The sequence below is a fragment of the Hippoglossus hippoglossus genome, chromosome 17 (genome assembly GCF_009819705.1).
Source record: "Hippoglossus hippoglossus isolate fHipHip1 chromosome 17, fHipHip1.pri, whole genome shotgun sequence".
In the NCBI taxonomy this organism is placed as follows: Eukaryota; Metazoa; Chordata; class Actinopteri; order Pleuronectiformes; family Pleuronectidae; genus Hippoglossus; species Hippoglossus hippoglossus.
In genome coordinates, this window is record NC_047167.1 from 832503 (window position 1) to 951320 (window position 118818).

The following is a 118818-nucleotide window of genomic DNA, read 5'->3' on the forward strand; positions in this document are numbered from 1 at the left end:
GCATTCAGATAAGATAGCGACCCGATCACGCCCGGAGGTGGTCTGGGCCACGTGTCCGCATTCTTTTAACAGTGTGAAAGCAAATCCATCCTTGGCCACATAAGAAGGACCTTCTACACGGCTGCTGTCCTCTGAGCCGCTGCACCTTGAATCGATCATGTTTTTTCTCTTCTCGTTGGTTTGTTTGTGCCACTGCCACAATATCAACACTAATCACCACATAATCGTAAGTGTTCTGTATGTATATAACGCTGTCCTAGTCTTGATGACCACTCAAAGCACTTTACAGTACAGGTTATTGCCATTCACCCATTCACACATACATTCATAGAGTGCATCTATGGGCAACTATGGATTTGGGGTTTAGTATCTTGCCCAGAACACGTCGGCATGAGGATGAGGAAGACTGGGATCAAACCACCAACCTTCTGTTTAGAGGACCACCACTCTACCCCCTTATTCACAGCCACCCACATAATGATTTCTTTTAATCTTCATTAAATTGGTAAAATCTTTCTTCACAGCTGCACAAGATTCATTCAGACTCTCCTGACTACCTCTCTTTCTTTCTTGCTCTTGCTGACACACACACACACACACACACACACACACACACACACACACACACACACACACACACACACACATCTGTAGTCTCAGACTGGCTCAAAACAACATTTTGGTCTTAACTAACACAAATGACTTGGGGAAGTGAGCCATTTGTTATCGAATCTCTCAGGACAGATGTTAATACCAGGCCCTGTATTAAAGTTTTACAGTCGTTTATAGATAGGATTTTGTCTTGCATAGCATTAGATCCTGTGCTTGTGATAATATGCAGCAGTATGACACTTGATGAATGTGAACTCATGTTTAACAGGTTTGTAACTTGTTGATGTGTATTCCTTTGAATATGCTGTTATAACTGTGTTCTGTACTATGTCAAAATAAATGTCAATGGTTTACTTCTTTCAGTGCCATGTGTTTGACTTGTCTGTTTCATTGTATTGCATTGCAATGTGTTTGTTCGCTGCAGCTTGATGTCTAAAAGATTATCTCCTGTGTTAAAGGAATTTACTGGTAACAAACACAGTTGCATTTGCAGTCAGAATTTCTCACTTTAGCGGATTGAGGATGCACATTATCAATCAATCAGTCAAATATTATATAGCCCATATTCATGAATAATTTTTTTCTAGTTAGAGTTAGATTCTCTGTTGAGCAGGTTTTTATTAAATGTGTTGTGCTTTGAACAGTGGTGCCTTGTAACTGTAACTAGTAGCTCTATATTCTCCATGTTAAAATGCAGCTATTCTTGTTAATTTGCATGGGGTGAGTCTGCTTTGGGGTGAAAAGGGATGTTCAAATCGAGACTGCATCATGAAGAAAAATGTTGGACCAGGTGGCAATGCTACCTGGATCTGGCTTTCTGTGCTGAAGTGAGTAAGCATTAGCAGCCCTGGCCACTCCCCAGTATAGTCTGCCTCTCCACCTGTGATGTAAGCTCAGGTTACTCAGTTTTGTTTAATTTATGTTGCACCCTTTGAGAAGTTTTAGGTTTCACTCAGTTTAAAACTTTCTTTATAGCAACCTGTCTTCCCCCCAGCCTCAACTAAGCCAAACAAAGTTTTGCATATTACTCTAAAGCATTTGAGTTATTCTGAAAACACTTCTGTGTCTTGTCAGGAGTCTGTGTACTTTATTAGATCTCAAAACAGTATTCAAGGTTTTTGAGCAAGTATTTCTTGAGGTCCTGGATAGTTACTAAGATGTTCAACCCAACATGTTTACCTTGACAGGCCAGGCCATATGTTGATTTTACATATGTATTACATGTTTAGCCGCATGTTGTCTTTTAAGCACTGGCTGTCGAGGTGGTGTCCTGTAAATGATGTGGGCTTTGTAGACAATTGGCAAACTCTTTGGAGGAAACCTGATCTTATTAGGAGAGACGGCGCTCATCCCACTTGGGATGGAGCAGCTCTTTTATCGAGAAATATTACTCAATAAAATGACAACCCAGAGTTGGGACCAGGACGTAGAGCTGCAGTGCTACACACTTCTCTGCACTCCCTCTGGATCAGTCACACAACCACAACCCCATAGAGACTGTGTCTGTCCACTGTCCCATTAAATTATTAAATCAAACATTAACAGAGGGAGAATTCTACACAAAAAACTAATCAAAATGAACACAACCTCTGCAACAACACAACAAGCAAAGACTTTTAAATGTGGACTTTTAAACATAAGATCACTATCATCAAAGGCTATTTTAGTAAATGAACTAGTCTCAGATCACAAAATAGATTTATTGTCCCTCACTGAGACCTGGCTGCATCCTGATGAATATGTCAGTCTAAATGAATCTACTCCCCCCAGACATATAAATACACACGTTCCCCGAGACTTTGGCCGAGGAGGTGGAGTTGCTGCTATTTTTAACTCCAGTCTATTAATTCATCCTAAACCTAAACTAAGCTACAACTCATTTGAAAGTCTTGTTCTTAGTCTTCCACACCAATCCAAGAAATACAAACAGCCAATCATATTTGCGCTTATTCTGAATTTTTATCAAACCTAGTCCTAAAAACATATTCATGTTGACAATAATAATGATAGCCTTAGTGTTGCATTAATTTCAGTACTAGACTCAATTGGTTTCAGTCAGTGTGTACACCAACCTACTCATTGTTGTAACCACTCACTTGACTTTGTACTATCATACGGTGTAAAAATTTAACAGCTACTAGTACGTCCACATTATCCGATTCTATCAGACCATTATTTAATAACCTTCGATTTCCCATTATCAGAATACATGCCACTTGTAAAAAAAAACTCATTTTCTAGATGTCTACCTGCTGTAGCTACATTTAATGAAATAATTCCAATTACATTTAAACCCGTACTATCCGTCGATATAACCAACGAATTCTTTAAAAACCCGAGCTCCACTGAGATTGACCATCTTGTCGATAGCTCTGTAAAGTCATTACGATTAACATTAGACTCAATAGCGCCTCTAAAAAAGAAACATGTAAAACATAGTAAATTAGCTCCGTGGTATAATTCCAAGACACACGAATTAAAACAAGCGTCAAGAAACTAGAAAGGAAGTGGCGCTCCAACAATCGTGTTGAAAATCACCTAGCCTGGAAAAATAGTGTTAAAGCATATAAGAAGGCCCTCCACAAAGCAAGAGCTGCCTACTACTCCACACTAATAGAAGGAAATAAAAACAACCCCAGGTTTCTCTTCAGCACTGTAGCCAGGCTGACAGAGAGTCACACCTCCACCGAACTCAGTATTCCTCAATCCCTGAATAGCAATATCTTTATGACCTTCTTTCATGATAAAATTCTAACAATTAGAAATAAAATCAACCATCTCCTGCCCTCAGTTGGCACTAATACCTTATCAAGAACAGAAATCTCAGAAACAGCTGAGAATCCTACCAATTATTTAGACAGCTTCTCTCTGATCACCCTTGATCAGCTGACCAAAATAATATCATAATCTAAACCAACAACTTGTATCTTAGATCCCATTCCTACAAAATTACTTAAGGAAATTCTGCCCCTAATGGATAGTATGTTACTTAACACAATAAATCTCTCATTATCATCAGGATATGTACCACAGTCCTTTAAACTAGCTGTAATCAAACCCCTTCTCAAAAAATCCACCCTAGACCCGGAGGTTTTAACCAACTACAGACCGATATCCAACCTCCCCTTCCTGTCTAAAATCCTTAAAAAGGTTGCAGCCAATCAGCTGTGCGAGTTTCTCCAGGAAAGTAATATATATGAAGACTTTCAGTCGGGGTTTAGAGCCAATCACAGCACAGAGACAGCCTTGGCAAAAGTCACTAATGACCTTCTAATAGCTTCAGATCAGGGATTTGTGTCTGTCCTCGTCCTGTTAGATCTTAGTGCAGCATTCAACACTATTGACCATCACATTTTATTACAGAGACTAGAACAGTTAATTAGCATTAAAGGAACCGCCCTAAACTGGTTAAAATAATATTTTTCACTTAAAACTAATTTCTAGGACCGCCTTCTTTCACTTACGTAACATCTCAAAAATCTGACATGTCCTTTCTCAAAAGGATGCAGAATAACTAGTCCCTCCTTTGTTACATCCAGACTGGATTATTGTAATTCCTTATTATCAGGCTCCAGCAGTAAGTCGTTAAAGACTCTGCAGCTTGTCCAAAATGCTGCAGCATGTGTCCTGACAAGAACCAGGAAAAGAGAGCACATTTCTCCAGTATTAGCTTCACTACACTGGCTTCCGGTTAAATCTAGAATAGAATTTAAAATTCTCCTCCTCACCTTCAAGGCCCTTAATAATATGGCACCATTATACCTTAAAGAGCTGATAGTACCATATCAACCCACTAGAGCACTGTGCTCCCAGAATTCAGGCTTACTTGTCGTCCCTAAAGTCTCTAAAAGTAGAGTAGGAGCCAGAGCTTTCAGCTATAAAGCTCCTCTCCTGTGGAATCATCTCCCACTTTCAGTTCGGGAGGCAGACACCATCTGTACGTTTAAGAGTAGGCTTAAAACCTTCCTTTACGATAAAGCTTATAGTTAGAGCCGGTACAGGTTTGTCTTAGACCTGCTCTTAGTTAGGCTGCTATAGGTCTAGAATGTCGGGGGACACATGACACACGGAGCTTCTCTTTCCAGCTCCTCCTTCCTCTTCTCAATCGTTATCACATCAAAGAAATGAATATCTCATCAATACATGTTACTGACTTGACTTCTTCCCCGGAGTCCCTTTGCCTTATCGTCCACAGATCCAGGTCATCGTGGATTATGATGGTGGATCACGTATCAGAGATCATGATCCTAATGGCGGATCCTGTATCGTTCTGGCTGATCATGATAATCATGGCAGATCCTGCTTGATATACAATATGTCTACTCACATACTGACAGTAATCCATCAATTCATTTACCTTCCATTATGCTACAACCTGTTTATTGTAATCAATGCTGCAAATACCCTTATCTTTCTGATGTTCTCCTTTACACTTGACATCTACTGCACTTCTGTCCGTGCTGGGAGAGGGATCCCTCACATGTGGCTGTCTCTGAGGTTTCTAAGTTATTTTTACCCTGTTAAAAGGTTGTTGTTTTTTTTGTAGTTTTTCCTTACTCTGACTGTGATTTGTGAATATGTAAACAAACAGTTCTTTGTGAAACCTTAAATTATTGTTCTTTAAAGAACCTAATTAGGTTGAAATATGGTTCTTTGAAGAACCAATAAGTAAAAGGTTCTTTGCAGAACCTAAAGAGGTTCCCCTATGGCAGTGGTGTCAAACTCAATCACAGAGAGAGCCAAGATTAAAAACTGGACTATGTCAACATTTATTGAACAGGATAGACCGGAAATTGGATAAAGTGAAAAAAGAAAACATGAGGTAGGCTACATTCTTCTTTTATGTACAGTACATGTGCCAGAGCCAAATGTTTGGCATCTTCTCTTGGCTGCCAGTTCATTAATGTTTAGGGTTAGGCTCTGTGCTGTGGAAACCCTACAGATGGAGTGAAGGTGTGCATCAGTGAGATAACTCCTGTGTGGGTTTTTGTTTATCTTCATCACAGAGAAAAGCTGCTCACACAGGTATGCAGTGTTGTGCCAGTTCACACTTAAAATGAACTAGTTCACGTTTATAGTTCATTTATTAGAATTTTGAACTAAGTTTACAGTTAAAAAATGAATGAATGATGACAAACTTACGATCATGTGTTTGGTTCTGAATCGATGGTGTCGGATCATGTCTGCGTGTCGCTCCGCTCACTTTAACACTGAGTCCTGACTGTGAGCGTCACGCCTCGTGTTGTACTGAGCACAAAATGATGACGAGTCATTTTTCATGATGTTTAAATGCAGCCTCATAAACTCTGGAGCGAATCAAACAAACACTAAGTTACTTCATGTGCTGATCAGGTCCTATTAGTTACTGAAGGTTGAGAGAGAGCAGGTCAGAGTGGAGGAGGACACAGAAACTCCAGCTCGGTACAAACCAACTGCAGCTTCTGCTCTGATCACTGAGCAGCTGTGACCAGAGAAACTTTCTAAACTTTCTAACTTAACAGCTGTGGACTTCAAATAAGAGTTAGGATTTAAAGTGACACAGATTCTAATGTCACCTTTTTTTATTTACAGTTGCTCCTGTTGCTTCAAAATCATGACCTAATGTAAGATATTAAAAATGAATATCAATCAATCAATCAAGTTTTATGTGTAATCCAAAATCTGCCCTTAACCCTCAACAAGAGTAAGAAAAAACTACAGAAACAAACCCTTTTAACAGGATAAAAAGAAGGTAGAAACCTCAGAGAGAGCCACATGTGAGGATCCCTCTCCCAGGACGGACAGAAGTGCAATAGATGCCACGTGTAACTGAACACATCAACAAAATTACAATATTCACAACACTGGTTCGAATAAACAGTTTTTAGCATATTGGAAAGGTGTGTCAATGTTTAAATTATTTATACGTAAGAAAATATCTGATGAAGGGAGTAGCAATGACAATTCAAATGGAGGAGTTATTGTTAGTAATGGTAGAATATGTGAGTAGGCATATTGTATATCAAGCAGTCTTGTTGTAATCATTGTCCATCACAATCTCTAAAAAGGGATGTTGATGTCCATGATTTTGGGTCTGAGATCAAAATCCACCATCCACAATGTGGCCACAGCTGCAGTCCTGGATCTGCAAACGATTAAGCACAAGGACTCCAGGGAAGAAGTCAAGTCATTGATATGTATTGATGAGACAATAATGTGATAAAGAGGGAGAAGAGGAAAGAGAAGCTGGATGTGTCATGTGTCCGACAATCTAGGCCTATAGCAGCATAACTAACTATAAGCCTAATCATAAAGGAAGGTTTTAAGCCTCCTCTTAAACGTACAGAGGGTGTCTGCCTCCCGTATGACATGGTTGATTTATTTAAATTGTTACGTACTGTGTGGACTACATTAACTTGCTCATATATAAATTGTTGGAAGACACAAATTTGACCTGTGCTGCAGTCTCTGTCACGCCGCAGTAAGAACAATACACCAGGCAGAAATTTGTAATTGTGTCATTTTTATAGCCATCATTGCAAACACATTTGTTTTGTCGTTTGTGAATACATGAGGTCATTCATGTGCACTCAGCCAATCCCGGTGAGTCAGGGACTGAGAGAACAGCTTTCTGCCCATTGAACACACAGAGATCAGACTGAAACAGACCCTCCATCATACTACTGATAAGACTTCAAAAAAGCTGACCCCCAAGTGGCAAAGTAACTGTGGCTGGGACTAGTAAGTAATGTGATTACTGAATTTCAAAATCGAATCCCTGTTTTACTGTTAAATGTACAATACCATTTTGTAAGATCTTTATACAGCATTTCACTGAATATGTCAAAGAATTATGGGAAAATATATGGTCTATATTATAATCCTCCTCTACTGTAAATCCATATACAATGGTAAATATTCCCAGACAGAGAGCACTGCTTTTTGCCCTACAGTGATAAATGATGCAAAATAAAATGAAGATCTGTGTACTTTCAGGTGGAGGAAGATCTAGCTACTTACTCACCTACGTGAGCTTCATGATAATCAACTCAAATTTGGTAACAGCACTAAGGAAATATGATTCCTGTATTTTTTATGGGAGCGCAATTGACTAATAAATGCCAAGTTGAAATTGAAGACATTTATTCACTTTTTGTCTTCACTCTTTTAAATGGTAAACTGGTAAATGGTCTGTATTTATATAGAGCTTTTTTCTTGATTACCACTCTTTACAGTACAGTTTTGCCATTCACATTGTGGAGGAATTTTTGACCATCCTCACACATTACATCTGTACACCAATAGGAAAATAGTGCCTGTCTAATTCCACACATACTCCCTTCTCTCCCAGCAATACCTAGGTCAGGTTATAGATAAAGGGCCAAACCAACAGTACATTGTGGGCGGCTGTGGCTGAGGGGTAGAGAGGTCGTCCTCCAACCTGAAGGTCGGCAGTTCTTCAGTTCGATCCCCAGTCTCCCCCATCTGCATGCCGAAGTGTCCTTGGGCAAGATGCTGAACCCTGAATTGCCCCTCATAGAACAAGAAAGTGCTGCTAATAGATGCACTGTATGAATGTGTGTGTGAATGGGTGAATGTAAAACTGTACTGTAAAGAGCTTTGAGTGGTCATCAAGACTAGAAAAGCGTTATATAAATACAAAAACAAAACCATTACATTGTAGTGTCTATGTTGAAGGAGACATATTCACACACACATTCATACAGTGCATCTATGGCCAACACATCACTTGCGTCAGGGGAAATTCGGGGTTCAGTATCTTGCTCAAGGACACTTCAGCATGGGGAATTGGTATTGGTACCTCCAAGATGATATATCAGTGGTTTAAAGTCAAAGAAACTGCTACAATGTGTGTTTCCATGTCCTCTCTTCTGCCTCTCTCTGGAGCTGCAGACAGAACAGGATGCGTTCGCCTGCTTCTTGAGCCCGTCCTCTGATTGGCTGACTGCACTTTGACTGTGTTTAATGATCCAAGCGGCAACGTCCCGGGCTGAGCGATGAGGCCAATACGGAAGTGCAAAAAGCTGCAGTTCACTGGGTGGCCACTTGAAGCTGGCTGGCAGTCAATTCCCATTGACTCCCATGTTAAAAAGCCCGACTTTAGAGCAGAATTAAACCTGTTTACAGCCTGGTTCAAAAAACGGTTTTAGTCTCAATCACTAAGTTCTTCCTTCATGACAACTCATCACACTTCATGACATCACAAACTCAGTTTTTCTTACATGCTTTTATTTTTAAAGTGAAGTTCCTGTATAGACGCGGACTTGCTGTTATGAATCTGTAACTTCACAAAGGACAAGTTGTATGTTTTAGCGACCCTCCGAAGAGGCACAAGCTCTTACGGTGCTGTTTAGGGAAGTTTCAAATAAACCTGAAAACATCAGTTGAAAGTCTCGACCATCTTTCGGGGGATATGCTACAGATAGATAAATGATAGTTTTCATTTTGGTCCATAATTCAAATATTTCGTTTGTTAGTCTTTTGTGATTCACTGTTATTTATACAGAAGGAGAGTCTGACAGTTTTAAGTGACGCTATACGTCATGGCGCTAATACAAGAAACGTTGCCAAACAAAAGACTGTCTAAGAGTGCAACAGTTACATGTAGCCCGCTGAACAAGGGCTCTGTGCGAAACGTCCATGCAAAATGTAACTTCATCAAAATACTAGATTACAATTATCTCAGGAAAACAGAGGCTTTTTTTTATTTTATTTTTTTAATGAAAATTTATCTCGGAATTTCCGAGATAATTATCTCAGAAAAACAGAGTTTTTTTTGTTTTTCAAGTGAATGCAATACGCTTCCGTAGGTCACAGCCTCTCCCTCATCTTTCCACTTTCTCCTGACTCCGCTCCTGCTCTCTACACTTTCTCTCCGCTGCTCGCTCTCTCTCTCTCTCTCGCTCACTTCACCACTCACTCCCTCACCGTCCCATCCCCCACCCTGAGGGTGCCAATTTCAACACGTTCAACACAATTTAATTAGATAATAGTTTAGTCTGCCAGGGACCATTAGAAAAGGCACAAGGACAAGGTGTAAACAAGTTGAAAGTGTTCACAATGGGGGGTCAAATAAGTCGTCTTCTGAGTAGTGATTTGGTTTTTCGACCAGCACCTGAAGGCAGCACCAAAACCCAAACTGTGAGATCCCTCCGCCTCGCTGCAGAGCTAAAACACTCAGACCTGTGTCCGAGCACTAATTCAGACATCAGGACATTCTGACGGGGCAAAGGAAATCAACCTGATTGGCAGATTCAAATGGCTCCGAATAAAGTTGACCCACTTCTGGTCCTGCACGTTGAAGCACCTCATGACCGTGTGTGTGAATGATGTATGATTCAATACGCTTTAAATGTGTTGCCTTGTATTAATATTACAATTATAATGTCTGTTATCAATATTATGATGTCATCATGTTTGTAATTGTGATAATAATAACTTTGCGACTGGTGTTTGATTGAGTGTCTTTACTCAGCTTCATGATTTATTACAAACTTGTGTGCAGGTGTCTGGTTTTCCCCCCAACGTTTGATTGGCCGGTCCCATTTGGGAAATGGTCGGTGCCCAAGCGTCGTCATCGCTCTCTGATTGGCTGCTGTGCTCGTGTGTCTGGAGCTTAGACTGTATATAAAAATATCTGGAGCAAGCAAGTGCCACTATCTCCCTCCTTCAGGAGAAGTAGTGAACTACAAGAGAAAGAGAGATATGAGTAACTCAGGTGTAATGTGCATGTGGTTTACTCCGGATAGTTGCGTCTCTGAAATAATGTGTGTACAGTACGGTTGGAAAATGTACAGTGTGCTGCTCAAAAAAACAGCTTTATGTAAAATCCCTGTGATTTGTGATGACTGCAGTGAGTGAGTGGTGTATTTGTTTTAATGTCACATTCTATCTGATGGTTATGGTTATGCTGGAGTATGTTGGAGAACCATGGAGGAGACACGAGTCCAAGGTCAGAGGTCAAAGCAGAGCGATTTTATTTTCTTTCATTTCTTGGCAATTTTCTTTGCTCTTCTCTGTGCGCGTGTGGTTCGAGCTCTGCATAGAGAGAACAGAGAATTAATATAACATCCGAAAATCTCAACAGAGATAGTGTGCATGAGTAGGTACAGGACGCACACTGCATGGCTGAGGTGAAAAAGACAGAACAAAGGGAGGGAGGCAGTATAGAATGCCTCTGATTAGACTGAAGTGATTCCACCTGAGGGGGGGGGGGGGGGGGATGTCCTTCCCAGGCAGGAGCTCCTCATCTGTTTCACCCCTTCTCAGGTGAAGTCTTGTGATCCCTGGATGTTTTAAATCAACAAATAGGCATCACATGCTGCATGGGGTGTTTGGATGGGGCTTTATTTTATGTTAATTAATCTTTTAAAGATCACTTAAGTTACATTGTTTACATTTTCAGCTTCTTAACTTTTTTCTCCGAGCTGTTGTGCCAATGACTTAAAAAAAAAAGGTAAAAAACTCAGACAATAAATCTTCTTGAATCTTGTGCAATAAACCCACAGCAAAGATTACAACATACACACACGCTCAATCTGTATAATATTTATCTCCCATTCCAAATAAATATTTAATTTCCGAGGATAAACTCACTTACAGGGGAGAACAAAAGTATAAATCTATGTTTGATTATCCCGCCGCACACACCCACTAGTACATCTAAATCGTACCATGTTTCCAGGTGCGCCAAGTGCATCCTGTCCTCCGTGCGCACTGGACATTAAACTGCGCTTTGTACGGTGCACTGTGGCGCGCGAGGATATAGGGCCCTAGGTTCTAAACTATAAACTAGGGCCCCTCCCCCACCCTGAGGGGGGGAGTTGAAGTCGTTAAACGTTTGTCAACCACGGGACCTGAGGCTGCTCTTTCATTGGCTGTGGCAGAGTTTCCAAGGGACACGGACACGCCTTCTCAGGTACATGCGCCTCCACCGTGTCACTTCCACTGTGAGCTGACCGGCAGACACTTGATGACTTCAAGTGGAACTGCGGCACATCAGGGGGAGGGGGGGGGAGACCCTCAAACTTCTTTCTGCAAACGGCATGAAAGTTGCCACAGTCACTTAGACACAATGAGGCTTCATTTTTGCAGCAGCTTTAATTTATCTGAAGCTCGATGCAGACAACAAAACAAATGTCTCCATTCAACCAAGCTGTGGTATAATAATAATAATAATAATAATAATAATAATAATAATAATAATAATAATAATAATAATAATCAACATCATCATCATCATCATCAGCATCATATTATGATGATTATTATTATATTAATTATTATTATAATAATAATTATTGTTGTTATTGATATTATTATTATTATTATTATTGTTATTATTTGTATATGCATTATTATAATAATCATTATTTGTATTATTATTATTACTATTAGTATTATTATTTTAATTAGAGAGGTGACTATGACTATAGGAACAGAGCCTAATGCAGAGTTTACAAATAGTTCAAACATGAAATATGAAAATGTGTGAAATTGTTCATTGTAAGAATTGTGAGTAGTGTAGTTCTAGTGCTGCTCACACCTCTGATAGACTTACTTCTCTAGTTAAATCTCAACATATTTATCACGTGCAAATTATTGTGAATAATATCGTGTGCACTTGTATGTGTTGTGTTAATGTTTAAGAATTTACATTTAACGTCGATGAACTGCGTATGACATCTTTAAGTGTAGCACTATCTAAGCAGGTACGTTAACTTTGTACTGAGTGAGCGTTGGCAAACTGTCAAATGCTAAATAATGTAGCTAGCTTTAATAAGAAGAATAATACTAATAAAAATACTAATAGGCTTCCACTGTCACATATGATTAGTGTACAAATGCTTAATGAACACGGGGAACAGTGTCTTTTCTACTTATAATGTCCACTGATTTCCCAAATTGAATGGACTCCGATTAACAAGGTTTCGATTCGATATCGAATTTGATTTGATTCAATATGGATTCAGTTGGTGATATGTCAGTCTACATTACGAATTGAGCTTGGATATGAAAGAAACGCTCAGAGAACTGAAGCTGTAAACTGTGCAAGGAAACCTCGCACTTGGTGCTTTATTAATAATATTAAGTTCGTCACAATGTGTTGTCCCAGAAATGATTGTGATAAATGATTTTATTGTCATTCTGAAACCATTCATACCACTGATATAATGATAATATCACAGCATGATAATAATAACGCTTACAAAGAGCAATGAGCTTTTAATTCTTAAGAATATAAAGTCTGATAGTTGAATTAGAATTTTAAAAGATTAGGGTCAAATAGACTCGTCGTCCTTTGAGTAGTGTTTGGGGTTTTTTCGACAGCACCTGAAGGCAGCACCAAAAACTAACTTAATGTGTGAGATCACAGAGATAAAATAAAAATTAAGAAGAAATCAACTTGATTCAAATGGCTCAGAATGAAGTTGACCCACTTCTAGATCCGGGCCCGTTCAGAAGTAAACATTCACTCAGCTTGTTGTTCACCGGACAGATGTGACAAAAGACAGATGTTAGGATTTACTGGACATGAGCGGTTCGCCTCCGCCTGCCGTGCTGCCAGTGTGTGACTGATGTGTGATAGAGAAAGTCCTGCACCTATACAAGCACCTCATGACTGTGTGTGTGTATATATATAATAGAATAATATAATTTCAAATGTGTTGCCTTGTATTTGTAATTAATGTTACAATTATAAATGTCTGTTATCAATATTATGATGACATCATGTTTGTAATTGTGATAATAATAACTTTACGACTGGTGTTTGATTGAGTCTCTTCAGAATCAGAATCAGAATTATTTTATTGGTCAAGTATATTTTCACATACAGGAAATTGACTTGGTGTGGTTGGTGCATAGAACATAAATCAACAATATATACAAGTAGACAAAGTCTTAACTGAAAAATTGGCAAAAGAGCAAATATTAACAAATGGCAAAAAATAAGAGACCAATGTTTTATGAAATAGAAACATTTTACTCAGCTTCATGATTTATTATAAACTTACTATTGTTTGAATCATAATTATATTCTTCACTGTTTGTAATCTCGATGAGCAGCGTGTTCCTCTTGTATTTATTTATCCTAGAAACGGAGCTTGCAGCAGCTGTGTCTCTTCTGCCACTGCCACTGCGCCACCCAGCGGCTGCTTCGGGCCAGTTCCGGTGGCTGTGATGCTGTCGGTCTCTCCTGTGTGACAAGGGCGCCACCTGCTGGCGTATTTTTTCATAAATTCAGGACAATTTGGGACAATTTGGGACAAAATTTAAGAAAATGAGGAACGCTTCACGAATTTGCGTGTCATCCTTGCGCAGGGGCCATGCTAATCTTCTCTGTATCGTTCCAATTTTAGTATATGTGAAACCGAAGTTTCACAAACACACCATGGGCACGAATGTCTTATAAAGAGGGTGTAAACGAAAGTATCACTGAGTCATGGTGCTGTTTATTCTGGGATTTCCTTGTGGAGCTCAGACAGAAGCAGACACACTTCTGGAGCCTCTCTCTCTCTCTCTCAGAGCTGCCCTAACCCTAACCCGAACCCTAACCCGAACCCTATCAACCGTTTGTATCTATGAACCTCCGCGTTATTCTCAAGCTCACGGGGCCGATGGGAGAAATATGCAAATGAGCTCATCGTCACGGCAGCTTGATTGGTTGGCTGCAGGCGAGAGACCAGAAGACCCTCCCATAAATGGCTGTCTTACTTTGCCTCTGAGCAAACATAGGATGATGTTATTTAGAACATCTTTTTTTGATCAAACTCAAAGATAACCTTTATCCCAAACAATTGGGGCATCTTAGCCTTTGCTCTTTTTTTTTTTGCAATTATAGGATGGTTGAATACAAGTTTTTTCTTTTCTTTTTTAAATCAAACAAACAACCAAACCTTTACACAATTAAATGTGAATGTGAAATCTGAATCTGAGCCCATCTGCAGAAGCAGTGTTGAGCCAGTTCACACTTCAAAAGAACGAGTTCCAAGTTCAGTTCATGCAGATGAAAATAAACTAGTTCACGTTCATAGTTCATTTTGTATTGGGATGATTTAGGTGACAAACGTACGGTCATGTGTTTGGTTCTGAATCGATGGTGTCGGATCATGTCTGCGTGTCGCTCCGCTCACTTTAACACTGAGTCCTGACTGTGAGCGTCACGTCTCCTGTTGTACTGAGCACAAAATGATGACGAGTCATTGGACGAGTCTGGAGCGAATCAAACAAACACTAAGTTACTTCATGTGCTGATCAGGTCCTGATAACTAGTGACGAGTGTTTATTAGTTCAAGTGAGAGCAGAGTGGAGGAGGACACAGAAACTCCAGCTCGGTACAAACCAACTGCAGCTTCTGATCAGTGATCAGGACGCAGCGGAGCTGATCACAGATCAGCTGAGACCAGAGAAACTCTGTGTTTCACTGTTCTTCTACAAAGTCACTGACCGGCTGCTTAACGTGAACTGCCTCTGAGCAAGTGAGCGGGGGCGGGTATGGGTACATGGAGCCGGTCATTCCGCGCATGCGTTAGTGCGTTAAAAAGATGAATGCATTAATTCCACAAATTACCTGGAGCAGTTGTGTAACCGTCATATTTAAGCTCTGTCAGACTGATTGTTATAATGTAAAAGATAAGAGTGACATTTATAAATGTAATTGTGTTACTAATGATCACAGAATTATTCAAAATTTAAAAACAATATTAATCCTAATCATAAATTCCACTATGTTGAATATACTGTATATTCAATTAAATTTCAAATCTATTTTATTTGTATAGCGCCAAATAACAATATACATTATCTCAAGGCACTTTACATAGAAGGTCAAGTATATGTTACCTTGAAATCTCTTACAACCAAAACATGAAACAGATTCCATCCTCATTCTGTGCATGGTAGCTTATGAGCGTAGGTACATGGTAATAGTTATTGATTCTCATTTTTGTTGCCCTATGCTTAATTAGATTCAGTGGGTACATTGGCCCTTTAAGAGTGATTTTTCTTTTCTCTCTTGCCCAGCTCCATATACTGTATGAGGCCACTGTATGAGGCCACTCCATGCATGCCAGTTTCCCTACACACCACAAATGACACATATAGGCCACTGCCCTACCAGTGAATCATGAGTCACTGGTGGGGCATTGGGGCAGAAAATAGTCCCCCCTAGTTCTGACTTGCAGCTGGTCAAAAAAAGATTCCAAAGCTGTGCTAGGAATTCTGAGATGGATTCCTTTCCCTTTCCTGGTTGCTCTATCTATTGATTCATCCCTTGTTGTTGGAGCATCTATGGTGAAAGAGGCACAAATGTGCTTTAATTGATGTTACCCTGGATAAGATCTATTGACTGGAAGATTTGCTTTATAGTTAAAGACCCAAAAAGGAGATTTTAACTGGTTATGAAACAGTCTGTCCGTGGTCTATGCGTCCGGAGCGACACCAAGTCGGGTGCAGGCAGAGGGAGCCATGCACAGCTCCACTAAGTCTACTTACAGTCTTTTCATACATCTATGTTTTCAAATTCTCTGTTTTCTCTGTTTTCTCTTCTTATTCTCTTCTTACGACAATGATTCATGGGCGGAAAACAGTTCAGTAAAGTTGGAAAGATATTCACAGATTCGGACTTCCCGAATCAATAAGTCATACGCGAAACGTTGTTTTGTATAGTTAGGGTGATAATGAACACTGTAAGTAGACTTAGTGGAGCTGTGCATGGCTCCCTCTGCCTGCACCCGACTTGGTGTCGCTCCGGACGCATAGACCACGGACAGCTCCACAGCCTTCTCCTGGCTGTGGAGCTGTCCGTGGTCTATGCGTCAGTAGTACGGGACTGTTTATGTTTATTTATCGCAAATCATATCGTCATCGCGATATTAAACAACGTTATAGCATATGCATGTTTTCCTAATATCGTGCAGCCCTAGTAGGCAGTTCCTGGATGATGAAGGCATTGATGCCAATGAGTGACCCTTACTTTCCCCTGACCTAAATCCAATTGAGCACCTATGGGACGTTATGTATCGGTGCATTCGACACTGCTCAGTACCGCCACAGACTGTACAGGAGCTCACTGATCCAGATCTCGTCAGGAGCATGCCCAGACGTTGTCAAGGGTGCGTACAGGCAGGTGGTGAAGTTTCCGTGAGGAAATCCACGCAAATTAGATCAGCCTGTGATTTAAATGTTTTACTTTTTTAATCTAGTCCTCAATGGGTTGATGATTCTGGTTTCCATTTACCATTGTTACGTCATTTTGTTCTCAACAAATTATACAATGTACATCAGTAAACATTTTCAACTTGAATAATTCGTTCTTCAAGATCTGATATGTGATTTAAGTGTTCCCTTAAATTTTTTGAGCAGTGGTCCATTTATACAGGTACGAGAAATCCATACTTCCCCTCTCCTATTATTGTGGGGAAAGGGACCTTCCGACCTGAGACAATATCAATATCAAACCACACACAGCTGTTTGCAGGATTTATAGCAATCAATCATTCTGATCGCATCCATCTTGTACGAGACCAGGGGTTGGCTACGAACAGACTCTGGAGCGCTGGTCTATACGCCTTAGCCTTTGGCCTAGCCTTTGGCCTAGCCTTTAGCCTGGCTCGCTTTCCCCACTTCTGCCTTCTCTTCCTTCGCCCAAACATAAGCTTTTCCAGCATGACTGCCATAAACCGTTGCTCTGACCTCGCGGGTAAGCACAGACACTGTCTTATTGGCTGTTTTAGGTTTTTAAAGAGGCAGCAATATTCAAATAAGACTGTTTCATAACCAGTTAAAATCTCCTTTTTGGGTCTTTAACTATAAAGCAAATCTTCCAGTCAATAGATCTTATCCAGGGTAACATCAATTAAAGCACATTTGTGCCTCTTTCACCATAGATGCTCCAACAACAAGGGATGAATCAATAGATAGAGCAACCAGGAAAGGGAAAGGAATCCATCTCAGAATTCCTAGCACAGCTTTGGAATCTTTTTTTGACCAGCTGCAAGTCAGAACTAGGGGGGACTATTTTCTGCCCCAATGCCCCACCAGTGACTCATGATTCACTGGTAGGGCAGTGGCCTATATGTGTCATTTGTGGTGTGTAGGGAAACTGGCATGCATGGAGTGGCCTCATACAGTGGCCTCATACAGTATATGGAGCTGGGCAAGAGAGAAAAGAAAAATCACTCTTAAAGGGCCAATGTACCCACTGAATCTAATTAAGCATAGGGCAACAAAAATGAGAATCAATAACTATTACCATGTACCTACGCTCATAAGCTACCATGCACAGAATGAGGATGGAATCTGTTTCATGTTTTGGTTGTAAGAGATTTCAAGGTAACATATACTTGACCTTCTATGTAAAGTGCCTTGAGATAATGTATATTGTTATTTGGCGCTATACAAATAAAATAGATTTGAAATTTAATTGAATATACAGTATATTCAACATAGTGGAATTTATGATTAGGATTAATATTGTTTTTAAATTTTGAATAATTCTGTGATCATTAGTAACACAATTACATTTATAAATGTCACTCTTATCTTTTACATTATAACAATCAGTCTGACAGAGCTTAAATATGACGGTTACACAACTGCTCCAGGTAATTTGTGGAATTAATGCATTCATCTTTTTAACGCACTAACGCATGCGCGGAATGACCGGCTCCATGTACCCATACCCGCCCCCGCTCACTTGCTCAGAGGCAGTTCACGTTAAGCAGCCGGTCAGTGACTTTGTAGAAGAACAGTGAAACACAGAGTTTCTCTGGTCTCAGCTGATCTGTGATCAGCTCCGCTGCGTCCTGATCACTGATCAGAAGCTGCAGTTGGTTTGTACCGAGCTGGAGTTTCTGTGTCCTCCTCCACTCTGCTCTCACTTGAACTAATAAACACTCGTCACTAGTTATCAGGACCTGATCAGCACATGAAGTAACTTAGTGTTTGTTTGATTCGCTCCAGACTCGTCCAATGACTCGTCATCATTTTGTGCTCAGTACAACAGGAGACGTGACGCTCACAGTCAGGACTCAGTGTTAAAGTGAGCGGAGCGACACGCAGACATGATCCGACACCATCGATTCAGAACCAAACACATGACCGTACGTTTGTCACCTAATCATCCCAATACAAAATGAACTATGAACGTGAACTAGTTTATTTTCATCTGCATGAACTGAACTTGGAACTCGTTCTTTTGAAGTGTGAACTGGCTCAACACTGCTTCTGCAGATGGGCTCAGATTCAGATTTCACATTCACATTTAATTGTGTAAAGGTTTGGTTGTTTGTTTGATTTAAAAAAGAAAAGAAAAAACTTGTATTCAACCATCCTATAATTGCAAAAAAAAAAAGAGCAAAGGCTAAGATGCCCCAATTGTTTGGGATAAAGGTTATCTTTGAGTTTGATCAAAAAAAGATGTTCTAAATAACATCATCCTATGTTTGCTCAGAGGCAAAGTAAGACAGCCATTTATGGGAGGGTCTTCTGGTCTCTCGCCTGCAGCCAACCAATCAAGCTGCCGTGACGATGAGCTCATTTGCATATTTCTCCCATCGGCCCCGTGAGCTTGAGAATAACGCGGAGGTTCATAGATACAAACGGTTGATAGGGTTCGGGTTAGGGTTCGGGTTAGGGTTAGGGCAGCTCTGAGAGAGAGAGAGAGAGGCTCCAGAAGTGTGTCTGCTTCTGTCTGAGCTCCACAAGGAAATCCCAGAATAAACAGCACCATGACTCAGTGATACTTTCGTTTACACCCTCTTTATAAGACATTCGTGCCCATGGTGTGTTTGTGAAACTTCGGTTTCACATATAATAAATTGGATACGATACAGAGAAGATTAGCATGGCCCCTGCGAAAGGATGACACGCAAATTCGTGAAGCGTTCCTCATTTTCTTAAATTTTGTCCCAAATTGTCCCAAATTGTCCTGAATTTATGAAAAAATACGCCAGCAGGTGGCGCCCTTGTCACACAGGAGAGACCGACAGCATCACAGCCACCGGAACTGGCCCGAAGCAGCCGCTGGGTGGCGCAGTGGCAGTGGCAGAAGAGACACAGCTGCTGCAAGCTCCGTTTCTAGGATAAATAAATACAAGAGGAACACGCTGCTCATCGAGATTACAAACAGTGAAGAATATAATTATGATTCAAACAATAGTAAGTTTATAATAAATCATGAAGCTGAGTAAAATGTTTCTATTTCATAAAACATTGGTCTCTTATTTTTTGCCATTTGTTAATATTTGCTCTTTTGCCAATTTTTCAGTTAAGACTTTGTCTACTTGTATATATTGTTGATTTATGTTCTATGCACCAACCACACCAAGTCAATTTCCTGTATGTGAAAATATACTTGACCAATAAAATAATTCTGATTCTGATTCTGAAGAGACTCAATCAAACACCAGTCGTAAAGTTATTATTATCACAATTACAAACATGATGTCATCATAATATTGATAACAGACATTTATAATTGTAACATTAATTACAAATACAAGGCAACACATTTGAAATTATATTATTCTATTATATATATACACACACACAGTCATGAGGTGCTTGTATAGGTGCAGGACTTTCTCTATCACACATCAGTCACACACTGGCAGCACGGCAGGCGGAGGCGAACCGCTCATGTCCAGTAAATCCTAACATCTGTCTTTTGTCACATCTGTCCGGTGAACAACAAGCTGAGTGAATGTTTACTTCTGAACGGGCCCGGATCTAGAAGTGGGTCAACTTCATTCTGAGCCATTTGAATCAAGTTGATTTCTTCTTAATTTTTATTTTATCTCTGTGATCTCACACATTAAGTTAGTTTTTGGTGCTGCCTTCAGGTGCTGTCGAAAAAACCCCAAACACTACTCAAAGGACGACGAGTCTATTTGACCCTAATCTTTTAAAATTCTAATTCAACTATCAGACTTTATATTCTTAAGAATTAAAAGCTCATTGCTCTTTGTAAGCGTTATTATTATCATGCTGTGATATTATCATTATATCAGTGGTATGAATGGTTTCAGAATGACAATAAAATCATTTATCACAATCATTTCTGGGACAACACATTGTGACGAACTTAATATTATTAATAAAGCACCAAGTGCGAGGTTTCCTTGCACAGTTTACAGCTTCAGTTCTCTGAGCGTTTCTTTCATATCCAAGCTCAATTCGTAATGTAGACTGACATATCACCAACTGAATCCATATTGAATCAAATCAAATTCGATATCGAATCGAAACCTTGTTAATCGGAGTCCATTCAATTTGGGAAATCAGTGGACATTATAAGTAGAAAAGACACTGTTCCCCGTGTTCATTAAGCATTTGTACACTAATCATATGTGACAGTGGAAGCCTATTAGTATTTTTATTAGTATTATTCTTCTTATTAAAGCTAGCTACATTATTTAGCATTTGACAGTTTGCCAACGCTCACTCAGTACAAAGTTAACGTACCTGCTTAGATAGTGCTACACTTAAAGATGTCATACGCAGTTCATCGACGTTAAATGTAAATTCTTAAACATTAACACAACACATACAAGTGCCCACGATATTATTCACAATAATTTGCACGTGATAAATATGTTGAGATTTAACTAGAGAAGTAAGTCTATCAGAGGTGTGAGCAGCACTAGAACTACACTACTCACAATTCTTACAATGAACAATTTCACACATTTTCATATTTCATGTTTGAACTATTTGTAAACTCTGCATTAGGCTCTGTTCCTATAGTCATAGTCACCTCTCTAATTAAAATAATAATACTAATAGTAATAATAATAATACAAATAATGATTATTATAATAATGCATATACAAATAATAACAATAATAATAATAATAATAATATCAATAACAACAATAATTATTATTATAATAATAATTAATATAATAATCATCATAATATGATGCTGATGATGATGATGATGATGTTGATTATTATTATTATTATTATTATTATTATTATTATTATTATTATTATTATTATTATACCACAGCTTGGTTGAATGGAGACATTTGTTTTGTTGTCTGCATCGAGCTTCAGATAAATTAAAGCTGCTGCAAAAATGAAGCCTCATTGTGTCTAAGTGACTGTGGCAACTTTCATGCCGTTTGCAGAAAGAAGTTTGAGGGTCTCCCCCCCCCTCCCCCTGATGTGCCGCAGTTCCACTTGAAGTCATCAAGTGTCTGCCGGTCAGCTCACAGTGGAAGTGACACGGTGGAGGCGCATGTACCTGAGAAGGCGTGTCCGTGTCCCTTGGAAACTCTGCCACAGCCAATGAAAGAGCAGCCTCAGGTCCCGTGGTTGACAAACGTTTAACGACTTCAACTCCCCCCCTCAGGGTGGGGGAGGGGCCCTAGTTTATAGTTTAGAACCTAGGGCCCTATATCCTCGCGCGCCACAGTGCACCGTACAAAGCGCAGTTTAATGTCCAGTGCGCACGGAGGACAGGATGCACTTGGCGCACCTGGAAACATGGTACGATTTAGATGTACTAGTGGGTGTGTGCGGCGGGATAATCAAACATAGATTTATACTTTTGTTCTCCCCTGTAAGTGAGTTTATCCTCGGAAATTAAATATTTATTTGGAATGGGAGATAAATATTATACAGATTGAGCGTGTGTGTATGTTGTAATCTTTGCTGTGGGTTTATTGCACAAGATTCAAGAAGATTTATTGTCTGAGTTTTTTACCTTTTTTTTTTAAGTCATTGGCACAACAGCTCGGAGAAAAAAGTTAAGAAGCTGAAAATGTAAACAATGTAACTTAAGTGATCTTTAAAAGATTAATTAACATAAAATAAAGCCCCATCCAAACACCCCATGCAGCATGTGATGCCTATTTGTTGATTTAAAACATCCAGGGATCACAAGACTTCACCTGAGAAGGGGTGAAACAGATGAGGAGCTCCTGCCTGGGAAGGACATCCCCCCCCCTCAGGTGGAATCACTTCAGTCTAATCAGAGGCATTCTATACTGCCTCCCTCCCTTTGTTCTGTCTTTGTCACCTCAGCCATGCAGTGTGCGTCCTGTACCTACTCATGCACACTATCTCTGTTGAGATTTTTGGATGTTATATTAATTCTCTGTTCTCTCTATGCAGAGCTCGAACCACACGCGCACAGAGAAGAGCAAAGAAAATTGCCAAGAAATGAAAGAAAATAAAATCGCTCTGCTTTGACCTCTGACCTTGGACTCGTGTCTCCTCCATGGTTCTCCAACATACTCCAGCATAACCATAACCATCAGATAGAATGTGACATTAAAACAAATACACCACTCACTCACTGCAGTCATCACAAATCACAGGGATTTTACATAAAGCTGTTTTTTTGAGCAGCACACTGTACATTTTCCAACCGTACTGTACACACATTATTTCAGAGACGCAACTATCCGGAGTAAACCACATGCACATTACACCTGAGTTACTCATATCTCTCTTTCTCTTGTAGTTCACTACTTCTCCTGAAGGAGGGAGATAGTGGCACTTGCTTGCTCCAGATATTTTTATATACAGTCTAAGCTCCAGACACACGAGCACAGCAGCCAATCAGAGAGCGATGACGACGCTTGGGCACCGACCATTTCCCAAATGGGACCGGCCAATCAAACGTTGGGGGGAAAACCAGACACCTGCACACAAGTTTGTAATAAATCATGAAGCTGAGTAAAGACACTCAATCAAACACCAGTCGCAAAGTTATTATTATCACAATTACAAACATGATGACATCATAATATTGATAACAGACATTTATAATTGTAATATTAATACAAGGCAACACATTTAAAGCGTATTGAATCATACATCATTCACACACACGGTCATGAGGTGCTTCAACGTGCAGGACCAGAAGTGGGTCAACTTTATTCGGAGCCATTTGAATCTGCCAATCAGGTTGATTTCCTTTGCCCCGTCAGAATGTCCTGATGTCTGAATTAGTGCTCGGACACAGGTCTGAGTGTTTTAGCTCTGCAGCGAGGCGGAGGGATCTCACAGTTTGGGTTTTGGTGCTGCCTTCAGGTGCTGGTCGAAAAACCAAATCACTACTCAGAAGACGACTTATTTGACCCCCCATTGTGAACACTTTCAACTTGTTTACACCTTGTCCTTGTGCCTTTTCTAATGGTCCCTGGCAGACTAAACTATTATCTAATTAAATTGTGTTGAACGTGTTGAAATTGGCACCCTCAGGGTGGGGGATGGGACGGTGAGGGAGTGAGTGGTGAAGTGAGCGAGAGAGAGAGAGAGAGAGCGAGCAGCGGAGAGAAAGTGTAGAGAGCAGGAGCGGAGTCAGGAGAAAGTGGAAAGATGAGGGAGAGGCTGTGACCTACGGAAGCGTATTGCATTCACTTGAAAAACAAAAAAAACTCTGTTTTTCTGAGATAATTATCTCGGAAATTCCGAGATAAATTTTCATTAAAAAATAAAATAAAAAAAAGCCTCTGTTTTCCTGAGATAATTGTAATCTAGTATTTTGATGAAGTTACATTTTGCATGGACGTTTCGCACAGAGCCCTTGTTCAGCGGGCTACATGTAACTGTTGCACTCTTAGACAGTCTTTTGTTTGGCAACGTTTCTTGTATTAGCGCCATGACGTATAGCGTCACTTAAAACTGTCAGACTCTCCTTCTGTATAAATAACAGTGAATCACAAAAGACTAACAAACGAAATATTTGAATTATGGACCAAAATGAAAACTATCCTTTATCTATCTGTAGCATATCCCCCGAAAGATGGTCGAGACTTTCAACTGATGGTTTCAGGTTTATTTGAAACTTCCCTAAACAGCACCGTAAGAGCTTGTGCCTCTTCGGAGGGTCGCTAAAACATACAACTTGTCCTTTGTGAAGTTACAGATTCATAACAGCAAGTCCGCGTCTATACAGGAACTTCACTTTAAAAATAAAAGCATGTAAGAAAAACTGAGTTTGTGATGTCATGAAGTGTGATGAGTTGTCATGAAGGAAGAACTTAGTGATTGAGACTAAAACCGTTTTTTGAACCAGGCTGTAAACAGGTTTAATTCTGCTCTAAAGTCGGGCTTTTTAACATGGGAGTCAATGGGAATTGACTGCCAGCCAGCTTCAAGTGGCCACCCAGTGAACTGCAGCTTTTTGCACTTCCGTATTGGCCTCATCGCTCAGCCCGGGACGTTGCCGCTTGGATCATTAAACACAGTCAAAGTGCAGTCAGCCAATCAGAGGACGGGCTCAAGAAGCAGGCGAACGCATCCTGTTCTGTCTCCAGCTCCAGAGAGAGGCAGAAGAGAGGACATGGAAACACACATTGTAGCAGTTTCTTTGACTTTAAACCACTGATATATCATCTTGGAGGTACCAATACCAATTCCCCATGCTGAAGTGTCCTTGAGCAAGATACTGAACCCCGAATTTCCCCTGACGCAAGTGATGTGTTGGCCATAGATGCACTGTATGAATGTGTGTGTGAATATGTCTCCTTCAACATAGACACTACAATGTAATGGTTTTGGTTTTGTATTTATATAACGCTTTTCTAGTCTTGATGACCACTCAAAGCTCTTTACAGTACAGTTTTACATTCACCCATTCACACACACATTCATACAGTGCATCTATTAGCAGCACTTTCTTGTTCTATGAGGGGCAATTCAGGGTTCAGCATCTTGCCCAAGGACACTTCGGCATGCAGATGGGGGAGACTGGGGATCGAACTGAAGAACTGCCGACCTTCAGGTTGGAGGACGACCTCTCTACCCCTCAGCCACAGCCGCCCACAATGTACTGTTGGTTTGGCCCTTTATCTATAACCTGACCTAGGTATTGCTGGGAGAGAAGGGAGTATGTGTGGAATTAGACAGGCACTATTTTCCTATTGGTGTACAGATGTAATGTGTGAGGATGGTCAAAAATTCCTCCACAATGTGAATGGCAAAACTGTACTGTAAAGAGTGGTAATCAAGAAAAAAGCTCTATATAAATACAGACCATTTACCAGTTTACCATTTAAAAGAGTGAAGACAAAAAGTGAATAAATGTCTTCAATTTCAACTTGGCATTTATTAGTCAATTGCGCTCCCATAAAAATACAGGAATCATATTTCCTTAGTGCTGTTACCAAATTTGAGTTGATTATCATGAAGCTCACGTAGGTGAGTAAGTAGCTAGATCTTCCTCCACCTGAAAGTACACAGATCTTCATTTTATTTTGCATCATTTATCACTGTAGGGCAAAAAGCAGTGCTCTCCTCTGTCTGGGAATATTTACCATTGTATATGGATTTACAGTAGAGGAGGATTATAATATAGACCATATATTTTCCCATAATTCTTTGACATATTCAGTGAAATGCTGTATAAAGATCTTACAAAATGGTATTGTACATTTAACAGTAAAACAGGGATTCGATTTTGAAATTCAGTAATCACATTACTTACTAGTCCAGCCACAGTTACTTTGCCACTTGGGGGTCAGCTTCTTTGAAGTCTTATCAGTAGTATGATGGAGGGTCTGTTTCAGTCTGATCTCTGTGTGTTCAATGGGCAGAAAGCTGTTCTCTCAGTCCCTGACTCACCGGGATTGGCTGAGTGCACATGAATGACCTCATGTATTCACAAACGACAAAACAAATGTGTTTGCAATGATGGCTATAAAAATGACACAATTACAAATTTCTGCCTGGTGTATTGTTCTTACTGCGGCGTGACAGAGACTGCAGCACAGGTCAAATTTGTGTCTTCCAACAATTTATATATGAGCAAGTTAATGTAGTCCACACAGTACGTAACAATTTAAATAAATCAACCATGTCATACAGGAGGCAGACACCCTCTGTACGTTTAAGAGGAGGCTTAAAACCTTCCTTTATGATTAGGCTTATAGTTAGTTATGCTGCTATAGGCCTAGATTGTCGGACACATGACACATCCAGCTTCTCTTTCCTCTTCTCCCTCTTTATCACATTATTGTCTCATCAATACATATCAATGACTTGACTTCTTCCCTGGAGTCCTTGTGCTTAATCGTTTGCAGATCCAGGACTGCAGCTGTGGCCACATTGTGGATGGTGGATTTTGATCTCAGACCCAAAATCATGGACATCAACATCCCTTTTTAGAGATTGTGATGGACAATGATTACAACAAGACTGCTTGATATACAATATGCCTACTCACATATTCTACCATTACTAACAATAACTCCTCCATTTGAATTGTCATTGCTACTCCCTTCATCAGATATTTTCTTACGTATAAATAATTTAAACATTGACACACCTTTCCAATATGCTAAAAACTGTTTATTCGAACCAGTGTTGTGAATATTGTAATTTTGTTGATGTGTTCAGTTACACGTGGCATCTATTGCACTTCTGTCCGTCCTGGGAGAGGGATCCTCACATGTGGCTCTCTCTGAGGTTTCTACCTTCTTTTTATCCTGTTAAAAGGGTTTGTTTCTGTAGTTTTTTCTTACTCTTGTTGAGGGTTAAGGGCAGATTTTGGATTACACATAAAACTTGATTGATTGATTGATATTCATTTTTAATATCTTACATTAGGTCATGATTTTGAAGCAACAGGAGCAACTGTAAATAAAAAAGGTGACATTAGAATCTGTGTCACTTTAAATCCTAACTCTTATTTGAAGTCCACAGCTGTTAAGTTAGAAAGTTTAGAAAGTTTCTCTGGTCACAGCTGCTCAGTGATCAGAGCAGAAGCTGCAGTTGGTTTGTACCGAGCTGGAGTTTCTGTGTCCTCCTCCACTCTGACCTGCTCTCTCTCAACCTTCAGTAACTAATAGGACCTGATCAGCACATGAAGTAACTTAGTGTTTGTTTGATTCGCTCCAGAGTTTATGAGGCTGCATTTAAACATCATGAAAAATGACTCGTCATCATTTTGTGCTCAGTACAACACGAGGCGTGACGCTCACAGTCAGGACTCAGTGTTAAAGTGAGCGGAGCGACACGCAGACATGATCCGACACCATCGATTCAGAACCAAACACATGATCGTAAGTTTGTCATCATTCATTCATTTTTTAACTGTAAACTTAGTTCAAAATTCTAATAAATGAACTATAAACGTGAACTAGTTCATTTTAAGTGTGAACTGGCACAACACTGCATACCTGTGTGAGCAGCTTTTCTCTGTGATGAAGATAAACAAAAACCCACACAGGAGTTATCTCACTGATGCACACCTTCAATCCATCTGTAGGGTTTCCACAGCACAGAGCCTAACCCTAAACATTAATGAACTGGCAGCCAAGAGAAGATGCCAAACATTTGGCTCTGGCACATGTACTGTACATAAAAGAAGAATGTAGCCTACCTCATGTTTTCTTTTTTCACTTTATCCAATTTCCGGTCTATCCTGTTCAATAAATGTTGACATAGTCCAGTTTTTAATCTTGGCTCTCTCTGTGATTGAGTTTGACACCACTGCCATAGGGGAACCTCTTTAGGTTCTGCAAAGAACCTTTTACTTATTGGTTCTTCAAAGAACCATATTTCAACCTAATTAGGTTCTTTAAAGAACAATAATTTAAGGTTTCACAAAGAACTGTTTGTTTACATATTCACAAATCACAGTCAGAGTAAGGAAAAACTACAAAAAAAACAACAACCTTTTAACAGGGTAAAAATAACTTAGAAACCTCAGAGACAGCCACATGTGAGGGATCCCTCTCCCAGCACGGACAGAAGTGCAGTAGATGTCAAGTGTAAAGGAGAACATCAGAAAGATAAGGGTATTTGCAGCATTGATTACAATAAACAGGTTGTAGCATAATGGAAGGTAAATGAATTGATGGATTACTGTCAGTATGTGAGTAGACATATTGTATATCAAGCAGGATCTGCCATGATTATCATGATCAGCCAGAACGATACAGGATCCGCCATTAGGATCATGATCTCAGATACGTGATCCACCATCATAATCCACGATGACCTGGATCTGTGGACGATAAGGCAAAGGGACTCCGGGGAAGAAGTCAAGTCAGTAACATGTATTGATGAGATATTCATTTCTTTGATGTGATAAGGATTGAGAAGAGGAAGGAGAAGCTGGAAAGAGCAGCTCCGTGTGTCATGTGTCCCCCGACATTCTAGACCTATAGCAGCATAACTAAGAGCAGGTCTAAGACAAACCTGTACCGGCTCTAACTATAAGCTTTATCAAAAAGGAAGGTTTTAAGCCTACTCTTAAACGTACAGATGGTGTCTGCCTCCCGAACTGAAAGTGGGAGATGATTCCATAGGAGAGGAGCTTGATAGCTGAAAGCTCTGGCTCCTACTCTACTTTTAGAGACTTTAGGGACGACAAGTAAGCCTGAATTCTGGGAGCACAGTGCTCTAGTGGGTTGATAAGGTACTATCAGCTCTTTGAGGTATAATGGTGCCATATTATTAAGGGCCTTGAAGGTGAGGAGGAGAATTTTAAATTCTATTCTAGATTTAACCGGAAGCCAGTGTAGTGAAGCTAATACTGGAGAAATGTGCTCTCTTTTCTTGGTTCTTGTCAGGACACGTGCTGCAGCATTTTGGACAAGCTGCAGAGTCTTTAACGACTTACTGCTGGAGCCTGATAATAAGGAATTACAATAATCAAGTCTGGATGTAACAAAGGAGGGACTAGTTATTCTGCATCTTTTTGAGAAAGGACATGTCAGATTTTTGAGATGTTACGTAAGTGAAAGAAGGCGGTCCTAGAAATTAGTTTTAAGTGAAAAATATTATTTTAACCAGTTTAGGGTGGTTCCTTTAATGCTAATTAACTGTTCTAGTCTCTGTAATAAAATGTGATGGTCAATAGTGTCGAATGCTGCACTAAGATCTAACAGGACGAGGACAGACACAAATCCCTGATCTGAAGCTATTAGAAGGTCATTAGTGACTTTTGCCAAGGCTGTCTCTGTGCTGTGATTGGCTCTAAACCCCGACTGAAAGTCTTCATATATATTACTTTCCTGGAGAAACTCGCACAGCTGATTGGCTGCAACCTTTTTAAGGATTTTAGACAGGAAGGGGAGGTTGGATATCGGTCTGTAGTTGGTTAAAACCTCCGGGTCTAGGGTGGATTTTTTGAGAAGGGGTTTGATTACAGCTAGTTTAAAGGACTGTGGTACATATCCTGATGATAATGAGAGATTTATTGTGTTAAGTAACATACTATCCATTAGGGGCAGAATTTCCTTAAGTAATTTTGTAGGAATGGGATCTAAGATACAAGTTGTTGGTTTAGATGATGATATTATTTTGGTCAGCTGATCAAGGGTGATCAGAGAGAAGCTGTCTAAATAATTGGTAGGATTCTCAGCTGTTTCTGAGATTTCTGTTCTTGATAAGGTATTAGTGCCAACTGAGGGCAGGAGATGGTTGATTTTATTTCTAATTGTTAGAATTTTATCATGAAAGAAGTTCATAAAGAAATTGCTATTCAGGGATTGAGGAATACTGAGTTCGGTGGAGGTGTGACTCTCTGTCAGCCTGGCTACAGTGCTGAAGAGAAACCTGGGGTTGTTTTTATTTCCTTCTATTAGTGTGGAGTAGTAGGCAGCTCTTGCTTTGTGGAGGGCCTTCTTATATGCTTTAACACTATTTTTCCAGGCTAGGTGATTTTCAACACGATTGTTGGAGCGCCACTTCCTTTCGAGTTTCTTGACGCTTGTTTTAATTCATGTGTCTTGGAATTATACCACGGAGCTAATTTACTATGTTTTACATGTTTCTTTTTTAGAGGCGCTATTGAGTCTAATGTTAATCGTAATGACTTTACAGAGCTATCGACAAGATGGTCAATCTCAGTGGAGCTCGGGTTTTTAAAGAATTCGTTGGTTATATCGACGGATAGTACGGGTTTAAATGTAATTGGAATTATTTCATTAAATGTAGCTACAGCAGGTAGACATCTAGAAAATGAGTTTTTTTTTACAAGTGGCATGTATTCTGATAATGGGAAATCGAAGGTTATTAAATAATGGTCTGATAGAATCGGATAATGTGGACGTACTAGTAGCTGTTAAATTTTTACACCGTATGATAGTACAAAGTCAAGTGTGCGGTTACAACAATGAGTAGGTTGGTGTACACACTGACTGAAACCAATTGAGTCTAGTACTGAAATTAATGCAACACTAAGGCTATCATTATTATTGTCAACATGAATATGTTTTTAGGACTAGGTTTGATAAAAATTCAGAATAAGCGCAAATATGATTGGCTGTTTGTATTTCTTGGATTGGTGTGGAAGACTAAGAACAAGACTTTCAAATGAGTTGTAGCTTAGTTTAGGTTTAGGATGAATTGATAGACTGGAGTTAAAAATAGCAGCAACTCCACCTCCTCAGCCAAAGTCTCGGGGAACATGTGTATTTATATGTCTGGGGGGAGTAGATTCATTTAGACTGACATATTCATCAGGATGCAGCCAGGTCTCAGTGAGGGACAATAAATCTATTTTGTGATCTGAGACTAGTTCATTTACTTAAATAGCCTTTGATGATAGTGATCTTATGTTTAAAAGTCCACATTTAAAAGTCTTTGTTTGTTGTGTTGTTGCAGAGGTTGTGTTCATTTTGATTAGTTTTTTGTGTAGAATTCTCCCTCTGTTAATGTTTGATTTAATAATTTAATGGGACAGTGGACAGACACAGTCTCTATGGGGTTGTGGTTGTGTGACTGATCCAGAGGGAGTGCAGAGAAGTGTGTAGCACTGCAGCTCTGCGTCCTGGTCCCAACTCTGGGTTGTCATTTTATTGAGTAATATTTCTCGATAAAAGAGCTGCTCCATCCCAAGTGGGATGAGCGCCGTCTCTCCTAATAAGACCAGGTTTCCTCCAAAGAGTTTGCCAATTGTCTACAAAGCCCACATCATTTACAGGACACCACCTCGACAGCCAGTGCTTAAAAGACAACATGCGGCTAAACATGTAATACATATGTAAAATCAACATATGGCCTGGCCTGTCAAGGTAAACATGTTGGGTTGAACATCTTAGTAACTATCCAGGACCTCAAGAAATAATAGCTCAAAAACCTTGAATACTGTTTTGAGATCTAATAAAGTACACAGACTCCTGACAAGACACAGAAGTGTTTTCAGAATAACTCAAATGCTTTAGAGTAATATGCAAAACTTTGTTTGGCTTAGTTGAGGCTGGGGGGAAGACAGGTTGCTATAAAGAAAGTTTTAAACTGAGTGAAACCTAAAACTTCTCAAAGGGTGCAACATAAATTAAACAAAACTGAGTAACCTGAGCTTACATCACAGGTGGAGAGGCAGACTATACTGGGGAGTGGCCAGGGCTGCTAATGCTTACTCACTTCAGCACAGAAAGCCAGATCCAGGTAGCATTGCCACCTGGTCCAACATTTTTCTTCATGATGCAGTCTCGATTTGAACATCCCTTTTCACCCCAAAGCAGACTCACCCCATGCAAATTAACAAGAATAGCTGCATTTTAACATGGAGAATATAGAGCTACTAGTTACAGTTACAAGGCACCACTGTTCAAAGCACAACACATTTAATAAAAACCTGCTCAACAGAGAATCTAACTCTAACTAGAAAAAAATGATTCATGAATATGGGCTATATAATATTTGACTGATTGATTGATAATGTGCATCCTCAATCAGCTAAAGTGAGAAATTCTGATTGCAAATGCAACTGTGTTTGTTACCAGTAAATTCCTTTAACACAGGAGATAATCTTTTAGACATCAAGCTGCAGCGAACAAACACATTGCAATGCAATACAATGAAACAGACAAGTCAAACACATGGCACTGAAAGAAGTAAACCATTGACATTTATTTTGACATAGTACAGAACACAGTTATAACAGCATATTCAAAGGAATACACATCAACAAGTTACAAACCTGTTAAACATGAGTTCACATTCATCAAGTGTCATACTGCTGCATATTACCACAAGCACAGGATCTAATGCTATGCAAGACAAAATCCTATCTATAAACGACTGTAAAACTTTAATACAGGGCCTGGTATTAACATCTGTCCTGAGAGATTCGATAACAAATGGCTCACTTCCCCAAGTCATTTGTGTTAGTTAAGACCAAAATGTTGTTTTGAGCCAGTCTGAGACTACAGATGTGTGTGTGTGTGTGTGTGTGTGTGTGTGTGGGTGTGTGTGTGTGTGTGTGTGTGTGTGTGTGTGTGTGTCAGCAAGAGCAAGAAAGAAAGAGAGGTAGTCAGGAGAGTCTGAATGAATCTTGTGCAGCTGTGAAGAAAGATTTTACCAATTTAATGAAGATTAAAAGAAATCATTATGTGGGTGGCTGTGAATAAGGGGGTAGAGTGGTGGTCCTCTAAACAGAAGGTTGGTGGTTTGATCCCAGTCTTCCTCATCCTCATGCCGACGTGTTCTGGGCAAGATACTAAACCCCAAATCCATAGTTGCCCATAGATGCACTCTATGAATGTATGTGTGAATGGGTGAATGGCAATAACCTGTACTGTAAAGTGCTTTGAGTGGTCATCAAGACTAGGACAGCGTTATATACATACAGAACACTTACGATTATGTGGTGATTAGTGTTGATATTGTGGCAGTGGCACAAACAAACCAACGAGAAGAGAAAAAACATGATCGATTCAAGGTGCAGCGGCTCAGAGGACAGCAGCCGTGTAGAAGGTCCTTCTTATGTGGCCAAGGATGGATTTGCTTTCACACTGTTAAAAGAATGCGGACACGTGGCCCAGACCACCTCCGGGCGTGATCGGGTCGCTATCTTATCTGAATGCGTTAACACCTGTACTTAGAGATGTCCACTTGAGATCGGATCATAAAAACCACATGTTAATACCAGGTGTGTACCAACTGATACAATACTCACATATCAAGTATAAATATGCACTATTATTTTATTTTATTTTACACACAATAATTAAAACATAAAATGTACAGCAAAAACACAGATTTAATGCGTGAGATCAAGCTATCTTTGGTTTTATCTCAGGTTTTCTGTATCAAGAAGCTGGCTCACTTTTAACTGGGGATAGATCACCATGGTAACCTGTGCTGCACTGCTAACATCATGTTCAGTTCCGAGGATCAGATCAACACCTGCTGACTATTGAGCCAATCACATCAGCATCCTACAAGCTCCTGACAGAAACAACAGCAGAGTTAACAATAAAGTGGCATGTAACAAAAGCATGAGACATTTGCTTTCCATAACAATGACATAACAGATCAAGGGGATGCTTTTAATGGAGCCAGCTGTGAACTCAAATAAATAAAAACAACAATAGAATGATTTTGGTCGAAAATTTAACAATTATTAAAACATACCACTGTTTTAAATGTTGGAATCTTAGTTTTAATTTCATTCAATAAATAAAAAACTAAAACACAAATTGTGGCATGTATAAAGGTTTGGGGAACCTTTCTACTTTCATTACACTCAGACGTCCTGGACTTGTTTTCCATTAAGGTATTTATGAGGAGCTGTGAGGTAAAATAATGGTCCATGAACTTTGAGTAGTACCATATAATGAGATCACAGGGTAAAGAGAGTAAAGTATTTAAGGTGGCTGGGGCATCTTAACAGGACATTAAAATATATCAAAGTGCTACACTGTGTAAGACAAGTTCTGGAAGACCAAAAATACTAGTTGCAGGTATGCTGGACAGTAAAGACTAACCCAACATGCCTGCAGAGGAGCTGCAGGGGGATCAGCTAACAGGAGTGGCACCATTCATGGTTGACACAAGAGTCGTCAGAGGGAAGTCTCACCTGTGACATCATCACTAATGTAAACCTCTGAAGTCTGCAAAGTAACAGTTATAAATAAACTTCGTGGAATAACAATATGAGTGCTATGCATTGTGCCTAGTAGTGCTCGCACCGCTAGGCACCCATAATAAATCCTATCTCAGGAAACACTGAGATGATGACTGTAGATACAAAAAAAAAAAGGTATATCCACCTCATTAAGGATTACTTTCTTTACTTTCTTCACTTGAAGTGTACTGCACTTGGTTTCAATAGCAGTTTCATAATATGCTGCAAACAAGCAAAGAAGGTTTCCAGGGGTAACATTTGATCTCATATTAAATAATCTGTACTTATGTGTTGATGTTGATGTGACTGGCTTGTGCGTCTTTAATGTGAATGCGCTCTCGGCTGGTTGAGTAAAGTGGAGCTGTCTGAGCCAGTTGCTAACCAACTTTATGAAACAATTAACATCAGTGTTGTTAAGACTCAGCGGAGGCAGGTGACTCACATAGATCAAGACTAAATTCATAGAGACCCCTGATTGTGGGAAGTTGTGTTTCGATGAATTTATCTCCTGGCTTTCACTTGAGAGGATTAAGCCTCTAAGGTACCTTAACAGTATTTAAACCATATTGTTATGTTCTGTTTTCTTTCACAAACGCTAATTAAAATGGCACAGAAAACAACACTGTCCAGAGGAAAGGACATTTGTGTGCCTAGAGATGCCCCTATCCTGTATTTACACCATTACAGGAAAAATAAAACAGTTGTCATTATGTATCTTGTAGCTGAATTTTAAGTGAAAAAGTCGACATAACCCCAGGAAATGAGAAACCATGTTGTTGCATTCATTTTTTGCGTGGCACCTTGTCGCCAAGCGGTACTTCATCCATCAATTTCTGCAAAGAGCACAAAGGAAGGTTAGTGGCACATATCAAAATTAAACATTATAAATCAAATAAAATGGAGCATATTTATTTCATACAGTGTGATACATTGAATATAAAAAGAAATCAACATCTGGTTAGACCAATTTATGTAGTAATAATAACAAACAAGCTATTTACATCAGTTCCTCATTCACTTTCAAGGGTCTCTTTTTACTCCGTAATTAATCAATTAATTTATCAAAATAGAAGTTATATGTTGGTGTTGGAAAAAACCCCTGGAAGTTACTTATTATGGTTTGACCATTGATTAGACCGCTTACCAAAAAGAAGCTTGCTCAACACACACAGACACACACAGACACACACACACACACTGACACAGACACACACCTCGAGCAGTCTGCTGTAGAAGGTGAAGCCGTCCTCCCCATCCTTGCGGGTGTCGTCTACCTTGTACCGCCTGCAGGCCAGTAGCAGCTCATTGGAGCTGTAAAGGGGGGGCGGGGTCGATAGAGTGGCTGTTGATCAGGCTGACCAGATACTCCCGGTAATGCTTCCTGGATATCAGAATAGCACCATTTTAGCATGTTTACATATTAGAACATGACAGCTTGCTGCTAGTACTGGTGGTAAAACATTCTAACAGATAACAGATGACCGAACAGATAACAGATGAATGAGATGTTTTCATTCGAAAAGAGTGGGGGACCAGGAGCTCGTTGATTTTGGAGCCTCTGTGGACAAAAGAGGTAGTGTTTCCACTGTCTTCTGTTGTACAAACCTCGGCCGAGCCAGCAAATGCATTTATTTTGGAAGGAGTGAAACAAAGTGGTTTGCAGGATCCATAGTGATGAGGTAATCTTTTTTTGTTGCTGTATAACTGTCCTCGGGTTGGGAAACTCACATTTTTATGATGTTTGGGCATGACCAGTTTGAGATGATGCATGATTGAAGTCCCCTGGTACGATGATCAAGCCATCTGGGTGAGCCATCAGCTGTTTGTTGATGATGATATGCAGCTTTCAAGGTGCTATCTGAGCCTTAGCTTGTGGGGGAATGTTAACCGCCATAATTGTTATTATTAAGAATTCCCTTGGAAGACAGAATGGACTGCACCTCACTACGAGGAGCTCTAGGTCTGGGCAGCAGTGTTTGTAAACAATGATCGTGACTGTGTACCAGCTGTTGTTCACATAAAGACAAACACCGTCCTCCTCGGTTCTTCCTGGAGGTCCCTCATTCGGTCAGCTCTGTAAACAGAGCAGCAGGCTACTTCAATTGCTGCGTACAGGATGTTGTTGTTCAGCCAGGTCTCTATGTTGATAGTCACACAATAAGGCGTAATTCTCATTCTGATCTTATCCATCTTGTTTGGTGAGAGACCTGGAGTTGGCGGTGGAACAGGCTCCGGAGCACTGGTCTGTATGGGTAAGCCTTTAGCCTAGCGCATAGCCCAACTCGCTTCACCTGCTTCTGTGGGTCAGATCGTTATTTCTTCCTTCATTACTTCATAATGTTGTTTGCACAGAACATGGCACGGCATTCATGGGTTATCAGGGTAAAAAGCAGTGGACTGCAGTAGCTGCAGCCCAGAGATATGGTGTTGGAGATGTTTCCAACAATCAGTGAGAGTCCAGTAGCCACTTACTAAGACCCAGCTGACCCAATGAGTGTTCTTCTCCTCTAGATGTGCCAGGCTCAGGTGGAGTTCAGAGAATATGGCGTCCTCAGTTTGCTCCACATATAATATTTATTATAGTTCACAAAGTAAGTCTGTGTCGTCTCACATGGTAGTGAAGCAGTCATATAGTTTGTGATGGTTTGAATTGCCTGCCACATGGACTGAAATGAGCTCGCTTTGATAACCTGATGGCTCGGTTTAGGTGGATCTTGCTGATCTCAGTGCCACCTTGTCACTGGATTTGAATGCTGCATTTCATGCTCACCGATTTGCACGTGCATCAGTGGTCATTCAGTGTTTCTGGGTGGCCTGCATTATGACTCGTACATCCTCTATTCACAATTGCTTGTATGCTTTTTACTATTTTAATATCCTTCGAGGGCCATATTAAATTATTATTTACACATATATCATATCAGGGCTCCAGACAAATGTTTTTACCATAGTTGCACCCATAATGTTTCACTGCACCTTTTAACACCGCGATAACACACCTATTAAACCTTTTCTTGACAGTTCCCATATACTTTGCTAATTTCTGAACTAAGGCTCAGATTGTGAATATGGCCTATACAAATAAAATTTGATCGATTGATCATTTTCTAACCATTGTGTATATGTATATTTATACTGATATGTATATATATGATAATGTAATAGCATAATCATGCAAGTACACCGTGTTAAAGAGCAACTAACTTAATTCTTAAGAATATCCAGTCTGACATTTGAATTACAATGAAAAGATATTAAAATCCTAAATACATAAAACATTAATAAAATGGACTATGGATCTGTTAACAAAAATTATTCTTGAATAAATATTAAACATTTGGCTCAGGATATATGTTACCAGCTCAGTAAACAGGATGGGATGGTTATGATTTGCATGAACTTTTAGGTTTGTATTGTTTCGTGTATTGTGTATTGTATGTGCGTGTGTACATGTCTCAGGAACTCTCGAGCGAATCAAACAAACAGTAAAATTCAGTACTGTTTAGGTCCTAATAAATTGTGATTAGTGTTGGTGTTCATTGTTAAAGTGTAAGGTGAGTGCAGAGTGAGTGGGGTGGGGCCAGTCCGGGGCCTATGTGAGTGAGTGTAAACTCCACCTCGCTCCATGATTCAGGGGAGGTGAAAAACAGAGCAGCTAAATGTTTGGAGCAAGTGTTTTTGTTTTTGTCAAATTCAAAAACGTTTGGTCGCATGTGTTTTTTTTTCTATTTATGAATTGCCTCGCAGGCTGGATCAAACAATCTTGATGGCTGCATAAGACCTGGAGGTCGGAGGTTCCTAAGTGTCTGCGCTGGGGGGGATATACATGGCTGCAATGGTTATAATAGTAATGCCCTGTCCCTATTCCTCTCTCTTGGCCCTACCCCTATGTATGAAGTGCCCTTCGCTGGGAGGGTCCCCCTCCAAACAGAGCCACAAAGGAGAGGGCTAGTAACGACTCTGCCTCTGTCTGGAAAGGGCTTAGGCAGATTGCAAGCCTAGAGCCCCCCACTCCACTAACAACCCACGCCTGGCCAACGACTTGAATGAGTTTTACTGTCGCTTTGAAAGACAATGGGACAGTCCTGACACCATCCCCCGTGACACCACCCTCCAGCCCATCAACTGCACTTCCCCCACCATAGCAAAGGCCTGCGCCTTTCCACAACTGCCCACCTCAGAGCCCCCTCCCTCCTCCCCTTCCACAGTGACGACTCTCTCCATCCTGGAGAGGGACGTCAACAGACTCTTCAGGAGACAGAACCCCCGCAAAGCAGCCGGGCCAGACTCTGTCTCTCCATCAATCCTGAAACACTGTGCTGATCAGCTGTCTCCGGTGTTCACAGCCATTTTTAACACCTCACTGGAGACATGCCACGTTCCAGCCTGCTTCAAGACCTCCACCATCATCCCTGTCCCCAAAAAAACAAAGATCACTGGACTCAATGATTACAGACCCGTCGCCCTGACCTCTGTGGTGATGAAGGCATTTATACTGTTGAGTTATAAAAACCATGGTCCATAAATTACCTTGTATAGGGTGAATTTGGGTAATCTGGGATGTTCAGTCCCCGTAAAAACTCAAACGATTTTTAGTCTGTCCAGTCCGGGCTACTGTAAAAAACATGGCGGCCCCCGTAGAGAGGACCCGTTCCCCATGTAAATCCAAAGTATTTAAATATAAATGGCCCAATCTAGGGTGAAGAAAACAACTATTTATGCAATTTAGATGAAGCACACTCGTCAAAACATCATTAGAATTATTTTATATTCAATTTCTGACTATAGATCCCTTCAAAGATTTCCTGAAGTAGAAAAGATGTAGCATATGGTCTGCAGTTGTCAGACAGTAATTAATGGTAAAAACAGTCTGTCCCTGTCTGTTTAAACTGACCTGGTCTGGTTAGTTAACTAGCGCATAATCAGTTTGCTCTCTAAAGAACAGAGATGATCCAAAAAGCACAGAAGAAGTCCTGTGGTCTGCAGCCACTGGAGACAACAATGGGTTGATTGATGACAATGGTCTCTCACCTGCAAGTACTGTTTGTTCCCTGAGCTGCCCCAATAGAATGGTAAATTACTGAATGAATAATTTGTTCGTGTTGTTTGCTGTTAAATTTTAATTGATTAAAAAAAGGAGTGATGCGCCTTTAATAGAATGTTTAAATGAATATTATAGTTTCTGTATTTAGGGTTCTTTATGAAAAAAAACATGACTTTTATATGTTAATATGAGTTAATGTCATTTCTATTAATAATATACATTTTCTTATTCGGCTTTATGTGCTTTTTCCTCATTCTTATAATTTGGTAATATTGAGCTTGGCATGTATAAAGCAAGGTGATTTAGTTTTTTTTTTAAGCATAAAGCAAGTGTCCCAGATATTCCAATTCAGACAGAATTTTCTTTTTTGGCACAAAGAACACTAAAAGCTGTGTCATGAGTATGATATCTCCATTCTTTCTTCTGGTGTGATTCGAAAACATCTTAAGTATTACAGAAAGGTATAATATGTTGATCTAATGTGTAAAACAGGTAAGTCGTAGGAGTCAAAATTAAAAAAATTACCCGAACTCAACCTAAATGAGCCCAGTTTATTAGCATAAATAAAATATAGGTCTGTAAACATGGTGACCTTATTTCAGCTGAAACTTAAAATATGGCCAATCAACAACAGTTTGTACGTGCTGATCTGGACTACAGTCACTTTAGGATTTGGGTGGTATCAATAAATAATTTCATTTATACTCAACCCATAGTCAGGAAGCAGCTCTGCAACTTCTAATGAATAATAACATCTGCATGATGTGTTTTCAGTTAAACTAAAGTAAAAACCAACTGTCACTTATTTTCTTTGTTATTTACCATATATTAAGGATTCTCTTGAGGGGTTCTTAAGATCACAAGTTCTTAAGATCACAAGTTTACTAGGCAAAAAAATGGTTTTGCAAGGCCTCCAGGATGTTCACCATTGACCTTAAAGGCCCCATATTTTACACCTTCCTCGGATTTAATTTGAGGTACTGGTACCCCTAAGATGACATATCAGTGGTTTAAAGTCGAAAAAACTGCTGCAGTGTGTATTTCCATGTGCTCTCTTCTGCCTCTCTCTGGAGCTGCAGACAGAACAGGCTGTTTTCGCCTGCCTCTCGAGCCCCTCCTCTGATTGGCTGACTGCACTTTGAGTGACACGCGAACAGGCCTATCACCGGTCTCATTCTGGCGCATTTACGCGTCTCTCGCTGTAAACACAGCTGAAAGTCACATTGTTATGTTTGCAGCTATAGAAGAACCAGCCACATATTTACAGTCGGTTACAACAGGATGTTTCTGAACGGTAAGTTACACCGTCCTCATGTTGGTTCAAGTTTTAGCAGGACAGTCGGCCAATGTAGGAGTAACATCCCGAGTTACAGTCCGGAGTTGAAACTCCGTTGTATGTGGAGCATGCGGTGAGCAGTGTGGAACAGCTGTATCCTGGAGGAGTTGCTGTAGGTTGAGAGTCTGTGGTCAAATGAGTCGAGCACAGCGACACGTCAGAAGAAATAAAGGGTAACCGCTGGTCTCGAACAGTAACGTTCTTAGGAGGAATGTGCGCGGACACATTCTCTTCCTTGCATCCCTCCACGCTGCAGTGTTTCTTCAGTGTTGTTTGCTGTGGTTAGCCTGTGGGAGCTAACAAGCTGCTAGCTCAGCAACATGTCGCTTCACGTTCGGTGTGGAGGGGTGGTGCCGGTGGAGGTGACGGGGAGCGGGGGTGGTGGGTTCGGAGGGCTGGACCGGTACCGGCTGGGTGGGGCTGAGAGACGAGTGCGATCCAGAATGACTCATACGGATGAGGAAGTACGAAACGAGACGTTTCGATAACATATTTCTTAGAATGGACTGAGTGGAAAAGTCCGCGGAGTGACTGTTGTTCATACTGTGAGGGTCCCTACTGACCCCTTCAAGTCGTTACGGACAGTAAAAAGCCCAGAAAATGTATTTTACACAATATGGGCCCTTTAAACCACCAAACTCTAATCAGTTCATATTTCAGTCTAAATTAACTTTTTACCATATTTAGGAAAACATCTCAAGGTGTTCTGAAGATATTATGCCCCAAGAACAAAAACAACATAGTTGTATACATATATATGTGTATGTGTGGAACTAAAAATGTGTGACGAAAGAACCAACAAAAAGGTAACATATAGGTAACACAAGGTTGAATAACAAGTGCACCTTGGATATCGTACTGACTGCTCAGGGGTTTGAAGCACATACACACTGTAGCTCATGTATGCCTTGGTTAAGGATATAAATAATTAATCTGTCATACTCGCATAGTCCAGCATGTCCTGCTGGGTCTGAGCTCCACAAGCTGAATCTGTCTGCTCCTCCCTCATCCTTCTGCTCTATCACTCCACATAGACCTGAAAACAAATAGCGAAGGTGGACAAAGACAGACAAAGAGCAGAAAGGGGGTAAAGGTATCACATCAATTTGATTTATAATTACATTTGAATGGTGAGAAGCAGGTGATCCTATCTTTTTTAGGTTTTAATGTTTAAAACAAACAAACTAGCTCCAAGCTCTCTACCTGAGGCTTAAAGCTGTGCCTCTCATCAATTTGGTTGCGAAAGAGTTGCCTCTTTGCAGTAAGCCTGCATATCCTATAGTATATTTTGTAGGGGTTGCTGTAGCATTTGTAACGTTTCTTAGCGCCGAAGTGACTACCGTTTGCCTCAAATGGACATGCTGTACAGATGCAGCAGGCTGGAGTCCTTTTAGTGAGTGTTTGCAAGGTACACTGCTCTCAAGTGCATACAATGCAAGTGTATACAGGTAGTATCACACAGATCACAGGGGAGACATGAAATCAAAGATACTCAGCCTCTAAAGACTTGCACTGTAGAGGCTGAGACCGATTATGATCATCAGAAATACAAATGAAAATGAATTTGTTTAAAGAAACAATCCCCAAATAGATATCAGCAACATCAGTAATTTCATTTCAATTCGTCTTTGTTCTGTTAAGATCATTTATGTTTGCTATGTTAATTGTCCTCTACCAGCTCCATCTTTCTGTCGATCTTTCTCTCGCTGTCTTTACTGTAACAGTGAATTGCATGTTTTTAGATTTGATCTGTTTTTTTTTAAATTTATCATTACACTAAATATTACAGTAGGTCTAGTATGATTTTATGAATCACTTCTAAATCAGGCCCTCAGTGTTATATATATTTTTTTCAGGGATTGCAATTCTAATAGAAAAAAAAACAAAAGCTTCATAAGCTTCTTGTGTACATTAAAAACTTAATAGTAAATGTACTCAGCAGCAAGTTTATTAGATCCACCTGGTGAAATCAAATTCAATTTGTCCTATAAAGAATCCTAACTTTTGTTCAAACAGTTTTGGAGACATGATGATTCAAATGATTGACAAATAATTCATGAGTAGAAATTACTGTGGTGGACGTAGTATTAGAATCACCTGTCTGTAGACAACAATATAGTTAAAAAGCAGCACAAATTGTAACATTTGAAGAATTATCATGAAGTCAAATCAACACATCAAAATTGAAAAGTACCTTCCTGAAGAAGAGTCATCACATTAGATAAACTGTTAGTGTATTTTTTTCCTAAACACAAGACCATTACACAGTCTCCAGTGTGCATGAGAAGAACATGTTTTTGGCTCATGTCACTCAAACATTTATCATACTTCTATTTAGAAGAAAGTTGAACACAAAGTTGTCACAAGTTTAGAATTGGAAATGTATGCGAGTCATTTCCCACCTGTCTGTGTTCCAGGAGGGGGTTCAGTGTTGAACACCACTTCATTCTTCTGTGTGTCACAAAGAAAAGACAACTGGTTACCCACGTTCACAAAAAGGGAAAAGGTGGGGACACCTCTTATACTTTAGGATTGGATGGAAACCAAGCAGATTTAGACTGAAATCCAGATTGCGCAGTGATACCATACAGAAGTAAACTACCACTGATCCTGAATAGGCATGGGTGTATAGTGGGATGCTACTGGTCACTATCTTTATAAGTAAGCATCCATGTGTGATCAGCTACGTATTTTGGGCCCCCTGGTTCTGGGAGAAAAAGTCATCTTCCTTTTTCTGATTGATACTTTGTGAAAGGTTTTGTTGTTGTGGCTTGGGAAATGTGTTCTGTAAAATATTGTTGTAATTTGTCCAAAGTTGGCTGCCATAGTTTTCCTAGTGAAGTCATTGACTATAATGAATCACAATGTACAATCCATTAAGTTAAATATACCTGAAGAGGTAGGTGTGTGTGTGTGTGTGTGTGTGTGTGTGTGTGTGTGTGTGTGTGTGTGTGTGTGTGTGTGTGTGTTGTGTGTGTGTGTGTGTGTGTGGTGTGTGTGTGTGTGTGTGTGTGTGTGTGTGTGTGTGTGTGTGTGTGTGTGTGTGTGTGTACCTGGAGTAACACCTGCAGTCTGGAAGGTTCCCAGTCTCTCAGGTAGAAGAGGCAGTCTCTGGGATGATGGGCATGTAGTCCTGACACACTGCATTCGTCCACTGCACAGGTCTAATGTGAAGCCAGGAGAACAGAAGACACCTGACAAAAGTTAATCAATACTACAGAAACCTTAAGGTGCATCCACCCCAGATGTGTTTGAAGCATTTTATTTCAACATTACATTTATACATATAATGATGCCTCCCACATATTTAATTTCATATCATACATAATTCCACTATATAATAACAACCATTGGTGTTATTTCTTCACTTTTATTTCTTTTTTGTCTTTTGAATATGTTTTTAAATGCAACTTTTATATATTGTCTTATGTTACTTTTGCAATTTGTCATGATGCTTTTATATTTTATGAAAGCTCTTTGAATTGCCTTAGTTGTTGAATGTGCTATATATAAAAAAAAACTACTTACCTTGTGCTTTTGAGCCATAACTATTCCATAAGCTGCTCTGTAAATAAAAAAAACAACTAAAATCTCAAATCCCATTCCACTCGATATTTCATCAGCGACTGGCAATCATGAACAATTGTGGAGCCACTGCAGCTGTTAGAGTATGAGGATGATGCCAGGATGTGGCAGGAGACATCATACGGGAACGTCTGGCAGCATGAATACACGCGGCTAAAGTATCCTCCTCAATTGTAGAAGTCAAAGGAACTCGTACACTGAACTAAACAGCACAAGTGTTCTGTTTAGTTCAGTTTACTTCAGAACCTTTGTCCAGTTGTGTAGTTTCAGGGTTTTCTTTCACTCACATTTTTTTCCAAATGATAAAAACTAATGAAAGGTGGATACTGAAGACAGGGTACATGAAGTGTGGTTCTTGATGTGGTATAAAGCTTGTTAGGGACTTATTGATTATTTTATGGATTGCATATTTCAAGAACACAAATAATTAGTGACAATGCGCTTCATGCAGTGGGTTTATTGAAAGTAAAATTGTATGGCCATCTGTTCTCATAGTTAAAGAAGAAACCTGAATTCAGAATATGTCATGCACATTGAGAACTTGTTCAGTCATGAGTGATGATGTTTTTTAATGGATTGCATTGTATTTAGTCAGTTATTTAATATGTTTGATACTACACTGTCTTTAATAAAAAGGTTTAAGGCCATTTCTTGTCTGAACCATTTTTATCCTTGCAGTTTTAAAGGTTCATTGTAAAATGTAAACCGTTTTTAGTCATTTGCTCCTTTCAATGTTATATAGGAATACAGTAGGAAAGGTAAATTTAAATACACAGTATTACGTAGTACGTACGTCTTCAGGTGGACTGTGATTTATAAAGTGAAAATTGCCTTCAGGTGTGTTTATCTAATTTAACAAAAACACAATATTGCTAAAACATTTATTCTGAGTAGTAATAAAGATTGATAAGGCGACCAGCATTTTATCTAATAAAATACAATATTGCCTGGATTACTACTATGACAACAATGATGAGAATTATAGAAAGAGTGGGACTTACAGTGTGGAAAGGGTTGTTGCAGCCACTGCAGAACTGGTAGCGACACTGAGAGCAGCAGAAATGCATACAGCCTCCTTTAGACAGTGCATACTGAAAGCGGCAGTTTGGACAGGCTGGAGCGTGGAGGGCAAAAAGGGTGTGAATGGAGAGACAGCACAGTTGTGGCATCATAAGAGACCTCACATAATATTCAGTTTAAAATGAATAAGGGATAGAGGTTAGGGGTGGGGTCTTGCACTCATCCAAAACACTTCAAGTCATAACATACTGTTATCCTAATCACTTTGCTCCCTGGAATACAGGCTCCCTTGTGGTTCCTAAAGTCTCAGCTAACAGGATCATTTTTAAAAAATTATTATTATTGTTTTTTAACTGGTGCTGCTATCATCAATAATATATTACATCTATAATATCAGTCTTATTATTTTCACTAAAACCAGTATGATAGAGCTTAAATAAGATAGTTACACAATTGTCTCTCTACAGACTTACAGACCCACACAGACACAAGTAGAGAGGCAGGCAGAGACAGACAGGAGCTTGTGAAAACAGCAGGTGTTTGTGAAGAGCAGTAGTTTTCGGTGAAGAGGGGAACTGGGATAAGGTTTGTGAGAGGGGAGGGCAGCTCAGGAGACAGTGGGTGGAAAACAAGTGAGCACAACAGATGTGGAGACAGGGAATAAGTCCTGGGGCATCTGATGGGCTTTACATCTCGCACACCATCTCCAAAACCAATTTCACCTCATTTCTTCACTGAACATAGCTTATGTTTCCCATTTTCCTTTTGTGTGCTTTTTTTTTTGTTATTTTGTAATGTTTAGTGTTCGTAAGTGGTAAATTGTTTTTATTTTGTTTGTCTGTCACTGTTACTGTATATCAGTAAAACATGTGCTAACATCTTATTCACTTAACCTGAAACATTATTAGCATAAAAATAAGATTATTACAGACTTAAGTAAAATGATCAACAAGCATTATTCCAATTGACCTCCATTATTTAGCTAACAATGACTATTCCTTTTGTTTTATTATTATTATTATTATTATTATTATTGTGTTAAAGTGTATTATTACACATTATGTGAATGATTTCATTGGACAAATCATTTCTTATGCGAAGTATGTAATAACTTCAAAGTTTTTTTTAATTTGAAAATAGCAGTTTAGTGGAGTATGGTGTGATGAAGCACAATGGTCGTGGTGGTGTGCTGTTCCAGGAGTTTACAAGCCTCTGTTTGATTAAGTTAGAGTGTAAGCTGGATAAAACCACCCAGTGGGTTATTGTTTTGTTTATGTCTCGTTTTACAATCATAAATCTAAATGAGCATATCACCTGCGCAAGTACAGGCTCACTTTCCCCTCAACTACTGCTGCAAGAAGATTGTGTGTGTGTGTGTGTGTGTGTGTGTGTGTGTGTGTGTGTGTGTGTGTGTGTGTGTGTGTGTGTGTGTGTGTGTGTGTGTGTGTGTGTGTGTGTGTGTGTGTGTGTGTGTGTGTGTGTGTGTGTGTGTGTGTGTGTGTGTGTGTGTGTGTGTGTGTGGACGTGGACGTGGACACTCACTGATGCCGTTGTCTCTGAGGTATCCGGCCAGGCCCTGCTTCTGATACTCTGGATCATTTTCTCTCTTCCAGGACTGGTACTGTTCACAGGACAGACCTGCATGCTGAGACTCCCACTGCAGAGAAGATACATTTTCTCAGCTACCAGAAAATATTGGCAACACTGGTAAACACCTGTCAGTGCTTTAAAAAGGTTAAAGGGGAGCTAAACATTGTTTTTACTAATTTAACTGGTTCATTGTGTTTAACATTATAGATACAGCAATAAACTATTTGGTACTAGTTCAGGTCAGTACATTTCATGACAGTTGTCACTCATTGAAATGCTGAAAGGTGTGTGTGTGTGTGTGTATTTATAGTGTAATATAGAGCACTGTCCATGATGACAAGGCTTTAATTTGAAATGTCCACAGGTAAATGTTAAAAAGATAAAAGGCAACTTTATACCCTGACTGTGGCCATTTGTTATTAAATAACTAGTTATGGTTGACGGACACAGGTTTGTGTCCAACGTGAGGGAAGGTTCAAAGCCCTGAAACAGATGAGTCAACACACAGACATGTGGTGTATTAAGTCTTAAGTCCATTTGAAGATTATTTGTCACTCAACACAGAATCCTGACTGTGTTTTCAAGATACAGAAACTGCTCCGCATGGGGAACAGGTGGGCCTTTTCAGCAGTGAAGTACGTGTATGATTCAGCTGGGCAAGTATTTATACAAAAACAGTTAGTCACTTCATGCTCTAAATGGAAAATGGTGAGTGGTATGTATTAATGTGTTTTTTATCTTTACAGTACAAGTTGCATTTACACATTCAAGCCACCAGTTGAATCAACACCTATTCGAAATAGATTGACTCAAAGCTGAATATCAGAACCTTCATGAGGGGTTGGGTGGGGGTTTGGGAGGGTTTATTTTAGGATTACACTTGTTCTACCTATAGGGGGACTTAATATACTGCGAGTTGACTGAAATTCTCTTCAGAAGTAACGATCTGGAAGAACACCACACTGAACACATACATTCTTTAATTTTAGCTTTACCTCTGACTGAAGCTTTTCTGGATAATTTCCACAATTTTCTAACTTTGTACACCCCACTGAGCAGTGCAGATGGTATAGTGCTGGAATCTGGATCACTGCCTGTGTCCAATGCCTTCTGTTGATCTTATGTAACACATGCCATTTCACATTGTGCCCTATCATTATTTCTGTTAATACAATGAATGCAATTACGGCTCTGTGATTCTGAGGGTATTTATGGGACACACCTGATGAACTGTGTCAGGTCTTTCAGACTCCTAATGTGCTCAATGAATCGGTGGAGAAGAGAATCTTAATGAGAGGGCAGAAACTATAGAAAGACAACACACAGTGACACTGAACACTTACAGGTTTTTTACACTGAGCACAGAAACTGTTGCGACACTGAAAACAGGTAACCTTCAGCTGGTCTCCATCATAGATAAACCCATACGAACACTGTGGGGCAGAGGAGAGGAGAGATAAGTATTATCATCTTAAAAGAATACAGTGGCTTTGACTGCCATCAAATAAATGTAGACTTATAACTTCGGACAATGTTACATTTGAACTCCTTGAAAATGGAGTTAGACATTTAGACAAACATGTGCAGTATCACTGAATCTACTTACTGTCTAGATACTAGATACTGCTTTAATTGTACTAGTGCAACAACAAGCATAAGGTGGGACTTGAGCACAGAGAATGTGTGGGTGTCTCCACCTGCTACTTTGGTTCATGTAGGTGAAGATGAATATTGAACAGAGGGTTTGGTATTTATTGCATGTGCTGTATTATAACAATGACTTGAGGAATGTCTCAGGAAATCATGTTGTTTTCTGGGTTATGCAGAGAGGCAGACACACACCTGCCTCTATACATATCAGACAGGTCAGCAGCAACTTTGTTGCAGTTTATTTATGAAATGCATAATGGTACCTACTAGTGGTGCACCGATGTATCGGCCGTATATCGGTAGCGGCCGATATTCGCCTCGTTTACTGCTATCGGCGTATCGGTAATAAACTTGACTTTCACCGATAACATTGGCCGATGTTCATTGGTATGTTTTCTGCAGCCTGCCAATCTGGCATCCAGATTATGGTACACTGACGCCGGGTTTACACCGGGCGCTGAAGCGCCGCGCCGCGCAGCGCCAAGGAAAGCCAGGCGCCTCCCATCCACCCCCCTGTTAAACCTTTGTGCGGTTCACATGGGCTGCGATGCGCCGCGCCGCGCCAGCGCCCTTCACCGATGGTTTCGGCGTGCGAGCGAGCGTATCGCGCCAGGAAACAGACTGAAAAATGATTTTAACCCAGAAATGAAGCTGCACTCAGATATTGGCAGGAACATCACCAGCGTTTTCCAGCACTGGCACAAATCGCCCGCAAATACCTGTGTGCCCCATGCACAAGCGTGGACAGTGAGCGGCTCTTCAGCACTGTGGCTCACATTTTGGATGAGAAGAGAAATAGACTGGCCCCTGACAAGGCAGAGATGCTCGTCTTTGTAAAGAAAAACATGCATCTTACTAGGAAGTAGAGGCCCACTATAAGGGAAGGCTTTTTTTTGTGTCTATTTAGTTTTGTTAAAGACTGAGGCCCATGTTCAACTCCGCCAGCCTACTGCAATGGATACACAAGAAGGTGTATTGTGTATGAAAAATACAAGAGGTGAAACTGTGAAAGATAGCCCTATTTGACTTTGTATTTATTTTATTTTTCATACTTATTAAATTTTATGTTGCTTTTCTAGTCACTTTTAAATTATTTAATTTAATTTGTTTAACAAAATATTTTTATTGGGCTGTTATTTAATTTAACAAATATAATATTTGTATTGGTCTACTCTATGTTACTGTAAGTACAGAAAGTAACATTTTTGTCATTGAGTAGGTAGTTGTATAGCAGGCAGTTTTCATCGAAAAATAGTTTTATTTTATTTGTTGTAATCAGAGCCTCCTATTGTGTTGTGTTGCACAGCAGGCTAGTAGTAGCACTGCATCTTGACTTGAATTTATATGGCATTCCCTAAGGGTTTATGCTAGTGTTTTGTAAGGCTGCATTGCAAGCATCTGTTTACAGTTGAGATGATGTCTTGAGTAGGCCTGGTGATGCTGTTAAATGTTTGGCTGAATAGGTGTCTATGTCCATCCATGGCATCTAAAGTTACACTTGTCACTTTTTCTGTTTTTCATATTATTCAAGTAATAAACAAATATCGGTATCGGCTATCGGCTAGATTGTTGTTTTAAATATCGGTATCGGTATCGGCCAAGAATTTTCATATCGGTGCATCCCTAGTACCTACAGTGCTGTATCTTATTTTACCTTATTGATTTGACAGTTAGATAGAGCAAAATTTAGACTAAATAGACATTGTGTCCGCATCGTATATATCAACTGACAACAAAGCAACATAGTTTGTGTGTGTGTGTGTGTGTGTGTACTTGTACAGATATCTTTGTGAGGACCACATGGAGCCTACAACCTGCAGAGTGAGGACATTTTGGCCTTTTCTCACTTTCTGACCCCTTTCAATGGGCTGTTTGAGGGTTTAGACTGGTTTTAGGGTTAGGATTAGGTGATGGTTAGGGTTTGGCATTTAGTTTTGATGGTTAAGGTTAGGGTAAGGGCCTAGGGAATGCATTATGTCAATGAGTGTCCTCACTAATATAGATGTACAAACATGTGTGGGGTTAGTTGTGTGTGTGTGTGTTTGAACTGAAGGAGCCCAGTGTAAAATCAGAGGCTGCAGATTCATCAGGGATTTAATGATCTAAGGGAAAATATCTTTATACAATATAAAGCTGCTGTGTACAACTGATACTGAAAGAAATATTGATATTGACATGCATTCATAGATCAACACAGACTGATTTACTGACATTACTACTTTAACCACATATTAATGTTTATCTTAATGGCATTAAAACATCTACTAGTTGGAGGGTGTTAAATTGGAATACACAAGTGTAACAGGGAGAGGAGGGATGTCTGAGTCGTTTATTCTCAGCCAAAAGTATGAGACCCAGAATAGTACTACTTGCTTGCATATTCCGCTGCCAAGAAAAAAGAACCCGTAATCTTACCGAAGTCTCCGTGCTTGATAGTGCGTGTAAAACTTGAGTAACCCATCCTTTACTTACATGACAGCACCAGAGGAACTTGGGGTCCTTGATTAGAGCCTGCTCTGTCAGCTTCTTATGGAACAGTTCATAGACTTCTGGCTCCAGGCACTCTCGTAGCTGAAACATGTAAAACAATGATACAACCTGGATGTCAGAATATCAGCATTTTAAACTTCGAGGAAACATGACAGGAAAAAAGGAAATGACTTTGGAAAGTACCCTGCATTTAAAAAACCTATGGTACCCCATTTACCTGTATCAGTGCTTTAAGAATGACAAATAATACTTGTGATGACTGGTATCAGTATGCAGTGAAAAGATTAGAGCTCAGTAAAAACAATTTCATATTTTGCAGTTTTTCCCAAGTAGTTGTGAAAGAAACACAATTTGAAATAAAGTATTCTTTAACTTAAAAAAAATTACCTTAGAAAAGTATGTGTCCTTATGCAGTACTTAAAGCTCCAATCAATCTGCAGCAATTCTGCTGTTTGTATATATTACAGGTGTTTTTATTTGTGGAAGGTGTTTTACATTTAGATATGACACTTTTACACATGGATTGGTAATTTGTTCACAAAAATAACACTTAGACAAATCTGTACCCGTATATGTATATATTGCATTATTTTGCGTACAAAGGTAACAGTAAGGCCAATCCCACGGATACCTCAAAACCCATCTATAAAAGATGTTTCAAACGTGCACAGACCAACAGAGCCTAACATGTTAAAACAGGCAAAGCATCTCACTGACAGTGAGGTTAATGAATGTGATAAACATCAAGTGATAGTTTAGATCATGGATCATGTCTTTTTTGTTGTGCACCGTGTGCAGAGAAAATAGGCGAGACCTTTAATCTCTAGAAGATTCTTTGCTAAATTGCACACGAGATTAAAATCAGTTTGGCCTGTTATCTTTTTCCTTATTATGTTTTGTTCCTTAATATGCATGGGCTAGCTGTCAATGAGTCGCACCCGGCACCCAATCACAAAAGGGCATGCAGCCAGGGCATGGCTGCATGTAGAGAGTAGAATCTTGAAATGCAAACTAAGACCATGTACCTGCTGCTGCACATACAGAAGTGTGATAGGCACCCTGCCACAATGCCCAAGAGGTGTAGCAGCACAGGTTGAGTGTGCTCAAACCCCAGATGGGGTGGAACACCTGAGAGCACAGATACTGGAGCTGAATTGTGTCCACAATCCAGTGGGGAATTCTAGGCTATGATAGAACTTATCCAGTTTACTGGAGGTTAAGCAAATAGGTGCCCCCTCATCCCTCAGGGAGAACAAGATTCAATAATGTTTTGACTCTTGAAGCAAACAAACGACTTGTGTGGAAGGAGTTTTACATTTAGATACCCACACAACCCAGAATCTACTTGACTGCCTGAGGATGGAGTCTCCACTCTCCTGTGTTTGGAACTGAAACCCCAAAGGGGAGCACAATGCTCTGGCACCAACACCAGTTCTGGGGAAGGGAAAAGAGCGAAATCAAAGGTCAAGCTACCTAAAGAAGAAAAGGGGGAAAGCTCAGATGAGTCCAGGGGCCTCATTTATAACCATTGCAACGCAGAAAAAAACAGGGCCTGAAAGATGCATATGCCACTTCGAACGAACATTGGGATCTATAAAAACAAACTTGACGGGAGAATGTGCGCACTTGTATGCTAGGGCTGAGTATTGCCTACAACCTCACGATACGATACGTATCACGATACACGTTGCTTTTGAATAATGACCATGTCCTGCACAGAATTTACTACAACAGCTGTTCTTTATTATTCCATATAACAACAAAGGCAAAGCCTTAAGGATCGCACTACTCAAAACACTTAAAATTCTGGCCAACAAAGATCTTAAAAGTAAAATAAAATAATTATCTTTCTAATCCCAGAGTTATTGATAAATGCAAATAAAATATTCCTTAACTTTTAAACTTAAAATAGCCATAATGTTCTGGTTTCACTTGACTTAAGTGCACTTCTATTTGCTGTAAGAATGTCCACAGAATATATCAGTTCTTTTATAAAGACAAAATTATAATTAAAAAAAAAAGCGATGCACAGAAAGGATCTGTCGCTCACGTATCTCTTCCCAAGATCCCCGGAGTGTTTTAATGTCCCTCGTAAGTGCCGAGTCTGTTGCTTGGACATGAGCGCCGTTGCACAGCTGGGCATGCAGCGGTGCTGTAACAGGCAGCTTAGGGGTCGTTTCTTCTGTCATTACGAGTGTTGCAACTTTTAGCGGCTTCAGAGCTTTAGCCACATCTTCAGCACAGGCCAGGTCCGCTTCAGTTAAGGTCCACAACTCCTTGGCATTCTTCCGCACCTCAGTGGAGAGTAATGCTGCTGCTCTAAGAAGCGCTCCAACATTTCACAGGCGCTGTTCCATCTCGTAGCTGCATCTGTCATGAGCTTGTGCTCGGGGAGATTAAGTAACTTCTGCTTTTCATTCAGGACATGGCTTGCAATTGTGCTTTTCCTAAAAAAAGCCACGATGCTGCGAGTTCTTCCCAGTTTACAGGAAACAGTGGGCGTCTTGAGTGCACGTTGAACGGCCAGATTCAGACTGTGCGCAAAGCATTTCACGTGCCCTAACTTCACCAGTTTTTCACTTTTCCCTTCCATGTTTGTTTTGAATTGAGACGTGTGCTGTTTTTGGCTATGCTGCCACCTATTGGCATTATTGTGCACTGCACCATAGGTTATGTTTCGTTTTCAAGACTGCCGTCACAGCATCTGATGCCGTATCGATACAGTAGCATCTGCATCGATACATGCATCAGCAAGGAGGACGTCACGATGTATTACCATATCGATTTTTTTTAGCACAGCCCTACTGTACGCTTACTTTGACACACGTACGAACATTTTAGAGATGCAGACGCGAGGTGCTGAACGGAAGCCAGATTATTGATCCACTTCATCATTAACGTTAAAGCCAACCGAGTTATTTGTGCTCGTGCGAAATTACTGTTTCATAAGAACCTTCAATTGAAAAAGATATAAAACAACTTACGTTCAGATGCCATTAAACAGCAGAGTTGCAGATCTGAGTCATTAATAGTTTTTAATATCTTAAGCTAAAGTACGTCATTAGTTTTCATTTAGTGTGTGTGTGTGTGTGTGTGTGTGTGTGTGTGTGTGTGTGTGTGTGTGTGTGTGTGTGTGTGTGTGTGTGTGTGTGTGTGTGTGTGTGTGTGTGTGTGTGTGTGTGTGAAATCGCTGCAGTGAAGGTGACTGTGCCATCAGGCGCGCATGAGCTCACTGGAGATCACTTACAAAGAACAAAGAAGTCGCTTTTATCCAAAGCGACTTACAATTAGTGCATTCAACCATGAGGGTACAAACCCAGAACAAGTCATCAGTTCGAAGCGATTTTTTTTTTCAGGCACTGTGCTTTCTATCATTCTCACTCACTGTATTAACAGCAGCAGCAGTGTACTTTCTTTATTAATGACATCACTGCTGTGGCCACCAAACAATTTGTCTTTCTTCACAAACACCTCGATGTCGGTGTCAGAAAGTTGTGCTTGTAGAGGGCGGACTGTGAGGCAGAATGTAATTCATTTTGAAAAACCTTGAATTACAAGAAACAAAGGAAAGATGAGATAATGCCCAGCAGACTTCAGATGTCTCAACTGATTATATATATATGAAGAACAGACTGGCCAGGCCAGGGTAGCTTCAGAGTGGCTCGAGTTTAAAACTTGAGACTGACTGACTTCAGGGAAGGGGAGGGACAACTGCCAAACAGCTAGACATGAAGGCCCTTACATGAATAAACAACCTGCACCTCAAAACAGTAAGAAAGTCAACACATTCATTGATACAGGATGCAACCATTTACATGCAACAAAAAAAAGAGACAGAACAGAATAATTGGTAGTGGCCCTGTTCACTTGCTGGGAAGAGATTTGAGGCGCAAGTTGTTGTTTTTTTCAACATCCTTTAGAGGGCGTTGGTGTAAAAGTTTTTCAATCTGATGTGATACATGCACTGCAGTATGATTATGAAATCCTGTTGTTATCTGATGAGTGGGAGCATGCACCTATAACTGCAAGCTCAGTGAATAGGGAACTGCTAAAAATAGCAAACTGTTGCACTCAGAGCACACACAGACAACAAAACCTGGGAATGGAAAGATCTGGGAACAAAGGTACAAAACTATAACCTTATTGATAATGGTAGACCTATCATGTGTAAAAGGTGTGTTCAAAAGAGAGTACTGCTCAATGGTTCCTGTAAAATGTGTATCAAAATGAAAATGCTTGTTTTCTGCTTATACGCCTAAATAAAATATTGAAACATAAAAGGAGGGTCAGAGGTCAACAAATACTGGTTTACAAAAGGATTCTCAGCATTTGAAATTAGTATTTTCATAAATAAAAGTTTCACAAATTTGATAGTGGTGATGCTTTACTCAACATGGATGTTACCTCCCTTAGTCCTTCCTAGCTCTATGTTTCTTCCTACCTGGATGTCAAGGGTGGAGAAATAGCTGTTCAGGTGTTCAGGATCATTGATGTTTGGCTCCCAGCACACTGGACACACCATGTCCCTGATGTGTTTGTCCCTTACAGCGATAGTGAAGTGCTGCTGGAAACAACCACAGCACACCGAACACTGGCATGATGTTAGAGACTGCATCTGAAAGGGAAGAGAGGGGGAAATTAGTGAAGATGTGCTTCTGTTTTGCAAAACTTGTAGAAACATTTACTGTATCAGTACCTTGCTGTGGGGAAAGACAGAAAGGCAGATGGGACACTCTTTAGCCAGCACTCTCCTGATAAACTCCCTGTCATGGGACTCTCGTACAGCCTGCACGACATCCTCCAGTGAGTAAGAAGCAGTATGCTCCAGAAGAAGTGACAGTGCCAGCTCACAGCGACCCCAGCTCGGAAGATCATACACAGCAAGTAGCCTACGACATATCCGCTGGAAGAGATGAAGGAATTATATAAAAGATAGACCTCACATATCCTACCAGCTATACCAGTCAAACTTTGGAGAGGAGACCTTTGACCTTAAACTAAACATGAATCATCACAATGATCAATTATAATAAAAATCATATTAATTCCACACAGAATAGAGGTTGAGGTTGGGAGGAATCTTTAACAACAAGGGCAGAAGCATGCTGACAGCAGAGAGTGAAAGGAGTGGCTACACTTCCTTCACTCCAAATGAGGGGAAGTAATTCCTTAAAGGTATTCCTTAGATATACAATCCAAGAAAGGGATGGATTTGAGGTCACAGTAAACTTGACCTTTGAATTTTGCCACCCATTTTCAGAACAGTTCACTCAAAACAATGTTTGTGTCAGATGTAATGAAACCCACTCTTGGTGTAACAATGTGAGAACCAAGAGATGCAAACACAGAGAACACCAAGGAAGCCAAGTGATGAAGTAAAACTCAAGGTCTTTAATAAAACAAGCAAAGGTCAGGCAAGCAGGCCGATAATACAAGCAGACAAACCCAAAAGGGGAGAAGGCAAACAATCCAAAAACCAGAAAAAAGGCAAAAGTCACGCAGAAGCAACACTATAAAAAAGAGAGTTTAGCACTTGGAGGAACCATGAGATGATCTGGCAGGCAAGTGGTGTGTGAGCAGGTTCATATAAACTGGGTGACTGATTGATGTTGAGGTGCAAGTGTGATGGGTGCAGTGGTGGGGAAACAATGGGAGGAAGTGAAGCTGGAGTCCATGGGCAGAATGAGTAAAAAACTAAATGAAACAGGAAGTTACAAACTAAAATCCATGATAGTTAAGGAGCAGATGTTACCCTAAGTGTTTCTGACACATTGAATTCACACTATGAACTTGGTGTCTCCTGCTAGATAGTAGGAAGGTGGTGAGGCTGAGGGTGGGGTCCTTCACCATGCCGTCTAAATGAATATGGCTGAAGACTGGACTCTCACCTGTTTGTCAGGATGATGGATGTCTACTGGAGGTTCGGCTTTCTCACTCCAGATACGGTTGTGGAAGGGCTCCAGCAGGGGTCTCTGCAGCAGGGCCAGAGCTCCTCGTACCTCACCACCACTCTGTTTCAAAACCTCATGGCAGCGAGCCTCTTCTCTGAAGCCCAGTGCACACAGCTCCTTTATCTGAGGGAGTAGGGTAAAGAAAAGTGACGATACCATGTCTCGACAGAAAGAAGACTGACAGAATAGTCAATTGTTACCTTGGCAAGTCTGTCTCTCAGAGCTTGTCTGGCTGCTCTCTCGGAGTCTCCGCCTGCTGTCAGCCAGGCTTGCTTAGCCTCTGCTCTGGACAGCTGGATCCCACTTTCTGTCTCTGCAGGGTTCTCCTCTCTCCCAGCATCCGCAACAGGAGCTTCACTTGACCTGCTCTGTGTTAGAGGACAGTTAATCGTTATCAGAAATCCCAGCTGACAGTCACAGTCTGAGGAGCATAAAGGTGTGAGAGAAACATCCTTCTGCAGAGCCGGACAGCCCCCACCGTTTCAGATGTACACATGCACGAGTCATGGAACCACCTTTTAGATCTACGCCTGCGCCACCAGTTTGACATACGCATACGTGGAAAACAAGGAGAACCGAACTCTATTAAGGCTAACAACATTATTAAATTACATATATATAAATACTGTAAATTTTCCTTGTCTTCTATAAAAAAACGTTTGTGGATATTGACTTTTTAAATCTATTTAAACATTTATGAAGTTAAACCAGCCGTAGCCCCCACCCAGACTGCTAGGAACCTGGGTGTGACACTCGACAGCCAACTCTCCCTTACTGCCAACATTACTGCAACAACCTGTTCCTGTAGATTCATGCTGCACAACATCAGGAGAATACGTCCCCTTCTCACTCAGAAGGCGGTGCAGGTTCTGGTCCAGGCTCTGGTCATCTCACACCTAGACTACTGCAACTCCCTCCTGGCTGGTCTACCTGCTAGTGCCATCCAACCTCTGCAGCTCATCCAGAATGCAGCAGCTCGACTGGTCTTCAACCTACCTAAGTTCACTCACACTACTCTGCTCCTCCGCTCTCCTTCACTGGTTACCAGTGGCTGCCCGCATCCACTTCAAGACACTATTTGAGTACTGTGCTGGGAATGGATCGGGCCCAGTCTACATCCAGGACATGGTTAAATCTTACACCCCAGCCCATCCACTCCAGTCTGCATCTGCCAATCGGCTTGTTGCTCCCTCACTGCGAGCTAACCACTCACCAAAATCACGACTGTTTGCTGTCCTGGCTCCTAAATCGTGGAACGAGCTCCCCATTGACATCAGGACATCAGAAAGTCCACACATCTTCCGCCGCAAACTAAAAACACACCTCTTCCGAATACACCTTGGATAAGAAGATGATGTCTAATAACCAATAAAAAAAAAAAAAATATATATATATATATATATATATATATATTAAGCACTTGTAGCACTTGTAGTTTGGCTTTTTGAAGCAAATTGTACTTACTTGATATCTTGCTGTTCTGGGTTTGAATGCACTTATTGTAAGTCGCTTTGGATAAAAGCATCAGCGAAATGAAATGTAATGTAATGTAATGTAATTAATCTGAAACAGCTGTATACCTATACACATACACACATATATATATATATATATATATATATATATATTTTTTTTTTTTAAATTTATACTGATTTTGCGTGCTTTTTAAAGGAAACATAAACTTAAAGAGCTTTTCATTGACTTTGATTTGGGCACAAAGATGGATTAAACAAAGATGGAAATCTGAGTGGAGATACAGAGTGCTGCTTAAAGATGTTCACTATTATGCCACCAGTGTATTTTTTGGTCTATCATAGATGCTGAAATTAAGTTTCAGGATAGATGATCTTAATATGAATACTAGATGTTCAGTTTCCTTCTATTAGTTGGTCTGGAACTCCTTCATGTGAAGGTCTAAAACAGGGACTCTGACTTGCGCATGCATATGTCTAACACGGTGGCTTGTGCATGTGTAGGTCTAAAATGGTGGGGGGCATTGGCTCTCCTGCTCTGCAGATCGATATTGCTGAGAGAAGCATACTGACTGTGTGCTGTGTTGCAGTCTTGTCAGACTTAGGGGATGCCGCTACCAACATCCTGATCTGGTCCAACAGCGGAGGAAGCTCTGACTTTAACCACTTGTAGGGCAAGATGCTGCTGTCTCCTGCCACCCTCATGCTTGTGTATACCTCTTCTGGACTCATTCCTTTCTTCTCCCCATCCTGATGCACACAAAAGGGACAGATACAAATAAAACACCAACTGAAGTTTATATCACAGGAAAGTAAAGAGGTGATGGAGGTGACTTGCTCTTATCAGTTGAATCAGCTTAAGCCCCTCCTCTTTCATCAGCCTCTGTCTCCAGCAGTCCAGGTCTTCAGGGGCAGGCTCTTTGGGTTTGATTGGCAGGGCAGGGACCCGTCTGACAGGAGAGGGAGGGCGGAGCTTCACAGGCAGGGGTGCAGGCTCTGGACGAGCCAGGTCACACATGTCACACACTGTAGCAGGAGTATAGTTCAGATATGTACAGAACTGACACACCCACTGGAGAGAGGGAGAGAGGGAGAGAGAGAGGGAGAGAGAGAGGGAGAGAGGGGGAGAGAGGGAGTTAGAAAGAAAGTGTCATCTCTTCTGTGGGGATTATGTCAGGCTGTGGAAGTTGTACAGCAGTACAGATATCTTGGGACTGTAATTGATGGCAAGCTGACCTTTGAGCATCACGTGGACGCTGTGTGTAGGAAAGGTCATCAGCGCATATTTTTTTTACAAAATCACTTTTATGAAAATGTTTTTTTGTTTTATTGAATCTGTTCTTTCCTTTTCTTTTATTAGTTGGTACTGGTTACTGAAATTGAAAAATAAGAACCAACTACAAGGCATTGTCAGAGTGTGCAGCAAAACAGCAGGCACCAACTTTAACGACCTCCCGAACAATCCCAATGTCAGGGGCCTCATTTATAACCGTTGCGTCGGCACAAAACTTGGTCTGAAAGATGCGTACGCCACTTCTCATGCAAACGTTGGGATCTATAAAAACAAACTTGACAGGAGAATGTGCGCAATTGTACGCTAACTCTGACCCCATGTGTACAAACATCTTGGAGATGGAGAGGTGGTGAACTGAAGCCAGATTATTCATCCACTTCATCATTAACATTAAAACCAACAGCGTTATTTGTGCTCGTGCGACATAACTGTTCCATACGAACCTTCGCTGCAGTGAACGTGACTGTGCGATCAGGCGCAGATTGAAGATTGAAAAAAAATATTCAATCTTCCATTTCCAAATAATATCCCAGAGTGGAGGTTAGGATCCACTGATGTGTGAAGTAATCGGTCCGATCGCACAAATATATAAATACTGTGATGACACTCGTGCTTAATGTTGTGTGATGGATACACTGGCACAGGAGTACACAAATTGAAAGGATTAGGAGGAAACGAGTGTCCAGTGATCACAAAGATTTTTTGTCTTATGATGATAACTGACGAATCAGGGCATAGTGCTATCTTAAAAAAGCCCACGATTAAAGACCCACCAGCTCACGTTTCAAACAGATTCTCTCAACGACACACCCGTTGAGAAGCAAACTCTGGTCATGGGCGACTCGGTCCTGAGAAACGTGAGGTTAGCGACACCAGCGACCATAGTCAATTGCATGCCAGGGTCCAGAGCAGGCGACATCGAATCCAAACTAAAGCTGCTGGCTAAAACTAAACATAAATACAGTAAGATCGTAATTCACGTCAGCAGCAACGACTCCCGGCTTCGTATGTCGGAGGTCACTAAAGTTAATGTTGAGTCGGTGTGTGTTTTTGCAAAAACGATGTCGGACACTGTAGTTTTCTCTGGACCTCTTCCTAACATGACAGGTGATGACCTGTTTAGCCGCATGTTGTCTTTTAACCGCTGGCTGTCGAGCTGGTGTCCTGTAAACGGTGTGGGCTTTGTAGATAATTGGCAAACTTTTTGGAGGAAACCTGGTCTTGTTAGGAGAGACGGCGTTCATCCCACTTGGGATGGAGCAGCTCTCTTATCTAGGAATATTACCCAGTCTATTAAATGACAACCCAGAGTTGGGACCAGGACGCAGAGCTGCAGTGCTAAACACTTCTTTGCACTCCCTCTGGTTTCTCCAGGAAAGTAATGTATATGAAGACTTTCAGTCGGGGTTTAGAGCCAATCACAGCACGGAGACAGCCTTGGCAAAAGTCACTAATGACCTTCTAATAGCTTCAGATCAGGGATTTGTGTCTGTCCTTGTTCTGTTAGATCTTAGTGCAGCATTCGACACTATTGATCATCACGTTTTATTACAGAGACTAGTTAATTAGCATTAAAGGAACTGCCCTAAACTGGTTTAAATCATATTTTTCACATTGATTCCAATTTGTGCAAATTAATGATGAGTCATCTGAGTGCACCAAAGTTAACCACGGTGTTCCACAGGGCTCTGTGCTTGGCCCAATTTTATTCTCATTATATATACTTCCACTAGGAAACATTATCAGGACACACTCGGTAAATTTCCACAGCTATGCAGATGACACCCAGTTATACTAACTTGAACAGTGTAATCAATTAACTAAACTCCAAGCATGTCTCAAGGACATAAAAACCTGGATGACCTGCAATTTTCTCTTGTTACATTCAGATAAAACAGAGATTCTAATACTTGGCCCTAAACACCTTAGAGATACATAATCTAATGATATAGCTGCGCTAGACGACATTGCCCTTGCTTCCAATGAAACAGTCAGGAACTTGGGAGTCCATTGGTAAGCAGGAGAATTTAATATGCATGTGGTGCTTTGCATTGACCATTTGTGGTTGAATGCGGACATGTAGAGGGCGGAATATGAGGCAGATCCGTGACGCACATTTCCAGGTGGACTGTGATTTATAAAATCAACACTGCCTTCAGGTATGAGGGCGCACAGTTTTATAAATCTGAATCTTTTTGGCGTACGTCATTTTTGGCTTTTGTGCGCACGTACACTTTTAGTATGAATCCTACGCACTTCCTACGTTTTATAAATGAAGCCCCTGGTCCTTGAAGAAGGCCAAGTCGATTCTGGCTGATCCCAGATATATTTTACCGAGCTGCAGGACAAGGAACTAATTTGTCCCTGCTATCACTAGCCTTTTAAATACCCTCACATAAGTGTATTAAGTATATTTTGTGTTTCTGTTAAAACAAATACAAATACACCTTAAAACTAGGGGATTGAAATGTTAAAGAAAGTGAAAAAAAAATCCTGGATTCGGAGTTGATTAAGGGGGCGGTCCTTAATTGAATCTGAAAGTTAATGGATTGTTCCTTAGCCCATACCCCAACCTTCCATCAAGTTTTTGTTTGTGTAATCCTGACAAACAAATAGCAATCAAAGACAAATAGCAATGAAAACATGACCTCCTTAGAAACAATGATATATATATAAATATATATATACAGAATATATTAAATGAACTTTGAATGTATCAAATGGATGTGCCCAATTATTCTGATCTGCCCCAAAATTTCAAGATTCTTTCTTGGGCCATGCCCCTCCAAAAATGTTATGGAAATCGGATCAGTAGTTTATGCATAATCCTGCTAACTAACAAACTGATGAAAACATAACCTCCTTGGTGGAAGTAAATAGGTACACACTACAGCTGCTTTCAGACATGCACTGGACTCCGCAGAGTCTTCTCCAGAGGAGGTGCATGTGTGAACGAAAATGTCCGATTGAGATGCTCAACAGTTCCTAGGGACTTTGTCCGCCTGAACTTCTATAGTATACAACCGTAGAAATCTAGGAGAATTAGATGTGTGAATACAGCGGGGGGGGGGGGGGGGGGGGGGGTTGATGACGCTTCTAACGCGCGGCAGATGCAAAAATGAAAAAAACTAGAAGTCAACAAATATAAAAGCTATATAAGAGCTGGCGACGGTGTCGAAAGTGCTGTAAATATAATCACTTATATACTTCACTTCTTGTCTCTGTCTGCTGCACCCCCCCCCCCCCCCGCTCCACCTCTCGCCTGAATAATGCAGAGGATTCTCCCAATTTTGCCCCGAGATCATGTCTGAAAACGCCTTAAGTGATACCAACCGCACCCTCAATGTTTACATAATTCTCTATAAAATCTACAAAAATGTTGAAAAATGCCCTATCCCACAGTATTAAAGAAAGATTATTATTATTATTAAACAAATAATTATTGGATCCACGTTAAACAGATCTCCACCATTTAATTTACACTTAAAGTACATAAAATAAAAGAAAACATGTTTAAGAGGGTGAAATACACTGCTGGAGAGGGACTTTAGGTTGGAAATAAGAGTGATTTAGGAGAATTGCTGCATTCACCAATTTTCTTGTTTAGTTTTCCTACAAGTATTTTTTTCGTCCACTTAAAGTGCTTTACATTACAAGTTTCATTCTTTCATTTATCTATCTATCACATAGGGGGGAAAAGCTTTGTTTTCTTAAAACAATCACAATTGTCTTGATGGCTCTAAGACCAGGATGCAGCAATGGAGAACCTCATTACACAATAGTGTCAAGGGGGACTTGTTTAGGTGGAACATTAGACAAGGAGAGATTACCACTGTCATAGAAATGTGCAATTCTCAGCAAAGCAAACACCACAAACTCAATAAAATATATATGCTGGCTGTTAGAGTGCAAAACCTTGATATTTTCAGTGTGTAGATTTTCACCTTGGAGATCATTAAAAGTTATAACAGACTGTAAGAGGGGGGGAGGAGAATCTGTGAAGGTCAAGTGAGTCAGACCAGGAGCAGAAGAAAAAGTTTATAAGCTATTATAAATCCTCTTGAAGTGGACATGAATGTGTGAATAGTTGTTGAGACATTTCAGCATTATCTGGTCTGATCAAACAGGTGTAGACAGTGGGCATAACGCCGGGTTCACACAGGACGCGGAAGCGCAGCGCCGTTCTCCAGCGCGCAGCCGCCTGGCTGTTCACACGGGACGTGCATTTCTCCGCTGGTCAGCCCCATAGACTGTATATATAAGGTCAGCCCGCGATTCTGCTTTCTCCGCTTGTTGTTGTACCCGTTGAATGTCGGGGTTCGGGGGTAAATGATGGTCTTCATAGCCCCCCCCACCCCTCTCTTTCTCTCTCTGTCTGTCTGCTTGTGTGCTTGTAGTGGATGGGCAGAGGGGGACATTTAATTATGTGATTGTGAAAATTGAGAAAATTAAAACTCCAGGACAACAGAAGGGGAATACAAAGTATGGGAATGCATATTTGATAATTTATGTCGTATAAAATATGTCATTTATATCGTTTAAAATCATTTTTCAGTGTGTTTCCTGGCGCTATACGCTCGCGGCAAGCGGAAAAAATAGACTCGACGCCGAAACCATCGGTGCAGGGCGCGAGGCGCCCTTGGCGCTGCGCGGCGCGGCGCATCGCAGCCTATGTGAACGGCACAATTGAGTAACAGGGGGGCGGAAAGGAGGCGCCTGGCTTTCCTTGGCGCGGCGAGCCGTGGCGCTGCGCTTCCGCGTCCTGTGTGAACCCGGCGTAACATTCCTGGAACCGAGGCTATGAACAAGCTTGATAAGCATCACACACACACACACACACACACACACACACACACACACACACACACACACACACACACACACACACACACACACACACACACACACACACACACACACACACACACACACACACACACACACCTAACTGACCTGGCTGTCGGGGTCACCAGGCATGCCCAGCACTGGTGCTGGCGGTCTTGGAGGGTTGATAGGTGGGTGTGATGGGGTCATTGGAGGTCGTGTGGCCAAACGAGGTCTTTCACACACCTCACACAGAATACTGCTGGCAGAATTCACCATTGTACAGCTCTTACACTGCCAGTCTGAGAAGGATACATTGCATAGAAAACAAACACACACACACACACACACATTGTTAATGGAACTCAACAAAGATGGACTGAGAGTTGGGCCTGAGCCAAAATGGGTACAAATGCCTAATTTCACATACATCCTACTGGTTGGGCCTAAAAAAAAAATATATATATATATATATAATCACGCAATGCATAATTAAATATTATACCTTCCTCCAGTGTCACAGCTGAATTAGAGAGTGAAGGGTAGATGCCACAGATTAATATGTTCATTATTTTACTTAATTTAGTATGTCAGGGATTAGAAAACTCGAACAAAGTAGAATGAAAGGGGTGGGATTACTGCAGCAGCACACAACACTGACCGGTGATTGTGGTAGACTGAGATTCCTCCGCTTTAGAGCTGATGGATTCCAAACGAGGGCGCTCACAGTCCAAACACAGCACATCCTGGATGGAGTTGACTTTAGTGCAGTTAAGGCAACACCATGTGGAAGAACTGACACAGGGGAACAGAGAGTGACTATTAGGATTTGTTTACCAGCCATGTAAAAACAGTACTGGTGTTTCACTAGCATGCCAGGACAACTGATACGGACCTGTGATTGCTTCTGTTTTTGAATGATGATGATGATGATGACGATGATGTGACAGCTGTTCGACGGTGGTGGGCTCTCTCAGTGTAGGAGTGGTATAGTCTGTCACATTCTGAGCAGAGACCCTGGAGGCAGGTGAGGCAGTGGGCAGAGATTCTGAATATTCCACAGATAGTGCAGTTCTCTGAAACAGAGTTAACAATACACTCTACCAAATTGCCACATCATTACTTATCATCATTTACGAGAAGTCCCAGCATGATAAAAGTTTCTCTCCTTACCTGGGTGTTTGTTTGAGGAGGTGGAAAAGACTTGAATGGACCTGAGACTTTGGTGGTTGGAAGACAGGGAGAGGCCACGGCTGCTCTCCTTGAGGGAGTGGTGGTGGACGGGGAAAGCTAGAGACTTGGTCTGACTATCAGTGTGGCATGATGTGGCAGAGGAGTGGTAGACTACAGCATCAGTATTAAGGCCCACATCCTAAGAGAAGATAGGAGAGGTCATCATAAATTTCAAAATAAAAGAAAGTTCATTCAGTGCTATGTTATACTACCGCAAAACATTTGGTGGCGGATAGGTGGTAGAACATGTTGGCCACTAACCAGCAGTTTGGTGGTTTCAAACCTGGCTCCTCTTGTATGCATGCCAGTGTCTTTGGGTAAGATGCTGAACCTTTAATTGACTGCCAGTGTGTGAATGATGTGTGGTAGAAAAGTGCTGCATATAACAGCACTGTATGAAAGATTGTGTGAATAGGTGAATATGACTTGTACTGAAAAGCACTTTGAGTGGTCATTAAGACTAGAATAATGCAACATAAATCCTGAATAGCAGGATAATAAGGGGAATATAATTATTCCGGACTGATCCCGGATTTAATAAACATTTAAAAAACAAAGGTTTATTGATAGCAGTTAATTGAGGTTAGATTTTTTATAGCTAACAAAAAGGGCCATTGAGTGGTAAGTCATTTTCCTCATAGAGGACTTTATTTTTATTAAACTAGGTCATCACAGTCATGACATAGTCAGAATTGCTGATTATTTTCTATACACATTCATTAAAAACCATAATGAAAGAAATGCCCACTAAAACAATGGTATTTAAAAAAAAATCTATTTTGCTTTCTCCAATAAGAAACAAAAAGTCAAAGAGTATACGTCAAACATTGTCCTGGTTCATATGTCCACTGTGACAGCAGGAAGTCAGCCAGTTCAGAACCCAGGAAATCTGAAAACCTTTGGTATAAATGGTATGTTATAAATGGAACGAGATGACGGTATGGTGGTGGCATGATGGACTCTACCTTGTGTCTCAGTGTAGGAATGATTCTCTCGTAGAACTCAGGGTGGGGGTGAGCCTCCTGGGATGAAACCAAATCAGGTTATCATCTGTGCTTTTATTCATACTGTAAATGCATACACATGAACCAGACCAGAACCACAGAAGAAAACACACCATACTGACGACAAACACTATTAAAATGTTATCCTGCAGTGATTACAACAATGTTCACTGTTTCACAATCACACGAACTTCACTATTACTGACTGAGGGATTGGGTTGGCACCTGTCTGATAATGTCAAGGCTTCAAACAACCTTATGCCTCAGACAAACACACACACACACACACACACACACAAACAAACCTTGATAAGCATTTCTAGTTCTGTCCTCAGACTCATCACTTCAAGTGTTACTGCAGCAACTCGGCCCACATCAGGATCAGTGACATCATCAGGGAAGCTGAGTCCATCTGCCTGCTGATTGGAGTAACCATAGAGACAGAGCACTGCTCGTCCTCCCTGGGAGTCGAAAGAACAAATGTATAATGTCAACAAAAGCTGTTTTTATTAACTTTTCCAAATAGTTGAGTATGAAATGAGACTCTTGTTAGTATCTGGAAACTAATAATATGATGTTACTAAAATGTGGGAGCCACGGAGGCCTTAAAACTTGGAGGAAGACTCAGAGCAGTCTCCTTGTTTCACAGAAGAGTGCCCATTGCACAAAACTGGTCCATGTGTAATAAAAAAATATGTACAAAGCAAAAGAAACAAAACAGTAATCAACTCAATTTAACTTAACACAACTCAACTCAGAATTAAGCTATTTAAATGAACATTACATGCACATAGCACAAATGTTCTTTCCACTTGAAAGCAACTGTTAAAACCTCTTTTATTTCAATGTGACCTTCTCAGGCTCTTAACAGGCTCCGTGTGAGCACAGGAAAGCATTCCTTAGGATCAAGAAGAGTAAGAGGGACAAGCCTGAGAAACCATTGTGGGACATTATCGCTCAGTCCACCCATTCCGGGAACCCTTCATCCCCACACCCGTCAGGTATTCAGGAGTGTTAGGGTAATGCAGACAGTTCCTTCATCAATGTTCACTTGTGTTTGACCAGCAGCATTTAAACTTACTCCACTGATAGATCTAAGATTGCTTTTATTATGAGTCCCTTGTCTGAGAAAGCTTGGCTTGGGCTGTGGTCATGACTAGCAGTAATTTACCCATTTGCCATTCTTTTCAGTCATTTACAGCCGAGATGCTCAAAGTTTTTGACCACCCACTACAAGGTAAGGAAGCCAGTAACCGGCTACTTTCCTTACGTCAAGGCTGATTCCGTGTCAACATATTCAATTGATTTTCGCATTCTCACAGCTGAGAGCAGGTGGGACGAGAGAGAGTTACAAGGGTTTTTTCTTCGGGGCTTAAGTAAAGATTTAAAGGATGAGCTAGCTGCTAGAGATGAAACCTCCTCCTTGGATGAGTTAATTTCCTTGGCCATTCGTTTAGATAACAGCCTCCGTAAGAGGCGCAGGGAAAGAGCAAGCGGGCAGAGTCTCCCTCCTCCCTTCTCTCAGCCCCAAGTACCCTTGCCACCCTGGAGCATCGGCTCCTCCTCTTCCACCTCCAGGGCCATCCTCCTCCAGGGTCTCTCAGCACAGAGAAACCCATGCAGCTGGGGAGGATTAGGCTCACCCCTGCAGAACGTCAACGCTGTTTCCTCCAGAGGCTCTGCATCTACTGTTCTAGCCCACTGTCCTGTTCTGCCAAAAGAGCAGGCTCATCAGCCACAGGTGGGGCGCTGGTAAGCCATTCTTCTGTCATTTCATCCCCTCAAAATCATAATCAACTTAAAGGTACTGTGTCCTGGTCGTAACTTTCCTTTCCTCTTCAAGTTTAGTAGACTGCGGTGCAGATGACAATTTGATTGACTCTGACTTTATTTTGCTCTTTATTCTGAGCCCCTTCCTGAACCCAAGGACGTGTTTGCCCTTGGCGGGAGGCTTCTTGCCTGTGTCACTCAACGTCCTGTCCCAGTGTCACTACTACTTTCTGGTAACCATCACGAGACTATTTCACTTTTCATTATCCCATCACCTACTTCACTGCTAGTGCTAGGTCTCTCTTGGCTTAAGCTCCACAACCCACACATAGACTGATCTACCTCTTCCATTACCAATTGGAGCCTGTTCTGTCATTCTGTAAGTCTGCTACACAACAATGAGTTCGGCCATGGTCCAGTTTTTAATGATTTTATCAGTTGGTGTGATGATTCCTTTTTAGAGCTAAACATTTCCAAAACAAAGGACATGATTATTGATTTTAGAAAGCATGCCCCCACCCATGATTCAACAATAATCAAAGGCCAGCCTGTGCAGTGTGTTGACTACAGGGGCTTGAATGACATCACTGTTAAGAATAAATATCCCTTTCCACTCATTGACTCTGCCTTTGGCCCCCTCCACCAAGCCACCATATTTTCTAAGTTGGACCATCGCAACGCCTACCACCTGGTGAGAATAAAGAATACTGCATTTAACAATCCCTGGGGGCATTTTGACTACCTGGTCATGCCTTTTGGTTTAACCAATGCACCAGCTGTTTTTCAGGCACTCATTAATGATGTCCTGTGTGACATGCTTAACAGATTTGTATTTGTTTACCTGGATGACATTTTAATATTTTCCCGCACACTCCAAGAATGTCCAGCATGTAAAATTGGTATTACAGCGACTGTTAACAGAACAGAATCTATGTTAAAGCTGAGAAGTGTGAATTTCATGTTTCCTCTGTCAGTTTTCTGGGTCTTGTAGTGGCTAAAGGGCAAAACCGACCTTGCCAAGGTTCAGGCAGTGGCTGAATGGCCCACTCCTACAACAAGAAAGCAACTTCAAAGGTTTCTGGGGTTGGCCAATTTTTACCGTAGGTTTATGTGTGACTATAGTCGAGTTGCTACACTGCTAACCAATATGAAATCTGTTAAAGTTAATTTTGTGTGGTCACCTGCAGCCGAGGCTGCTTTTATGAAGTTGAAAAGCTTGTTTTCTTCTGCCCCTGTGTTGACTCACCCTGATCCTACAGCTCAGTTTGTAGTGGAGGTTGATGCTTCGGACTCTAGTGTTGGGGTGGCCCTCTTCCAACAATCCACCTCCGACCAGAAGAAGCATCCCTGCGCATTATTTTCTTGCCGGCTCACCCCAGTGGAGAGCAATTATGATGTGGGGAACCGAGAGCTGCTGGCAGTGGTATTAGCCCTCCAAGAATAGAGGCACTGGCTGAAGGGCTCCACTCACCCATTTGTGGTAAGGACTGACCACAAAAACCTGTCTTACCTCCGTTCCACTCGCAGGCTCAACTCACGCCAGGCTCGGTGGGCTCTGTTCCTGGGTCGGTTCAACTTCACACTCACCTACCGGCCAGGCTTCAGGAACATCAAGCCTGATGCCCTTTCACGTCAGTTTGCCCCTCCGGTTGAGGATTCGTCAGAGGAAACTATCCTGCCATCTTCCTATGTGATTGGAGCAGCCAGGTGGGAGATTGAAAGAGTGGTCCAGGAGGCCCAAAATGATCATCCAGCCTCTCAAGGTTGTCCACCGGACCGGCTGTTGGCGCCTCTGTCTGCCAGATCCCCAGTTCTCCAGTGGGGACACGCTTCCTAGGTTGCATGCGATCCAAGTTTCAATCGAACTCTGGCTCTTCTACAGCAACGCTTCTGGTGGCACTCTATGTCTGCTGACAATAAGCAGTACATTTCTGCCCGTTCTGTCTTCACCCACAGAAAGGCGTCTCACCGTGCACCTGCTGGCCTTCTTCGTCCCCTTCCCATTCCTCACCTGCCTTGGTCTCACATCACGGTGGATTTTTTCACTGGCCTGCCTCCTTCAGAAGGTGTTGACAATAGTTAACCATTTTTCTAAGGCTGTACACTGCATTCCCCTGCCTAAACTACCTTCCGCCCTCGAGACTGCTACTCTGCTCATCCAGCATGTTTTCAGACTTCATTGCATCCCTCATATTGGATATTGTTTCAGACAGGGGTCCGCAGTTCTCCTCCCAGGTATGGAAAGCCTTTTGCAAAGCTTTGGGGGCCTGGGCCAGCCTGTCATCAGGTTACCAACCCCAAGCCAACAGCCAGACAGAAGAGGCTAATCCAGACCTGGGAGCAGCCCTTCGTTGTGTTACCTCTCGTCACCCGGCTTCCTGGTCCACCCATCTCCCCTGGGTGGAATATGCCCACAACTCCTTGGTTTGCTCCGCCACAGGTATTTCCCCGTTCATGTCCTCTAATGGTTTTCAACCCCCACTCTTCCCAGCCCAGGAAGCAGACATGGCAGTCCCCTCTGTACAGGGACATCTCAGGCATGCCCGCCGAGTCTGGCATGAAGCCCGGTCAGGTCTCACCCGCACCGCTGCTCGGAACCAGAGATTGGCAGACCGCCACCGCACACCAGCCCCAGATTACCAGCCCGACCAAAGGGTCTGGCTATCCTCCCGTGACCTCCCACAAACTGAATACTGGAAACTGACACCCAGGTACATTGGCCCATATGAGATTGAACGCATTATTAATCCCTGTGTGGTTAAACTGAAGCTGCCCTCCTCTTTGAATGTCCACCCTGCTTTTCATGTTTCACTCCTCAAGCCAGTCTCCACCAGCCCTTTAAGCCCTCCGGCCGAATCCCCTCCATCCCCCCGCTCATTGACAATGACCCTGCATTCACAGTCAGGCGGTTGTCGAATGTACGGAGGCAATGCCGGGGCTTCCAGTACTTGCTGGATTGGGAGGGGTATGATCTGGAGGAGCGTTCATGGTTTTCTTGGTCCCTCATCTTGGACCCTGATCTCCTCATAGACTTCTACGCTGATTACCCAGACAAGCCTGTAGTCCGCCAGGAGGCGTCCTTTGAGGGGAGGTACTGTGATGATTCTGTGTTTGTTTTGGGTTTTGTTGTATGTATTCTGTGTTGTCTCTCCCCCTCCCCTTTCTGTTCTTCTCCTGCAGGTCATGTGTGTGGTAGGGGGTGTGGCTGGCTTCTTTCTCTGCAGCAGACAAGGCACACCTCCTCTCACTCAACACATCAACCTCCCTATAAAAGCCTGGTCTTGACTCCACTGCTCTGCCAGATAATTCCATCTAGTTCGGTAGTTGCTCTGCATGTTTGTTACTTGTGAATTCTTCGGGGTTGATTTCCTTTTTTTTTGTGGAACCTCACTAGTGTTTATTCTCCCTTTATTCAGGTTATCCTGTGCCTTGCTCTTTCCTTCACTGTGTCCGCAGTGTTTGGTTTTTACTTCCATGTGCTCTGCACGCGTGCTGTCCTTGGGATCCAGAATCCAAATGCAAATCAGTCAGGACTCTGCTACCTGACTACTCTCATTTGCTGCACACACTGAAAAATATACAGAATCACATTTGTGATAATAATCAGTTAAATATGGTGCAAGACTTCACAGTCTCACTGGGATGATCATCAATCAATCAATCAAATTTGATTTGTATAGCCCATATTCACAAATCACAATTTGTCTCAAAGTGCTTAACAAGGTGCAACATTCCCTGTCCTTAACTCTCAACAAGAGTAAGGGAAAACTACAAAAAATAATAAAAATACATAGAAACTTCAGAGAGAGCCACATGTTTAATGTATTTATACATATGAAAATGTGATAGAGATGAAGGGAGCAGCAGTGACAATTGAAATGGAGGAGTTATTGTCAGTAATGGTAGAATGTGAGTAGGCATATATATCAATCAGTCTTGTTGTTATCATAGTCCATGATCAGCCGCCACCACGATTGGCATGATGATGAATTGAAAATATTTACTCAGGAGTTGCATTTATTATTATCATCATTACTATACTGTAATATATTTTTGTTACCTGAATAGCATCAACTGTGGCTCTGAACACTGGATTGTTGTGTTTCACAGTCCTCCAGTATTTGGGCCTGTTGGGATTTGTCAAGTTGCAGCCATACTTTTCCAGGATGTTCAGTGCTGTAGACAAGCGCTGGAGAGATGCAAGGGTCTGAAAAAGCACAGAGAACACTACATGTAGCCATAGGTTTAATCGTTTTAAATTTCAAGTTACATCTGAAAAACACAACATGAGCAAATTCCTCCAGGGGACATGGGATTTTGCACCAGTCTGAATTATTTATCCCAACACAGTTCAAATTCAAATCTAAAACACTATTCCATCTATTCTTCTATATTTTAAATTCTCAGAAAATAAGCACTTCCCCAGAATATGAAATAATTCCTTTAAATGTAACACAATATTAAAAATTCTGAGTGTTAAATGTGGTATGGCAGTAACCAGACACATCTTCTTCAGGAGGTCAGACAAAATTTGATTTCAATTGTGTCTGGTCAGGAACACGTTTTAGTTTTAAAGGAGCAGCATGTAGCATCAAATGGTTGAAGTTTATATTACAACCATTTGAATACCCCTAACATCTCCCCCTCCCTTTCCAAGGACGTAGGAGCACTACGGTGACCTTCCTTTTAAAAATATCGCATTAAATGCATCCAGCAGTCTTCTTAAATGAGGTGTCTTTCGATTCATATATTTAGAAGTGTTATTTGATTTAGTATGTTAACTGTGTAAACTCTACTTTTCTGTCATTTAACAAAGTTGTTGCCACAATAGTGCTTTCGTACTTATGTTAGGTGGCTGTTTGAATGCTAATGCTACCAAAACAGTTATTTCATTGCACTTATTTAGTCAAAGGACCTCACCAAACCATCCAATGGGTAGTAGCGACGATCGGTGTGTACAAAGGGCAGGGGCTTAATCAATGCCAGCACATTCCCCATCCATTTATTCCCTGGAATTTTTTTCATTTCGCTGTGTTATGATACACGCTATGATACATGATGCATCAAAAGAAGCATCATGTATCATTTTCATTTTTACTTTTGTACTTAAGCACATTTCAGAGCCTGTACTTTCTTACTTTTACTTAAGTAAAGGAGTTAAATCAGTACTTCTACTTTTACCAGAGTCCTTTTTTACACAAGTATCTGTATTCCTACTTAAGTAAAGAATGTGAGTACTTTTGCCACCTCTGAGTAATCGCCTGTTCTCCCCGGAAGAGAGGAGGATGATTGGCTGTAGCAACCACAGTTTCTACGTTGTACATGTTGTGGAAACGCCAAGTGAAGCCAGCAGAAGCGAGGAGAGAAGAACTGACTGAAGTAACTACAACCACTGTGGTGTACGTGTTGTGGAAACGACGGAGAAGCCAGCGCCTTTGGGTGAGGGCCCACCCAGAAGAGCATACAGCTCGTGGACTTTCACTGGCTCCTCTAGGAGCTGTGTCTGGATGACTGACCAGTGACCAGTTTGATCACCCTCAACTGAGTCTGGAGAGTTTGATTCTCAGCACTGAATGGCTGACGCAACATTGAGTCACGCAAATTTGATGTTTAAATATTTCAACAAGTCAGGTGCGATTTACACCTGGGGCGAGCAACACAAATTTCACGTCAAACACGTCTTTGCATTGACTTTGTATGTAATCTCGACAAGCAAAAACTTTGTGTCACGTTCGGTGTAAACGCACCATAAGACATCAGTGACGCACCTGAATATCTATATGAATACTATATAGGGATAGTATGCAACAGCTGCAAGGACCCTATTGTTTTGCTCTGAATATTTATTATTATTATTAGTAGTAGTAGGGTTAGGATTAGTTTTTTGTTAATTTCTTTTAATGTTATTGTATTTCTATTACTATTTTTACACATTAGATTTGCAATTGTTTTTTGTAATTTTATATTCATGTTGTATATTATTTATATTTGTTCAGTTGTGTTTAAACTGGAATGAAAAGTGCAATAATAAACAATTAATTCAACAGATTTGCTGTATTTATTTTGTATGCACATTATATACATTACATATACATATATACAGATTTTTTTCACACAGGCGTCTGTGCCTGAGAGGCCCCATGACTCAGCTGTGCTTTCCAAGGATGCATTGTAACCTTCCATCTGGAGCATTCCACAACACCAGCTGCATGGAATAGTGGCCCTGTTGAAAACAGTTGTATTACTCATTGACATTATATTTTACAGTTTTGCCGAACCAATGCTAGTATAAGTATGACTTGCACTTGTTTATATGCAACAATAAACAAAAAACTAATTTACTAGACCTCTCCTTGTGTCTATGCCAATTCTGATGTGGATGGTGCAGGTATAGGTGGTACCAAACAAAATCTGGACAACTTGTGATTTTGCGTTTCAGAAGTCTTGCTTGCAGCCCTTAGATGTATGCATGGGTTGTTGTTTTTTTCACTTTTCAGAGCATGCACCCTGTATAATCCGGCATTCTTTTAGTATAATCTCCTGAAGCTGAAATCACAGTTTTCAACCATTCAATATCTGATATACATTTTAACTACTTTAAACGGTGAATGTGCATGCAATAATCACTTTTAGATGTAAGGCAGATGCTTTAATATACAACAACAACAGCAACTACTGGGATGTGCAGCAGACACTTAAGTTGTCTTGGGCCATAAAAAAGGATAAGCCACAATCCAGAAAACCTTTAGTGGCTCTCTCTCTCCCGTTGCAACACTTTACTTGAATTGGCTTGTCATGCAGTCTTCTCGATTCCAATAATGAAGTTGATCAACAGATGGCGTTTTCATTAATGCTATTGAGGCTGAACAAAAAGATATTAGGGGGGAATATAAATAATAAATAAAGTAAGTAAACAACACTCTACATAACAGTAGCAGCAGAAAAACTCACCAATAGCCCAGCTTAGAACTGTCATCCCTCTCTTTGGCATCTTTTGATGAGAGCCAGTCAATTCTGTAATGAAAGACATATTCAGAAAACAATGCCTTTATAGAATAAAGAGAAAGCTAAATAGTAAAAAATGTCATTAAGAAATACTAGGCTGTTCAAGAGGTCATTGAAATCATTCTCCTCCATGTCGTCTTTATGCTTATGTCATGTGAGCTGTGGAAACAAACATAACATTAGAACACTGTGGCTTTTCGATTTTTGCACAGATATGGCAATATAATGGCCAACTTAATGAGAAACTGCATAGTTTTTTTATTTAAGAGAATAATATATTCTTTGGGGAGAACTCTCCACATAATAAAAATGCACCTCAGCCCTCCTCAAATCTAGGGAAACCAGTAACATGTATGTTAAACACAACACATGTAATGCTAAGAAGTCATTACAGTCTCAAGATGGCACCTTTTGAGTTTTTTTCTTTTCTCCACAGTGACAGCAGTAATAGCTACTTTCAGTTTCAGCACTTTCTTTTCATTTTGACAGCTACTTTCATTACTTTGGAATGGAAAATCATGCACGGGGCAATGGGAGTATAATTTATACACAGGAACCGCTGATTGCGCTGTGTGAACACATGCTGCTGCCAGGCCTGATATCCCAAAGGAGCTGAGGAGGAGACACAGGGGTTGCAGAGATTGAGCTTAATTGAAGGCGAAGAAGAGGAGACATTAACCCGCTGTACCAGCGATTATCATGGGGAACATACGGTCTATGGGAAATAAGATGGACGAGCCTGCCACACTGATCAAGACCCAGAGGGAATACGGCGAGTGCAGCATCTTGTGTTTTACCGAGACATGACTACACTTGCATATCTCGGACCACAGCGTGTCTGCACCCGATGTCAGGACTGTTCGGGTGGACAGACACATTATGCAGTGAGAAAAAGGGGGGGGGGGGATGCACTTTATGTGAGTGAGAAATGGTGTACTCCCGGACATGATACTTGATGTGATATGTCTCTATAGCATAGACATTGAACCTCCATAAGGTGATGCAGGGGTAGCTTCTGACATCATTCACACCAACAGACGAAACAGCCTCATGCAGTCATAGCTGTCACTGGGGATTTTAACCATGTTACACTGATGACATCATTACGTAACTTTTATCAGCATCTTGATTCTCCAACTAGAAAAAATTAGACATTGGACCCACTGTATGCAAATGCCAAGGAAGCATTCAGTGTCACTGCCTTCCCCTCACTCAGCAAATTTAATCGCAACCTTGTCCTGCTTGAGTCAGCCTGTGCACACAAGAACTGTGAGAAGGTGGACTCAGGAGGCTAATAAGGCTTTGAGTCTACAGAACGGGATTTGCTCTGTGAGCCACACGGAGAGGACATCAACATTATGACAGACTGCATAACAGAGTACATCAAATTCTGTGAAAACAACATTTCAACCCGGACTGTACGCTGCTTCCCCAATAACCTGAAATCAATTCTGAATAAGGACCGAAGGCCTTCAAGTTGTAGGACATACAAGATAAGTAGGGTGGATCACGAACGCAAGGATAAACTGAGGGAGTGTAAAGACCTCTACAGAAGGAAACTGGAGGCCAAACTACAGCAGAACAATGTGAGGGATGTGTGGACAGAAGTGAAGGAGATAACCAGGGATGAGGTGAGACATTAGGCAGACATCAGGCAGCCTGGAGAGAGCTAAAAGATGACTTTCTTCAACAGGTTCAGTGCACAGCCTTCTCCTGTGTCTTCTTCGACACACCTAGCCCCCAACACAGTTCTGTCTGACATGGTGGTAAGTAGAAGGGGACCTCTAAAAGGGATTGTACTGCCTCCTTTCTTGTTCACCTTATACACCACAGACTTTCACTACAACTTTGGCTTGTGCCTTCTGCAGAAGTTTTCTTATGACTCAGCAGTGGTCGGGTGTATAGACATACAGAACGCTGGTGGAAAATTTTGTGGAGTGGGCCAAAGGAAATCACCTGCTGGTCAAGACCAGAGAGATGGTGATCAACTTTTTTATTCATTGCTTATTTTCTCATCTCTGTAAATAACCAGGGACTGTTTAATAATTCACATCACTTATATGGAGAAATGACAAGATACAAAAAGATAAAGAATGAAACTGTTGATATAAAAAATTTTAAAACCAACAATACTTTTTTTATGCAATGACTTGCCTGTCCGTTTCACTGGAAACTCCACTGTTAGACAAAGCTGGACCTTAAAAAGGCCTTCATTGGAGTTGATGTATCAAGGTCTTTCTCATAGCTGTAAAAACCTGGAAAAGAACAGTAAGAAAGTAAGTTCTACATGACAGCTGTCTCTACTATGTTCTTTTATATCCTAAGGTGGTGGGGAGTTGGCTTGCATTGACAGATTCAGAATCAGAAAACGTTATTAATCCCAAAAGGGCCATTCATTTTAAAGTCTGTCCCATTCATGTGTGCCCTATGATCTTGGTCATGAATAGAGAACAATATGGATAACACTTGTCAGGTATCTGTAACAATAAAAAATGTTTCTATCCTTGTAGAGTGGTAGGTATTTGTTTAACGTTAAACCTTTCGGTAATAATGATCAGCAGCTGCTGGAGTTGTCTTGGGTGCATTACCTTGGCTAAACTTAGAAAGATTATACTTCTGGTGTTGTAAAACTGATCTACCAATCAACAAATTGAATTCATGATATGGTAAATTACCTGTCCAGCAGAAAACTGGTGTCTTCAACGTTGGTCTGAATCTCTTTGTCTCTCAGCAGATTTCCAAATTGGAGGCAATGCTAGTGATTATCCTCATTTCTATCCTCCCCTGTCCCAATTTTGTTTCGCCTCATTGCGTTTATGCTTCTTTGATGATGTTGGTATACGCTCCCTTGTTTTTTCTTTTGCTAATGTATAAGTATGATCCTCCATTTAGCACAATTTCTATTACCAAACTTCTAACAAAGTTTTAATGACAACTTATTCTTCTATGATTTTTTAGGGGTGCGGTTCTTTTGTCTGTTTAATTCATATACAAACATGAAATGACATCTCTTGGCGAATTGTCTGTTCAACTGTAGAAACATTGGAACATGGCGATGACCGTGGAGCGAGGCCCGCTCCCTATGTTACTCTATAAGGCACATTCTAACATAACAAAAACACTACAGTTTTTACACTATTACATAGTTATAAGAATTTCGTCAATTCAGTAAATCAATTTAGTCTTAATCAAACTAATACCTATACTGTGTTACATTATACAAACAAATCACTGAGTTATTCTTTATTACATGGAAATATTATTGTCACTATTATGTGAGAGCTTGACCAAAGCGGCCTTTAAAACTCAGAAACAGTGTGTTTATTACACAATGTTGGTCCATTGCTACATGTGTAACAACACATATGAAAACATGTGTGATTAGCTCAGTAATTTCACAACAAAAATTAAATTTCATGTAACTCTCCTTGTTGACTCTTTTAAAAGCCACCTAATAATGCACCCCACTTTTTGGACCGTTTCATGGTCAAATCTTTGATGGAATTGGTCCATCAAAGATTCGAAACAAAAACATCAAGCCAGAAAACCTTTATTGGCCTCTGGCTTGTTTAACCGTCTAACCCAGCTCACCTAGACTTTTAGAAGTGTTTGCATTGTCCTTTGCGAGGTAGCCATGCATCAGATATATGAGAAAAAAGTTAAATGTGGTGAAATTCAGATAATCTGGTAAGGTGGTGGGGGTGTTTGAGCTGGCACTTTGACCTAAAACAAAAGGATAATAAGTTAGCAAACAGTTAAATGCTTCCCTTGCATCCCATAATTATGTCCAGTTTACCTCCACAACATCCATAACTTTACTTAACATTGGAAAACCAATATGAAAGCGGTCTTAGATATTAGGGATTGAAATAAGTAATATTACCTTTCAGTTGTATTGAGGGGCTGAAAATAAAGGGAAATTGTATATTATCAGAATACCTTTAATTTGCTGTTGAAATATATACATATAACTAAAACTTTAAACTAAATGTACCTGCTGAAGACTGGACAGAGGCAGTCAGGACCTGGGCACTGACACTCTCAGCTGTGCTTGCAAGCATGAAGGAAGATTTCTCCATGGGGGTATGCAGACCAGTGAACCACGTTTGAAGCTTTATATTCAAATGTAATTTTGTCTCAAAGTTGTTGCAGCATCATTAATTTTCCCAATTCAACTAAGATGTTGCTTTACTTGAGTTGTTATCAGGGTTCCAACTAATAAATATTTGTTCTAACTAATATAGGTCACTCTGTATGAAGAACAACCAACCATAACAGCATATTAAAAATCAAATGTTAGCAAAAAATGTATATACAATATGTAATTTTGCACAATTAATCAAAAGTTTCTTACCATGAAAAAAACTTCTTCCATGTTTTTGTGTGTGACATCGCAACTTGTGTACCAAATTATTTGCCGATATTGCGAGTTGTTGTTCTATTCATTCCACCACTGCGTTAATGCACAATAGCTATACTTGTCGGTTGTAATTTAATGATATTATATAAACTGTAACCTAACATGCAAAATGCTATGTTGTGTCTATCAGCTACAACTACACATAGTTCACCCCAAAATGAAAATGCAATCATTATCTACTCACCCCTATGCCAATAGAGGGGTGGGTGAAGTGTTTGAGTCCTTGAAACACTTCTGGAGTCTCAGGGGGAAACAGTGTTGCAGCCAAATCCAATACAATTGAAGTGAATGGGGCCCCTTCTTCGGACGTAAAAATTACAACCGAAAAAAAACATATCGTGTGGTGTCATCCAAGTGTCCACAAGCCCTCACATTCACATTCGACTCGAAAACGGCATAATTTACACTGTTTTTTAAAGGTTAAGTGTGTAGAACCTAGTGGTGAAGTTGTGTGTTGCAGCTGAATACCCCAAACCTCACCCTTCCAAACATGAATGAGAACCTGTGGTAGCCTTCAGTTGTCATAAAAACTCAAAAGGTGTTTTAGTTAGTCCAGTCTGGGCTACTGTAAAAGCATGGCGACCTCCGTAGAGAGGACCCGCTCCTGATGTAAATATCAGTGTTTAAATATAAAGGGCCCATTTAAGCGTAAAGAAAACAACAAATTCTATAATTTAGATGAAACACACTACTGAAAATATCCCACAGATTATTTTATATTCAATTTCTGCCAATAGATCCCTTTCACCTAAATCTTACACACTGGACCTTTAAGCCTAAATGTCCTCTGATATCCTCCTCGGAGAGACGCCGGAAAACCACACACACTGAATACAAGCTCTCACCCAAGGGAACGCGTGGTGTGCACGTTCGCGTCGCTACTTCCGGTAGAGGACTTTTAGGCTTAAAACACGGTGTAAATGATGGTGTTTGGAGTCCAATATGAATGTCGGGGCTTGCGGACACTTGGATGACACCACACGAGCAGTATGGAGGCATGTTATGTTTTTAATGTTGTTTGATTAAGTCTGAAGAAGGGGTCACTTTGGCTGCATAATGAGTGAATTTTCCTTTTTAGGTGAACTATCCCTTTTAAAGGTGATAATATGGTTGAAACAAACAATTAACAAGTATGGTTAAATTAGATGCACTAAGCTAGCCTTTGTCCCTGTCTGGATAGTTGGTATATGGGTACTTCCAGGTGGGGATACTTTATATGCACTTGTTCCCCCTCACCTCCTTTCTGTTGCTGCCAAAGCTGTTTTCAATGACCATGGACTCTGCAGCGATGTGGCGGTATTTGGAGCAGGGTGGTAAAGGCAGATTTGCCATAGCCATGACCCCAGCGCGCACCTCCACCACCCTGCCGCTAGAGTACAGACACACTTCAGTTTGACTCCGCACCTCCTGCAGCTGCTCCGACAGAGATGGCATTCTACCCACACACACACACACACACACACACACACACACACACACACACACACACACACACACACACACACACACACACATATGTCAGTTATTGCCATGAAACCAGAACACATCAATGATCCTACATTAAGTATGTGGACAGACCACTCTGAGCATGGTTGAAAAAGTATACTTCCTTTATATATTTTTTTGTGGTTGTTGTTGTTGTTGTTGTTGTTGTTTTTTGTTATTTTTTTTTTGGGGGGGGGGGGGGGGTTTTTTAAAATACTGCTTATATGTTACACCTTTGTTTTGAAAGTCAAAATGTCCAGAGTGGGAAGTCACTACTCAACACACATTGCCCTGCTGATGTCAGGCCTGCAGAGCCACTCAGCAGCAGGGCTGGAAGCACTGGACTCATGTGCATCGATTTGTCACTTGTATCTTGTGCAACTTTACATTTCATGGCAGCTTCAGACGTCAGATCTCCTTACATCCGCGTGACAGCTGCAGATGTAGCTGACTTTCCAGGTGCACATTCCAAACCCTGACAGAACCTGTGATGTGATGCTCTGTTACAGAATCAGTGTAAACATCAGTATTTAACAGTAAATGATGCGGGTGTCGTGCATTAACTGCAATAATCAGTATAAGTGGAAGTTTGATGTCAGCTGTGGCACATCGGAACGGTCATGATGCAGCTACACCCAGCTACTGTGCCTGGGTCTCAGTGCAGCGGTCTGCGGTGCGACCGGGGCTGTGCTTCTTACCTCCGCTCTCCAAGAACAGCGATGCAATCCCGGGGCTGCTCCTCTCGGCGCTCCTTCACATCGTCTCTTCGTGTCACAGCAGTGATGGTGCCTCTAAACGAGACACTCCTCGTACCGTGCCCTGTGTGATCCTGTGAGATCCTGTGCGATCCCGATGAAAACACACACCGCGCCGTCTCCTCAGGCTCCAGCAAACATGGACGCAGCGTCGGTGACGTCACCCGTAGGTTTTTGAATGGACGTGTGTTATGACTCATTTGTATCCTGCATTACGCATACATGTGGCCATTTAAATAACATTCATTCTTTTTATACCATAGGAATGGCATACATTATATACATTGTACACCAAATTAAACTAACTATTTATCAAGGTTTAGATATTTTGCATATTATTTCCTGATGTGTTTACTTAGATTATCACTATGGTTTTAAATTTAAGATTTTTTGGTTTCAATTAAAAAATACCCAGGCTTCAATTGCTTTAACTCTAATAGACAGTTTTGTAGATATTATAACCAAAATCAATCACCTTTTTATAGGTCATTTCTTGTATTGCTCCACCGTCTTTTCAGTAGACTAGACACCACCTCCATTATCATGCCAATAAATGTATATATGTAACCAGTTTTTTACCACTACTTTCTCCCAAGTCCCTAAAGCCCACATATTTCCATGCAAAAAACTAAGGATTCTGCATTAGTGGTAGAGCTTCAAAATGTCTCAATTGATTATTATTAAAAAAAATGAAATATGTAAATTGGTTGATGGGCTAATATGCAATGCATATCAAGTTTGTGTCAGAATTTCGAAATTAATTAATGTACAGGATGTAGAGTTCTTGTCTGCCGTCTGTGGGTTTGACTCCTCCCTGGATATCAAGAATCTTTTCTTGATGCCTGTGATTGAGGTTTTCTGGAAGCTGGTGAAAGGAGAAATCAGGCAGCAGCTGATGTCTTATGCAAAATATTTTAAAGTAGACTTGATGCATCAAGGAGACCAGAAGGTGGAACAATATACAAACGCTAACAGAGTAAAATGAGCAATTGTCACCCCAAGTCTGAAGATGTCTCCCACAGCTTCCCAGTATATCTCCCTCTACTTGCGTCACCCATTCTAACAGCACATCCATGAATGGCTAGAATTGCTGTCACTAGAATTCCTCAACAATGCCCAAACACATATATATCACACACAAAAAAAGGCAAAAAGACAACAAAAAAAACCACAAGACAAAGGTAGGTCACATGAATATATTTATTTGTTTTGCATATTGGTAACTGAAGTCCCTATAATTCACTATCATTCACTAACATTATGTTGCCTTAAAAATAATGAATGAAACTAATCATCACACAGGCTACTCTTAAACAAAGTAGATGATTGTGGAAGAAACATTAAGAAACGATAAAAGAAAAAGCAGAAGCAAATGTTTAGTGTCTGGTGTATATGAGTGTATGATATCTAACTGTACAAAAGCTCAGTGATTACAAGAACAAATACAAATGGAAACTGTGTGGGATTCTTTAAATGACTGTGTGGACATGAGGTTGTGCATAGGAGAGCCAAAGCTGTGTTCAAGTCCCTGATGTACAACAGTGACAATAACCAGCACCTTTGGTAGCTCAAAGCCACATATAATCAAACAAAGCAGCAAAGTTGCACTAAACATTCCCACCGCATGAGGACAGATGTCAACAGATGTCAACCAAGAAAGGCTACACAATAACTTCCAGCAATCAATCATTTGCATCTAAGCAGAGCATCCCTGGGCTCAGTTGCTCCCAAGCTGCAGTGTATAGTGATGGAAAAATCCCATTAGCATTTATATGCTTTTCTATAAAGAAAACAGGCTTTCATCTGAGTCACTCAGTGAAGAACCTTTATTCAATCAACAGCCTTGACTGGCTGGCTTGGGATACTGGCTTCCATGAGATACTGAGAATATAATTAGGGCCCGAGCACTGAACGGTGGGAGGCCCTATTGAAATTGTAAGGATTTTTCTTATTATTATTTCCCTTTTGGGCTTTTTCAGGGCCTACACATGCTCAAATTCCAACCAAAGTTTGCAGGAAATTCAAAACCCCAAAAAGTTATTGTATTCTGGAGTAATTTGAAATGGGCGTGGCAAAATGGCTCAACAGCGCCATCTAAGGAAAAGCCCCTCAGCTAGCTTTCATTACTTATGTGATCAGTTACAGAAGCAAATGTTGACTGCTGGTGGTTGACATGGTTGCCTATTATGATGATTTTAAACCTTTTGTGGTGGCATCTGTCTTTGTTATGGTTGACTAACCCCTACTTAATGTCTGCTGTCCTTTTAGTATAGTGCTGCACTTCATATACAGGATGCTGCGGCAGCACCAAAGGTGAGCCAAGCTGAACTCGCTACTGAACCTGAAGCCACTGCATTCCACAAAAACTTTCATTTGCTGAAATAAAATGACATCGCAACACAGTGAGGTTAGAAATGTAAGCCATGATGCATGAAAACTAAATAACTGACGCTAAAGTTGGTGCGAGAACAACATAATGCTGTAGATGTATGCAAACCCTGAGATATAGACCCAGATTATCCACTATCACAGAAAAAAATCAAGAGAGACAAATAAAACAAAAATCTGGCCATACTGTACAGGTTTTTTTCCTTCTCATAAATTTATGAAAAGGCACGCTTTTTTATATATACTGAGATGTTAACAACACAGCTTCAAGTTTTTCTTAAAAAATGCACTAAATTAGTTTTAAATCTTCATCTAGAAAAAGTCGGAATACTTGGGAACACAATTATAATACATGTTACACCTTGTGACAGGCCCCATCACCATACGCTCACTCTGTGTGTGAATAATCGGTTGTGCCCACAGCTAAATGTGCGCTCGATAGCATCAGCATGCATTCAAACTGCACAACTGACCCAAACAAAAGAGAGCCTATACATTGAATACCATTACACAGAGTGCTAAAGAGGCATTCGGTCCTTTCATTCAAGTGCCTAGAGAATGCCTGTAGAGGTCACTGTTAGACTACCTTTACATTACAATCAGCACCCATGCAAAACAAGTCACACAGACACATGCTTTCACACTCTCTACAGCAATCATACATGGACATGGGCTAGTTAGGACCGCACAGTGTGTGGATTCACATGAACTAATGGGCCACATTCTTCATATGTGTGCAGCCTTTGCATGACTGAGTGCCAGTGGGGTGAACATACACCTCCTCCCCCAAAGGATATATTGTTAATAACCACTTGGTCTTATTTCAGTAGTATTGCCCATCTCTTCTTTTGGTTAGAATGACACACTTTCAAGGTGAATTGCTGAGGTCTGTGAGCATGGTGACATTACTACAACAACGTTCAATATATCAACTGCAGCCAAGAGTTTGAAGAGACTAATTCTTGAAAGAAAATACTTTAAATGCATTTACACCTGTTCAGAAATGTCACTATTGAAGGTGGGGTGAAAAAATTATGTATTTACAGTCTTAATTATAAAATAATTGTAATATAATATAATGGCACACTTTTCAGACAACCTCTCCCTGAAAACATTCAGTGTGGCACGGGGTTGTTCATAAAAATGTAACGAAGTATAAAGAATTTAAAAAAAAACTTGACTACTTTCACTCCTGGCTGATCAAACTGGAAAATTGTTGGATGCCGCTCCTGCACCATTAAAACCAGTAAGATACTTTCTTTGACGCCTACTGAGGCATCAATTACGGTGGTGGGTCTGTAATCCATGATGGATATTTGGGTAATACTTTTGCCTTCATTATCTTCCAACATGTCCTACTGCTCATGCCTTCTGACTTATTGCTCATCATTTCTTTGAAGTCATCATGTTCCCAGATCACAGCAAGTAACTTGATAGTACATCATTGTTATTTCAGAATAAAATTATTCTCACAATAACAGGTAAGACCAATGTTATAATAAACCATCTTAAATAAGACACTAGTCTCACAGAGACCAAAACAGATAGGGTGTTTGGGTGATTGTTGTCAAGCTGCTCAGTTGATATTCCTGAATTTAAGATGGTATGATATGTCAGTCACGTAAAGAGCTTGTGTTTCATTGGAGTAAGCCCCACTCACCTGTCATAATACATTCAGGACGGGCAGAGTGTGATGACCCAAACATGAGTATTCATTGAACTTCTCTGTCTTTCTGTTTTTATTTGTCTGCTCATTTCACCCGTCTCTATGTGAGACCAAGATCTCTCTTTTGTTATTTTGTGTGCAAACAGTGGTCTAGCAATTAAACAAAATAACCTGTTCATCCCTATCCCATTCCCTTTTCAATTTCAAGAGTCTTTTTTCAGTGCAGGTATTATAGAAAAATGAACATCCATTGTTGAAGCACTGAGACAGGCATCGGTGTACAGAAGATGTATATTTAGTTTTGGACTGTGCAATTCTATATGTGTCATACTAAGTTATTAGAGTAGGACTTTTTGTCCTTCATTGTGTGCTTGTGTTTGACATGGATTCTCGCTTATACCTGTACTGTGATAGTGATGAGATATCATGATACAGAATAATGACTGATCATAGATTTTCAAGTCTTGCAAAAGATACATTTTCAAAAGTTGATTAGACAAATATAAAAATATAATATCCCTCCAACTTCTGTCTTTCCTTGGTGCAAGTAGTCCATCAAAATAAATAGGCCTATATAGCAAGTAATACGAAACAGTTATTTATACCTGTTGAGTTGTACACAAGACCTCTCCAGGATAGTCGTAAATGTTGTCATTCACACAAGGCTTTTTTATGCTCACATTTGAGCCCTAAGAGATCAATCAGTTGTCATTGTTTTCTCTTCTTGCCCATTAGTCTGGTCTTCAAAGAACAAGTCAGTAACAACTGACATGAGACAGTGTCCTTCAGATTCTCCCCAGACAGTGGGCCGGTGCTTCTGACTTCCCTCAGTGCTTCATAAAGAATCCATGTGACAACACTAAAGAGATATCAGTTTGTGGAAAGTAGTGATTTGCCAAGACAGAGGTGAGAGCCCAAAAGTTTTGAGGGATTTCCTCAACCCATCAGTTGGCGTCCTTGTCAGTAAACCTCCTCCGCTTTTAAGCTTACATGCTCGTCTCACAGGGTGGTGTCATGCATCCGTCCTGAACAATGTGATTTTCTTGTTTCTCTCCACACTGTTCTGCTTCCTCCTCGGCTCCTTCCTCCCCTCCTTCCATAGTCACTAGCTGCTGGGTGCAGTTGAGGGGGCAGGCTTTTGACGACAGTGGGCTAACACTGCTACTTGAGGCAATGACAGACCTCTCCATGTGATTCTTTCTCTGGTGGCTTAAGCCTGTGAGCTGCCCTTCACCTTCTAAGCTCCTGGCTGCTGAGCCCTCACCTCCCCCATGGGAGTAGCCTGGACTGACAGATTGCTGGGGCAGAGATGGGGATTGCAGGATCGCCAGCGGAGACTTAACTTCCAGTGTTGCATAACTTGGAGGTGGAGAAAACCGGGAGATAATGTCATCAGAAAGTAGTTGAGCAAGCCTAGTTGAGCCAGTAGAGGCTGGGGTTGCATTAGGTGTCATCACAGCCATAAGCACGTCATCTTGGGATCCAATGAAGTCAACCTTTAGGGCTCCTGACTTTTGGGTGCTGCTATAACCTTGCAAGGAGCTACAGGTACTGTCATAGGTAGCTCCAACGCTTTCCACACTCTGTGACACCAAACTCATATCCCCAGCCCCACTTCCTCTGGGGCAAGACACAAACTCATACAAACCCTCTTTGATGATAGTACCTGATTGGATGCTGTCAGGGCCCCTGTTTACTTCCATGGTGCTTATCTGACTTAGATCCAAAGGAGGGGGGATGCGTTGGTTTCTAGCACCAGTTTGACTTCCTTCAGCACTCAACACAAGGGAGCTTCCCCCCCCTCTTTCCACTGAAATATCATCAGTTACATTGGATAATTTCCTGATAATGCTGACATCAGGGGAATTTTGCTGGACTTGTGTGGAGGTCATTGTTTTCATCTCTACCTGCTCCTCTATAATTTTGTCCCGTTGTTCCTGGGTGGTTGCTGTCTTGTTGTACGTCTCTTCTAGCCTCTTTGCACTGAGGTGTTGAGGGGTAGTTTTGTTAGATGAGAGCTTGGCTCGTTCAGGAGAGCCCTGCTGAGCTACTTCCTGATAATGAGAATTTTGAGACCTAGCTGGAGTAGCCACCTCGGCATTAGTGTAGTGTTTGTGGTAGCTCCAGCGGCTGGGTGAGAGGTGATTATCCACAGGACACTTGCTGTCCTCTCTCTTTTCCACTAACACATCTGTGAGTTCCATACTACGTGCAAAAGCATCCTTTAGGTTAATAGAGATAATGCTTCCACTCCGTTTGGCTCTTTCAAGGGCTTCCCTCCTCTTGATTGCTTTCTCCTGCCTCTTTTGCTCTCTGTAGAACTCAGAGAAGTTGTTGACAATGATTGGGATAGGAAGGGCAATGACTAACACACCTGCTATACAGCAAAGCCCTCCCACAATCTTACCCAGCAGGGTTTGAGGGTAGATATCTCCATAACCAACAGTGGTCATAGTAATTGTAGCCCACCAGAAGGAGGCGGGGATACTGGTGAATTTGGTGGCATCCTCATCCTTCTCTGCAAAGAACACCAAGCTAGAGAAGATCATAATGCCCATGGCTAAGAACAAGATGAGCAGACCCAACTCATTGTAGCTCCTTCGCAGAGTGAAGCCTAAAGACTGAAGCCCTGTTGAGTGCCTGGCTAGCTTCAGTATCCTCAGGATCCTCATAATTCGGAAGATCTGGACCACACGGCGCACATTCTGGAATTGCATCACATTCTTGTTAGACTCAGTTAGGCAGAGGGTCACATAGTAAGGTATTATAGCCAGCAAATCAATGATGTTTAGTGGTGCTTTGATGAAATCCCACTTGTCGGGTGCTGAGAGCAGGCGCAGCATATACTCCATGGTAAACCAGGCAATGCACACAGCCTCCACGTGGGCCAGACTGGGGTTGTCATTGAACTGGCCAAATTCATCTACCACTTGCAGTTCAGGCAATGTGTTGAGAGACAATGAGATGGTGGAAATGACAATAAATAGGATGGAGATCATGGCCAGTACCTGCAAGACAAAGTTAAGATTGAAGGTTAATGTATTAACATATTTATATACTGCATAACACATTTTGTTCTTCCTCCATATCTCTATATCCCTACATAGTCAGATGAAGGGATGCAGAGCCCTGTTGTTATTGTTGGCCACCCTAGCTTAATGACTGTGTTTACTGCTTTGTCTAGAACCTTAGTTTAGATTGAAACGCCTCCATAACTGTGGGTGGTTTGTCACGTTCTCTAGAGGATCAACTCTCATGACAGACTAATCATCTGATTTATCCGTCAATGGAATCATGCAGTTGACCTGTTTGGATTTGAGTAAATTATCTTCCCGACTATTGGATAGTCCCTAGAAGATGAATCTTAATGGTTTTGGTGATCCAATGTATTTACTTCATGCCACACTTAATGACAATCATACAAAAGGCCATGCTATTCTTTATGATACATTAGCTATATAACATATGAGAACATAATGGCTTTAGGTCAGATAGAATTCTTTAGTAATAAGTTATGGCCTTTTTCCTGCAAGCATAGGCCCATAAAGGTAATGTGCACAGGCATTGTGATAATCCTATTCAATTGTCTGTTTTGACTATATATGCACTTTGTTTAAATAAGGACTTGGGGTCAGGCATTATTGGAGATGCCCATTTATCTAAATGGGTACTGAAGATATTTTTGGGTACTGAAAACATTTTTCAAAACACACATGAAAAAAACTCGTCTGACTGTCAAATAACAACTCTCTCAGTTTTATTATTTTGTGGGGGGCTGGGCCTTCTATGTAACAAATGTGTGCGAGCAAGGTTAGTTAGCAGTATAAAGTTGCATTGAAACATAGAGACCAGTCACCATGTTACAGCATTTACTTTTTATTTTTAACTTCAGTTTCCTCAAACTCAACAATCTTCAGCCATTTTTCAGACAATATGATTAATTGATTAAAGGTACGTAACCGGACACACCCAATCACCATTTGCATTCTGCCTATATATAAAAACAAGGCCTACAGGTTTACCGGTTAGTACATTTTTTTTCTTTTCAATGAAGTGAAAAAATGGGCTGATGGTGGCAGCTTCATCAGTTTAGCAGAAGAAGAAAAAATAAAATGAGTCAGTGAGATACACATTTTAGCAAGAGAAGAGAAAGAATAGTCGGTGAGTCAGAGAAAAGAAAGACAAAATAGTTTCACCTTGTGTGGTCTAAAAAGAGAAAAGTACACAGAAACAATGGTTTTAATTCAGACTTCCATGTTCATCCTTCATCCCTCCTGTTCAATGTGGAAACTGAATTAATATCTTTCAAATATTATTGCATTATAGTGTCACTGATATGGCATTTAGTTGTTGACTAAATACAGATGTTGATACATCTTATCTATGCCTCTGTCAGGGAGGTTATGTTTTTGACTGCATTAGTTTGTTTGTCTTTCTGCTAGTTAGCAGGATTATGCAAAAACTACTGGTCAGATTACCACAAAACACGGTGGAGGGGTATGTTTTTTTCCCCACTTTCTTAAACATTGCAAGATAGAGCATTTTGCAGCATTTTTGTTGATTTCACATAGACTAATTATAAGATCTTGATGAAAAAAATCCGGCCTTTTTAGGGAACTGATATGAGTTTTGAGCTGATCCAAATGAAAATCTGGGTCTAGGGAATTTGAAAGAGGGTTCATAAGGGGACTGTGTTGCACTGAATCATCACGCTAGTTAGACATTATGATGCTGCAGATCTTTGCTTAAAGAAATATTCTCCATCTGGGCCTCTGTGAACTTCAGTAGTATACGCCTGCCCTAGAGGGTTGGCCTGACAAATAGATACGCTTTTTTCTGTAACTCTTGACTCTTAGGAACTTTTTTTAAACTTCAGATTCACCAGACAGCCTTGTCTGTGTGACAGACAAATCGTTCACTTATACTCTCTGCTGCAAAGATGTGTCATTGCAGCCAGATGTCGTTCCAAATGTATTTTACTTGGTTGCTACACCACCTGTTAAAAACCACCAGTGCTCAGAGTAGACAGGAGAGAATAAAGTAAAATAAAATACAGAATTACCAGAATTATGTTCTGAATGAAGGAAGTAACTGCCATTTTACATATTAGAACTGCACATTTCATATTTATATATAAAAATTGACCTCTACCATTGACGTTTTGGCCTGTACTGTCCCTGTAGCCTGAAAAATACAAAACTTAACCCTATCCAATGGGCATCTTGTGAGCCACAGGATTCCTAAAGAAATGGTCAGCCTATAGTCAGAGCCACTGAATGTTGAAAAGACAAAATCAGAGGACTGCTATGAAGAATTGGGGCTGTTCTCACAAAATGTGATCATGATAAAATAAGCTCTACTAAAACTCTAAATTCTAAATTACAAACTTCTTACAAGTTTTGCTTGTCGAGTAATTTATCATTAACATTAAATTCCTATTACTTCAGATCAGCAATTCTCTATCTTTGTGTACATGATATGTTCTTCAAACTATATGAAAATGTATTGCTGCCCCACCAGAAATAGAAAACAGATCAGTTCCATAACATTGTGGTAATGGTTTCATTATCATTTTGTATAATGAAACCAACCTTACCATGTAAAGTTCCCTGAGATAATGTTTATTTTGTGTTTTGGTACTACACAAATATAACTGAATTGCATTTAAAATTGCCAACTCCATTGCCTATTCATACTTAATATACATTTGTATCCCTTACTGTGCATGCATTACTGTACTGTGTACATTTTTATAGGAAAACCCTTGATTTAATTTTTGGCAGTGGGTTAAGCACATGTTTGAGTCAGAGATCTTTGCAGTACCCCTGAATCTGCCTACAGTAGAACTGCAGCTGGTTGCATTTGAAGTCAACCAGGACCACCAGGTCAGAGTATGCTTTGCGACAAGCATGTCCCCTTGAGCCGAGTATTCTCTTGAGATGTCTTTCATTTATGTGAAACCCCTACTTACTGCCAAGCACTGATTTTTGATCTTTATATTTGAGGCCACGCTCAAAGTAAAGATCTATGAACCACTCCATTGCTGTAGTTTCCATGGGACCGAACTGAACCGGAAGTGCGTTGAAAAAAATGGAAGTACATTGAAGTAGTAAATACAAAGATTTGCCAGATCTTGCAAAACCTTTTTCAGATTTTGTTTTTTTCAAACTATCAATTTGTTTTTCCTTTATAAGACAGGACAGACAGTCTCAGACTTTTCGACCTAACTGACTGTTTTGCTGTTTTGCTTTGTAATTAACACATTAATAAACAGTATGAATATACTAGACGTGGGTAGGGAATTAATCCATAATGGCAGACTTGATTAATTACTATTTATATATGACTCAGTCTGCATTTCATTAGATGAATGCATGCCTTAGTCCTTAATGAGTCACGCATTAACTCATGATGATCTTTCCGTTAGTTAGACAATAATGAATGCATATTAGGGCACCAGTATTTCACAGATTAATCTCTTTGAACAGGTCTTTTATCTGCCTTTGGTTGAACCATATAGACATCTGAAACAAATCTGGTGGTTACTTTACTACACTTATTACCACATTTTGATTTTTATTGTGTATATTATGTATATATAATATTTATATCAATATTATACCAGAAAGATTTGGTCAAAGGGCTAGCAGATATTCAAGCATCAATATTTAATTTGTTGAGTAAAATGTGAACAGAGTGAATACATTTTTGCTCCTTCGTATTTAAGTTCACAGATGATGAAACTGTGACACTTTCATTGTCCCTGCCCATATTCACTCCCATTCCTGGATGAGTATAAACTACAGTCATTTTAGTTTGCCCAGCATGGGTCACTGAAGGGATTCAACACTACTATCTACACCTCCTGTTTTAAAACGGGCTTAGTGAGGTAGCTGAAGCATGTGCAGTCTGAGTCTTCTCTCTGCAGCCCTTGCTAAGACATTTCAGGATAATTGTAATAGGATTGCGTTGCTATCTATAGAAAGGATAGAAAGAGGTTAGAAGTGGTTACTCATTCTTTCCTCCTCCAACAGGAAGAATCAGGCAACAGTTGGTCCACAAGTAAACTGTTATATAATGAGATGAATAAATACAAATATAATAACAATAATAATATATTGAATGTCAAAACAGACTGATAATAACACCTGCATCTGATAGATATAAAAGAATGACAGCTGAGGGATTATATAAGGGCTATCTAAATGGTGAAAGTAAATACATCCTAATTTTGTTAGTATCCATCTGAGTGCAAACAGCTGATATCATAAATGTAGTCTGGATTCTGAGTGGTGGTCAGAGTGGTGCTGAGCGTGCACACCTCTGAGGTTCAAGTTCTACAGTCACAATTATTGCTGTTTTCAGGTCAGTTTTCATAATGTGAAACATCCATCAGCATCAATTTAAACAAAGCAGTTTCTACTGACAAGATGATATATTTATAAAGCTACTGCCTAAATATTTAGTAAGAGCAACAGCAATGCAGCACCTTCTGTATTTTGAGCTGACCTGACCTTGAGTGTGGGTGGAAGGAAAATGTATGTCCTATGTCAAAGAACCAGGACGTATATACATAATGTTACTATGATACAGAGTTCCTGTAACAAGAATCCACTTTCTAACTACGATAAATGATTAATATGGCATAACTTCTCTTTTTCCATATGGATATACACACCCCTTTTGATTTTATAATAGGTTACCATTAAGTCCAGAGCCACAGGAATAATTAAAGTCTTTTAGTATTAGAAACATTATCATTCTTCTGTCTTTAAATTAAATGGCATATGGTAATAATCATTTTGATAAATTAATAATAATCAAAGATTTTAAGGAAAACATGTTTTTTTTGTTTCTCACGATAATCTTTTGATAATACTACTTCTGTGTTTTATGTCATTTTATGATTGTTTCAATGTAAAGAGGGATGTCTTTAATTTAAAAATGTATAAGGAGCATATTGGCTTAAGATGAAAAGTAATGCGATTCATAACCAATTCAATTCACTGAACGAATACAAAAAATACAAAGATTATGAATAAATAAGTGTAGGATAATGTGTCACTCCAAGAACTGACACTGTGACCTGGCATGCAGGTAATGATCTGTTAAGGGGAATTATTTTAAAGCATTATTCTTCTTTTGTATACTTCTTTTGTCCCTGTGACAATTCCAGCGAAATCCCGAGAGGGAAGGATTGTCTCTGCCATTTCCGACAAGAGATTGTATGGTGTCTCAGAGTCATGTTAAATGTCACTAATCATCATAGCATTGCACATTGTATAGAGTTGCTGCGTAATAATAGTCATCCATAGAGTGACTTTGTTCAAAGCCAGGGGAAAAAACTGAGACACAGAGAAAGACAAGAGAGAAGTTATAAACCAACGAGAGACAGGACAGGAAAGTATAGAGAGCGGGTATATCAAAGTGTGTCCCACCCTTCAGCGTCTTAATGGCTTAATGGCTGCCAAATGCTGTGACCTTGGCACCCAGGTCAGATTTAAAGCAGTACTAGGAATACACAAGCTGCTTTGGAACCTGCACAGTGCTTCCCAATTTAAGATTCAGCCGATCAATAACACTTTGAGAACATTTAACATTGATCCACCAACAAAGAACTCTGAACAATATGACCCAGGTCATACCTATATTAATATGACTCTCTGGTGATGCCATCCTAAGGAAACAGTTCTGCGCTCATCAGTTTATGACATTATAATGTGTCTTCAGTGACCACATGCCATCTCACTTCCCTGCTTCATATGCAAATGGTACAAGTCCAAATAATCTTATTTCTGGCCAGTATGAGAGTGTGTGTGTGTGTGTGAGAGAGAGAGAGAGAGAGAGAGAGAGAGAGAGAGAGAGAGAGAGAGAGAGAGAGAGAGAGAGAGAGAAAGAGAGAGAGAGAGAGAGAGAGAGAAAGAGAGAGAGAGAGAGAGAGAGAGAGAGATGGCAAAGGAAGTGCAAACACATGATAGAATGAACGAGTGGAAGAAGTTACTTGGCAGAGAAACTCAAAACCTGATCAATAGGTGGAGACGTATTACTGGAATTACAGACACAGGATCTGTTGGACAGCTGCTGTATCTGCAGAGGGCAACACAGTTTGAAACTGCGGCTTTCACCAGTCATATTGTTTTCATTTGCTCTTAAAGGCTACCGAGGTTATAATGATTTTAACTTATTCATCCAGTCAACTAATCCAGATGTTCTACTTCCACTGCTAACATAAGGAGCATGTTGTCAGTAGTGACACGTACCTCCACATACCCTTATACCAATGGAAGAGTTAATGTTATTGTTATGCTCAATATATGTGCAGCCTTTTGAGGAGCCAACAGCTTCAACACACCTGGAATCAGAAGTCCTCCCAGCTCACTGATGTTGCTGTGCAGAGCAGATGTTGGAGGCACAAGCCGTTTCCCCCCCCACATGTACTAGACTGCAATATTCTTAAGTGAACAATCCAGCATTTATTCTAACAGAGATTCTCAACCAAGAGTGATCCCAAACATGATGACACCTGCCACACACTGTTGAAGAGAAAGCAGCTGTATGAGGCGAGGCCATGGAGACCTCTAGGGGGAAATCTGGGGATCTGAAGGTGCAATGAGGGTTATTCAAAAGACAAATCAAAATATGCTGAACGATGGAGGATGGTGCCACTGCCACAGTCAATTCTGCAATTAAGGTCTGTTTAATCTCAAGCAAGCAGGAAAAACAAAAAGTAGCATATCTACTGTGCAAATGTCTTAACAAGTACCCAATATACAGCCAGAGACTGAAACCGCGGATGGTGACTTCAACTTAAATTCACACTTCCCACATTAAAAAAAGTTCAATTGCTATACAGATAAAGACTGAAAGATTAACACTATCGTGTTATAAGGTGGAAAGTTTATTTTATATGGCTCAGGAGGGAGAGAGGGTCATTTACTACCCAGGGATATGTGGCACAATCCAGGGCCTCTCAAGTCTGCATTCTGAAGTGTCCTTCGGCAAGACACTGAACCCCTGCTATGCCGAAGTGTATGAATGGTGCAATAGAAAAAGTGCTGCATATATGGTGGTGGTGATTGGGTGTGTGAATAGGTGAGTCACAAAATTGTGGGAACTGTTGGGTTTCTCTACAAATGTTAAGGTCTCGACATTAATATGTTATGATTTGGTGCTTAAAATTCAACTGAATCGAATACCTTTTATTTTAGTTCATTCATTTTTTTGCCATGGATTTTTGAAGCAATTTGTAACCTTGTTTAGATAAGTGCGATACAAATAAAGTTATTATTATTATTATTATTATTATTATTATTATTATTATTATTGTTATTATTATTATTTATGTGACTTGTACTGTAAAGTGCTTTGAATGGTAAAAAGAGATAGATAAATACTGTCCATTTACCATTCTTATAACAAGATATTTTCCCATTATCATAACATACAACTTGTCATTATAACAGAATATACGATCATCCTTGGGCGAGATACTGAATCCCAAATTGCCCCTAATAGAAAGAAGTGCTGCTCATAGATGCACTGTATGAATGTGTGTGTGAATGGGTGAATGGCAATAGACTATTACTGTAAAGTTCTTTGAGTGGTCATCAGGACTAGAAAAGCGTTATATACATACAGACCATTAACCAATTAACATTATTGATTTCTTTTATAAAGTGAAATGATTCACATCATCACTATTGTGATAATGTGAATCTGAGGAAACTTGCGGAGAGCATCTGCTCTCCGCAAATTGAGGAATATTGCTCAGTTACATGATATAATTAAGTTCTTCTTCATGCTTGGGTTGAGGGTGGAGGAGAACCATCAAAAAATCCATAAAGTTTTAGCAGCCCTGTCTTTATTACACCTCTGTGTTACTGTCATATGCTAATGAGAGCGTCCTGTGTGCGTATTACAGGATTAGTCTCACTGGTCAATCATAGCCAATTTACAACTCTGACGTAAAGACCCAATCCAAGCATCCAAAACTTCAAATGGAACAAATAAACAACCCAGAAAGACAGCCTGGCAGCTGGCTGTGGACCTCTCACAGATGAACACATAACTAATTACAGTGGAAAGGATGAACAAACTACTTTGCATCAGCCTCCATCTGCTGGAATGATACATCAATGTCTTCTGAAGTAGCCTTCAATACCAAAAGTACATAAGTGAATCCACATCATTTTGTGGCTCCTCCTACAGTAAACTGTGGACCTGGGGAGCCACTTAGCTTCTTACAACACGCAAGCAATGACTCATTTAGATTTAGAATGAAAATCAAAAAAGAGATGCAGTATAAACAGCTTATTAAGAATATGATACCATGAAGAGGTACTGCTTCTATTTGACTGGCAGCTTATGGCTATGCTTCTTATGAAAAGTAACTCATTTGGTTTTAAGTGTCTTCACCTTTCATGTTATTTTTCCTGCACCACACAGCTTGTTGTGGATTGTTACCTGTAAATATAGCACAATGTGAAAAAGGATGCACAGGGCTGCATATCTGGATTAAACAAACTGCACAACAGGAAACATAAGCCAACACACACAACACAAACTGTGTGCACAAAAGTACAGCAGTGAATTTTATATATTTATATATATATATATAAAATAAATTAGATGCTCAATTTGCAGCAGTTTAATAAGCAAGTGTGTCAGGCAGTCACACTAATAAATAATAAACTACTCCAGTGGAAACAAACAAATGCGCTTAATACATTTGGGAGAGGGATCCCTCACATGTGGCTCTCTCTGAGGTTGATACTTTTTTTTCCTGTTAAAAGCGCTTTTTGCTATATTTACTCTTGTTGAGGGATAAGGACAGAGGATGTCACACTATGTTAAGCCCTTTGGGACCATTATTCATGAATATGGGCCATACAAACAAACATTGTCTAGACCCCGGGGGGAATTCCTGTACTACATTATGCTCCACCCCCTCTTAATCCCGATGACGTCACATAGGGGTCTAATACGACAAACACTATAACTTTCACATCACTTCCTGTTTGTTAAAACGTTGAATCAAAGTCTCTCCTGATTGAAATGGATGTTTTTAAGAGTAAAACAACAATAACTTTTAATTTCCTTAACTTTCACTCTCATTTAAACCTGCACATAATAATAATTATAATAATTATAATAACAATTATATATTTTATTTAAATAGAAATATAAAACACAGATCTGTAAATACACCTTGTCTTCAACAACCATGCAAAGAAGTAAGAACCTAGTAAACCAACATTCAACAACAATGCCTTGTAAGAAAACTTCTGCTTATAAGCTGCAGAGAATCTTCCTCACCACTGACACAGAGCAGTCCACAGGTCAAAAAAGAAACAATATTTTAAAAGCAGAGTCAGAGGTGGAGGGCCAGCTATGGACCAGTGATTCATCAAACCCTCTGTGTGTTTGTGTGTGTGTCGTCAGCAATGAATGATTTAATGCCTAAATACTCTTAATCGGTATATAAGAATACTACAAGAATAAAGACCAAAGGTGTCTGGCATAGATATTTTTGAAATAATTAATTTGTGTCAAAATTTGAATCTTACTTTCAGAATTGTCTGGTTAAAATGTTTAGATGATGATTGACCACCCTGACCACCTTGCTGTCTTTGACAGTTTCATCTTGTTACTCTCCTGCTCCATCCACCTGCAACCCCCACCCCCGCTCAGACAGGTCAAACACTGGCCAGGACAGACGATCCAAACCTGCCAACAGTTTGTCTATTTGCAGCAGCAGCAGTCCTGGTAAAAGCTCCAAAGGAGATTAAGCCATACTCCTAAGTCATACTGTGTGTGTGTGTGTGTGAGTGAGGTGACTACTCAGTTGGACTTAATATTGAGATCCAGGGTTTGAAGGAGGACTGAGAAATTGTTCTCAAGCGGGTGCATGTGGGTGTGTATCTGTATGAAGTACGGACATTTTGTACAGTGCTCACTTTCTGACCCACCTTCAAAGAGCTTTTAAAAAGTTGGATCAGAATCCAGTTTAAGGTTAAGATTAGAGAAATTTAGAAGTTACGGCATTTAGTCTCGAAGAGTTCAGGGAATGCATCATGTCAGTGAGTATCTTGACAAAGTCAGAAGTGCAAACAAGTGTGTGAGTGTATATGTGTCTGTGTGTGTCTCACTACAACATATAGTGCAAAGGAAATATGTCAAGAAATATAGTCAAATTCAAAACTAGAACATTACAAAGATTGTGAAAAGTTTATGACACTAATCTCTATATTGGAACATTTAATACTATATATTATCCAATAAAACTAAACTATTATAGATTGTTGTCCATCTGTACTCTGAGCTAAAGTTGTGTGTCTGTTTGTGTGTCTTCCAAATGACCAGGTAATGCTTCTATTCTAATCAGAAGTAGCACTGAGCTGCACACGTCACCAGGAAGGGGCCCTCCCATTGGTTAAGAGCTGAGCTGCATCACTGCTGCCAAACCCAGCGGCTCTCAGCACCGAGCAGCCTAAGCAGCTTCCCTCCTGCTGACACTACACCTACAACATGGTCACATGGACCTGTGACGGCTGTGAAAAGACAGGTTTTACTCTGGTCCATTTTTATTGTTGCTGTTGTAAACAGCTGAATCACATATTGAGATGGCGGGGGGTGGGCTGGGGTGGGGTGGGGTCATTATATGCTTAACAAAATTTCTATACAAAGGAAAGAGCATCAAAATATGGGTTGTCAACATGGCTCACAGCTGTTCAGTGCAGGAGCTAAACAACCAAACACCTACAGTGTCTCCAGAGCCACAAGCTGCTTCTCCTACTCTCAGCATACACACACAAGTGTACAACCAAAGACCACTCTATCAGGGAGGGTCTGCATTCCTGCACACATCAAGTCACGGTCTCTCAGCCTTGCCTTGTTTCTCTGTCATCAAAGCATATGACATGACAACAAACATGGGATGTCTTCAGATACATGGTTGCCCTTCCAGTATACCTACTACTTGTTGTCGACACATCTTTTGATTTGTACTATCCTGCCAAAATGAGCAACCAAGTTTTTCCAACTATACCCATACATGTGCCTCCCCCTTTGTCATCTCAACTATATCCCTCTCAAATGTTATGAAGAGCACAAATGCTGATTTTATGTCTTGGACATGGCTGACAACATATCTGGTGGGGCCTGGAACTGTTTTGATGATATTAGCAGCAATAAGTCTACCCTGTTGTTGAAGTGAAGAACTTCAACAGTGACGTGAAGAACTTCAACAACAGTGATAACTTTTCATTTTTGAAAGGAAACGTGTCTGTTGGAGGTTGAGACAACAGTAGGACCAGCACTAAGGTTCTTATCCTCATTAGAAGAGGATGCCTCATAATCAGGGTCCTCCTCAACATTCTCCTCCAAATCGGACATATTCTCCTCTGTGTCACTTTCAATGGCAAATGACAAAACCTCACTGGCAGAAAAGCTTTTCTTAGATATTATAAAACCAAACCTATATACATACATATATCAGTGTAATAACAACTACCTTAAACTATCTGTGATAAAGTTCTGTACGTGACATGAACTTTGATTTTTGATTTTGGTCCATGTCCCATTTCTTCTTTTGCTACTGCAGCTTCCTCTGAAACCCCAACCTCCTCCCAATGTGCAATACTTTGGTATTTTGGCTGCACAAAGTCACGTGTCCTATGACAGATATTAAGAGTCCATTATCACACAATGAAAATGCTGCAAAAAATTCAAATAATCCACAGAATGTCCTGTCAGAAGGATTTATAGGGACTGTTTCATCCGAAGTGAGCACTTCCACTGAAACCTGTTCACTGTGTTTTTAGATCATCCAGAGTAACATGGACACTGCCTCTGGGGGAATTGTAATTTTTCAATGATGAGATCTGAATTGCATTCATGTCCTCACAATGGGGTTAAGGCGACAATGTCAGAGACAGATACTTGAAAACCTGGACAGATCAAACCCAGCCTGTCCACATGCATAATACTGCTAGAGAAAAGTTTGGTGAATTAACTCTTTAAACACAAAGCCCTTTTCACTGGTGGGACTATAATACAGTCAAAAACGGTGCTAACATGACAGAGTGCAGGATGGAGCACTGAAGGAAGTCAGACAGCTCTCTAATGGCCCCTGATGTTTCTACATGAATCTACAGGAGACTGCTCATCATAGAGCAGGAGTTCAATGGGTGTCCCAGACTCATTCTGAAGAATAACTGGGGCTGAATACAATTACTTGAGTATTACACTCTTATTGTTGGGAAATCATCAAGTTTGTGTTGTATTGGAACTTGGACATGCATTTAATTCAATCCCAGTTATAAAGGAGCCTAATTATTCCTGCCACTTGTCATCTTTTGTCCAATGATGAAATGCATACAAAGGTTTACTTCGTGAACCTACAGAATACAACTGAAATGATGATGTATTGATGTATTAAAATGTATTAAAAATGTTATTAAATGTATTAAAAAATAATACAAGTTCTCCTCATGACTGACTGGGTCCTGCTTCCTCATTTCTGTAACTATGTTGAAAAATGGTGAATGATTAAGTTTAGCAGTTCAATGAAGGGTCTAACAAGAGACAGTTAAAACAGTATTGTCATATCTTGTAGGTGTGTAGGCTATGAATGACCACATATAGTAATTTCATAACTGTTGGTTCGAGTTGAGCTGAGGAGTTTGGCTTTGTCCATTTGACCCCATATTTCACATTTTCTTTGTACCATCAAAATAAACGAAAAACTTTGAAAAGAAATTGTTCAAATCAATGATATCTGTGTGACATCTGGATCCAACACCTCCCGTAGTGCAATTCAATATAATGGTCCACACAAGGCTTATATTTAGGGCCCGAGCACTGACTGGTGTGAGAACCCTATTGGAATTGCATTTATTATTTTTATTATTATTATTCAGGCAATTTCGAGTGCCTAAATATGCTCAAAACTCATGAAACTTCAGAGAAAATTCAAAAGTGTGGAAATTTACAGATTCTAGAGTAATTTGAAATGGGCATGGCAAAATGGCTCTAAAGTGCCAGCCCCTCGGTCTCGTTTCACCGATCGTCATGAAAGTCAGTTTCGGCCGGTCCATGTCCTGTCGTTGCCCCCGTAATATTGCTGTTTTCACAAGCTAAAGAAGACTAACCTACTAACTTTGATGTGTAACATGAAGGACTGGCACAATTACTCTGTTGAACCCGAAAATGATTTCAACCTCAACCTCTGGGCTGCAGGCATTCTCCCTCTATGTGTAGTTCTGCCAGGTCCTGGTGACCTTAGAGATATTGTAACTGTTTCGATTTTAGACAAGTAGTGTGTACAGCTGTTGTTACCTTTGCAGCCACAGATGAGCTGGGTTTCTCCAGCAGATCCCAGAGCTTCTGTCCTTTTGTCGGGACAACAGCCATGCTCCTCCTCTTCCCCATCATTCTCCCTTAGCGCATCTGCCTCCCTCCTCAGCTCCTCATTCATCTGCTCCTTTTTCTGGTGGTACCGTGCCTGGCAGCAGGACTCCAGGTAGATTTCATCAATACCCCAGTAGTCCAGCTCTTGGCCAAAGGACAGGGCACACATCTCCTCCATCATGTGCAGCTTCCCTGTTCGGTAGAAGTTCAAGATGGAGGAGAAGGCCACCGGGTGCCGGTCGAAAAAGTACTCGTTCTCATTGAGGCTGTAGTCATCGCAAATCTCCAGCAATGACTCATGGGTGGTTGCAGTCTCTCAGGCGTCCCAGACGGGTTCTGGGCAACCGGTCTAGCGTTCTCCATAGGACTTCATGTGTGAGGCCTCCAACATTGAGCCTGACCCGTCGGGAGCGGGCCTTGATCCGAATGATGTCGATCGGCTCAGGTGGGAGCACAGGGGGTGCGGCGGGTCGGAGGTTTGCTTTGGATGCGCTATAACCTCTGTCTGTCATGTCTGCTGTGTGGGTGTTGTTGTCTTACTAGGGAGCTCGAGTGTGTGAAGGTCTGTCACTTGTACAATGATGGTAAGGTGGTGGTTGGTCCAGAAAAAGGTTGTGCAGGCCCACCAAACTGGCTGTGCTCAGACCACTAAGCTCTTGGTTAGATCCATGCCTGGAAAAACAAAACATAAAATATGATGCATGTTTGACCAGAGTAAACTATAAACTCATCAGCTGCAACATTTAAACCCATTGCTGGTTCTAATGTTGTGTCTGATCGATGTATGATACATTGTCAATTAAACATCTCAGTGTCATTATGGCTTAGATCACTGGGGTAAATGGAACCATGCACCAGGTGTGATCAGCCTGTGGTGGGCCTGCCTTAGAAGAGGGTGTCTTGTGATTAAAAGGCCCGAACATCTACTGGTGGTTGGCAGCTTAACTCAAATGTACAAGGGGTATTCACCATCGTGTCCTATGTTCTCAAATAAAATGAGGGCTTCTGTGCTAAGGAGCTCTGTGCTACATTTATTATGTTTTGCATATGCAACATATAAACACAAAAAATAATAACAACAGTCTTCTACTTGATGTGACACAGGGGAACATTTTTTTATATTTTTATTTATTGACTGTGTAACAGTAGATAATGCAGTGAGTGGTCAACAAGCAATGGTCAACACTTTACAGTAAACTATGTTGGTTCAGTGAGTGTCAGACACTCACACAATGTCTGAGTATTTCCGTTGGAGCCACACTCAAGCCACATTATGGATATAGGTGAGGTAGACAGTCCAGTTTAACTCTGGAGACACATCGATACCCAGGAAAAACTGGCATTTGAATCCTCTGAACAATAAAACTGCATGTCCGTCATGATGAATCCCACTTTTAATGAATGGAATCCAAAAGGGAAGCCTTTCTCCAGTTGATCCATGAAGGCTTATGTTATCGTTTGAAGTCCTCTGACTGTGGGACCTTTATCTGATTGTGTAATGGAGTTCCATAAAATCCCAGTAGTGGCATTAGGCTTCGTCTCCCCTGGCTCAAGTCTGCCTTAGTTAATTATAGACTGTCTATCTCCTCCTGGACACTCATAGGACACACGGCTACGTCAGGAACCAAGCTGCTACGTCACCAGTAAAAAAGAAATCAATCTTATCCAGTCCTTTCTTTCTAAAATAAATTACATTTCATTACATTTATTTAGACAAATCAACTCAGTGCACAGTTTATATCAGAGGGAATATTAAACCAAGGATGACTTATTTACCATTAATAGTTGAGTAACAGATTAATAAGGGTGTAATAGCTTACATAGCTGACTGCTTTTCTTTATCAAACCAGACCAAATCAGTCGATATCGGTTGAATGAACGGACATAGAATCCAGAATTAGAGTCTAACGAGACAGCGTTCATTTCTAATTCATTGTCAAGAGATTAAAAGGACTCAGGCTTAACCCGTGATTAGTCCACAGTAAGTCTAACAGCTACAAGGTGGGCTGGGTAGAAAGTGGATATAAAGTATATGTGGACCATAGAAAACATGCTCGGGGCTGTTTTACTGTCTCTAGCCCATCACCACAATTACACCAGAGTATGTTAAGTAAATAATGTACAGGTAGCTCACCTCTATGCAAACTGCTGAAATTTTGGGAAAGCCGAACTCTTGTACTTCCAGGAGGTCCCACCATAGCACTCGCTAGGTTATCTCAGCTGCTTCACCTCCCCTTCGACCGCTGATTCATGAAGCCCCTCGACAGCACTCAGACCACTGGAGATCCACATTTTGGCAATAAACAAAATCTAACAGCGCAGGAGAAGAAATGTCCCAGGCCGTACCTCAGCAATGAGCGCCATGAGGAGACACGCACACAGTGAGCACAGAGAGAGAAGTGTGAACCGGCTGTGGCCTGGAGGAATAAAGAGAGTGAGAGAGAGATGTGGGGGAGGGGAGGGGGGGGAGAGAGAGAGAGAGAGAGAGAGAGAGAGAGAGTGGATTGGAGTTCAGCACCAAGGACAGCTCCACATCGACATTTGTTTCCACCTGGATTCCTCTTTTCTTTTTTATTTAACTTGGCAGACAGACCACGGATACTGGGGAACTATGCACTCAGCCACGTCCATTTCATGCACTTAGGAGCATAAACTGATCGTTACATTTCTCCTCCAGACTATATTACTGATGCATCTGCACCATAAGATTTTCACTTTTAAAGGATACCTTTGTTCCTTTTCAGTTTGTTTTAACTTTATTGTAATATGTGTCACATACAGTACCAGTAATTGTCCTGATTGACATGTTTCTCAGCCTATGACAGTAAGCTTTAGATCCCTTGAAAGACGGGGGGGGGGGGGGGGGGGTGGCGGCTGAGAGGTTGAGATTCCTCCACTCAAGGAGCCAGAGTATCACAAAGGAAGCCAGGAAATATCTTCTGTGACATTGCATTATTTGCAGTAGGGAGAGGTGGTGAAATGTATGGAACAGCCTCCTTATTTAAAAATGGAGCAGACAAATTTACTTCAATATTCGGATCAGATAAAAGATGCTAACTATTGATGCAGAAACTGAAAATTACCATTTCAATTTACTTAAGTTTTCTGTGCAGAAATCATTATTCATTGATGACTTCATATTACAGGGATTTCTTATTCAGGACCCCTGGTGGCAGCAGAGCCCAAAACAGAAAATAAGTTCAACTTTACTTTTTAAATAACTTTATTTTTTTTGTCACAGAGAAATTTTCTATACATATACAAAAAAATTGGAAATCAAACATGGTAGAAAGTCGTCATGATCAATAAAAGACGAAAAACACAATTACAATTCATAAGGTAATTCAATGCCAGGGCTTAAGTGTTTGTTTTATGCTAAATTATTACATTTTTAAAAGTTCAGTTATCTTTTTGAGCACCATCTTTACCTCAGGCCATCGTTGTTTTCTGAAGTGTGCGACAACTTTGAGTATTTATACAAAGTAAACTGGTCTTTATTTCACCACACAAACAACTCAAACTGAGTTGAGCTGTGAGAGTTGAGTAACAGATGTTAACAAGTGGAACATATTTAATTTCAAAACACATGGTGCACTTGAATGCAAGCTAAAGTGTTACACAAATTCATCTCTCTTGTTCCTAACTCTGGGGTCTCAGATGAGAGGTCATGATACACAGATGATGTGATTCAAAGGAGCTCTGTACCTGCGAGCGCTGCAGCTCGGTGACTTTACTAAATCAGTCACATTTGTTATATTGATTTGTTTTGTGTAAAATCATGAACATGTAAAATCATGTTCATCTGAGAAAGTGAAGTGAAATTGAACTGTGATCACTGACAATTTGGTTTAATACCAATGCAAGTTGAAGGTCAGACCACAGATTGTTGGTGAATTCACTTACTAAGTATCTAACAGAGCAGAGAGCAGCTATGATGTCAGTGTCCTGAATACAGGCTGAAACTCAGATTTATTGGTTTACAAAGTACACAAAATTCCTTCTGTATTCATATATCATTTATAGAATGCTTTCCATTATTTGTGCATCATAATGCAGCTTTAACATTAAGACTCAACATCAACAGGTGTACATGCATAATTAAATAAACAAAAAACCACAATGGTATTAGAACATATAAAATTGCATAACTCATCCTACCAGCATTGTATTTTTTAATAAAAAATAATTATTACTAAGAAAAGGGTTAGACAAGCAGTAAACACAGACAGGGAAAATGCTTCAATTATTTACTTGATCCACTGTGGAAAACCAAATTCAACTTTTTTTATATATTAAGATGAAAAAACAAAGTTGTGTTTCTGAACACAGCATGTGTGCTGTTGGCAAACAGACAGACGCCAGTGGAGTGCATACACAAAGTACTGGAAGGGGGGAGGGGCTGGTCATATAAGCCATTTTCAGACATGAACTCTGGAGGATGTCCGTAGAATTGTGTCCGGACTTTCTTCGGAGGTTGCCTTTCACACATAAACAACACAGCTAAGATTCTTGGCTCAGACGTGTTCACAACAACAACAAAATCTCCAGAGTGTTCAGGTGAGGGGTGTGCAGCAGGCAGAGGAAGGATGTAACAGACTCATTCTGCTCCAGAGATCTTGTGTATTTGTTTACAGCCCATCAACACCGGCCCTTATCACCAAAAATTCTCTTGACATCTTAGTCGGTGACGTCTACGTGTATGGCACCACTTTTTCATGCACAGATTTGTTTTTCTTATTTTTGCTTCTGTCGCGTGATCAACACACCCACTTACTTGTAGTGAATGATGCGGGGGATCTCCTGCTGTGTTCTCACATCAGCTCCTTCGGACATTCTGATGAGTTTTTACAAGGGGACTGGCCGGAGAAGCTTCAGGTCCGGAGGCTCTCACTCTGACATTTGCATTCTCAAATAAAGCCCCTCCGAAGAATGTCCGTATGTTCTCGGGAGTTCAGTGCATGTCTGAAAGCAGCTATACAGTACAACAGAACAATACTGTGGTCCCAAACACTAAAACAATAACACCACCCTGAGCTAAAATATAATGACAGCTCCAATTCATAAATGCATTAACAAAATGCATAGAAAGGTCTGCATCCAAATCCTCTGATCTGAATTGTTGTTAACAAAGGAGAGTCAGCAGGGAGAGGACATGAGGGGAAATAAACACAACCTAAATATGTACATCCAAACAATAGTAGAGCACTATCATTACATTGTTTTGTTGCTTTTTTTCCTCCAGTTGAAGCTCAAGTTTATTGGTATGTTTGTGCTGAGGTAACACTTCTGCAGCAGAGGATGTTAGGGTCTTTACTTGTGTTCCAGTCGCAGTGGCTGCTCCATACCATTAATGGTTAATGACCGCAAGTGCCCGTCCTCCTCCACCTCCACCCGCTCCTGACCATTCTCCACAATTCTGTAGGAGGAAGAAACCACAAGAAGTAAAGGGTAAGGAAGAGAGGAAGTACATAGAGGTTTAAACCAGACTTAAGTATTAAAATTACACATTGGAACCGAGCGGAGATCGCAGCTGAGATGTAACTGAACTCAAACACTGGCTTCATTCATCTAATAAAAATGTTTTTACTTCACTGAGCAAATGTCCCATAATAACTTTATTTAAACACGTAGAACTCTTTAAAGCCCCTACAAGTTTTTAACTGGTTATGAAACTGTCTTATTGCTGCCTATTTATGAATCTACAACAGCAAATGAGACAATCAGGGATAAAATTTGCATTTTCTCTACACTATTCTCAATATATGTGGTCGGGCTGGATTACCCGCAAGGTCAAAGCAACGATTTACGGCATGCTGGAAAAATTTAGGTGGAGAGAGGAAACCGAAGCGGGGGGAAATGACTAGCTAAATGCTAGGCTAAAGGCTAACCCGTACAGACCACCCTCCCGGGTCTGTTCCTCACCAACTCCAGGTCAAGATGGAGGAGATCAGAATGAGAATTATGATACAATTCCTCATTACTAGGCCATCTAAAAACAGTTGTGTGCAAAGGTGTGGTTTGATATTCCAGCCAACTTTAAGCCCCTTAACATTGACTTGGTATTGTCTGAGGTAGGATGTTCCATTTGCCCACAATAATTATCATTATGTATGGATTTCTCATACCTGTATACATTTAGTCCACAGAGGCGCCACAATCAGCCACAATGCTTGAATGGTACAGTGCACCCGGAAAGTATTCACAGCGCTTCACTTTTTCCACATTTTGTTATGTTACAGCCTTATTCCAAAATGGATTCAATTCATTTTTTTTTTAAATGTTTGCAAATGTATTAAAAATAAAGAACGAAAATATAACATGTACATAAGTATTCACAGCCTTTGCTCAATACTTTGTTGAAGCACCTTTGGCAGCAATTACAGCCTCAAGTCTTTTTGAGTGTGATGCTACAAGCTTGGCACACCTATTTTTGGGCAGTTTCTCCCATTCTTCTTTGCAGGACCTCTCAAGCTCCATCAGGTTGGAGCGTTGGTGCACAGCCATTTTCAGATCTCTCCAGAGATGTTCAATCGGGTTCAAGTCTGGGCTCTGGCTGGGCCACTCAAGGACATTCACAGAGTTGTCCCGAAGCCACTCCTTTGTTATCTTGGCTGTGTGCTTAGGGTCGTTGTCCTATTGGAAGATGAACCTTCGCCCCAGTCTGAGGTCCAGAGCACTCGGGAGCAGATTTCATCAAGGATGTCTCTGTACATTGCTGCATTTATCTTTCCCTCGACCCTGACTATTCTCCCAGTTCCTGCCGCTGAAAAACATAGAGTTCAATCTTTGTTTCATCAGACCAGAGAATTTTGTTTCTCATGGTCTGAGAGTCCTTCAGGTGCCTTTTGGCAAACTCCAGGTGGGCTGTCATGTGCCTTTTACTGAGGAGTGGCTTCCGTCTGGCCACTCTACCATACAGGCCTGATTGGTGGAGTGCTGCAGAGATGGTTGTCCTTCTGGAAGGTTCTCCTCTCTTCACAGTGCAACGCTGGAGCTCTGTCAGAGTGACCATCGGGTTCTTGGTCACCTCCCTGACTAAGACATTTTTCTGTGAACTTCCCCAGATCTGTGCCTCGATACGATCCTGTCTCGGAGGTCTACAGACAATTCCTTGGACTTCATGGCTTGGTTTGTGCTCTGACATGCACTGTCAACTGTGGGACCTTATATAGACAGTGTGAGCCTTTCCAAATCATGTCCATTCAATTGAATTGACCACAGGTGGAGTCCAATGAAGTTGTAGAAACATCTCAAGGATGATCAGTGGAAACAGGATGCACCTGAGCTCAATTTTGAGTATCATGGCAAAGGCTGTGAATACTTATGTACATGTGATCTTTTCGGTTTTTATTTTTATAAATTTGCAAAAATTTCAAATAAACCTTTTTTCACGTTATCATTATGGGGTATTGTGTGTAGAATTTTGAGGAAAAAAATGAATTTAATCCATTTTGGAATAAGGCTGTAACATAACAAAATGTGGAAAAAGTGAAGCGCTGTGAATACTTCCTGGATGCACTGTATGTGTCATGTCGTCTACAGAAGGAGTGCTGGAGCCACATCCCAAAGAAACAAAAAACCCAGAACTAATAATACACACCACTAAGGTTGGGTATCAATTGGGTTGTTTTCCAATTCCTGTGCGAAATCGATACTTTTGAAACGGTTACGATGCCTGAACGGTGCCAGAACTAATACTTTCTTTAAAAAGATCACAAAAGGATCATCGACAATAAGGACAGCATTTTTTAAATTGCTATGTTAAAAGTTGCTAATTGGAAGTTGAAATTGAATATATTAACTGTCAACAGTTTAAAATATACTTAACTTACATGTACAAGTAGAGTGTAAAACGCTTAACAAGTTTACCTAACAAAATAAATAAAACCTAACCCCACAACAGTAATCAAACACTAAATAACTGTTTCAGTGCTTATCACATTAAGATACTCAGCTCAGCTCCAAACTCATCACCAACTATTTCCCCCACCGGCAGGGCCAGGGACGCCCACACTGTCAGCTGGTGTGCTTGGCATGGGGTCATGCAGGAAGTCAAACATGATGCATCTCCTGATTTCAAATGTATCTTTGCACCACAAGGTGACAAATTAAGTTTGTCGTGTTCCTCCTTGTACATAGAATTCTCAAAAATTTGATGCACGTCCTGGTATCAGAATCCTTTCACATGAAATACAACCAGACTTTAAATCATTTAGCTGTGGGAATTTAGTAACAGTTGGTCAGGGTCTATCTACCTTTTAGTAGTGATCTTCCTGCCATTGATGATCTTGGAGGAAGTGGACACAGAGCGGAAGTTGCCCATCCCTCCTCCACCTCCTCCTCCCCCAAAGGATGTGGAGGAAAAAGAGGTGAAGCCTCCACCTCCCAGACTGCCCATTGGTGACATGTGACCCATGTGACCCATATGACCCATGGTGCCCATGGTGCCCATGGTGCCAAAAGAACCAAAGCCTGAGGTGAAAAGGAAAAAGAATGAGACTCGTTCAAACAAATGACAGAGATTTGTGACAATGTGTTCATTCCTGAGCTTTCAGTAATAAAATGTTTTAGTACATTTTCTCTTTTCACTGGTGCACATCTTACCCGGGTCAAAATGTGAAAAGCCAGCACCAAAGGGTGGAAAACCAACAAAGCCTCCAAAAAATGAGCCCCCTGTCCTATGGCGATTCGCCCGACCTTGGTGCTGCCGGCTGCTGCCAAAAAAAGGATCCTCACTGAAAGGATCTGCACCTGAAAGAACAGGGAGGAAAAGAACGGAGGTTATGCTTCAGGTTGAAACTCCTCAAACCTGCATTTTGACGAGAACAGATTTAGTGATGACAGTTTGAACAACTTACCAAAAAAGTTAGCAAATGGGTCCCTGCCACCGAAGAATTCCCTGAAGACATCTTCTGGGTTGCGGAATGTGAATTGATCATGGAAATGATCTCCATTGTGGAAGTGACCCCCTGAAACATCATGTTTATGAAAACTCATGTAAATCGTGGAAATCTGGATCCAGCCCGCAAAATAACTCAAGAAATTCAATTCTGCTTTTAGGTTCAGGAAAAAACAGAAATGCTTTGGTTACTGGTTAGTTTTATGCAAGTTTATTAAAGGAGCCTGTACCTCTTCCTCCATTACTCCCCGTCAGTCCCTCTTTGCCATATTGATCATATATGCTCCTCTTGTTTACTGGAAGAGGAAACGGAAACATCTCCAAGTATTAATAGCAACAAACAAATTCAACAAATAAATCAGAACCAGTAGGATCCCTGAAGAGGAAAAGGAATTGTGTGCTTCATTAGAACTGCTCTACTGCCCTCAGACTGATGCTATTAGCTTCACTCCATTAACTGTGCAGTGTGTCCCCTGGTATCTGTTGTTCATTTGCAGACTTGTACAAACACTTGTGATACGAACCATCTGACAAGACTTCGTAAGCCTCTGACAGCTCCTTGAACTTCTTTTCAGCGTCGTCCTTGTTCTCTGGGTTTTTATCAGGGTGCCACCTCAGGGCCAACTTCCTGTACCTTCACACGGACAGAAGAAAGATCATGGCTATGAAATAACACATGACTGAAAAAGTTAAATACTGTACTCAGGAATGTTTCACTTGCTTTCTTTATCTCCTTGTACTGTTTTCTGGTTTTAACATCTTATTACTGTTAAATGTTGTTTCTTCTAATCAATGGTGTAAATATTGTAACTCTGTAGAGGTGTTCAGCTACATCTATTGCCCCTGTCCGTCCTGGGAGAGGGATCCCTCACGTGACTCTCTCTGGGGTTTGTTCCCCCTGTTAATCAGTTTTTTGGTAGTTTTTCCTCACCCTTGTTGAGGGTTAAGGACAGAGGATCTAGCACCTTGTTAAGCCATATGTGACATATTGTGACTTGTGAACCTGGGCTACACAAATAAAACTTGATTGATTGGTATGATATCAAACATTTTAATTCAACTGAAATGTTTGTGTTTTTATTTTACTTTTAAAGATCATAATGTGTGTCATTATAGTAAACCTGTTTCAAATTCTATATATCAGCTGCTTCAGCTGTTGCTAAAAAACTGCAGGACTTATATTAAAGGACACAGAGCAGCATGCACTCCAGCATTACTGTGCGTTACTTTATCTCAGTGTTACAGAGGCCTCACTGTTCACTTATCACTCCCTACAGGTGTATAACATTACTGCTGCAGCAACATGGGGAAGGAAATGCAATGAATATTCCAGACAGTAAGAGTTTTAGCACAATTGTCAGTAGGTGAATCTTAAATATGGCTAGGGATCAATCAGTGAGTTGTAAAAAGAAGAGCAGCCACATCCACACTCATGTTTAAAGTAACAATAGATGACCCAGTGCAGTTTGCTCTGCTCTTAGAGATGGACGATAGAGCATAGAGAGGTATGAGCACAGAGAAGAGGCAAGGAGAGGAGGAGAGAAAATGACAAAGACAGATGAGACAAAAATAAAATCTCCAATCAGAGACATCTGAATGGGACCCATATTGAGCTAATATTACAATTTCAATTCAATGTGTGCTCAACTGTTCCAGAGCGCCACAGCTGAGATATCTTTACAACTCACGCTTTCTTTATGTCATCCGCAGACGAATCCCTCCGTACTCCTAACACCTGGTAGTATTCCACCATGATGAGGGGATGAAAGGAGAAACCTGAAAACAAAGAAAGCTGCTGACAAATATTATACATACAGTTGCCCTAAATGGCTTCCGTCAGCCGAACGCCAACACAGCACTGATGCGACCGTCAGTGCTAAACCACTGGTAAGTGTCCTGGGTCTTGTAACACTGTGTCAACCATGTCAGATCAGATGTGACCATATTGCCATTGTGATGACTCATTCAACCTATATACAGTATACCATGGAATTGACATGCTCTCCCTGTGTGACTTCGCCCTGGGTACTCCAACTTCCTGCCACAGTCTAGAGACATGCAGGTTAGCTGGACACTCTAAACACCCTGTAGATGAATGTGAGCGTGAATAGTTGTCTCTATCAGCCCAATGATACGCCGGTGACCTGTCCCCCACCTCTCATTCAATGTCACTTGGGACTGGCTCCAGCCCCCCAACAACCCTCAAAGGATTTGCTGTAATGCATGTGCTACAAAAAGGGAAATTATTGTAACAGCAAATGCATATTTCCAGTATTACAGAAGCGTGACAGCTTAGATGTCATGCAATGCTGCTTACAGCATTTACATGTATTTTCTGCAGGAACCTCTTGTTATTTTAGGAGGTCTACAGCAGCTATTCTAGGTGAGGACGCTCAAAAACGACAATGGCACCGATGTGCAGCTATCAAACTGTGTCTTTGTCCTGATTTGACTCTACTTACATCAACTGAAATCGTCAACGTGTCAAATGTAAGATTCACCCATCAATATAAACCACAACTGACGGACTTATACACCGACCACTGATCTCAAACCGCCCGAGTGGAGCTTGCTTGTTTACCTGTGACCCTGAATGGCTGCTGCTGCTGCTGAATGGCTAACGCTGGTGAATAGAAAGAGCCACGAAGTGCATGGTTACCTGGGGTTTACCAACAGCACCGCGTCGACTTACAGGGCACTCAGCCATTCCAATTGGAGAAACTAAGCACATTGAAACCCTTTTGTTCGTAGCGCTGTTTGCTGATATTAGCGAACCAAACACAAGCTGGTTAGAGCGTTAGCTTAGCAGTAAACATCATTAGCCACATTAGCTGTGCTATCAAATACTTACCCAATTAGAGTATAGTTGTCTGTGACCTCAGCAGAAATATAGGACAGAGACACAGGGTGTTACATCTGGTAAGACATGAGCTAAACGGGTTTATTCATGGTGGGCAGGGAATGGTCCTCAAATCACATCTATGGATCAGACGATGCGTTGTTTCCCAATTCTTCTTCCCTCTCGGCTTGTTCGTCGGCGGTGATTAAAGTAGGTAGGCGCGTTACTGCCACCAACCGGACACAGCAGGAACGGGACACAAAACAGTGCCATCAGTAAGGAACCATCATCCCCAATCTCATTCGGCCTCCTCAGCATATACTGATCAACACGATTAACATTAACCTCACGAGTAGTTCTCCACATCCTTGGCTGTGCCACGATCAGCAGCTTGGACAGTAATCGTTAGTCATTTACTGACGTGACTTCACTGCAATGGAAAAGGCAAAAAAATGATGATACTGCCAAGTAGTCATCATTAAGAATTATAGAGAATTTACAATAATCTACATGAACTGCACTGTTCTTATTAACCATTCGTATCAACCAGATGCAATGACCAGTGAAAAATCAGCTTTGATAATTAGTCACTGTTTGAGATTATTTGATACTGACCATTGAAAAAATTTAAATAAAATTCAGAGGTAAAGATGCACAGTATTGAGTGACAGGCATTATATAGAGCCACTTTGATACCAGAAAAGCAAAGAAGACAAGGAAGAAGAGAAGCAAAAGTGGGGAACCACTTCCTGTAAAGCTTTGAACTCTAATAAGGAGTCATGTAAATCAGTTTTAACAAGTACAATTTTATTTTTTTGTTGAAACTGGCATGGGATTAGAATGGAAAGAAAAGGACCAACGCAAAACAGCAAATTGTGTTTAATAGGGATAACAGTTGCTGGATGGACAAAGAGAAATGTGCTTATGTTATTGTGTCTGACGGTGGTTAGGCTGGAGATGCTCGCATGTTTATTAGTTTTATTTGAGCAGCTTTGCAGTTGCCATGGAGGTCATGGTAGTCATTGTTGTCATCGTCATGGTGGGCACGGTGATGTCTTTGAAGATGGGCTGTGTGATACCAGAGTAGGACACTTTGTTCTCACTCAGAGTCCCAATGATCATCTGGCGCATCTCCCTGCTGGCATCACCACGCACTGCCAGCAATGCCTGGATGTGCTCCTCCCTATGGAGTGTAGGAGAGAGAGAGAAAAAGTTCAAGACAACAGAGCAAAACCTGTTAACGGCCCAATTACTGATCAATCAGATCACTGGAAATTCATTAATCTGCAGGATTCTGACAGGGGGAAATTAGTTTACAATTAATGCTGAATTAAGAGCAGCAGATATTTTTTATAGATTAGGGGAATCATTTTGCTTTTCCAGATTTTCCCTGTGTCCACTCCGGTATTACAACAGATCTTCTAACATGTGACAGAGAGAAAGTTTATCACACTGAATAAATATTTAATGGCTATTATAGATTCATTTTAATTTAACAAAGATAGTTTGTTACCTCACAATTTACCTGACAACTGCAGCACATATTGATTTTAAGAGCAGCTTATTTTTTCATACAACCAAGTGTATGGGTGCGTGCATGAGAACATAAAAAAAAACACATGAGAATGAAAAACTGAGAATTGAATGGCTTTTTTTGATAAAGGCTGATGGGTAGAGCGGTCCTCCTCAACAAAACTAGATAAGCGTTATATAAATACAGACCATTTACCATTACTATAAAGCTTATTGTTCGGGCTGACTAAGGTGAGACCTGAACCATCACTTAGTAATGCTGCTATAGGCCTACACTGCCCATCTCTTTCTCTGCCTCTCCCCTCTCTTTCATCTTCCCTCTTTCCACCCACCTCTCCTCACTCCCCAGTTTTCTCTTCTCATCCCAACCAGCCGAGGCAGATGGCCGCCCACAATGAGTCTGCACAGGTTTCTTCCTGTTGATAAGGGAGTTGTTTTCGCTCCACAGTGGCCAAAGTGCTTGCTTTCTCTATAATTTAAAGGTTTTGACCTTACTATGTTTAAGTGCCATGAGATAATTTATGTTATGATTTGGCACTATAATGCTTGTCCAAAATACTGCAGCACGTGTCCTGACAAGAATCAGGAAAAGAGACCACATTTCTCCTGGATTAGCTTCACTACACTTCTACACTTCTTTTTACCCTGTTTGTAGTTTTTCCTTACTCTTGTTGAGGGTTAAGGGCAGAGGATGTCACACATGATGAGGATGATTTGTGAATATGGTCTTCAATATAAAATTTGATTGATTGTTTGACTATAAAAATTAAATTGAATTAAATGACCAAAAAATATGTATTTGGAACATATTGTGTGTGTGTGTGTGTGTGTGTGTGTGTGTGTGTGTGTGTGTGTGTGTGTGTACCTGATGTCAGGATATTTGGACAAGAGAGTGGTGACTTCAAGGTACAGTAGTGTGGGGTCAGTCAGCTTAAAACTTCTGCAATGGCAGTGATGGCTCCGCAAAGACGGTCTGTGTCTTCACCCTACACATGACAATCAACCAAGGTTAAGCAAGCCCCTCCAAACCCAACAGGTTTTCCAGGTTACATTGGCTAAACAGAGAGAGCAGCAGAATAGCCCTCCATCATTGTGCACACTGGATCTGTTCAGCTACAATACAGCAGTGTACTGATTCACTGTGCAGTCAAGGACAGACGGACAGGGTTTACATGGCTGGTCCCTGTGGTTATTAGATAGTAATGACATGTCAACCAGCAAATTTAATAATTATTCGATCTCAAACAGGTTTTCTTATTCAGAAAATGGCAGTAGTTTACCAGCCACTTAACATGGCAGTTTTCTCTAACATTACATTACTGGATGCCCAGTGGGACAAATACCAGATCATTTACATAAAAACATTGTACAACCACTGCATGTACACATTGCTCAACACTGCATTATCTATCGCTCATTATAAGTTCAGACTATGAGCCACACTCGGTCCTTATAGCTTATTTTTTAAGTGTTCATTATTGTGAACATTCACATTCTCTGGTATGTAGCACAGTGTTTGCAATGTTACTTTTTAAACAATCTTTAAGGCCTAGAAGTAAGTATTTTCTGATGCCTCTAAGAAATATCTTTAAAATAATTAAATCATTATCCTAACTGTGCAACAACTAATCGACTAGTTGACTAATGACTACCAGTCGTCTATGAAAATCAACCCTACAAAGTAGTTAATGGTTAATATAATTATAATGCATGAATAATTTTGCAATGACATAATCCATTATATAATTATAATGCATGAATAATGTTGCAATGCCACAATCCATTATATGTAAACTCACAGCAGCCAGTTTTCTGAAGAGGAACTTGAACTGATCAGCCTCTTTGATCATCCTCTCTGCTCCTTCCCTCCTCTCATCAGCGTTTTTGAAGGTGATCCTCTTCTGCATCACTGCTTTAATGTACTCCACCACCACCCTGCGCAGGGCCTCACTTGTCATCTCCTGCGCACACCACAGCCAAAACGACATTAGATCTTATGAATAATCTCTATTTAAAACACAAGATGGCACTCACAACTCTCTGGCAGCTGTGGATCTGTGACAATATATCACATCCACATGTTGGATGCTTTTCAAGTCAGTCAGCTCCACACTGACAAACACTTACATCAAACAAACAAACATTAGAATTGTATGAAGACATCCTGCTAAGGGCCTCAGGTCAGTGCCATTCCTACCTGATTGAAGGGTTTCTTTATCTTGTTGAAGTCATTAAAGTAGTCCTCCACTGTCACACAGATAGTGTCCACAGCATGAGAGCCTATCAGCCACTTCCTGGTCAGCAGCTCATTCAGGTGATTCTGGTAAATGCATAGTCAAAATGAAACCAACTGAATGCATTAATCACTGCAGTAACCTTATGTCAAAGGCTGGTTTTGTGCCTTAATTTTACTCTCAATTAAGATGGAATGCAAAAGGGGCTTTAATTGTCTAATTAAAGCTAATTTATGCATTGGTTAGTGCACACATGTGGTCCCTTTGACAAAACAAGTGACATCAACATAAATACCATCTGTGAAGGCACTGCAAAGATTTGTAACTGTAAACAATTACTTTTACTTTGTTAACTACTTGTAAACCAGAATTTTTACATAAGTTGTTTTACTTTGACTGTGAAAAAACTGATGAGGCAGGATTTTATTTTAATAGTATTTCAGTTACGCTTACACCAATTCAAAAGTATGGAATAAAATACCAATA

At 40.6% G+C, this 118818-nt stretch overlaps 2 protein-coding genes, 2 non-coding genes and 1 pseudogene across 5 annotated transcripts; 1 reads left to right on the top strand and 4 right to left on the bottom strand.

Moving 5' to 3' along the window:
* Positions 1-13890: 13890 nt before the first annotated feature.
* Positions 13891-13996, bottom strand: LOC117779019. Its single transcript, XR_004616917.1, has one exon. It is a non-coding gene; the product is annotated as a U6 spliceosomal RNA (small nuclear RNA).
* A 5409-nt stretch (positions 13997-19405) lies between these two features.
* Positions 19406-19511, top strand: LOC117779020. The gene has a single exon (XR_004616918.1). It is a non-coding gene; the product is annotated as a U6 spliceosomal RNA (small nuclear RNA).
* Positions 19512-34951: 15440 nt separating this feature from the next.
* Positions 34952-82517, bottom strand: LOC117777756 (E3 ubiquitin-protein ligase RNF31). The gene is given in 27 exon segments (XM_034612680.1): positions 34952-35268; positions 35650-35757; positions 35759-35816; positions 41758-41779; positions 41782-41813; positions 41815-41851; positions 43218-43266; positions 43869-43979; positions 45402-45514; positions 46963-47077; positions 48354-48443; positions 51133-51231; positions 55592-55765; positions 55847-56053; positions 57039-57224; positions 57302-57469; positions 59147-59323; positions 59412-59645; positions 64821-64993; positions 65353-65486; positions 65587-65767; positions 65865-66063; positions 66890-66946; positions 67234-67389; positions 72759-72905; positions 81360-81492; positions 82307-82517. Coding segments are annotated over 26 exon segments (3180 nt in total). The 5' UTR covers positions 81462-81492; positions 82307-82517; the 3' UTR covers positions 34952-35217.
* Positions 82518-87236: 4719 nt separating this feature from the next.
* Positions 87237-103407, bottom strand: LOC117777760 (annotated as a pseudogene).
* Positions 103408-106764: 3357 nt separating this feature from the next.
* Positions 106765-114890, bottom strand: LOC117777792 (dnaJ homolog subfamily B member 6-like). 2 transcript variants are annotated; one of them, XM_034612763.1, is made up of 8 exons: positions 114578-114890; positions 113415-113502; positions 112251-112360; positions 111957-112022; positions 111686-111793; positions 111432-111578; positions 111083-111299; positions 106765-108243 (listed from the first exon to the last, which is right to left on the bottom strand). In XM_034612763.1, the coding sequence occupies exons 2-8, from the start codon at positions 113477-113479 to the stop codon at positions 108138-108140; spliced, it is 819 nt and encodes a 272-aa protein (XP_034468654.1). In that variant the 5' UTR covers positions 113480-113502; positions 114578-114890; the 3' UTR covers positions 106765-108137. The 2 variants fall into 2 exon arrangements, with proteins under 2 accessions (XP_034468654.1, XP_034468653.1); XM_034612762.1 differs by having other exon boundaries at positions 111686-111796; positions 114578-114830.
* Positions 114891-118818: the final 3928 nt, after the last annotated feature.

Excerpts from the sequence above, each read along its gene's own strand:
- LOC117777792 (XM_034612762.1), bottom strand. The coding sequence starts at position 113,479 with ATGGTGGAATACTACCAGGTGTTAGGAGTACGGAGGGATTCGTCTGCG. Across the intron at positions 111,797-111,956 it reads GGGGAGTAATGGAGGAAGAG|GGGGTCACTTCCACAATGGA; the intron begins GTACAGGCTCCT and ends ATGATGTTTCAG. Across the intron at positions 108,244-111,082 it reads AGGAAGATCACTACTAAAAG|AATTGTGGAGAATGGTCAGG; the intron begins GTAGATAGACCC and ends TTCCTCCTACAG.